This window comes from Capsicum annuum, chromosome 9 (genome assembly GCF_002878395.1).
Source record: "Capsicum annuum cultivar UCD-10X-F1 chromosome 9, UCD10Xv1.1, whole genome shotgun sequence".
NCBI lineage: Eukaryota > Viridiplantae > Streptophyta > Magnoliopsida > Solanales > Solanaceae > Capsicum > Capsicum annuum.
In genome coordinates, this window is record NC_061119.1 from 17,330,302 (window position 1) to 17,474,480 (window position 144,179).

General features: G+C 34.9%; 6 protein-coding genes across 7 annotated transcripts; 4 read left to right on the forward strand and 2 right to left on the reverse strand.

Annotated features, from left to right (window-relative positions):
* Window positions 1–11,095: 11,095 nt before the first annotated feature.
* On the forward strand, window positions 11,096–16,806 carry LOC124887036 (uncharacterized mitochondrial protein AtMg00810-like). The gene is made up of 4 exons (XM_047396201.1): window positions 11,096–11,193; window positions 11,943–11,994; window positions 14,565–14,714; window positions 16,162–16,806. The coding sequence occupies exons 1-4, from the start codon at window positions 11,096–11,098 to the stop codon at window positions 16,804–16,806; spliced, it is 945 nt and encodes a 314-aa protein (XP_047252157.1).
* An 11,295-nt stretch (window positions 16,807–28,101) lies between these two features.
* Window positions 28,102–36,620, reverse strand: LOC107843013 (diaminopimelate epimerase, chloroplastic). Its single transcript, XM_016687135.2, has 9 exons — window positions 36,198–36,620; window positions 34,473–34,640; window positions 33,779–33,849; window positions 32,925–32,982; window positions 32,525–32,704; window positions 31,878–31,962; window positions 28,676–28,735; window positions 28,496–28,569; window positions 28,102–28,356 (listed from the first exon to the last, which is right to left on the reverse strand). Exons 1-9 carry the CDS (start codon window positions 36,477–36,479, stop codon window positions 28,240–28,242), a joined length of 1,095 nt encoding a protein of 364 aa, XP_016542621.1. The 5' UTR covers window positions 36,480–36,620; the 3' UTR covers window positions 28,102–28,239.
* Window positions 36,621–40,534: 3,914 nt separating this feature from the next.
* On the forward strand, window positions 40,535–51,996 carry LOC107843012. 2 transcript variants are annotated; one of them, XR_007044700.1, is made up of 4 exons: window positions 40,535–41,468; window positions 41,545–42,055; window positions 45,163–45,281; window positions 51,636–51,996. XR_007044700.1 is itself a non-coding variant. In XM_016687132.2 (3 exons), exons 1-3 carry the CDS (start codon window positions 41,221–41,223, stop codon window positions 41,901–41,903), a joined length of 501 nt encoding a protein of 166 aa, XP_016542618.1. In that variant the 5' UTR covers window positions 40,535–41,220; the 3' UTR covers window positions 41,904–45,135. The 2 variants fall into 2 exon arrangements, 1 of the variants encoding a protein (XP_016542618.1); XM_016687132.2 differs by lacking the exons at window positions 45,163–45,281; window positions 51,636–51,996 and having other exon boundaries at window positions 41,545–41,671; window positions 41,778–45,135.
* On the forward strand, window positions 45,289–52,551 carry LOC124887296. The gene is made up of 3 exons (XM_047396727.1): window positions 45,289–48,775; window positions 48,849–51,576; window positions 52,028–52,551. The coding sequence occupies exon 1, from the start codon at window positions 46,356–46,358 to the stop codon at window positions 47,328–47,330; it is 975 nt and encodes a 324-aa protein (XP_047252683.1). The 5' UTR covers window positions 45,289–46,355; the 3' UTR covers window positions 47,331–48,775; window positions 48,849–51,576; window positions 52,028–52,551.
* A 941-nt stretch (window positions 52,552–53,492) lies between these two features.
* LOC107842192 (pentatricopeptide repeat-containing protein At5g42450, mitochondrial) lies at window positions 53,493–55,740 on the forward strand. Its single transcript, XM_016685942.2, has one exon. It carries the CDS (start codon window positions 53,961–53,963, stop codon window positions 55,443–55,445), a length of 1,485 nt encoding a protein of 494 aa, XP_016541428.1. The 5' UTR covers window positions 53,493–53,960; the 3' UTR covers window positions 55,446–55,740.
* A 653-nt stretch (window positions 55,741–56,393) lies between these two features.
* Window positions 56,394–59,705, reverse strand: LOC107843011 (60S ribosomal protein L23a). Its single transcript, XM_016687131.2, has 4 exons — window positions 59,571–59,705; window positions 59,426–59,485; window positions 56,841–57,204; window positions 56,394–56,625 (listed from the first exon to the last, which is right to left on the reverse strand). The coding sequence occupies exons 2-4, from the start codon at window positions 59,436–59,438 to the stop codon at window positions 56,541–56,543; spliced, it is 462 nt and encodes a 153-aa protein (XP_016542617.1). The 5' UTR covers window positions 59,439–59,485; window positions 59,571–59,705; the 3' UTR covers window positions 56,394–56,540.
* Window positions 59,706–144,179: the final 84,474 nt, after the last annotated feature.

Below are 144,179 nucleotides of genomic sequence, written 5' to 3' on the forward strand. Positions count from 1 at the left end.
TATAAAGACAAGAAAATGAATTTTGCATTAGAAGAAAATGAGGAAGAGAATTATCTTTTTATGGCTTGCATTGATACATACTCTAAGACAAGTGGTTTATTGTTTGTATATAGTGGTTGTTCAAATCATATGACAGGCGCCAAATTTATGTTCCGGGAGCTTGATCAGAAGCAAAGGAAGAAGGTGCAACTTGGCAATACAAAAGAGATGCAGGTTGAAAAAAAAGTCAAGGTGATTGTTGACACTAGCCACGACTAAGTAAAAGTATTAGATGATGTTTAGTTTACACCTGATCTAGGATACAATTTGTTAAGTGTTGGACAACTAATGATTGATGGATATTCTCTTTGGTTTGATGAAGATGTGTGTGTCATTACAAACAAAAAGTCAGGAAAAAGGGTTTGCATTACCATAACGCCAAATAATATATTTCTGCTAGACGTTTCCAATATACAAAAAATTACTTTCGCTGTAATTGCAAAAGATGACTCGAAGTTATGGCATTTAAGGTATGGTCATCTCAATATAAAGGGCTTGAAATTGCTAGGTGATAAAGGTATGGTTCTTGGACTACCAAAAATTAGTTCTCTTGATTTATGTGACGTGTACATTTATGAAAAACAAATCAGGAAACCTTTTCTCGTTGGAAAAGCATGGAGATCTTCTAATTGTTTAGAATTAATACATGCTGACTTATGTGGTCCTATGCAGACTAAGTCTTTAGGTAGGAGTCGTTACTTTTTGTTGTTTACTGATGATTACAATCGCATGAGTTGGGCGTATTTTTTGGAGAACAAGTCGAAAATATTTAAAAAGTTTTAGAAATTTAAAGCCTTGGTGGAAAACTAAAGTAGTTGCAGTATCAACATACTTTGCTCAAATAAAAGAGAAGAGTTCGTGTCCAATGAATTCAATTCGTTTTATGAAAAAAATAATATCCGTAGGGATTTAACAAAGCCTTATACACCAGAGCAGAATAGGGTCGCACAATGAAAGAATTGGACCATTGTAGAGATGGAAAGAAGCATGTTGCGAGCAAAGGAACTCTCAAATCAGTTCTGGGTAGAAGCTGTGGCGGCATCTGCTTACTTACTGAATCTTTCACCAACAAAAGCTGTTATGAATAAAATCCCTTATGAAACTTGGCATTGCAGGAAACTAAATGTAAGTCATTTATGAATTTTGAGTGTGTTGCTTATGCTTTGGTAAACTCACAAGCTCGTCAAAAGCTTGATGAAAAATCTAAAAAATGCAATTTTGTTGGTTATTGTACTTAATCTAAAGCATGTAGATTGTATAACACTCTTAATGGAAAGATCTCAGTTTGAAGAGATTTAATATTTAATGAAAATTCAAGCTCAGAATGGAGTAAAAAGTTGGTCCGACAAGAGATTCCTATGCCTCTTGGAATCACTGAAGATGAAGGAAAAGAGTCAACCCCTGGAAGTCCACTTTCAGGTTCTTCCATGGAGTGACCGAGTTTATCAATTTCAGCTACTCATGAAGAGTCTTCGGATGAGATAATTCCATTAAGAAGATCAACAAAACCTAAAAAATCAAATCCCAAGTATGCTAATAACCTTTATGTGACTTGTCAATTTACTCTTTTTTTTCAGATCCCTAACTATGAAGAAGCTGAAGAAAAAGAGAAGTGGAGAAAAGTAATGGTGGATAAATAGTCCATACAAAAAATAAAACATGAGAAATGGTAGAGTTACCAAAAGGGGAAAATGCAATTGGTTTGAAGTGGGTGTTTAAGACAAAATTTGCTGCAGATGGAGCCTACAAAAGAACAAAGCTCGTCTTGTGGCAAAAGGCTATGCACACTAGTATGGTGTTGAATTTGAAGAAATATTTTCTCTAATAGCTTTATTTAAGATGATAAGGCTGGTTCTAACAGTGGCTAGACAGTTGCAATGACCAATTTACCAATTTAATGTCAAGTCCAAATTTCTCAATGGAGACTTACAAAAAGAAGTTTACGTAATGCAAACTGAAGGTTTTATAAAGGAAGGCAATGAAACAAAGGTGTTTAAGCTAAAAAAAGGCATTGTATAGCTTGAAGCAAGTCTCTCGAGCATGGTATAGGAAGATAGATGGTTACTTCCAGAAAAATGGGTACTTGAGAAGTGAGAATGAACCCACCTTGTATTTGAAGAAGAAAGGTAATAACAAAAAATGGTTCAAGATTGAGAAAGAACCTGTAATCAATTACACTGAATGATAAACGATGAAACTCGTTACCAGAAACTTCAAACGGAACTCTGAATATGAACTCAGGTTGTCAATCTTTTTCTTCTTCTTTTTTTACTGTTTTTGCTTCCTCTCGCTCTTGATATTCACTCTCTGTTTTCTTGTCTCTGGTTATCTGAGTTTTTTTTCTTCTTCTGATTCTGTGTGATACAGTCTAGAATAATATTGTCTGTAGGAATAGTATCAAATAGATAAAATCTACGTAGTTTGGGGTGGGGAAGTTCCTTAAATAGGGGGATTTAGGGGGAGTAGTTTGGGTAGTTTTAGGATTCAAATTTTGATTTTTTTTAATTACTAGTATTAATTATAATAATAATAATAATATTTAATAAATAAAAATATAAAATATATAGAGTAAATAATAATATAAATAAAATAAAATTAATTAATTAATTTTTTATATTTAAGAAAATATAATAAAAATTTATAAATAGTAAAAATTAATATAATTAAAAGAATAAAAAACTACTAGCCTATTTATTAAAATTAAAATAAAAATATATATTTTTTGAATTTTCGTATTATTTTTTAAAAACATAAAATAAAATAAAAAAATAAAATAAAATAAAATAAATAAAAATAAAATAAAAATAAAAATATATCAAAAATGTAAATTTGTTTATTATTATTTTTTATTTATTTTCAACCAAAACTTATTAAAAATAAAATAAAAGCTAAGATAAATATTGGTCAAAAATAAAAATATTTAATGCCAAAAAATATATTAAACTCGGGGAGGGTCAAAAATCACGTGTCTACATTTTGTCCCTCTTTGTGTGAAACCTCGAAGAGTTTTCATACAAAGAAGTAGACAATGAGATGATTTTTATCCTCCGATTATTCAAAAGATAAAGATAAAATGAAATAAAAGATGTGATTGAGTCCTGGTTTTCGACCGCTTACATATCCTGGGTTATAATAAAATTAGGTCACATGTAGTTCAAAGATAAAATGGTGACAGAACAAATTAGAGGTTGAGTGAAGTTCCATCTAGTTTTCGGTTCACGATTTCTGCTTTTTACATCCACATAAATAATAAAAAATAAAAATGAAGATACAAGTAAAAGATCCTATCTACTCAACTTTTCTGAAATCTTGACTTGATCTTCATGACTTGTACTTGAAAATTCACCCTATTCTTCAGGCGGGCTCCTGATTTGCTACTGATAATGTTCACCCTATTCTTCAGGCGGGCTCCTGACTTCTTTTTTGTTCACTCTGTTCTTTAGACTGGCTCCTGAACTTGCTTTTCGTTTACCCTGTTCTTCAGGCGGGCTCCTGGACTTACTTTTCTTCACCCTGTTCTTCAGGCGGGCTCCTGGAATTACTTTTTCTTCATCCTGTTCTTCAGGCGGGCTCCTGGAATTACTTTTTCTTCATCCTGTTCTTCAGGCGGGCTCCTGGTCTTCCTTTTCCTTCACTTTGTTCTTCAGGAAGGCTCTAGGACTTCATTTTTCTTCACCCTATTCTTCAAGCGGGCTCCTGAACTTTCTTTTTCTTTACCCTGTTCTTTAGGCGGGCTCCTGGACTTACTTTTTCTTCACCCTGTTCTTCAGGCAGGCTCCTGAAATCACATTAAAACTAAAAAGAAATTATCCCAAACAAAGATTATTATAAAGAGATATTCCATTTTCTGGAAAACTAAAACTCCAAACAACAGGAATTAAATTTTTGCCCCAGTTTATTGTCAGAGAACTTTTGTGAAAGTCACATCATAACTACTTGAAAACCCCGTATAAATAAATGCATCTTCTATAGGTTAATTGGAATGATTTGACTAGAAAGTACATTTTCTAGAAGTCAAAGGGAATGACTTGACTAGAAAGTACATTTTCTAAGAATCAAGAGGAATGACTCGACTAGGAAGTACATCTTCTAGGAATCAAGGGGAATGACTCGACCAGGAAGTACATCTTCTACGAATCAAGGGGGATGACTCAACTAGGAAGTACATCTTCTAGGAATCAATGGTATTGACTCGACTAAAAGGTACGTCTTATAGGAATCAAGGGGAATGACTCGACTAAAAGGTACGTTTTATAGGAATCACGGGGAATGACTTGACTAAAAGGTACGTCTTATAGGAATCACGGGGAATGACTCGACTAAAGGGTACGTCTTATAGGAATCATGGGGAATTACTCGACTAAAGGGTACGTCTTATAGGAATCACAGGGAATGACTCGACTAAAAGGTACGTCTTATAGGAATCACGGGGAATGACTCGACTAAAAGGTACGTCTTATAAGAATCAGGGGGAGTGACTCGACTAAAAAAAATATCTTATAGTAATCAAGAGGAATGAATCGACTAAAAGATATGTCTTATAGGAAAGGGAAATAACTCGACTAAAAGGTACGTCTTCTAGGAATCAAGGTTCAATTTAAAAAGTATATCATCTAGCAATTGAAAACTGAAATATCTGGACAAAGAAGTATGTCTTAGAGGGATATAGGATGATGAATTTTACAATAATTTGATTATCAAACCTGTGAAGCAACATTGCTTTCTGCATTTGTGGAAATGAGGCATTGCAGCCCTTGATATTTATGCTCAGAAGTCCTTGATTTGAAGGTAACATATTTCCTGTTTCATTAAAGAACACTTGTGAGTTCAAAAACGTGGTGGCGGGTTTGTGGCTTTAGCTTTCGTGGCAATCACTCTTGCCCTCGTCACATTTAACCTTGCTTCCAATCATTAGCATCTGTCACCGACTTGTTGCATCGTTGATCCAAACTCAGATTATTAGAAGTGACTCTGAAACAAACACAGTATCTCTGTTTTGTCATGTTCCTCAAATAAACCCTTTGAACCTTAGTACTTCCATGAGTTCCCAGACTCGTCTGTTGAAAAAACTTTCTGCATGCCTTATTTCGCTCACAATCATGTCTCTTTCATGTGTTGGCTTTTTGTCTTGCTTTGTGCAATTAAACAAACTGATAGCAATTTTTTAGATCCTTTCTCACTTATTTTGCATGGACTTGACTCAAAGACACGAGAAAAATGACAATAATTTTTTATTTGAATAACCGACTCAAGAAAACAAAATAGAAATACAGAGAAGGAAGAAAGACAATGAATGTCCCTTTCTAAAAATAGGAAAAAGAAAAATTTATCTGAAAGTGATAGTCAACTCTAATGATTATGACATGAATTTTGAATTAAAGAACATGATCTAATCACACCAATCATTATCAACTTTTGTCCACTTATTAAACTTGAAATTGAGCCAATCTTGAACTTGTTCTTTCTGTATTGTAATTCTCTTTCGGCTAGTGACACCTCAATGGGTTTTTCACCCATGAGCCTATCTCATTTTCATTTTTTTCTCAACTCATAGCCAGCTTATGGTGCCCATAGGGGTTCTCACCAATAAGACTCTCTCATTTTATTATTCTCGCAACTTACTGTTGCCTTATGGTGCCCAAGAGGATTTTCACCAATCAGGCTCTCTCATCTATATTCTTTTATATATATATATATATATATATATATAAGAAAAATATTACCCTAAATATGAAATATCATGCACCCGTAACATGTTTAGCCTCGACATTCTCAAAGATTGATCTGAAGGTCTTTCTTTGGTTGAAACTTGGCTTTTAGAAAGGGTTAGAAAGAAAGTGTGGCATGAGGCTCAAAAATTTACATAACATTGGGTGAAGCATACAACTTTTGGAATCGACTCTTTTAAGGAAATGAACTTTTGACCCAGTTTTATTTCATTCTGGGTAATTTGAATTTTCTTTTGATTGGACCGAACCCCGGAGTAGGGCTGGCTACATATCTTGTAATAGCAAGAATCAGGTCAAACGTAGTTCAAGCAACTCATTCTTCTGCTTAATTCTGATTTCTTCTTTTTTTAGTTGTTATTGACTCTTTTTCTCTTTTCTTTATTTTTGCCATATTTTCTTTACTTTTTTTTTGAAACTTTTCTGACTCTAGTCTGTTGCTCGACACTTTTCTTTCAAGCTTTGCTGACTCTATCTTGATTCCAAAAGAGGTATATGAAAGAAAATAACATTAAAGTTCAAAGAGGGTAACAAAGGATGACACAACATTTGGATAGAAGAATGAAATGTCTTTATCATATAAATCCTTAAAAATGCAAGAACATAACATGTAATCTGAGGGTGAAACATGAGATCATCCATAACTTTTCAACATTGAACTTCTCTAAGAACGTGCACACGTGTCACTTCTTTCATGCTTATGAAATATACAAGTCCATTTGTGTTGTACTTTCTCCACACGAATGACTCATGTCTCTTTGGGAGTTAACTCATGGAGACTATATATCCTCTGATTGATCCCATTCAAAATGCTTGAATTAGATCTTCTAATTGATGATCAAGTCATTTTTTATTTGCAAAGTGATTGCCCCAATTTCATTTATATTGGGATTTGACTTATTCTCAAACTGTTTGAAATTTTTGTTTATATCCTCAAATGCTTCCTCTTCATCGTATTCAACCTCTTTATTCATTATTTCATAATTAGATTGGATTTTAAAATCTGATTGATAATTCTTCATGCATGTCATATCATTAAAATAGGCATAGAAAGAACTATATAATAGAAAATAAATAAGTAAATATTAGACACAAAATAAAACAAAGGGAAATTATGTTTCATTAGAAATAAAAATAAAATTTTAACCTAAAATACCAAGGTAAAGATCTGAATTACAACCCTAGAATGATTCAAATTGCAGAAAGATAAACAAACTACTAAGACTCCTCCATAGTAGGGAGATGAGTGACCTCCCAATTTTAAAGCTTGACATTTTAGTCACTGGTTTGCATATCAGCATGACTAGAACTTCCACCACTGTCCAACACATTTCCTTCAACAAATAAGTTTTGGATCTCCATGCTTAACTCATTGCTTCCCACGTATTGTGCATTACTGTATGTTGGTGAAGGATTCTGTGTGATGCTCGTAGTGTCAATGTTTTGCTCTACAATTAATTTTTCTTGAATCATCCTTTCTATTTCTCTTTTCAAAGCACGATAATCCTCAATACTGTGACCCTGAATATCTGAGCTATATACATATCATACATGAGGATCAAAATTTCTTGAATGTGGATCAGGAGTACACTCAAGGAGGGGAGTGATTATGCCCGAATATCTCAATCTCTGGAATAAACCAACATACGACTCCTCAATTGGTGTAAAATTATCCTTTAATTTTCTCCTCTTTGCAAACTCCGGCCTCGATTGAAACTTGGACTTAGAAGTTCCTTAATAAATATGTGGGGGTCAAGGATAATATTGAGGGACCGGTGCATACCATTGTGGATAAGAAAACGGATGAGCATACAACTGTGCATTATTCAAAGAATACGAAGGAAGTGGAATGAAATATCTTGGATTTTACAAAGAGGAACCTTGTTGTAGGTGAGCAGGTGGATTTCATGTGCAAGCTCGGGATTGAGATTGACAGTATTGCTGAGTTGGACCTCTTGAGCTCTGCTTTGCCCCTGGAATGACAATAGGTACGTTTTCCTTCTTCTTTCCTTCAGTCTCTCTCAACTGATAGTAATATCATCCCAGGTATTTTACAGAATACTCGTACCCATTATGTTCATCAAATTTTGATATCTCAACACTTGGAGAAAGGTTAACACATGAAGATATGCCCCGGTCTTTGTATGCAACATCTTCATAATTCGCAATTCCTTGAGAATTTTTCATAGCCTTTTCTGTGCTCTTCATTTTCCTAGCCATATTCTCTTGCTCTTTTGCCATGTCAGACTTTTTAGTAAGAAATTTTGGTGGTCCGACTAACATAGATGTGGGCTCAAGAGTATAATAGTGACCATCAAGAGTGTTGATCATCGACTCACTAGCAGATTAGGAAAGCACAATCGCCAGACGAAAAGCCAACGTGAAAGCCTCAGTAGAGGGTTGAGCAACAGAAACAGAGACTATAGGTGGTGCTATCAATGTGGTAGATTTATACTAAAGATCTAGAAAATGAGTGATGGAAACATTGGGATTCTTTTGGCTTGGAATAGATTCTGAGGCATTTTTTGGCGCATAACCAACAACAGAAAATTGTCCTTGCAATTTTGGTGAAAAACTTAAGGTATTTACAGGGTCAATAGTGAAAAATGGAGGAGGAGGCAACCCACTAGCCCAAGCTCGATACATTTCCAATATTTGTTGCCTCAAACTCACAATCTCTTTCTTTAACCTCTCATTTTCCTGACTCTTTGTCTGATCCATGATTTCACTCTCTATATTCTTCCTGGACATGACTCTTCCCTGAATTTGGTGTAATATGGGGGACCAGCCAAAATACCACAAATCAACCACCTTAAACTAACTGTATGAGAAATAACAAAGGCGTCAGATTGTAATATTTTTTCAAAAACTCTTTTTTTTTATCTTCTTTTTTAAAAGATCGCCAAACCCTATAAGGGCTGCCTATGTATCTCACTAAGATGAGAGTCAGGTATGCGTAATTCTTGAAAATTGGAGATACAAAGAAACATACTTTTTTTATTTGAAATATGAGAAATAATTTTTTATTATTATTGAATTTATTAAATAATATTTTTTATTTTTGAAATTAAAATTATTTTTTTTCTTCATTTTTTTCAGAAGGAAAGACAACCAATTTTTTTAAGATCACAAAATCCATTAAGGACTGCCTACGTATCTCATTAAGATAAGAATCAGGTATGCGTAGTTCATGAAATATATGTCGTACAAAACTAAGCCTCAAGACCCCTAAAGGTTCAGGGCTATTAAGATTTATATATATTTTATTTTGTAAAAACTTAGCCTCATGATATCTAAAGATTCAGGACTATTAAGATATATATAACAATTGGACTTGAGAATTAGAAAAATAATTATGAAAGTAATCATATTTTCAAAATATTCCCCAATAAATCTATGAATAATTTTTCAAAAGATAGGGTCGTATCCTGAGAAGGACTTCCTACGTATCCTACTAAGATGTGAGAATCAGACCCTCGTAGTTCATGAAGACTTTAAAAAACTATGTATATTTTTAAGTTCTTTGAAAAAGTGATTTTGTTAAATTTGAGGACAATATACTTTCTTGCATTTTACCAAGTTATCTAAGAGTCGATCAACAATTAAATGGGCTTTTAAATAAATGTCAAAGAGCACGTAGGATGCATATGTTAATCGTTATAAAGAATGACACTTGTCCTAGACAGACCCGACCCCTGTGCCGAGTCCCGCTAAGTCAAATGCATATGTTGCAAATAAAGCAAAACCTAATAGGGATAACCAGATCCTGAGTTTTCAGTTCTTCTAAGGTTTGCCTAATAGGGATGGGTGGCTAGACTGGCTTACCCGAGCGGACACTCGAGTTATGGAAGGACAACTTGTTCGGTAGCAGTGTTACTCCGCCTTCCTTGTCGATCCGAACTCTGCCTAACATGTGTGACTAATAATTCTTCACCGGGTGCCTTGACACTCCGGCAATCTCAAAAATAAAATAGGATGCATGCGCTGCATTCCTTCTATCCCATTTCAGAGACTCAGATGGGGTGTGCAAGAGAAGACAGTTTATAAATACAAATCAACAATATCAAAGCAGTAAACGAGCGATAAGTAGCACATAAGGCCAATAAATACAATATCAAAAATAATTAAAGCAAGTAAAGTCAATATCAAAAGCTCAAATTCTTATTAGTCCCCAGCAGAGTCGCCAGAGATATCACACTCTTTTTTCGCTCGAAGTGTCTCGAAGTCGAAGGGTTTTCCAATTAAAGTACGGTTTTGAATAGGGATTATTTTAATTACAGAGTCGCCACTTGAAAGAGTTTTGGTGTTCCAAGTCACCTTTTTGAATTCCTAATAAAAAAGAAATGACTCTTTGTTGGTCTGTAAAAATAGAAGATCGGGTAAGGAATTCTGTTGACCGAGGGGAAGGTGTGAGGCACCCCTTGAGTCCCGTGGTTCTAGTACGGTCGCTTTTATTGACTTATCTCGTCTTAAATTATTTTAATAAGTTATGTTAAGACCTAAAATTGCTCATTATTAATTATACCGAATACTTGTCTATTATCTTATATTAAATAAGTCGATGAAAGTTAATTTTTAGAAAAATATTTATCAAAGTACGTTATTGCATCCTTGAATTTTAAAATGTCTCAAAAGATACGTATACCGCATTCTTAATTGAGACGAATATTTTAAAACGCGTCTAAAATTTACCTACACTCTTGATAATAAATATAAGCAAAATTCATTTAACATAATTAATTAAATCTATAAATAATTATTAAATTCTGTTAATAAAATAATAAAATATACAAATCTACTTATATTATGCTAAACTTAATATTATTCCCAAAATTTAATCTTTTTAAATTAAATAAACTCAAATTATATATTATAAGATAAATCATACACGAAAATGTCCGAAATAAATATTAAATTTTATTAGTATCAAGTTTATTCATACTTTATTTTTACTAATTATTAAATAAAAAGAATTTATATCATACTCAAATATGGAGACTTGAAAAATAATAATCATAACAATAATAATAATAATAATAATAATAATAATAAAAAGCAATATAAAATTCCTTTTCCTCTCACATATGTAAAACTCAGTTTTCTAATTTTCTGTTCTTTTTACATCTATCATCTATGACAACAGTAAAGGATGTCGGAGTAATGACAAAAAGGGAGAAGGGAGGGGATTGACGGGTTGTCGGAGAATGGCCTTGTCGGCTAGATCTGGGAGAGAGTAGCGACGACAGTATGGGGAAAGGGGATCGCCAGTAGGCCGTTTTCTGGCGAGATGATGCATTTTGGCCGGTTTTTTGGCGCTTTTGTCGGCAGAAATGGCTGTTGATTCGTCGGTTCCGACGGAGTGGGAAAAGGGAAATTTTCGATGGGGTGGGGCAGCGCCGGTGATGGTGTTTTTCTGGCGATTCGGCCGGTTTTGGGGGGTCCGACGAAATTGAACTCCGATGAAAGGTCACAACATCGGGACAATGACGGTGGTGGCTGGGATATTTTTCATTGACTATCCCGTCGGATTTTCGATGAGAAATCGCCGGAAAGGGCCACTCCGTTCACTCTCTTTCAATTGATCTCTTTCCCTCTTTCTTTTCCCTCTTCACTGATTTTTTCTTTTCTATTTTTTTCTATTTTTCTACTGTGCAGGTGTGTGTAGGTGTTGGTATGCGTAGGTGTTGATGTGTATGTTGTGCGTTTTAATAGTGTGCGTGTTTCAGATTGATTTGTGAAAGATGGGTCCGGGTATGGTGAATAAAAAATAATATATGCGATTGTGTGTGTACGGTGAAAGTATATGTATGAAACTGTTATGTGAGTGTGTGAATATAAAATTTTTTTATGTATAAATTTATTAATATTTGATAACATGATTGTATAATATATTGTAACAACAATCCATATAATTAATCAACTATAGACTGAATAATGTATAGAATCACTTGAATATTTCCTTTCATATTTTTTAAGTAAATCTACAACAAAAAATGGTTTAAGAATGAGAAAGAACCTGTAATCAATTACACTGAAAGATAAACAATGAAATTCATCACCGAAAACTTCAAACGGAACTCTGAACTTGAAGAGATTGTCAATCTTTTTTTTTTCTTTTTTTACTGTTTTTGCTTCCTCTCACTCTTGATATTCACTCTCTTTTTTTCTTGTCTCCAGTTATCTGATATTGTTTTCTTCTGATGATGATGATGATTCTGTGCGACAAAGTGTAGAATAATATTATCTGTAGGAATAGTATGTGATAGATAAAATCTACCTAGTTTGGGGTAGGGAAGTTTCTTAAATAGGGGGATTTGGGGGAGTAGTTTTGGTAGTTTTAGGATTCAAATTTTGATTTGTTTAATTACTATTAATTATAATAATAATAATATTTAATAAATTAAAATATAAAATCTATAAATTAAATAATAATAGTATTAATTAATTAATTTTTTCTATTTAAGAAAATATAATAAAAATTTATAAATAGTCTAAAATTAATATAATTAAAAGAATAATAAATATACTAGCCTATTTATTAAAATATAAAGAAAAAAATATATTTTTTGAATTTTTGTATTATTTTAAAAACATAAAATAAAAATAAAAATAAAAATATATCAAAAATGTAACTTTATTTATTATTATTTTTTTTAATTTTCATCCTAAACTTATTAAAAATAAAATAAAAGTTAAGATAAATACTGGACAAAAATAAAAATATTTAATGCCAAATAATATATTAAACTCGGGGAGGGTCAAAAATCACGTGTCTATAGCTGGAAAAGCTTGTTAGTTGTAAAATAGGTCTATTAAAAATATAGTTAGAAGTTAGCTACACAGAAAAGTCATTTAGTTACTTAGAGTTGTCTAGACTCAGTTAGTTAGTATAAGTACAAGTTGTGTAGTATATATACTAGAAGCACTCTTCACATTGTATAACAAGCTGTAATTTTCATATTAATAAAGCAATCTTCTCCCTCCACTCTACTTTCTTCTTCTTCAATTCACTTTACTGTTTCATTAAATTTATGATTTCAGTAGAAACCTTCAAGGTATCATAGCTTCGACGGAAGACTGAGTAGATCGCAGTATATTTTTATAAGTAATTCTTGGATCACTGAAATCAAACTCTGGGTTTTACAAAGCTTTCGCACAAGAATATTGAATCAAGAAAGATTTTAGAACAATGGGAAACAAAGATGATACTACAATTGATGAGAAAGGTGGGATCAACAGTGATGGCCATACTAATGCTTCGATATTCAATAATGGTAGACATCCTGAAAGTTTACATTCCACACCCTGTATGACCCTAAGCTAAGGTATTGATTACTACCATTCACTATTTTTTAGTCTAGCAGATATCAGTAGAGTAAATTTTATTTCATTTCAACTTCTTGAAACTAAAAACTATGCATTATGGAGTAGATCAATTAGATTAGCATTATTTGGTCATAATAAGACTATCCTGATTGATGGGTCTTGTCGAAAGAAAAATGGCAGTGTAGATTTAAGGGGTCAATGGGAGAGGGTGAGTGCTATAGTTCTCTCTTGACTTATAAATTTCGTGTCTAAAAGTTTGTTAGGAGGTATTGTGATTGCTTCTTGTGCTAAAAATATTTGGAATGATCTTAAAGAAAGATTCGATCGTATAGATGAATCAAGAACTTTCAGTTTACACAGAAATTATAACTCTGCAACAAGGTACTGATTCTGTGTCTGTTTATTACACTAAACTGAAGAACTTGTGGGGTAAGTTTGAGGCTTTAGTTCTTTCCCCTAGGTGTAATTGTGACAAGTCAAAAGTTTTTGTTCATCATTTGAATCGATATAAGCTATATCAATTTCTTATGGGATTGAATGAATCCTATAATCAAGCCAGGAGTCAAATTCTGTTAATGAGCTTTGTACCTGGTGTAAATCAGGCTTATGCTATGGTTGTTAGTGATGAATGTTAAAGATTTGTTGCTTCCAGTAGTACAAGTATGAACATACATTCCTTAAGTTCAAATGCTATTGACTCTATGGTGATGTATACAAGAAATGATGAAGGTCATAGTAGCAACAGTTCATATTCTGGATATAACACTAACAAGTTCAAGAAAGGTTATAGTATTATTTGTGATTTTTGCATGTGTAAAGGACATAATAAGGAGCAGTTATAAGCTACTAGGATATCATATTGATTTCAAGTGAAAAAAGTATAGAACGGTGGAGGCAATGTTGCCTAAAATGTAGTAAGTGATCAATTTTCTGGCCAAAAAGGTTCACACAATATTGCACCTAGTGAATTTAACTATGGTCTGAACACCAATGTAACAATATCACCAAAGGAAAAACAAGTGATTGTCCACCCAGACCCTAATTCAAATGAGATGGATGATTGTGATAGACAAATTCAGGGGTGTACTTTCACCAAAAGTCAGTATGAACTCAAGAAAGTGCAAATATGTCAGTTGATGCAGCTATGGATAATGCAGCAGGTAAAGCTATCTTAGTTCTAAAAATAGTGATGTGTGGATTATAGATACAGGAGCAACAAATCGTGTGGTGTCAAAAATTAGTATGCTTACTAAAGACTCTGTGATGAGATCTCAGGATGTAAAGCTAGTTTACATACCAAATGGTGAAGTGTCTAAGGTCACTCATTTTGGGTCTGCATTTATCTCTCCAAGAAGTGTTATTACAAATGGATTTCATATACCAAAATTCAAGTACAATCTCTTGTCAGTAAGCAAAGTGACTCAAGAGTTAGGATGCTCAGTCACATTTCTTTCCTACTTCTGTGTTTTTCAGAATCTCTACACTAGCAAGCTGAAGGAGATTGATAAGGAGGATGTTAAACTATACTTGCTACTGAATCAGCTCACTCAGTCTCATTTACAACATAATGCATATGGGGTGAAAGATAAGTCTGCTTGTAAGCTTGATATATCAGAAAAGGATGTAGAGTTATGGAAAGGCTAGGTCACATGTCTTCTCATATGTTGAACTAATTGTCTTATGTTAGTAGTGAATCTATTAACAAGTCTTTGGATAAATGTAGTGTATATCCCTATGCAAAGCAAACTAGAGTTGTTTTTCCAGTTAGAATTATTAAGAGTGTTGAGTGTTTCGATCTAATTCATGTTGATATTTAAGGACCATATAAGACTTCTACTTTTGATGGAAATCGATACTTTCTCACGGTGGTTGATGATTTTACTAGAATGACTTGGTTGTTTTTGTTACAGAATAATTCAGATGTGTGTGTTTCTTTGCAATATTTTCTCCAGTTTGTGAACACTCTGTTTGGCAAGACTGTTAAATAGATAAGGTAATATAATGGAGTAGAGTTTGTTAACTTTGTATGTGCAAAATTATTTTAAGAAAAATGAATTAATTGTTCATTAAAGAACATGCCCTTATAGTCCACAACAAAATAGAGTGGTTGAAAGAAAACACAGACATGTGTTAGAAGTCACTAGAGCCTTGAGACTACTGCTAAAAAGACTATAGTAGTTGCTACAAGAAGGTCTACAAGAGAAGTGCATCCACCTATATGGATAAAGGATTTTGTTTCTTTAAATATCAACAAGGATGTACAATATCCTATATCAAACTATATAACTTATGATCACTTGTCCACAATATATTAAGGTTTTATTGTTACAACCTTTAGTCTTACAGAACCTGCCACTTATGTTGAGGCAAGCAAAGACCCAAGGTGGGTAGAGGTAATGTAGGCTGAAGTATAAGCCTTGCAAAGCAATAACACCTGGGAACTGGCTGCACTGCCTAAAGAAAAAAGTGTAATAGGATGCAGATAGATATGTAAAATAAAGTATAAGTCTACTGGTGAAGTTGAGAGGTTTAAGGCAAGGCTATTTGCCAAAAGGATGGGATAGACTACAAAGAAATATTCTCTCCTTTGGTTAAGATGGTTACTGTCAGAACCATTCTTTCATTAACTGTTTCTAGACATTGGCACATCCATCAAATGGATGTGTACAATGCCTTTTTACATGGTGAATTGCAGGATAAAATCTACATGACACTACCTCAATGTTTTACCAGTCATGGGGAGAAGAATGTATGTAGACTGGTAAAATCATTATATGGCCTAAAACAGGCACCAAGACAATGAAATAAGAAATTAACAGAAGCATTACAAAGGCTGGGTTTCAAGCAAAGGCAATATGATTATTCTCTGTTTACAAGAAAAACACCTGAAGAAACTACAATAATCCTGGTGTATATGGATGATATGTTAATAACAGGTAACAGTCTTGAACTTATAGAAGATATAAAAAGGTCTTTACAGCAAACTTTCAAAATGAAAGACCTAGGTGACCTGAAGTACTTTCTTGGAATTGAGTTTGCAAGATAAGATGTTGGAATGGTTATGCATCAGAGAAAGTATGCTCTTGAACTTATCTCTGAGGTAGGATTGTTAGGTGCTAAACCAGTTGAAACTCCCATTGATGTGAATGTCAAACTAACTTCTAAACAGTATGATGATCAAACCAATCAAAACCATGAAGATCAATTGGTAGACCAAGGAGCATATCAGAAATTAGTTGGGAAACTTCTATATCTAAACATGACAAGGTCTAATATTGCATATAGTGTTCAAATTTTGAGTCAGTTTTTGCAGCTACCTAAAAGGTCTCATATGGAAGCTGCACTAAGGATTATCAAATATATTAAAAAATATCTAGGACAAGGTATACTTCTGTCTAGTTGTTCAAAGAATGAGGTAACTGTCTATTGTGATGTTGATTGGGCAGTATGCCCTCTTACAAGAAGATCTATAACTGGATATATAATCAAAATAAGAGATTTTATAGTATCTTGGAAGACTAAGAAGCAAACAACAGTATCAAGAAGCTCAGCTGAAGCTGAGTATAGAAGTCTGGCCTTTACTGTTACTAAATTAGTCTGGTTACTAGGAATGCTAAAAGATCTAGATGCAAAGATAAAGTTACCAGTGAGTGTGTTTAGTGATAGCAAAGCAGTTATTCAACTTGCTGCTAACCCGTCTATCATGAAAGGATAAAATATGTTGAAATAAATTGTCATTTCATCAGGAAAAAGCTTCAACAAAGGTTAATTACTATCAACTATGTTTCTACTCAACATCAACCTGTTGATATCTTGACTAAAGGACTAAGCTGAGTTCAGCATGAATTCTTGATGTCCAAGCTAGGACTTTGAATATATTTTCTCCTCCCAGCTTGAGGGGGAGTGTTGAGATACAATGTGCTAAGTAGAAAGTAAAGCTGGAAGAGCTTGTTAGTTGTAAAACAGTCTCTTAAAAATACAATTAGAAGTTAGTTACACAGAAAAGTCATATAGTTAGTTATAACTGTCTAGACGCGGTTGTTAGTGTAAGTATAAGTTGTGCAGTATATATACAAGAAGCACTCTTCACATTGTATAACAAGCTGTAATTTTCATATCAATGATGCAATCTTCTCCCTCCACTCTGCTCTCTTCTTCTTCAATTCACTTTGTTGTTTCATTGAATTTATGATTTCAGTAGAAATCTTCATGTTAGCATATATATTTGGACATCTTATGTTTTATTATTAGATATACATTATGTTAAAAATAAACTACAGAGACAGTTTTTCTTTTTTCTCTGTAACTTACCTTGTTTCTCTAATTTTTGAGTTTTTCCTCTGTTCTCTGTCCAACAGAATGAATCAATACTTTTTGGGGATCAATTTCTGGCTCAATTTGATTGGTTTTAGTGATTCTAGCGGACATGCTTAGACTAAACTAATCCATAATCACATATTTCTTGTCTACATTATATTGATTTATAATTAATTAATCAGCAATAATCATGTGTTAAACTGGTAACCAACTAAAACAAAAAAGTAATTAAACTGAAAATAAAAGAATCCCTTTCTTTCTTTCTTTCTTTTTCTCTTTCTTTCTGTGTTTAGCTAAATTGTTCCCATGTAACAAAAAAATTATGATGGAACTCTAAATAGCCTTCCATCCTTAATCAGATGTGTGAGTTTAAATCTTAGGGTCGTCTTTGGTAGAGTGTATTTCCCCATAATGAGTTTTTCAAATCGAATTTGAATTAGTTGAATCTCTATTGGATATTAGGTAGAAAACAAAAATAAATTATTTCCCATGCGTAACATGAAGACTTGCAATGTCCTAGTTGGTGGTGTGATACACTTAATATAATTACCTTTAAGAGAAACAAATTATATAAATAATTTTCATTATGTCAGTATATAGAATTTAACTTCCAATAATATAGTAAATTTTCTAATCTTTTTGGGCCTTAAAAGGAGATTTTAGTTCTTTGTCAAAGACAGAAAACATAGTATATGTGGACCATTACATATAGTTGACCTTTCCCTATTCGCAAATAATTAGACTTTGTATGATCAAAGTTCACCTTTTCTCCATAACTTCAATTAAATAGTTTATAATCTTGGTAGACAGAATTATCTGATATATATTATTGGTGGGAGGGACAGATATTTCATAAAATTAATCAAGATGTGTATAAGATTATCAAAAAATATATAGATATAGTACATTCTGTCTCAAATAAAATTTAAATACAACATCATTTAAGTTGAGGGAAATTAATTGCAAGTAACTTTAACTCGCAGGTCTGTACTTAGAAATGGTAGTAATTTACATTTATACATTTTCAAACGAGGAATATACTAAACTTTATGTTATATACTAAGACTGGGAAATGAAATTTGATAACCAAACAGTTGGAAGACATGAATTCTTTTATTAATCGACATGTAGAAATACGATTACAATATGGATCACTAAACTAACTCCATTGATGAACTTGAACCTGAGGAAGAAGAAAGAAAATTGATTTAGGTGAGGGAGAAGAAGAAGATGAAGAAGAGAAAATTAGTTAGAGAGTTGTAATCCAATTTACCAGAATTTGACTAACTACTCCAGCTCTCAGTTCACGATAATTAATAGACTACTAGACTGTTGTTTGTTGTTGGGCCTTTCCGATATTGGGCTTGATTATTGATGAGCATGAGTTCTGGACTACTCCTTGACCGACCCATTCTCTGGATGCTTCTTCTAAAGCTGGGCTTTCCTTTATTCCTTTAACTTTCCTAAATCCACATCTGCAACTCCCTTTCCAAAATGAACATCTCACTTTCCCAATTGAATCATCGTACATTACATTTTAGTAGGGTAAAAAAAAAAGTCAAATAACTTTGTCGAGATTAATAGTTAATCAAAAAAAAAAAATTCAAAAAAGAAGAAAAAGAGCGAAAAACAACAATAAAATACACAGTTTAATTTTACAAGTGGGATCTGAAAAAGATGAGAATTACATAGACATTTCCTCAAGCTTATATATTTCTGATAGACCCTCGGTTCAAACATAAAAATAGCAAGAATGTCCTATTATTTCGATCAGCAAACAGTAAAAAGGATTAGCTGCGTTGTTTTCATTTAATTAGCCAGAACAAGGTTAATTTTGAAAGTTAAGGTAGTTGAAAGAAGTATTGAGAATAATTCACAGTGAAAATACAATCAAACACTAATAAACTAAAAGTAATTGAATATGATTAAATTTCGTGCTTATTTAGTTGATCATCTAATCAAACGTGACAAATATATAAGATTAATGCATCCTTGAATTTTATTTAGGACTAATTTAACTAATAAAAAGAGCAGTATACCTAAGGCTAAATTATATTTAAAATATTCTGCGCTTAAAATTAATTAACAATATCCCCGTGTACCACCTTTTATGTAAATATTATTTTTGATATATCCTTAATTTTAAAAAATATTATATTTTTAAAATAGAATTATAAGAAAATTATAATAAAATAGCAAGATACAAAGTTCAAACTTAGTAACGTGCAAATTATTTTCTACGTCCTATGTGATAATTGGCAAGACGTTGTTTTTCTTTAAGAATTCTTTTCTCGTTTTTAGGTAGAATGCTTTATTAATTTAGATTTCAGTTATTTAAAATTTATCATAAATCCTTGTGATATCAACTTGTCCATGTGTTAGATTTTGAGATACGTTAATGTATGAGTAAATTTAATTTGTGTCAGCTTCTTCTTGGACTCTGGATTCCTTAAAGGAGACACTTGTGTCATGTCCAAAAATGACTTATAGCGAAAATAAATTTAGACAAAAAAGAAAAAGAAAAAAAAAAGATACAATCCGAAATACTTGTTTCTGCGAAATTTTGACAGCATACATATGGTTCTTACTATTTGGCTGGGCAAGAAAGGAAATTTTTCTAAACTTCAAAAGCTAATTTAAAGGTGAGAATTGTCAAGATTATATTAAAAAATAATTTAAACCCCTAATGATGTGGAACTCAACAACAGAACTCTAGGAATGTACAAAATCAAACTATAATTGATAACTCAAATTAAAAAATGTTTCAAATTATTTGTATCAAGTTATCAGATTAATAATTTAGAAGTAATTTAGGATTTTATAAATAACTGATTATCAAAACGAATTGTCTAATTTTTTAAATCAGATAACTTAATATCTGATAACTCGCTTTACTCGCGCCGCCAACCCCCACCCCCACCCCCTTTCCCAACCAATAATACAACTTTCACTCTAAATTCCTTTGCTTCGAAATATTTATCTTCGTCCCTCACTCCAATTACGATCATCATCGCCTACCAATCATATTCTTCATCGGCAGGCATCCGATGAATTCAGGCCATTGGACGAGAAGTTATTGGTGGGGTATAGGTAGGGCTGCTTATCGGTTGGATAATTATGCTTAGCGATTCGACTTATTGTTGGATAATTATGCTTAGCGATTCGACTTATTGGTTATCAATTTTTAAATATTTTAATCCGTTAGCCACCCAATAAGATAACAGTTGGTTCGGTATCAGATTAGTAATTAACGGACGGTTATCGAATGATGTAACGGATAAATTTAAGAGAAAATAAAATATCGAGCGATTATTGGTAGTTCCTCCGTTTCTTCATTGACTAAGTTGTATGTATACTATGATTGATCTATTTATCAATCTTTTAGGCTTCTTGAGTTTTGTTCGTGTAGTTATTTAATAGGTTAAAACATCGAATCAAATAAGAATTTTTTTCTAGACCTAAAATGTATGTAGAAACATTTTTAATTATTGGATTGACAAAAAAAAAATTCAAACTTTAATATTATTTGAATTTTTATGTTTTATATCAAACCTTGTGAAGGACACATTTGGGTTGCTTTATTTTTACGGCGGTCCTTTGTGTTGTCAAGAATAATTTATGTTTTGGTTTAAGAATTTTCAGATTTTCTTCATATTTTAGGGAGTCTGACTGCACTTTATGGTTAAATGTCACAAGAAGTGGCATGTTATTTTTTAGACTAAGAAGTGAACAGAATAATAAATGAAGTTATATGTGGGATTGACAAAAGATACTTATATATGTAGGGGTAAAAATATAATTATAATAATGGATTAACGGTTTACCCGATAAGAAAATTGAGTAATCCGTCTCCACACCAATAAACCATTAATTATAAAAATTTTATCTGTATAGGAGTGTTTGGCCATAAAAAAATTTCACTTTTTTAGAAAAATTATTTTACTTTAGTAAAAATTGTAGTGTTTGGCCATAAAAATTTCAAATACAATTTGAAATTGTATTTGAAAAAGTAAAAACAAGTTAAAGTTATTTTGATTTTTTTCACTTTTTCTTCTCTCACGAAAAGTTAAAAACAACTTTAATTTATACTCATCATCAAACACAACTCCAACTCCAACTTCAATTTCAACTTAAATTTTTTTAATTTTCATGACCAAATACCTAAAACTACTCATATTGGGGGGTGCCAATTTTTATCAAATACATCGACTAATTAATCGATAGCCAACCATTAAGCCAAAGTGAATCAGTTGACATCTTATTAATTCGGTATGCACAGTTTAAAATAGAAATTAATACAACAATAACAACAACAACAACAAACCCAGTGTATTCCCATAAAGTAGGGTCTGAGGAGGGTAAGATGTACGCAGTTCATACCGCTACCTCCGAAGAAGTAAAGAGGTTGTTTCCGATAAACCTCCGGCTCAAGATAAAGAATAGTAAATAAGGGGATGTATGATATAACAGAAAGGGCATGAGAAATAATAAAATATAAATCAGATAAAATACGAAATACGAACGATAAGGTAACACGAAATAAGAAAATAGGAACTAAGAAATTATGAATGGGGCACCCACCCAGAAGTAACAAACACTCACAAACCAAAGATACCTATGTACACGGTCCTAAGATTACTAACCCGACTACACAAGATCCCTCCTGACGGCTTGCTACAACCTACACCCTCGTGCTAGCCTTCTACTCTTATCCGTGACCTCCACACCTTCCTATCTAGGGTCACGTCCTCAGTAAGCTACAGCTGCTCCATGTCATGTCTGATCACCGCTCTCCAGTATTTCTTCGACCAACCTCTACTCCTCCTGAAGCCATCCAATGCTAGTCTCTCACACCTACGAACTGGGGCATCCGCGTCCCTCCTCATCACATGCCCAAACTATCTCAGCCTTCCTTCCCGCATCTCGTCCTCCACCGAAGTCACTCCCATCTTTTTCCTGATATGCTCATTCCTAACCTTATCCCCTCTAGTAAGCCCACACATTCAACGCAACATTCTTATTTTCGCCACCTTCAATTTTCGAATGTGGGAGTGCTTGACTGGCCAACACTCCGCACCATACAACATAATCGGACGGACTGCCACTCTATAATTAAATTGTTTACTACAAAAATCAAATCGATATGATCAAATCGAACCACCTATAAGCAACACAGACTTTACAAATCGACTTGATTATTGTATTTGAACTCAGAACATCGTTTTCAAGTAACAGACATTTTTACAACTTAATTATCATCTTAAAATCTCATTTATATTTTGAAAATGGAAAAGGATAAAAAATACTCCTAAATTATTTGAAATGGATTAAAAATACCCTTCGTTAATTTTTTGGCTCAAAAATACCCCTTCCGCTAACAGACTTCCACCAAGCATGCCACCTGTGCAAAAAAAAAAAAAAAAAAAGCCACTGGATACTCCACATCATCGCCCAAAAGTAAAATGCCCCCTTTAAATCTCTCAGTCCATCAACCTAATTTATAATCCGACCCAACACAATAGAAATAGACCCGTTTCAAGAGGCAAAACTACTAAGACGAATTTATCACCAGCAACCCTCATTTTAGAAAAACTCCAAAAAAAATTGATGCATCTAGGGTTCTTCTTGATAATCTAAGGGATTAGAAGTTGTCACTCTTGAGTTTATTTAGGAAAGCAACTGTTGTGGCTTCAACAATTTGGGTTACGTCTGTTCAGCTTATTCAATTCTAATACTTTCTTATGTCAAAGTTTACTTGTTCATGTTGAAGATTGTCCCTTTTTTTAATATTGAATTATGTTATTTCGTGTAAAACCATTGATTAAATTCAAAAATTATTACTATAGATGGAAAGCTGAAGGCATCATCAATTTAAGATTCTTACATACAGTGGGGGCTTCAAAAGCTTCCCTACAACTTTTATCCGGCGAACTTTCATGTCAAGTCTGACCAAGTTCAATCTTGGCGAAGTCAAACTCTTTACTTTGTTATGATTATGAAGTCAAACTTCATAATCAGTCCTATTTATTGACCTACTTTGTTATAACTGGACGTATATGCAGATAAAAGGTTTAAGAAAGCTGTAAAATTGCTCAAGGTTATATGCTTTTCATGGCTTACATAGTATTTTTACGGAGAAAAATTTTATAATCAGTCCTATTTATTGACCTATTTTATTATGACTGGATGTATATGCAGATAAAAGGTTTAAGAAAGTTGCAAAATTGCTCAAGGCTATATGCTTTTCGTGGCTTACAGTGTTTTTTACGGAAAAAAACTTCATAATCAGTCCCATTTATTGACCTGCAATTGCCAACAACCTAAAGAACCGTATATGCATGGATTTTTTTTCGAGTTTTTATGAAATGAGGGTTGTTGATGATATACCCGTCTTAATAGTTTTGCCTCTTGAATTGAGTCTTTTCCTATTGGATCAGGTCGGGTTATAAATTAGGTTGATGGGCTAAGAAATTTAAATGAGATTTGACACGTTGACGATGATGTGGAGTGTTCAGGTGGCTTTTTTTTACACAGATGACATGTTTGGTAGAAGTTTGTTATAGAGGGGTATTTTATAGCGAAAAAACTAACGAAGAAATATTTTCGAATCAAAAAACTAATGAAGGATATTTTAAATCAATTTCAGATAGTTTAGGAGTATTTTTGATCTTTTTCGTTATGAAAAATATACAAATTCCTAATAAATATTCTTCAACTTGCCCTTAAACAGATTTTAATTTAAAGTCAAAAGACAGAAAACAAGTGATTTAGATCATTCTTAGATAATTGAGCTTTCCACTAAGGTGCAAATCATTGGAGACAATCATTCATGTGGCTACTCTTGACACAAAGTCAGAAACATTTGACTTTAATTTGTTATTCATCAACGGCATGTCTTAGCAATTCAGATATTTAAGGGGTAACATGGGTACATATAGGGGTGGTAAACGGGCGGATTGGATTGGATTGGATTTAGACGGGTTAAATATGGATCGAGCAAAAATAATTTGAATTGCAATCCGTCCATATAAATATGGGTAAATATGAATTTGACCAAATATGAATTGGGTAAAAATGGTTTCAACCCACTTTAACTCCTAAGTCAAAAATTTAAAACTTTTATATCATATCAACTTAACTTTTTTTCCATTTCATTGTTTTAGTTTTTTTATTTTTAGTTTTTTTTTGTCTCTCTTCATGTAGCCTTTAGTTTTCTTTTTCTTTTTCTTTTGTTTTTCACTTTTTTGTCATTTCTTTTTTTCTCTCTCTTCTATCTCTACCATCTACCCTTTGTTTCTCTTTCTTTTTTCTTTTTTCTCCTTTTCCTTTTTTGTCTCCTTTTTTTCTATTTTTTATTCTTTTTGTTTTTACTTCTTTCTCATTTTTTTTCTTTTTTGGTTGTATTTTATGTTTTATATTTTTTTTATTTTTGAAGAACATGGTTAAGTCAAGTATAAATTATGGATGATGACTAAAATATCGTAACCACTCAATATATTTGTTTTCACTATCATCTTTTTTCTTTCTCCTTTTCTCCTTTTTCATTATTTTTTCTTTTTGATTTTTTTTGTATTTTTTTCCTTCAATTCTTTTTTTACGCTTTTTTCTCTCTTCTATCTCTAACTTCTACCTCTCTTTCTACTTTTTTATTTTTTTTTTTCTATTTTTGGTTTCCTTTTTTATTTTTTTATGAGAACGAAAATACCATAAGCGCAGATTGATTTATATTCACCCAACATTTATAATTCGAGGGCTATGTGGATCCTCAGCCATATATATTTTAGTCTCAAGAAAATACAATTAATTCATATACTTTTTTTTATTTTTTCATCCAATGTTCGGTGCCTGCATTGGAGCCCCGACCAATCCGGATCGGGCGTTGCAGGACCCGTTAAGGTGGCAACGCTCCCAACAGAGTTTTCTCCATAACCAGATTCGTACCCTCGACCTCTGGTTAAAGGTGGAGCAGCCCCATCCACTGCACCACAACCCATGTTGATTTTAATTCATATACTTATTTGTATATAAATACAAATGATAAATTGCACATGTTGACAACTAAACTATTCAAATACAAATAATAAATTTATTTGAAATATATAGTATGATACAAATAAATTATATTTCAAATAAATTTAAAGTAAAAAAATATAAAATGCAATGACAAAAAAAATGAGGAAAAGAATATAAAAAAATAAGAAAAATGACAAAAATGACGAACCAAGAATGAAAAAGGGGGAAACGGAAATACAAAAAAACAAAAAATGCAAAGAAATAAAATTGAAAAAGAAAAAAATGATAAAAAAGAAGAAAGAAAAAAAGTGTAAGAAACGAGTAAAAAATAAGTGGAGAAAATGAAAAAGAAAAATAAAGTAAATTAAAGGAAAAAAGAAAGAAAAAATAGTAAATAAAAGGAAAAAATAAAGAAAAAACAAAAAAAAAAAGAAAAAAAAAAGAGAAATAAAAGATAGAAAAAAATAATAATAAAGGAGTGAAACTATGGATTATATTTAATTGATAAGAGATGTTATGAATTTTATAGGCTAAATGGGATAATTAGAAGCTTATATTTATCAACCCATGTAGGTCTCAAGCGAATACGAATGAGAATGAGAAAGGAAAAAGCGAAAAAAAAAAATACAAAGAAAAAAGAAATAAAAATAAAAAATAAAAAAATAGATGAAAAAATGAGAAAGAAAAAAAGAAATTATAAGGAATGAGTAAAAAAATAAAAATAAAAGAAAAAGAAAAAAAGTAAATTAAAGGTAAAAAGAAAGAAAAAAAGAAGAAGAAAAGAAACTGAAAAAGAAAAAAAACTGAAACTTTAAGTATAGGTGGGTGATCTCTGTGTTTAAATAGGTACTCATATTTTACCCATTTTGTTCATATTTTTATGAGTTTTTAAAATGAGTTGAAGTCCATATTTACCCATTTGAAATATGAGTGATCTAATTCACTAAATATGAGTTAAATGGACTTTTTTCACCAATATGGGGTAAAATTGTCATCCCCAGATACATATAATTTCACACCCCACTTATAAAATTATTGTTATATTATTCGAGTTGGCCACCTTCCAAGCATTTGCGCGCATGCACGCACACAAAGTGCAATTAAATTTATCTTTTTTTCAATACATAATTGTTTAAGCAGCTGCAATATGTCTATCATTTCAACTGCATTGAAGTTTATAATTACATTACGTGCCTTAATCATGTAACTGATACTAAGTGGGATTATGATTAAACTACTTGCCCTAATTACAGTATATTTTAATACTATTTCTCCACTCCTAATGCAACTTTTTAAATCTTTTTTCAATTTGCTTTCAAGTAGGTTTCTTTTCTAGTTATCGTATTATTTTGCTTCCAACAACAATAATATACCTTGTGTAATCTTATTAATGGGACTGAGAGAGATAAAATGCACGCAGCCTTATCCATACCTTGTGAAGGTAGAAAACAAGGGATTGCTTCCCTAAGTCCGAAACTACTTTTTCCAGAAGAATATTTGCCTTTGAACTTGATTTAAAACTCAAAATGAAAACCATCCACAACCAAAAATTTTAAAGCTTACCTGGGAAAGTATATGTTAAGGATTAATGGTACTTTTAACAAGCCTCGGGTTAAACAAGTTGCATTTTACTTTTACAACATTTGTACCGGGAAGAACATGTTTAGTGTCTGAAATTTTCATTTACTAGGGTGGACATTGTTTCAATACTTACTAGAAAGCTAAATAAAGATATTCACATAGGTGTATGTATCCATCAACATGTGATCGCTGTGGAACACTGCGAAATTACATAATAAAAAGAGATATTTAATTTCAACTAATTAATTTTAAGCGTTCGCGTTTTACTTGTTGGCGCAAACTAGGTTTGTCAATGGCCTGGGCTTGATCTTATACAGCGTACAGGTAGGGATGGCAATGGGGCGGTGCGGATGCAGGTTTTAAGTTATGCGGTGCGGTGCGGGTTAAAGTAATTTTTTTTAAAATGATGCGGAAAAATTAGTATTGTTCTCGTGAATATACCTAAAATTATGTGTTCTTTACTTAAATTTTATGGTACTTAAAACTACATGCATACCACTACAAATAAATAATTTTATAGAAGCTTTTTTAATATCTCTATTCATTTGAATAAAAATATGACATTTGATCATTATTTGTACACGTTATACTTTTTGACAATTTTTTTAGTGAAAAGTGATATAATAGAAATTAGTTATTATTTTCTAGTTGTAGATTTGAAAATATTATGATTTTCAATGGAGTTACAAATCTTTCAAAAAAAAAGAAAAAAATAAAAATATGGGGGAAGCGGTTATCCGCGGGTATGAATGTGGGGCGAATTTATGTTGGTTTAAATGTTATTCGGTGCGGTGCGGTTTTAAAATTTGCGGATTTAGTAAAAACCCGCACCGCACCATTGTCATCCCTACGTCCAGGTCCTAAAGCTCAACACAACCCATTAATTGTACGAGTGTCCTCCACGAGAAGAACGACCGCTTCTGTTCATTGATGATACTCGTACAACTTCAAGGAGCCAATATGAAACTAATATACTTTCTCCACCTCCTTGAAATGACTAATTGAGAAAAAATAAAAATTCACAGCTTTGAATTATCACAGCAAAAGAATATGGAAAGAAGAAAAGAGTTCAATTTGAGGCGAGAACGAGAGTGATCGGTTTTATCCAAAACCCATTGTTCTGTTTTTCTTTCATTTTCCAACAAAGTTGACAACATTTGGAGCAAATTTATGAATTCTGAAAGTTTCAAATAGCTTACAGAAAGGGTGAAGTACAAATAGAATTACATTTAGGGGCTTAGAGAGGAACTGACCCATAGAAAACTACCTCTGCTGGCCCCGTCATGTATATGTGGTTGTCTTTCTCACTCCACTCAATGTTGAGCGGCCCACCAGGCAAATCAACAGTACAGCTCTGCTTTGGTAACGAGGAAGAGCAACGAACAAAGGAGAAATCAGCAACGCAAATAAATAAATGGGAAACACAGCCACACATACTTGACATGATTTTCGTATTTTCCAGCATTAAAACCCAAAAGTAATCAACTTCTTACCCTTGCAGCACGACCCTCAAGCACTGCTGCAACTACTACGGCACAAGCTCCAGTCCCACAGGCTAGTGTCTCGCCTATACTCATAAGGGATAAATTCATAGTTAGATTTAGCAACTTGATCAATTTAATACATCAAATTGTTTGTAGGGTAAAGATCTCCTTTTTGATCAAAAAACAAACCTGCACCACGTTCCCATACGCGCATTTTAAGGTGTGTTGGGGAGAAGACTTGTACAAATTCTGCAAATCAAACAAATATTTCAATATTTACCAAAAAGTGCAAGAAAGAAGTTCGTCAAATAATAACAAATGAAACAACATGGCCTTAAACACACAGTTGGTAATCCTTATGTATCAAATAGCAGCAGGTACTTGAAACACAGAAATTGAGGCACTCTTAATCGAGCCATACATTTCGAACACAGACGACAAACTTATGGATTGCATCACCCTACACCTATAATGATACTGGTAAGTGTACCTAAAGCCCTTTATTGAACAGTCAAAGAAGTGCTGCGGGTTAATGCATGCCAAATGAGAGCACTCAGACACTTTTCGATAAGAAATGTAACAAAAACCATGAACGGCTTTGTCAAAGTAGAGTACATATAACCAAACTAATTAAATATAAAAACAGAATATCACTTTCATTTGCCAACGGTCAGTCTTCATTTCTTTCCAAAGCCACATGATATAATGTAGACCAGTTCTACTACATTTAGTACATTTCCATATACTGAAATTGCATTTTCGTTTAAAACCCCCCAAAGAAACAAACGATAATGTACACTGGTTATGTACGCAAGTTTCATTGTCATTTTTATTCTCTCAAACTTTTCGTAATTCTTGTTTCCATTTACTTAAAGTTACGTCCCTTTCACCTTCCTTTCCCCTCTTCCTTCTAGCACCATCTCAAATTTTTCATCTTGTTCTAGTAATAAATATTGCATTTACTTGTTACTTCTGTTTTCAACAGCTAAAATATTTTTTAATTAGCTGCAATAAGTTGGAAGTGTACAATTACTGTTTCCTAATCCATAAATCAGTTTATTACCTACAACAAAGTTGCATATACTCTGCAGATACCACCACATGCTATTATAATTATACATTTCTCTATTCTATTTAATGTGAGGTTCCCCTTGTTGCATTTAGAGAGGAGCCTTGATCAACACTGTTTCATCATCCTCTTCTGGATTCACTTCATACCATATACAATGAACCAAAGGTACTGCAATTATGAATTGTGTACATCTTGTTAGACATAACTTAGGCATGACATGGTTTCTGAATGATCCATATTAAACCTTTTGACAGGCAGATATTATTCCTACAGTCGAGCAATTATTGTCAGGGACAGACAGGTATGCTGCAAAACTTAGCTGCTAAGCATATGACTAGTACTTTTCAAGTGTCGTACTTTCTAATGTTGGTCTACGAAGGCTATGGAGGATTAACAGTAAAACAACACTGTACCCTGAGCATATGTCATTCATGACCGAGAGAAATTGCAGTTTGCACTTGTACTGAACTTAAGCTGAAAAAAGAAGGCATCAAAATTCCCTGAAGGAATCCATATTTTTCAATCTGATGGCTTAGGATGCTAAGACATAATAAGGCAGTTGTTAAATTCAACCATAGGTTTTCTAATTTATTTTCTAATCCATTTTTGGTATCATATTTATCTATTACAGCAATCACAGAATAAGTATGATAAAGGGTAATGAGAACATGAGAGGAGTTCCACGAAGCAAAACAAGCAGAGAATTTAGAAAATTAGAAATAAAAGACAATCTAAAGAGAGATTTAGCTAGTATGTTGTGGGTTGGCTTGTTGGTGAAGGTGCAGATTTTCAGTTTGCCAGCGTGTTGGGTAAAGGGTTGTAATCATTGACTTTCACATGTTCATGATTAAATTGTGTCTTCACGGTCGAGGCAAAAAGGGGCAAGTTTCGTCATTGAATGATCTTGTTAATTTCTTGTATTTTCTTTTTGGGGTGTTGATGCGGTGCTTCACTGTATACATGTACAGATGCACATATTTTTTTCTCTAGAGGATAGAGTTAACATAAAACTAATCGAATTGAGATTGACAATCCCAAATTATACTTAATTGAGCAATGTCACCCTAACACATTTCGAATTTAGAAGAGGAATAGACGTGTTCCTTTAATGGATATAGTGTGCAATTTTTTGGATGATGCATGGTGTCAGTGCAGTATTGTCAGTACGAAAAAAGTAGCCTGGTCCTGTATGGAATGAGCAGGAGATGTCTATATTCTTGAAATATAACCTCTTTCAAAACTCATGGTGCTGCAACCATATATATACTCCTCCTTTCACTTTTACTTGTCACTGATTTCCTAATTGGATTTCTATTTTTACTTGTCATTTTTGGCATATCAAGAAAAGACAACTTCTTTTTTCCTATTTTATCCTTGGCATTAATTGTTTTTTCTCCAAATTAATTACAAAATAGCTATGATATTAATTGTTTTTCTTAATAGGTGTGCCAAGTCAAAATGTGTCAAGTAAAATCGAATGGAGGGAGTATTTCTTGAACTTAGACATAATCCAAGTTGCTGTAGCCATTGTTTTCCGTGGCTGCAGCGCCTCCTGAAGGGATTTTCAACCTTCCATTCCCTTTTCAAGGCAAATTCCAAGGGGTAAATAAATAGAAATTTTCAACTTTTTGGAATACGCAGGAGAGACCTATATTCTTGAAATATCACTTCTCAAAACTCATGGCACTGTCCATGGGCCGGATTTCTTGAACCCAGACATAAGCAAGGTGCTACCGCCATGATTTCCCTGGCTGCAGCACCTTCTGAAGGGATTTTTACACTTCCATTTCGTTTCTACACAAATTCCAAGGGTATAAATAGGAAAATTTATCTTTTTGGAAAGAACTTTGGCCTAAGGAGGGAAAAAAGAGAAGTTGGCGTCATGGCATTATCAATTCATCACCCTAAGGAAGTTCTACCTAATAGCAAAGGCAAAAGGAAAAAGAAAAGGAAAGTGCAGAATTCAGTTGAGAATCAGCGTATGACTCTGTTAGTGGCCAAAAACTTGTTCTGGTAGCAAATTTGAACAATGTGATCAATATGTGAACGCAAATTCTGCTTTCTCGGTATTTACATAAAGGAGAGACAATCCCCCTTCCCCCCCAAACCCAACAAAACCCTCACGGCTACTTTTGGGTTAAGGAGATTTTCAAATGAAAATAATGCTAATTCAGCATAGACAAGGGATGAGAAAGAGCCACCAAATATCTTGGTGTGCAGTTGAAAAAACCTTTTGGAAAAAAATATAACAAGGCTAACTTGAAGATCTCCTGCATCATTAAAGATATTAAATTTCTCCAAGCTGAAATTTAAACTGACCTGTGTTAGTGCGAGCAGGAAACATCTCATGATGTTCAAACTTTGGACCAATGTCTGCTAACTTTAGTTCATCTACTTGCAAATCCTGTTGCATAGTAAGCAGAAAATGAAAGCAATCAAAACCCGATAAATGGGAGAGACACAAGCTTTCAGTGAATTTTTGTTCTATTTCTGCACAAACAGAAGCTTACTGTTAAATAGTGAAATAATTAATCAGACAACCACTAAATTGGCACTAGAAACAGAATGACTAGTATTCATAAAGAAAAAAGATGAAATTCAAATCCTATGGTTACCTTACTCCATTTCATCTTAAGAAAATAATAGAATGATAGACTTGAGTTCTTAAATAAACATGAGATATTTAAGAGGCCAGTTTACAGAGAGAATAGCTTGGTACAAAGTTTAGCACCCCCATGTTCAACTTACAGCCAAAATATAAGGTAAAGAGGAGAAAGCATGGACATAAGAATTCTGCGAAATAAGAGAACTCATCCATTATTTTCATAGGCTAGTCTCCTGAACGTTTTAGAGATAACGGAACATTTTACTATTCCTATACAACAACAGCTCAAATCAACTGTAGCACCATCTACCTTTGATTCCACAAAAATGGTAGCAAATAGCGCTAAGCCAAAGAAAAGTACCTGGCTTTGTTCTGTACCAAAAGTGACACAATGAGGATTCCCCATGCTAATGCAGGTTACATTCCATGCTCTTCCATCTACATCTAGTCTTGCTTTAACAACAGATTGATCTCTATTAGGGGGTAGTTTAGTGGGCACATCTGATGCCTTCAGAATGGGCTCACCCATGTCAACCCTAACCTGAAATTAGAAACAAATATTAAGTTTTATAAAAAGACCATGTGATCGCAAATAATCTGAAATCAATCTTCAATGGAAGAATAAAATTGAGTATTGAATGCCTAACAGCACGCAGCTCCTTTAATCAATCGACCTAAGTGCACATCCCGATCTAGTTGGGGCGCCTATATGATCTTATGAGCCCTTGATATAGTTAAATGGCTGAGAAAATGGAATTTACCTTTCCATCTTCTTGGATTTCAGGAACAATAAGTCCAGCCCCTGTATGTACGGTGAAACTACAAGATTAAGAAAAAAAATGCTAGCCAGTCAGTCAGACTAATTAAGGAAATCAAATTCACTAGATGCAATAATACTATTGGTGTATTTAACGAAACAACAGGACTGGTGAGCCACAACAATCATACCGACAGTTATTCAATCAATTCGTCCCATCAACAAGGATCAGATTACGCATACAGAGCAACAAGGGGCAATAAATGCTTCTTATCACTGTTTAATTAATGCAGAGACCTGATGGTCATATTCATATAACTGTTAAAAATTCAGCTGTCCCAAGATGCATTTACATTCTAAAAAGACATATTAAAACATTGAAACATCCAAGCCACTAGAATATATTCAGTTATACAGATATTGAAACATCAACCAAATAGCATCTGATGCGAAGGATCTTTATGTAGAGCTTTTCATGATACCAATTCAAACAATGAGTAGCACAAATATTCCATAAAGAGGGAATCTTAAGCAGAAGAAAAAAGAAAAACAAGCTACCTTGCTTGACGGTCCAGTTCACAACATGAACAGCATGATCAAGTTAAGGGAGCACTATTTACGTTCTATGATGGTTCATGATATTTCCAAATCATAAATTCGTCAAGCAAATTCAGAATGTACCACTCGAAAGCACCAACTAAGTAGGTTTAAAGAAGCTTCAAATTCCTCAAAAGTTCTCAATACTTAGAAACAAGTAAAAGAAAGCAATCAAAAAATAAAGCAGGAAATACCAGGCAGATGTTTGAGGCTCTATAAAGTAGAATACTGTACATAGAGAAACAAATAGATTGTAAACACCTTTTCTTTCCGTGGAAGTTCTCAAGCTCAGCTATAAATTTGGCAAGGCATCGAATTCCATTACCACACATCTGTTTGTAGACAAAGGGAAATATGTGTTAACAATCAGATATTTCAACTTCAAAAGGGACTACGAGATTAAAGGAAGATGAATGAAAGAGGCTGAGTAGATGCAGAGATGGATTTTTTTTTATATAAAAGCAGTGCATACAAGGAGGGACCTACCGGTTTGCTGCAGAGAGGAATTTATACATGTCAGGCTTCCTTTCGTTCTATGCAGAAAAGGGAAAAGAAAAAGATGATAACAAAAAGGAATGACCTAATTGCACGTAAAAGCAAGTTCATACTATGAAAATAAAAACAAAGCATGTTCTGCTTTTATTCCGTGAGGGAAAAGATCATATTTTCCTGCCAACAAAATTTTCCAGTTCTTCTGAATTAATAATTAAGAATTTATTTTTTCCTGCCATCAAACAAGGAAAGCAAGGGCATGACTAAAATAAAATCACAAAAAAGAAAAGAAAGTAAGGAATTAGAAAGATAGAGACCAAATGGAAAGCAAGATACATTTCAACATGTTTTGTCCTTTTCTCATTCATAGATGTGCAAATACAAAGACACAATTTTTAGAGGTAAAATCCTTCCTGAGACAGAAATGCAATCAATTCTAGATTCAAGTAACATGTAATGTTACCTCTGGCTCACTTCCGTCCGAATTGAAGATTCTCATGGTATAATCAGTGCCGTTGACACCCGGCATTGCAAATATTACCCCATCCGCACCAATACCGAAATTTCTATCACACATTTTCACAGCTTGATCAGGAGTGACCTTAGGTTCTGTTGTATCTCTGTTGTCAACCTACTCAAAACAAGCATATAGAGGATATAAGCATCTATCAATGAACCATGGCTCTTTCCGACCCATATTTTTAAGTGTATTTCCCCAAAGGCCAAAATCCCATATATGGACTGTTATTCGTGACTCATGAACATATTACTTTGGTCTTTAGACCTTAAATATTTTGAGCTTAATCGAATAAATAACATACAAAGTTTCAAAATTTTAAACTGTCAACGGTTAATTAAAAACCAACAATATTCCAACAAAAGAGAAACTTTTCAGTCCCAAACCAGCATAGGTTTTGCAAATCGTTGAAAGGGATTAAAAACTATGAGTATCCTCCGCAAGACTGCATTTTTTCCAAGACTAATCTCTAAACAAGCCATCACTAGGGTAAAAATCCATCCTTCTCACATTTTATTGAACAAGAAACAGCATTTTAGCATAATGCAAAGACAGAAAAGAGAATGGCAAGATGGATAAGGTAATTCAAGAAAGAGAGCAAACAAGAAATAAAAAGCTCCAAGCTATATTAAACTAGAATAAGATAATTTCACCATATTCAAACTCAAAAACACGGGGAAGATACTTAAATGCTCAACTTAAAACTTTGAAATAATGCTTTCTGTATCAAACTGATTTTCATCCAGTAGCTAACTTTTCAACTGACTTTAATTATTTTCTTTCACTACTATCATATAGAAGGAAAACTAACATCTTAAACTTTGTACTATGTCAAACACCATCATATAAGATAGAAATGGAGGAGTACCAAAAAATTTCAATACATAAACTGTGAATTTGATCATTAAAGGAACTAGTATTTAAAGGGAAAAACAAAACTAGTAAAACGTGACATAACCAAACTATAGCTTTACATCAGAAAATAGCTATTGACAAGATAATTGGAAACAAATGCAGCAAGTTCCATCTCTTACCTTTGAGTCAATGGTAAAAAACACACCTAAATTATCCTCATTATCGAATTCCATACCTGAATTATCACCAACTATTTATCAAAAACACACCTAAAGTATCCTCATTTATCGAATTTCATACCTAAACTATCACCAACTATTTATTAAAAAACACACCTAAAGTATCCTCATTTATCGAGGTATGATCACCAACTATTTATCAAAAACGCACCTAGAGTATCCTCATTATCGAATTTAATATCTGAACTATCACCAACCATTTATTAAAAACAAACCTAAAGTATCCTCATTTATCGAATTTCATACTTGAACCACCACCAACTATTTATCAAAAACACACCTTAACTATCTGTTGTTCCCTTTGCCTACCTGAAATCTCACCATCATTCGGTTAAGAAAAATAGGCACCAATTGATAGTTGATGTGTATCAAAACACACATCAACTATAAATTAGTTCTCTTTTCCTACCTGAAATATTGAAATTAATTGATATATGAGGTGTGTTCAAATAAATAGCCGGCAATAGTTTAGGTATGAAACTCACAACTTCCAACTTCCTTGTAAATTAGAAAAATCAACATTCGATATTGAGCATTGCATATATATATACAACTAATGTGTGTGTGTTTGTATTACCAATATGAAGTCATTGCCGAGGCCGTGGTACTTAACAAAGTGAACAAAGCCACTTTCCTTACGATCAAGGAAAGAGATACCCTCTGGAGCTTCAGTTTTCATTGAAGAAACCGCAAAAATTCGGAGCTTACTAGGACAGTGTACGGCGGCGGCTCTACCGGCGCCGAATTTGAGATTGTTGGATTGTAAATTGACTGAAGAAGAAGATAAACGAATGGAAGGAAGAGAACGGCGGCGTATTGGAGTTGTGAGAGGCGCTGTAATGACGGCGGCTATCGCCATTGAAGGAGCTGGTCAGTTAGGACGACGGCGGCGGGTATTGAATTGTATCGCTGTTGACAAATTTTATAGTTTGAAAATGTTGGGGAAACTTCAGTAAAAATTTTACATACTGCTCCCTCCGTTCAAAATAATTAATAATACTCTTTTTTAAAATATCTATTTCAATTTAATCTACTTCTTCCGTCCCAAATTATCCGTTTCAAATTTTTTAATTTAATTTCTGATTTTACTTATCTTTTTTCATTAATTAAGACAAAATGAAAAAAATATTCATATTTTATCTTTGCATTAATTATTTTTTCTTTAAATTAAATTATAAACATCATTTAATAGGGATACTATAGTAAACTATTAATTATTTTTCTTAATCAACATATCATCTCAATTTGGAACGAATAATTTAAGATGGAGGAAGTACTATTTATGAAATTAAAATCTTTTTATTACTTTATATTTTTATATTTTTTCAATTAGGATGGATATGGACCAAATTAAAAATTTTAATATCATAATTTTGATATTATGATATTTAATATGATATATCGTATATATTTTAAATTTTTTTAATATTATAATATTTAGTATGATTAAACAAAATATATATATATACTCAAAATTATATTTTTGAAATATTGATGAGGCTAGTTTAATCAAATAAAACTTTAATAAATATTTTTTTAAAGAAAGTTTTAAGTCAACGAAAGACAACTAATTTCAAACGGGCAGATATATTGTATGATTGAGTGTATTAAGATTTAACTAATTGAATGTTCACTTTTATTCCTTTTGTCTGTGCATATGGAAAAATGTACCATAATATTATTAATTGTTCGCTCTTAATTATTCATGTGTTATATTTGTATAGTTTGTATATTTGACGGTAATATAATTTCATGAATAGTCAAATATAATACTATATTTTTGTATGAATCAAAAGTACTGCGTGATATTGATATCTTATATATGAATGGATCAAGAACTTTTGTAGCAACATATTAATAACTATATCTATTACGTACTTGTTCCATTGTATAAGAACATGGGGAACATCAAGAGGTACAATAGTTATAGAAGTATTGAGTTGTTGAGTCATACTATGAAAGTTTAGAAAAGGGTGGTAGAGTTGAGGCTGAGGAGGATCGTAACTATTTTTGAGAATCAGTTCAGTTTCATGTCAAGTCGCTCAACTACTGAGGTCATTCATCTCGTGAGGAGATCAGTACAGTTTAGAGAAAGGAAGGACTTATATATGGTGTTCATTGATTTGGAGAAGGTATATGACAAAGTCTCCGGGGAGATTGTGCGGAGGTGCTTGGAGGTTAGAGGGGTGCCCATGGAGTATAACACGTCGATTTAGGATATGTATGTCAACGCGAAAACTCGTGTGAGGAAGATAGAAAGAGATTCAGAACACTTTTCTGTTTTGACAGAGTTGCATCAGGGATCGACTCTTAGCTCATTTTTATTTGTCTTGGTGATGGATGTTTTGACGCGACATATTCAAAGGGAGGTGTCTTAGTGTATGTTATTTGCTAATAATGTTGTACTGATTGATGAGACATAGGGAGGAGTTAATGATAAGCTGATGGTCTTGAGATAGACCCTTAAGTCTAAAGGATTTAGGTTGAGCAGGACGAAGATGGAGTACTTGAAATGTAAGTATAGTAATTTGTCGCATGAGCCGAAGCAGTAGTGGAATTGGATTCTCAGGTCATTCAGAAAAGGGTGAGTTTTAAGTATCTTGGGTTTATGATTCATGGGAATGGTGAGATTGACGAGGATGTCACGCACCGTATTGGTGCACGATGGTTAAGATGGACGCTCATTTCGGGAGTCTTGTATGATAAGAAGGTGTCTTCTAAGCTTAAAGGTAAGCATGGGCGGATTTTTTGGAACCCAGTAACTTTCGTGTGGATCTTTTATTTATATTGAGAAATATAGTAAATATATGATAATTATTAGTTTGGAACCCACAAATGAAGTGTGTTAATGGCCTAGTGGTACAGAAGGAGCTTGCTAAAACTTTGTAGGCTTCTTTGTTCTGGGAACTAACCCTATAAGCCACTATATTTTGATATTTTATTTTGTCAAAGAAACGAAGGTAAGTTCTACAAAGTGACAGTCCGACCGGCTATGTTGTATGTAGCAAAGTGTTGACCTGTTAAGAATTTTCATTTTCAAAAATTAAAAGGTGGCGGAGATGAGGATGTTTGATGAATGTGTAAATTCTAGATTCGCCTCTGAAGGTAAGTTCTACAAAGTGACAGTCTGACCAATTATGTTGTATGGAGCAAAGTGTTGACCTGTTAAGAATTTCCACATTCAAAAGTTAAAAGGTGGTGGAGATGAGGATGTTTGATGAATGTGTGGACTTGTCAGGAGAAATAAGGTTAGAATGAGGTTATCCGGGAGAAGGTGGGAGTGGCATCGGTGGAGGACAAGATACGGAAAGTGAGGTTCCAATGTTTCGGACATATGTCGAGGAGATGCACGGATGCTCTAATACGGAGGTGTGAAAGGCTGCCTATGGATGATTTTAGGCAGTGTAGAGGTAGGCCGAAGAAATATTGGAGGGAGGTGATTAAACATGATATATATTGAGCACACTATCAGAAATTCGCTATTTTCCGATTGAAAAAAGTAGTCGCAAAATTTTTGACTACTTCAGTCGGAAAACTTACTTTTTTATTTTTATTTTTTACAAAGTATTTTTTCGATACTATTTGTTATTACAACGGTCAGAATATTTGGCGCTAAATTTCGGAAAATATATACTCCGACTGCTGTAGTCGAAAATAAAAATAATTAAATAAATATATTACTAAATATATAATCAAGCCCTTATACGAAAATTAAATAATTAATTAAATAAATATGTATTTTCGACTATTGTAGTCGAAAAAATAAGTAATTAAATAAATATATTACTCCCTCCGTCTCATTTTATGTGTCATTATTTCCTTTTTTGTCTGTCTAAAAAAGAATGTCACCTTTTCTTATTTGGTAACTATTTAAAGATACAATTACACTTTTATCCTTATTGGTCCCACTTATAAGGGGCCACTTAATTAAAAATAATAATAGTACATTGTTTTAATAGAGGACAATTTGATTAAAAACATCAAGTCTTTACTTATTTCTTAAACTCCGTGCACGATCAAATGGTGACACATAAAATGGGACGGAGGGAGTACTAAAATATATAATCAGACACTAATATGGAAATTAAATAATTATTTAAATAAATTATTAAATATATATTTCCGCCCACTGTATTTGGAAATACTAATAACTAAATAAATATATGACTAAATATATAATCATATCCCTAATACGGAAAATTAATAATTAATTAAATATATTATTAATTACATTTTCGACCACTATAGTCGAAAATTATAATAATTAAATAAATATATTATTAAATACATTATAAAAAAGCTGCTCTGTAAATATATTAAATTTATTCGACTATTGTAATTGGAAATATTAAATAATTTAAATATATAATTAAATTATATAAAATGTATAACCGACTGAGGTAGTCGAAAATATTAAATAATTAAATATAATAAAAATATTTACGACTAATATAGTCGAAAACTTTATAAATAATTAATTTAAACTTACAATTTTATCTAACTGACTGATGTAGTCGAAAATAATGAATAATTAAATATATTAATTATTTAACCAACCGATGTAGCTGAAAATATTAAATTTCTACCCAAGTAGGAAAATTAAATTATCAAATAATTTATATAAATATAAGAGTAAATACATAATTACAGATCTTGTCCGAAATTTTTAAAAAGATACCTAAACTTTAACTTCTATCTATTACCCCACAAATTTTCTTTATTTCGTTGCAAATACATCATTTTGACACCCTACGTGTATACACGCGCCACAAACGCGTGAAAAGGCAAAAATTAACTTTTTTGACCAATTAGAAGCTGTCACGTATAAATAATTTAATACATAATTTTTTTTAAAATTAATATCTTTTTATTTTTTAAAATTATTTCATACCCTCCCACCCCACCCCACAATCCCACCCATTCACCATTGTCTTCTTTCCAATGAGTTCTTTTGTAATGTCATCTGAATATGAGTTGTTTTATGATGAATTGACATATTTAGAAATATACCCTGCAGTATTAACTACTCTAAGCCGTCAGGAATTTCTCTTTGCTAGGATATTAGAGCACATAAGAACAAAGTCTTATTTACTGTCCATTTAAAACATCTTACTGGATTATGTGTTTTGTTTTGAGCTGCAATGTTTGGATCATATTCCTTCTTATTTCCTTCTTTTTTCTATGTAGAAAATTCTTGGTAGGTTGTCCTTTTGTGTCACTCTAAATCTGTTTATCAGTTCTTTCGGGACAAACTTATATGTCTTAGATTAATAGTATGTGCAAGTGAACCTGCTGATATCTACAAGCACTTGAGAGTACAACAACAACCACCCCAGTATATTCCCAGAACCTGCAAGTGAACCTGTTGATATCAATTTGGTTGTTCTTTTTTTTTTTTGTTTTTTTTCCTGAGGTGGTTAATAAAGAAAACCAATGGCATCAAAAGGCTATGATACTGGACGGCGTAAGAAAGATAAGAAAGGACCTGATAATCTTCCCGCAGGTCAATATACAACACCACGGTAACAACTCTTCAACCACCTACTACAAATATTCTTCCTCCTCCAAGGACAACTATTTCATTACCAAATGCATTTTTCATGCCCCCACCGCCCCACCAGTTCCAGCCCTCTTCTCCCCATAATAGTCTACATTCTGTACCTTCGACATCATCCACACCTAGCCTTTCTGGATTGAGAATTGGAGGTCCTAGCACATCAGCATCGCCATCTATTGATAGTGCTACATCGTCTAATGCTACAATAGCTGCTTCCCAGATTCTGAAATTTAAAGAGGTAGTAGAATATGACGGCAACGGGAGGCTAATTATCGCCCCTGATGGTAATGGGTAAGTAACCCTTATATTTTTTCATAATTTTTAAAATTTTTGAAAGCTAAGATAATTTAATATAATTTTATTGCAGATTCATTCCCGCATATAGCGCCAGACATATGGTTATAGAAGCAACTAAACCATTTTATACGGAGCCATGGGGTAGTTGGAATGAGATTCAACTCGACATCAGAATTCTTATGTGGAAACAATTTATAGTATAATCAAAATTAAAGAATTTACCATTTCAATATGCTATCAATGATGAATTTACCTTTGTATCCATCAACTCATTTCATGACTTTTTATTAAACTATTTTGTAGACAAAATGTGTATGGAATTCTTGTCATGAAAATGAAATACAATGCATTTTCAAGTTGAAAGCAGCTGTACGGATCAAAGAACACTTGTATGAGGCCAGGAGGAACTTGGAAAACTTGGTTGGTTGAATGCTGATGTGTGAGTCAAGTTCTTGGAAAAATGGGATACTCCTGAATATAGGGCGAAGAGGAAACGGGCAAAGGCAAATAGAGAGTCTCAAACGGGTGGCTCGTTGCACACAAGAGGTTCGATGAGTTTCGCTATCCACCGACGAAGACTGGTAATATTAGCTTAAATTTATGATTTGTTCGATTCAGTTCAATGTTCTAATACATGAACTTCGCTCATATATAACGTCAGAAAATACATGTTTAGACACCGCTAGAAAATGTACTCTAATTGGACAAATCGAATCACTTATGCTCTTTGCCTGAACTAAGTAAAAGATCAGAAAAAAACATATAAAAGAAGCAAAAGCCATTTTAACTCCAGGAAGACTAAATATGAACTCTTGTTGTTCACTGCACTTGTGTTTAATAGCATAGTTGGATGTGGAAAATTTGTTAAAACGTATACTAAGGGCTGTGGGGGAATCTTCCAAGCACCTTCAAGTCAACAGAAAGATTTGAAGTCTTGCACCAATTATTAAGATGTAACTATCAAGCCTTGTGACCGAATTATTCAATTTGTAAGTGGTCATTTCCACGTAAGAATTGGACTGCAAAGAGTTGGTATTGGAAAAGTCTATGCATTATGTATAGATATTTCCAAAGTTTTTTATCCTCTAGTTATGCATATTTTTCTGTTCTTTCTTCGTTTGGTCATTATCATGTATAGTTAAAATCTTATATCTATTATAGCATATTCCAACTATGGTTATATCATATCTAGATGCCTTCTCAGGCATTGGAAATAGAAAAATTTGCTTGCACTTGTTGTTTATGCTACATGCACACTACGTTGGTGCAGATCTAGATATCGGGTCCTCCATGATCCAAGCTTTGAAATCGGGTGTACAGATCTAGATATGGATATGGGTGCGGGAAATCTGCTAATAATAATTCAAATGTCTAAAAGTAGAGTTTAGAAAAATATGCCTAAGACGTTCTTGAAACTGTTAGTTCATCATCTGTAATCTTGAACAGCTTAAGAGTTTTTACGAGTTAATTTCTTAAATGATTACTCATGATAACTAATTTACTTAGCAAACTCACTATTTTTGGTAACAATGGATCATTGAGGTATGAAACTCGCGAAAAGCTAAAGACTACATTAGTTTTGTTGTTGATGAATCCACCTCTATTCTTGACGGAGAATATAGGTAAGGCTTGGGAGGAATTTCCAAAGAGTCTAGTTTCCCTTCTAACATTTCAACAACCTTGCTCATGGATGGTCGATTTGATGGATCAGTCTGTATGCACCATAAACTGGCTATGACCCTCTTTCTTGCACATTCGTTCTCCTCTCCATTCATTATCCCGATGAGTTGAAGATCTTCGTCTAGTTCGATTCGTTGATAGAGCCAGTGTGGAAAGTAGATCTCACTCGTGCGATCAGCTCCAGCGTCAACATTTTTTCTTCCTCCAACCATCTCTAGGACCATCATTCCATAGCTATAGGCGTCAGACTTGTGAGAGACACCTCCCAAGTTTTTGCAAATTATTTCTGGAGCAATATAACCAATAGGGCCTCGTGGACCTAATATTGACACACCTCTCTCCGTTTTCAAACACAGTTTGGCAAGACCAAAATCAGAAATCTTACGACAAAAGTTGTCATCAAGTAGGATATTATGAGGCTTTAACATATGAAGCAAAAGAGTAAAACCAATAGTCCAACAATAAACAAACTAGCACCTGAGGAAACAAAATGAAGTCATGCACTATCTGGGAAATTATCTACAATTCAAATAGTAGATACAAACAAGAGAAGAAATATAAGTCGAAAGAATAAAATAAAGAAATGCCTCAAATTTACGCGCCGAGTATCCACAACTTCTGGACAGAATACATAGTTATTATCAGAATTTTCCCGAGCAGCTGCCTTACGTAGCTTGCCACCAGAAACACCGTTATCATCCTTAGACTTTGAACAGGAGTAGTGCAGTTCTAAATCATGATGCATCTCCTTCGGCTTACATTTTTGTGCTATTTCTTTTGCTTTTAGTAACAGCTGTGATATCCAATTCTCAGAAAATATACATCTCAAATGTAAGGTTCCTTTACCACGGCCTCCCATATCTTTAGATGTAGCTTGTAGCTTTCTTGATTGGGTGTCAAATATTATAGCTTTCTTGATTGGGTGTCTAAGACATTGGAGTTTTCAAGAATCAACCTCATTAGGTGTCAAAGGTTGTAGCTTTCTTGATTGGGTGTCAAAGATTGTTGCTTTCTTGATTGGGTGTTAAAGGTTGTAGCTTTCTTGATTTTAGTGTGTTAAATGTTAATGCAAATGCTAAAATATTGTTGTTGCTTTGTGGAACATCTATGGAGTTCTTTTGGTTTGTAGTAGCTTTGTTTCTTGGTTTTGCTTCCCTTGTTTTTAGTGTTACTGATCCTAATGACTTAGCTGTGATTAATGAGTTTAGAAAAGGGTTGGAAAATCCTGAAATCTTGAAATAGCCTGAAAATGGTGGTGGTGACCCTTGTGGTTTACCAGTTTGGCCACATATTGTGTGTGCTAGTAGTAGAATTCAGCAGATTCAAGCTATGGGGTTGGGTTTAAAAGGCCATTTACCTCAAAACTTGAATAAGTTGTCAAAGTTGACAAATTTGGGTTTGCAAAAGAATCAGTTTAGTGGAAAGTTGCCATCTTTTAGTGGTCTGTCCGAGTTGAAGTTTGCTTACTTGAATTTCATCCAGTTCGATACTATACCATCGGATTTTTTTGGTGGACTTGTGAGTCTACAAGTTTTGGCTTTGGATGAAAATCCTTTAAATGCTACTAGTGGTTGGTTATTGCCAGATAGGCTTCAAGATTCAGCTCAGTTGATAAATTGTAATTTGGTTGGTCCCTTGCCTGAGTTTCTTGGTACTATGTCTTCTTTAGAGGTTTTGTTGTTGTCTACAAATAGACTTTCAGGGCCTATTCCAGGTAGTTTCAACAACGCTGCGCTGAAAATGTTTCAGTGGTTTTATTTTTGAAGAAAGAAGACCTGTGGCTACCAAGAACCAGATTGTCCGAAAGTGTCCCCTTTTTGATGTTCCTGCTGTTAGATTGCTAACTACAGCAACATCTGCAAACGAACACTTCTGAGTTCTCAATTAAGTGAAAAATGTCTATTACTGATAGAATTAAGGAGTCATCTGACAGTTTCAATTCTACTATAATTTGAGAAACTAGTTAGTTCATACTTTTGCATTAATCTCTTTTTCTAAAATTTTGTAGGAATATGAAAATGGTGGAAAAGCGCCCGCTTTTCTTAAGGTCACGAAGAGATGCATAAGAAGAAAATGAAGGACAGTACAAGAGGAGATTGGGTCGAAACGCGTGCTAAGGATACATATGTAAGATAATAACTTTTACATAATATTTACTCACATTCACTTTACACAAAATAATATATCAAGATCAAGTTAGAGAGAGAACGACTCTCTTCTCTCTAAAAATCCCCAAAAATCCCCAAAACTCCCCAATGTCGAAAACGACTGCTTCCCCGTGTAATCCAGACCCACCAGCACCGACACCTCCACCGGATCCACTAGACCCAACCCCAGCCGCCATGGAGGAGGACCCCTGAAAGAAAATGTCCGAAGTAACTGAAGAACATTCTGGTCTCAATCTTGGAAATGTCGAAGCCCCGTTAAACTTCGAAAACTTGGAAACATCGACTGTTGACTATGACGGAGATCCTATTCAACTCACCGATGAAGACAAGCAAAAAAAAGATCTGTTATCTTGAAATGTATTGGAAGGAGGTTGAACACCAGTATCTTCGTTCAAAATTGACGGATCTATGGAAACTCCAAGAGAGTGTTATTTTTATCGATCTTGGTGAGGACTATTACACGGTAAAATTAGCACTTGAAGAAAGCTAGAAAAAAATTCTATTGGAAAGCCCATGGTTAGTGGCAGGCTCATACATCTTTATAAGGGTGTGGGAGTTAAACTTTGTGCCTTGCCAGTCAAAAATTGCTTCTACAGCAATCTGGGTCAGGTTACTGTCCTTACCAACAGAGTTTTATGACAAGAATATACTTGAAAAAATTGGATGTCTGCTGAAAATAGATGCATGTACCTCCTCGTCACTACAGGTCGGTGCGCTCGTATCTGCGTCCAGATCCTAATGGAGAAACCTGTTCGCACGAGTGTTATGATTGGGCATCACGAGCAACCGATCTGCTACGAATGAGAAGGCATTTTGTGCACTAACTGTGGTCGATTGGGCCATACAATTAGAACATGTCAATACATTCAACACGTTGGAGAAGACTACCATCAAAATGCAGGCAAAACAAAGTCCCCTCCTTCCCAGCAGGTAGCAACGGAATGGCGAACCGTATTCTTTGGTAAACAAAGTACTAAAGCATCAAAAAAGGAGAAGACCTCAACATCAGGTATGACACAGCTCGACAAGTCTAATGTCAAGACAAAATCATTCGACTACAAATCAGGTAAGTTTCTTGATAAATCCCATCGAAATTCACATCCTCCGACAGGGGCCAATACGCCTAGTGCTTCGGGCAAGGAGAACAATACCTCAAATTTGGACCACCTTAATTTGGACAGGCCTAATTCGGCATGAAATGGAAAGAGGCCCATCTCTGAACCAGGGCCCAAACTCTCAACAAGGAAAAACTAATTGGGCCCAACAAAAGGGTGCAAAGCCTAAGAGAATGAGTACCCAACCGGGTAAGGCCCAAACTAATTTCTTAAAGGGTCAATCTTCTTCTTATAAAAATAGTAAGTCCAATATGGGCTCCACTAATAAATTTGAAGCCCTTAATCATGTTGACACCTTGACCTCTCAGAGTGATATGATCGTCTCTGGTCAAATCAACCAGGCAAACTGCCTCTTCGTGCAGACTGACGCCTCTGAAAATCCCTCCTGCTCCACTTCTCATCATCACCAACCTATAGCTCTTGAAAAGGAGTATGTGGCCACTAAGACTTTTCATAAATACTCACTTACTTCTTCTCCACCCTCTAAACCTATCTTCTCACAAAATGAACTCCACAGAACCCTCCTAGATCAATCGTTCCTCCATAGCTCTAGTCTCAGCGCTACAACCTTTAGACTATGCACCAACTTCTTGGTTAGAAATGGGTCTACAGAATATGTCGATCACCTTCCAAGGGATAGTAGATGGAAGACAGGTACAAGTGGTACTCCAAAATCCAGAGTATCTGGCACTGTTGGTCATGGAATCCTTGAACAAAAGCTTGGCAAACTATGGCAACAATCTCTGGATGACCACCCTGCTGACAGCTGCCAACCAAAACCCAATGGAGAGCTTATCAACAGAGCCACATTAAACCAAGTCTCACAGACTCTCCCTTTTTTCCCGCCACCAAATCCTCTATTGCTTCTAAATAGACCCCCTTGCTTTCACTAGAGAATTCTCCTCTCAAGTGGAAAGCCCTCAGGAAAAAGTTCCCTCTCCAGAGATATGGGAAAGAGAAAAAACCCTGGAAATGCTAAAAGCAAACAATCGAGAAATGGAAGCTCTTCTAGCAACCATGAAAGTCCCCATAATAGAATCAACCACTCTAGACAAACAGATAGGATTAAGATTCGCAGAATTAGTAAACGAGATATGGATAATCCTGATTCCATGGAACTTAAACAAGTTCACAATGAACATCAAGTTCCCAAGCGTCCTGACAAGGGGGAACTTTCTTATCTCTCTAAACCCTCTGAAGACCATGATCAATATCAATTCACCACAGTCACCCCTGGACCCTCAGGACAAGGGGAAATCAGTGACTGCGAATCACTCTCCACCTCACAACAAATTGATGATGAACCTAATAATATGGAATACTAGAGGCGCAAACAATGTTGAATTCTGGAGCCACTACAATGATATATTATGCCTCCATAAACCTGTCGTGCTAGCTCTTCTTGAAACTAGAATGAGTGATCACCACCAACTAACTCAAGACCTCAGTTATGACTGTCTGATCCAATCTGCTGCTATTAGAATGTCCGGTGGTCAAGTCCTTATGTAGAAAGAGGATATGTTCAATATCACTGACATATCTATCACTCCTCAGAGCATTCATGTTGCTGTCAAGGTAACTTCTCCACCCTCTTCTTGGTTCCTTAGTATTGTGTATGCCAGTCCTCATGTTAATACTAGGAAATCTCTTTGGGATCAACTCTCCTTAATGGTTAACACCATTGCTAGTAATTTTGACACTAGCTGGCTGGTAGGAGGTGACTTTAACGAAATTCTTATAGCTCATGACAAACATAGTGGTAATCTCATAATGCCTAGTAGAGTCAACTTGTTCTGGAATTGTGTCAATCATTGTAAATTAGTTGATTTAGGTTTCAAGGGTAGCAAATACACTTGGACAAATAAAAGATACCGCCATTGAAATAATCTTATTCTTGAAATACTCGACAGATGCCTAGCTAATGTGCAATGGCTTCATCTCTTCCCAGAGTCTTCCGTCACTCATCTCCCTAGAACCTATTCTGACTACTGCCCTATCCTCATCCAGCTGAATAGAGACCTCCCACCGAAGGATAAACCTTTCAGAATGGAACCCATGTGGTCCTCTCACTCAAACTTCCCTGACTTGATAAATCAAGCCTTCCAGAATAGTGAGGATCTTACAAGTTCTACTCACTCATTTCAGTCCATTATTATTCATCCATTCTAAGAAAAAAATCTTTTATCAAGACTAGCTGGGTTACAAAAGATCCCTCACTATCCCATTAGTTTTTTCCTCCATAATCTTGAGGATTCTTTGACTAAACAGTATAAGGAAATCCTCATATTAGAATATGAATTCTGGAAAGTCAAATCTAGGGTTAATTGGCTCATTGAAGGTGATACTAATACTAGATTTATTAGAATATGAATTCTGGAAAGTCAAATCTAGGGTTAATTGGCTCATTGAAGGTGATACTAATACTAGATTTTTCCACAGTTCTACTCTTAACAGGAGAAGGAAGAATAATATCAATGCCCTGAAGGATGACCTGGGTAACTGGCAGTACTCTCAGGGGGATACAGAGGACTCTATCATGTCTTTCTACACATCTCTTTACACAACGGACCATTCCAGCTCTACCAGGAACTATCTCACTAACCCTTCTTCTAGTGGTTCTATCCCTCCAGCTGCTTATGCCTTGTTAGACAATCTTCCTACCATTTCTGAAATAAGGAAATCTGTCTTTATCTTCAAACCAACAAAAACACCTAGACCAGATGGTCTTCATCCACTTTTCTTTCAGAAATTCTGGGACTCTACCCATACTCAGCTTATCTCCTTTTGTAACAAGGTCTTCTCTCTGGGTACAATGGATAAAGAGGTTAACACTACTTATCTTTGTCTTATCCCGAAGTGTCAGAATGTTGTTACTCTTAAGAATTACAGACCTATTGTCCTCTGTAACACTCAATACAAGATCATAACAAAAATCATTGCCAATAAGATCAAGCCTTTCTTGAGTAAAATCATTTCTCCAACTCAAGCAAGTTTCCTGCCTAATCGAAGAGCTTCTGACAATGCTATCATCGTGCAGGAATTTCTGAATCACTTTTCCAAAATGAAGGGAGCAAAAGGAAACATGATTCTCAAAATCGATCTTGAAAAAGCTTTTGATAGGATAGAATCATCTTTCATCAGACAAGCTCTTTTTTTCTTTAAATTCCCCCCCTTCTCTCCAAGCTTATCATGTCTTGTATCTCCTCGTTTCTATCTCTGTCCTTATTAATGGTTCTAAAAACCCCTTCTTTACTCCTTCTAGGGGAATGCGGCAAGGCGATCCCATATCTCTGTACATCTTCATCCTCTGCATGAAACTTCTATCCAGGAGGATTGAATATGAGGTAGATATCCTTAACTGGACCTCTATTTCTATCAGTATATGAGGACCCAAGCTGTCCCATCTCTTCTTTGCTGATGACCTAACTCTTTTTACCAGAGCCAATACTTCCAACTGTCAAACTGTCAAAAGGACCCTTGACATCTTTAGCTTTTTCTCAGGTCAAAAGGTCAATAGGACTAAGTCTAAGATAATCTTCTCCAAAAATTGCTCTAGTGATGTCACTAACAACATTTCCACTCTTTTGGATATTCCTACCTGCAACATCTTTGGGAAATATCTGGGGTTTCCTATTTTCCATAGATCTCTCACTAAAGCGAACTTTCAGTTCATCATAGATTGGATGAAAACAAAGCTCTCAGGTTGGAAAACCAAATTGCTTAACCAGGCTGGCAGAACCACTCTCATCAAAGCTACTCTTAATAGTATTCCTAACCATTCAATCCAATACATTGCAATCCCAGCTGGAGTTTATAAGCACATTGATAAAATCCAACGAAACTTCATTTGGGGCACCTCCGATAGTAAGCAGAAAATGCATATGGTTAACTGGGAAATGGTCACTAGACCGAGGCACCTTGGTGGCCTTGGTATCCAACAAGCTAGTCATAAGAATGCTACTTCCCTAACAGCTTTAGCTTGGAGATACACTTCTAACCCCCAGTCCCTTTGGGCCAGAGTCTTGACAAATAAATTCTCCAGACTTATCAGAACCTCCATAAACCAGTCCCAGGGTGCCTCTAGAACTTGGAGGAATATTATCAGGGGTCTTGATACCTGTTCAAAGGCGTCTGTGTGGATCATCCACAAGGGTGATAGGGTAAAATTTTGGACTGATAGATGGCTACCCAATAGTGAACCCCTTAGCAGTATTATCAGGGACCTATGCCTCATAATATGTTGGACTTGAAAATTTCTGACATATGGAAAAATGGTTCTTGGGATCTTTCCTCTTTACCCTTCCAGCTATCGATGTTTATTACCCATTCCATTCAACACACCTTCTTTCCAGATACCTTGGGCATGAATGATTATCCTATTTGGACTCTCACTGGCAAAGGAATTTTCACCACTAAAAGTGCCTACAAACTCATCACTTCCACAACTCACCCTCCTCTTTGTCATAAGGATTACAATTGGATTTGGTCCTAAACTCAACTCTTAGTCGTATAACTGTGCCTATTGAACCTTATTGTAAGTTCTACACAGACCAGAATGAACACATTCCCTATATCTTCTGGTACCGCTCAAAAGCCATCTCACTCTGGAATGTTTTCTTCCAAAGGATCAACTGTAGTACTCCTTCCATTACTAACCTTAACAGTGATAACTTCATGGAAATTGTTAGGGACTAGGCTGGCAACAACATGGCGGATCAGTACATCAGCCTACAACCTCTAATCATTTTTTGCTTGTGGGAAATCTGGAGGTGCAGAAATGATAACCTGTTTAACAACTTAAATACTTCTCCCTCCTTTAAGAATGCTTATGCTAATACTGTTGAATACTTTTACCTTATTCCTTCACCCTCTTCCCTTTACCAGGAAGCCACTATTCATGTACGTTAGCTTCCCCCTACGAACACCCCTTACAAGCTCAACACTGACGGAGCGTGCCTTGGAAATTCGGGTATAGGAGGTTGTATTAGAAATAGCAATGGTGATTGGATTATTGGCTTCGTTAAGGGCTTTCCCAACGCAACCAACAACCAAATGGAGTTTTTAGCACTTCTTGAAGGTCTCAAATTAGCGGAGAACCAGAATCTCTTCCCTATTGAGATAAACGTGGACTCAACTGAGGTAATTCATATGTTAAAAGATAGAAACATACATTATAATCCTATTCTTGAATCTTACAGGTGCCTGCTGAGAAGGGTGGGGCATCCACCAGTGACCCACGTCTTTAGAGAGCAAAATTATGTTGCAGACTATCTAGTTAAAGAAGGAGCAGCAAAGAAACTTTTTGGCACAACTAAATTTTTGGCAGTTCCTCTGGTGTATGCACAAAAACATGTGTGGGCAGACATTCTAGGAACTGAGTTTACTAGGAAGATCAATCAGTGTACTAATTATCAAAATGTTGATACTCATATTTTTGTACCTGACTAACAAGTCAACAGTTTGTAACAAACCTCTATTTTGGGTTTTCTAATATATCGCCTTGTTACAAAAAAAAAAGACTTTTACTTACATTGTTTTATTATTACCCAACTTTGCTTGTTTACATACTGACAAATAATTTTTCTTTCAGGAAGAATTTCAAAAAAGAATAGAAGATTGGCGTCAAACCCAACCTACTTCAGAGGATGGCCATGGTCCAACCATCACCTGCAGATATGCTAATATGTGGACAGTTGTAGTAGGTGGTCCAAAAAAGGTAGAACCTACGGGACAGGGATTCTCCAATCCTCCAGTAGTCCTCCGTTGTTTCTCAGTTCCTCTTCTACTTTGCAAACTATGGAAGAAATGGAAGCGATGAAAAAATAAATTGTGGAATTGACGCAACAATGTGCAGCTAACGATGCTAATTTGCTAAATTTGAGGAGTTGGTTAAGAAGCACATGCCTCAAGTATTTCATGATGTGGAAGATAGTGAATCTGATGATAATTAGATTGTAGTTTTTGATTGTGACATTTAGATGTTTAATCTATTTGATTTGATGTTTGTTTTGGATGTTTTAAAGTGGTTGTATTTATAAATTTTTGTTGTGTTTGATCCTATTGTGAAAAATACTTTAGTTATGTTGTTTATAATCTGAGAGCAGTGTAAGCTAATGCAAGATTTAATTGTATAATTATTAGGTGAATATTTTTATTAAAATTATTAAATAATTATTTATTAATGTTTCGACTACAGTAGTCGAAAAATTATTATTATTAAATAATGATTTATTAAACTTTCGACTACAGTAGTCGGAATAATTATAATTATTAAATAATTATTTTTTAACTTTCCGACTACAATAATTATTTATTAAATTTTCGACTATCGCAGTCGGACAATATATAATTATTAAATAATTACTTATTAGCTTTTTGACGACAGTATTCGGAATAATTATAATTATTAAATAATTATTTAATAAATTTTTTACTAGAGTAGTCGGAATATTTATAATTTTTAAATAAATATTTATTAAATTTTCGACTATGTTTTCGACTAATGTAGTCGAAAATTTTCGACTACAGCAGTCGAAAATATTTTTTCGACAAGCTATATTCCGACTACCATGGAATAGTCAGAAAATAGTCGGTACAACGTTGTTTTCCAATCATTTTCCGACTACATCAACCGTCAGAAAAATGATGTTTTCTAGTAGTGGCAATTACAACTTACGGAGAACATAACCCTTGATAGAAAGGTGTAGAGGACTCGGGTTAGGGTAGAGAGTTAGTGGGTAGGAGTTCGACCGTGATAGTAGGGATGAGTGTTTGATTTGTATCTGAGTTTGGATTTTCTTGTTCGTTGTGTTTCACTGATGTATATGATTTTATAGTATTACCTTGTGGGTATCTTATTTCCTTTATTATCTAGCAGTGTGTTATAATTTTGTTCTGTACTTTTATATTTTTTTGTTTGTTATACTGTTATCTGTCATGAACCGAGGTTGGTAGTGGTATAGACTGCGTACACTTTATCCTCCCCAAACTCCACTATATGGAAATACAATGAATATATTATGTTAATAATGGTGATGACATTCCAACTATTTTTGTACACCATAATTAATTTTACGAAATCAATAATTATTAGTAAATAATTTTGTCCATAAAAACTAAAACATGCGTAAAGAATCACATAATGTTTGTTGTCTCCACTGCCATACTATACTTGTTGAAAACTTGGCCAATGGTGTGTGCATGTAGATAATAAAATTACAAGCTTAATTAATTTGTTGCTCTAGAAGTTGTCAATTTATTACACTCCTATATCAGCTCAATTCCACTACACTACTTGAAGTAACTAATATTCCGAGACATGGAATAAAAGACCAAAATTTTTAGTTTATGAACAATGAAAGAATCCAATAATTCATTTCAAATAAAATTCATAATGTTAACTCGCTCGTACTTTTCAAAAATACATCCATATTAAATCTATTAAAATAGTGCATTTTTTAGTATCCGACATGCACTGGTCCATATTTTGAAGACTCCGAACAACATAAATTAGCCCATTCACCATGCGTTATATGAATTCATTGTGCTTGTTCCGTTCTACTCGATTATCTTGTAAATGGCTTACCCAAACTGATCCAATTGCCTACCAACTGTTCGATGAATTGCCTCAACGAGATGTAGTATCAGCTACATCTTTAATAAGCCATTTTACTAGATTGAACCAACACAATAAAGCTATCTCTATGTTCTCAAAAATGTTTGCGTTGAATATTAAACCCAATGAGTTTACATTCAGCGTTGTTATGCAGTCATCCGTGTTTCTCGATGATTCAAATTTAGGAAAGCAGTTTCATGGGGTTTCGATAAAACTTGGGCTTAACTCGAATGTTTACGTGGGTAGTTCGCTTTTGAACCTTTACGTGAAGTTAAGTAGCGTTGACGAAGCTCGATTTGTTTTTGAGGATACACATGAACCAAATGCTGTTTCGTACACGAGTTTACTATGTGGGTATCTTAAAGAAGATAGGTTTGATGAAGCGATGGAAGTCTTTCGGGTGATTCCAGAGAGGAATGTTGTTTCTTGGAATGCTATGATTAGTGGTTTTAGCAAGAAAGGACGTAATGAAGAGGCTGTTGATCTTTTTGTTGAGATGTTGAGACGAGGTTGTGTGCCTGATCAATCGACTTTTCCTTCTTTGTTTAGTGCAGCTGCAAATATGGCGGTGTTAGGAAGGGGAAAAAGTTATCATGCTTGTGCTTTGAAGTACTTGGGTGAGGTTGGTGTGTTTGTGGGGAATTCTCTTGTTAGTTTTTACGCGAAATGTGGGAGTTTAGAGGATTGTGTTCGCGTTTTTGTTGGACTTTGTGAAAGAAATGTAGTGAGTTGGAATGCTTTAATATGTGCTCATGCCCAGAATGGGAGCGGGGAAGCCGCGATTGAGTTGTTTCAGAGGATGAAAGAGGTGGGAGTCAAGCCAAATAGTGTCACTCTTCTTGGTTTGTTATTGGCGTGTAGTCATGTTGGTCTTGTTGATGAGGCCTATACGTATTTTGAGCAGGCAAGAACTCAGGATGCTGAGCTGTTGAAATCTGAGCATTATGCATGTATGGTTGATCTGTTATCGCGTTCAGGGAGGTTTCAACAAGCTGAGAAATTTATTCAGGATTTGCCTTTTGATCCTGGTTTAGGATTTTGGAAGGCATTGTTGGGGGGCTGCCAGATTCACTCTAACACGAAGTTAGGGGAGTATGCTGCTGAAAAGGTGTTGGCTTTAGAGCCCGGAGATGTTTCATCGTATGTGATGCTGTCGAATGCACATTCTGCTGCTGGAAGATGGCAGAGTGTGTCCATTGTAAGGAATGAGATGAGGGAAAAGGGATTGAAGACGGTCCCTGGTTGTAGTTGGGTTGAAATCAAATGCAAAATTCATGTATTTGTTACTGGAGACAAGAGACATGCCCACAAGTCTGAGATTTATGAACTTCTTGGCTACTTCCTCGAGCACGCAATGAAGAGTCAAGAAACTGATTTTCTTCGAGAATTTTGATACATAGCTCCACAATTCAATGTCCAGCGACACAACATGGAAGGGAAAACGAAGATGTCATTGCCGCTCACCTTGTAATTTTTTGAAGTACTACAGAATAGATATCAAATATCAATGAATTTTAAAGATGCATTTGAAGGTACCTAGTCAAGTTTCTTGAGATTGTGAGGTATATTGAGAAGTTAAATGGGGAGAAACAGGGAGTATTAATTAAGTCTTTCATTGAATCCATATGGTTGTGAAAAATGTTTACCCCTGTACCCGATGTAAATGGGCAAAAATAATGAAGTTAGAACATATACTTTGGGATCTGAATAAAGGTCAAAAACTCTGCCACAAGGAAATTGAGTGCTGGAGGTTGCTGTACAAAGATATACCAAAACCATTCGCGGTATTGAGGTGAAACAAGAGGATTTAACCTTACATACCTCAATTCTCAACTTACAACTACTACCCACTTGATGAATTCTTTGATGAAGCTTTAATCTATAAAGGCACGGTGCTTAAGTTACGCAGATAATGCTATGGTATGAGGAACTAAAGATATCCAAATTATATTAGGAGAATGCCTTGAACAAGTATTAGCAACCAGCTATAATCACAAAATGTGTAAAGGAATTATAAACAAAACTTCCTCGTTAACTTCAAAGCAGAGTGATCACGTACTAACAAAAACAGTCAGCACTTACCGGATACTGCTGGGCAGATAATATTCTTGTAATACAGAAGCATCTATGCTGGTTGGACAAATGATATGGTTGCTCAAGATCATTAGCGTACTAGTTAATATCTATTTCATGGAAGCATAACTTAAAAACCAAAAGAGGACATTAACTTAAAGAGGCAATGTAAGGCTCACAATCATTCATGATTCTTGACCCCCTTCGACTCAAGGGGCTTAAGATCATAGAAACCCCTTTGAGAGAAATTTAAGAAAAATCGAGGACAAGGTTGAAATTCCCTTATATATGGAGCAAATACGTCTCTGAAATGCAAAATTTAGAATCCAAAACACAAGGCACTTGCATTCAAGTGTTCAAAGAAACAAAAATCAAATATTCTAAATTCTCTTAAAATACTAAACAGGCCATTAATTTAGATGATCCCAATCTTGTTGGCGACATCCAAAGCATCATAGTCAGGAGTCAACCTCACATATGCCTTCTTTGTACCATCAGGCCTGAACAATGAAGACAAAAAGCAGTTTAGCAAGGAATGAACAAGGCAAAATGAAGAACAGCTGATGAAGTTGAAAGAAATATAGTCCTTGAGCAGGTTGACATTCTTTCATCGTTTGACATGATGGTTGGACGCCGACCAATTTTCATATGAACCTTTGAATTTTATCATTTTAGGACTATATTGGTATGAAGAACAGCACAGCAGGAAATATACCTGATCAATGTGTTGATTTTCTTTGTCTGAATGTCGTACATCTTCTTCACAGCATCCTTTATCTTCTTTTTATCAGCTTTGAGGTCCACAATGAAAACAAGAGTGTTGTTGTCTTCAATCTTCTTCATCGCAGACTCGGTGGTGAGAGGATACTTGAGAATGGCATACTGATCAAGCTTGTTCCTTCCAGGTGCACTAACACGAGGATACTTGGGGTTTCTATCCTTCTTCAAAGTTCTAGGACGGTGGAATGTGACTTTTGTCCTTATCTTTTGTGACTTCTTCTTAGAGGTTGATCCTGACTTGACAGCCTTGGCAGCCTTGACGGCTTGAGCCTTAGGGTCAGTTTTTTTGGTTGAATCACCTGCAATCAAAGATTAAAATTCCAGTATTAGGATTTTAGTACAGAGGCAGCAAATAAATTAACATCCACTCTTCAAATCAATCTAAGTAGTACAATTGATTTTTCCTCCTAGCACATTTAGAATTTATACACTTATCTACACACCTCTAAGCCTAGTTCGTCCTAGTCATAAATGAATTACTTCCTGCAGGTTTCAATGTCTTTAGGTAGCAGGATGTTAGAAGATCACCCAAATCAGAATATTGACTCTTATACTAACCCTAATGATTCCATAATTGAGAGTATTAAGCAGGCCAGGTAAAAAATTCAAGCCTAATTAAGATAATCTTTCTCGAAACAAACAAAAAATCTAAATATTGCAAAACTATTTCAAATATACTAGCTTCTCATTTATCAAGCTTCCGGAACCTACCGAGGGCCCACTTACCATACACAAAGTAATTAAGGCAACTACTCTAGTTTCAAGAAATTTCAGAAATGCACCAATTATACACAACCCTATACATCTGTCCAACTCCACTTACAGACTTCTTTTTTTTGCAAGTATTAAAGCTCCAATTGTTACTAAAACAATGGCACATTTATCAAGATCACATAACCTATTTCGACTTGCTATAGACAACAATAATCAATGCAATAATTATATTTTCCTGAAACTTCAGAAATGCACCAAACATACAAGTCCCTGACTACTACCTCTCCCACTCCAATTATCAGTTTTTTTGCAAAAATTGAAGCTGCAGTTTCTACTAAAACAAATGACTCATAACATGACTCATTAATATGTTTTCCAATAATCTCAACAAAATGCAGAAAAACACCACACCACTAGACTATTCACCAAAACAACTCAATGCCATTTTCCACCCAACAACATACCTAGTGAAGTCCCACAAAGTGGGATATGGGGAGCGCAGAATGTAGGCAAACCTTGCCCCAACCTCTAGGAGGTAGAGAGTCTCTTTCAAAAAGACACTCGGCTCAGGGGTTTAACAGCTTCAACTAAGCATTTTCTTATTACAATACTGGAAAGTCCTCACTACACAAAAGCTACTATCACTACCCCCAACAGACAATAAGAACCCAGACTTATTAATGCCTTTGCCATAAATTACAATAAAAATACTGAAATCTTTTTCCAAATGTGTTATCGACACCAATTAAATAGTCCTCCGGTTAACTTTTACTTGTCCAATATACTAAAAGTACATTTTCAGTTTTAGCATATCAAGGAAAAACATAGTAACTTTTTTCATGCTTAGACCTCAACATTAATTATTACTTGTTCCCCAAATTATTTCCCAAGACATATATCTACACTTCAATTAATATGTGTGTACTGTGGTAAAATACTCCTGCTAATCATAGTTTCTTAGAAAGTGTGCAAAGTCCAAATTGGACAAATAAAAATGACCAGAGGGCTACAAAGAGCATATCACAGATTAGAGCTAAGTTCAATAAATACTCATATTTTTTTCACACATAAAGACAACAGCTTTTCACATTTCCAACAACACAACAGGCATATTCTTCACATATTCTAAACTATATCTCAAATGATAGCAAAATTAAGCCACACCAGAAAAAAGAAATCAAACACAAAAAAAAAAGAATTAAGGTTTTAACAGCTTCAAATGTTAAAAATCCTCTGGATATTCATGCCTTTAACACAAGTAACAATAAAACTACTGAAATCTTTTATCAAATGTATTATCAACACCAATTATATATAAGTCCAACAATTATCTAATCCCTCCATCCCATTTTAACCGTCCCAAACTGGGATGGCACAGCTATTAAGAAACCATTGATTGGTAATGTAACTTTACCATTTTGCCCCTCTTAATTGTGTCTTGTTGTTAGTTCATGGATGACTAATAACAAAACACCATTTATATTTTTAATGGTACACTTCTTTGCAACATTTTTCAAAGATGCTAATAAAAAGGAGTAATGAATTACACTAAGGGTATAATGGTAAAAAAAAAATTGTCTGTCGTAAAATGGGACATCAAATTAGGAAATTTGGGACGGATAAAATGGGACGGAGGGAGTATATTATTAGACAACATAAAAACAACAACTTTTCATATTTCCAACGATATAATAAACATAGCTCAGCACATATATTAACCAAATCTCACAAAAAAAGAGCAAAAAATGTCAGCATATTCAACTCATATATTAACCGAATCTCACCAAAAAAGAGCTAAAAATGTACCTTTAGGAGCCATTTGGATAGGTAGAAATTCTGAACCCTACAATAAATTCACCAACTTACCTACAAACAGATGAATCATATAAATATATGCATTATATATAGTAAAAAAAATTTAAGATTTAGGGTTTGATGGAAGTGTATATACCTGAGAGAAGGAAGAAGCTGCTACGGGGATTTAGGGTTTTTGGAGAGTGAAGCAGTATGGATATTTATAGTAGGGCTTAGCTAAGGGTGAATGTTTGAATCTTGAAGCCCAGTTTATTCAGTACATATTGGAGGCCCATAATTAGAGTGGTAGGAGAAGCCAGATAAAAGAAGGGAAAAATAACATAAATATAGAGCTTTAACTTACTATATTTACAAAGATTTTCACCATTACAAAATAATTATAAAATTTAAACTAATTATGTACCTTCATTGGATGTATCGAAAGCTAATTATACATCTTTATTTAGGAAATAATGTATCTTCGTTGGATGTATTATGTATCTCGACAGATCCAAAATAAAAAAAAATGTATCGGGAGCTAATTATGTATCTGTACAAAGGAAAAATAAAAATTCCAATGGCTTTGGCTACTCTAACCTTCCCGACCACGATTTTGTTATTTTTTTTTTATCACTAACTACAAAAGTGTCATCAGAGATGAAATTCCGAATGTCTTTAACGCCGAATAAATAAATGTATCTTGATTTAATGTATTGGGAGCTAATTATGTATCTCGACAGATTCAAAATTGAGATTTTTAGTAATTATGATAAATGTTGAGATTCTGTAATTAAACTCCAAACTATCGGAATTTATGTTACTTAGCCATAAAAGAATACCATTTACAACACATAAAATTGTAAAAAACAGTGTCGATGTGATCAAGAAGTCATGGGCTCAAGATGTGGAAATAACATTTAGTAGAAATGTAAGGTAAGATTGTGTACAATAGATCTTTATGATCTGATCCTTTTTCAAACCTCGCATATAGGGAACTTTAGTGCATCAGACTGCCTTTTAAGTCTTGATAGCTGTTTTTTTTTTTTTTTTTATTCGGGATGTTTTTTTCTCCATTTTTTTCAAATTATGTTTCACTTTTTGTTTTTCGATAGTCAAACAGTTTAGTTTGACCATAAATTTAGGCACGAAATCTTCAAGATTTTAAATTAAAGTTTATATATTTGAAAACTACGCAAAAAGTATTATAAGTCAAATTATTGACAATTCAAAATATTTAAAAGATATATAAAAAAACTACGATCAAAGATAAATTTGTTTGAATCTCGAAATCTGAAAAGTGATACATAAGACGGAGGGAGTAATATTTAGTCATTGTTTAAATATAATTAAACATATATTTTTGAATTACAATTAATATTTAAATAAAAATATCCCTAACATTTTGTGTTGAAATTCAAAACTTTAATTAGTTGAACTCCAACTAACATACTAGAGTCATAAGTAGAGGAAGAGATCGGTGAAATGGAAAGAGAAGCAAAACGAGTTCTCAATCAGGGATTAATAAGCTTTGACTAGGGAGAAGGAGACCTTCTCATACCCACCCTTACAAGAGTCTAACGGAGAAAAGTATATGCCCAATAGGGGAAGACTACAATAAAAGGATGTCGGTATGTTGATGGCTAGCTTGTAGATGTAAATGTTGGACCTTAGTTTGTTGATAGATTTGATTTTGGAGAATAGGTCTGAATTTGAGGTCCGACATAAAAGTCCACTAACCGTGCTGAACTGGTTAGTGATGGAAGCAATTTCCACAAACGGAGAACAAAAGCATGTACTTGACCACTCATCCATCGGTTTTTATGTAAAATCTTTAATTAATACGCTAGGAATATAAGTAGGGCAAAATGGCTCGATGGTGTACTATGTCCGTTTTGTAATGTGCATACTCCTACTTACATGTTTGTCATCTGAACCCTTTAACTCACTAAAACTCAATATTTTAAGCCTTTTGACCGTTGACCGAATCTATGTGGCATTAAAATTTCTGAGTAGGATTTTACTACACGCGTGTATGAGCGAGTGAAAGCAATATATTTATATTAAAATAATATTAAAATTGAAAAAAAATAAAAAAGACCTTTTTTCCCTCCATCATTTTTAATTTAAAAATATTTTTTAAAATTTAAAAATAATAAATTAATTTTTTTTTTAAAAAAAGCCCCCTCTCCCAACCCCCAACCCCCGTCCAACCACCCTTCACCCCACCCCTCAACCTCGTCCAGCACCCCCACCCCACCCCCTCGATCTAGTACCCCCACCCCCATCCAACACCCCCACCCCCAGCACTCCTCCTCGCATACAGCACCTCACCCCACCCCTCACCCTCTCCAGCAACCCTACCCCCAGCCCCGTCCAGCACCCCTATCCCACCCCCAACCCATCCAGCCACCCCCAACCCCCCACCCCTAACGCACTAGCCCTCACCCACCTATATCCTTCCCCAACTCCCTTTCTTCACATCAGCCAACCCCCATCCCCATTTTCAGCACCAGCCCCCCACCCCCAAAAACCAAAAAAACATTCAATTTACTTTTTATTTTGTTTTTTAAATTTTTTCTCTCAATTCAAATTTTTTCATATTTCTTTTGGATTAAAATTTAAATTTGAATTGAAAGTTAGTGATAGTTGATATTGAAAAATTAGTGAATTTCATGAATAAGCTAGAAAAAACTCAAAATTTTTGTGAATTTGTTACAGATATTCAAATTTAAAATAAAAAATTCATTATATATGAATTTATAGTTAAAAATTTAAATTAGTTGGAGAAGAATTTTAATTATTTGGAATGAATTTGATGTTTAATTTGTGAGCAATAATAAAAACATAATTATTTAAATTCTTCTACAATTTATAAAAAAAAAAATATTGAGCTGATGTGGCAGCTGACGTGGAAGCTGACTTGGGCATGAAATTTAAAGTAATACTAAAAATGACGTGGAAGCTGACGTGAGACGATTGTATTACACACACCGTCAGAGGGATTTACAATGATGATTTTTAATGGATTCAAGGGTTCAGATGACAAACATGTAAGTAGGCGTATCCACATTACACAACGGACATAGTACAAGAGTCCATCGAGCCATTTAAGAGGTGTGTGTGAAATGAGGAAAAAAAGGACCATTGAATAAGAAAAAAATTATTCCAAGCGTAATCATGAACTATTTCATTTTATCTTGTTCAATTTAGGTTGTTTATCTGTTTTTTACTGAAATAAATCAATTCAAAAATCATAATTTCAAAATAATTTAATAGACTTATAATGTAATCAAACGAGTACTTAATTAAGACCTAGTTGCCTTAGTTCTCGTTAGTCTTTTTTTTTTCTTTCTGGAATAACTTATTTTATATATAAAATATAAATTCTTTCCATGATGATTTAACCTTTTTTTTATTTGATTTTTTATTCGGTGGTCAGCTCCCATATTGAAGTACGACTATATTTAGATTCGCATCGAAAAGTTTTACATTGGGGATTAAAGTGCTCCCTAACAAAGACAACTTTATACCTAAGGACTCAACTTAGCCCTATTTTTGAAGAGTTGTAACTTTTGCCCACCCATTTTTACCTCTCTTTTTTTTCTCGGCAGATTATTACATAAGGGTAAAACTTGTACGTTCATGAGAAAAAGAATCACATTAAAAATTGAACTCCAGGGAGCATGGTGAAATAAAACAATCATGAAAATCACATTTTTAAGATACAAAGAAAATTGTATAAATAACATAAATCCCAATTCTATTAGACTTATTTATCTTCTCTCCCATTTTCTTAATTACTTTGTTCTCTCTCCCGATTCATATACATTAATTAGCCATTATATACATTCAACGCTATTTATATGAGAATCTGCCAACCTTCTTTAGAAAGGAAAAATAACAGATTTTGCATTCTATTAGCTAAACAATTAATGCTGACATTAATAGTAGATTACTGCATCCCTTAATTTGTGTAACAGTTATAGTAATTCAAAATTTGAAAATAACAATACATCAAAGTAAAATCAACCAAAAAACAAAAACTTCAAACATCCTAATCATTGTTTTTGATCTATTGAAAAAAAATACATTTTTGTTGTATTCAAGAAGATGAATATTGCAATTCTTTTGAGGCACTCTGATCAGTGAAAAACTGAAACGAAATATGTAAAGTACAAAAGTGAAGGGATTATTATCAAGCACAAACTGTTGTGGACGATGCGGATATGCCGGTCACAATAGACGTTCTTGTAACTTTTTTTCGAAGGAGTAATTATTTACTCTACATACAATGATTAATCATTCGTTTATCATTTAGAAATTAATTTGCGTTACTTTTTTTAACTATTTTAGTCGTTCGTCATTTTGAACAGTTGAATATTAATTTTATGCAGTTTACCTTTTCATTGTTTTTTATTTTTTTTAAAGGTGTATATCAATTCTATTCTATTATTGTATTCATTCATTAAAATAAGTTGCAAACCACAGATAAATGTAAATTAGAGTTTTCAGTTTAAAGGTTTCTTGTTTAAGTAGGTATGTATGTGCATATGTTACAATTAGTTATCCATTACTTCAATGTTTATGTTTACATGTATTCTGAATAAATTGGTATGCATGTGCATTTGTTACCCATTAATTAAATTTGTATGTTTTCATATTCTAAGTTTTTCAGTACATATAGATATGTATTGTTAGACACTAGTTCAATGTTTATGTAGTCATATACAAGAAATTTGGAATAGTTATATATAAATTTTAAATGATTATTTAAAATAGTGAAAAATTAGTGTTATGTATATTCCAAACTTATACTATATATTGTGTTATAATTATATGACTACATATACATACAAATTTGTGTTACGTTCATATATGGCTAATGGAAAATGACTATATATACATTGTAACTCTATGTATATGACTGTTATAATTATATAACTACATATACATACAGATTAGGCACAAGTTCAATGTTTATGTACTCATATACGAGGGATTTGAAATAGTTATATATAAATTTCAAACGGCTATCTAAAATAATGAAAAATTAGCATTTTGCATATCCCAAAATTTTACTATGTATTGTGTTATAATTATATGACTAACATATACATATAAATTATATGTTACGTTCACATATGGCTAATGAAAAATGACTGCATATACATTATTAGTCCGTGTATATGACTGATATAATTATATGACTACATATACATACAAATTATGTGTTACATTCACATAAAAATGAAATGAAAAATGACTGCATATATATTATTGGTCTGTGTATATGACTGTTAATGTGTATGTATGTGTCTAACAACTCATATGGCTAATGAAAAATGGCTTAATATATATTGTAAGTCTATGTATATAACGGAACTGATGGGATACTTTTGAGCCTGCGACAATCCCATAGCTGTCTACGGGGACTGTCTGAGAAAGCTTTATCTGTAGGGATTTAAGCTTGATTGTTTCTGTTACCTTGAAAATAAGGCAGCACTAGCATGAATAGAGCAAAAATAAAAATCTTTATAATTTTCTTAGAGGACCTTTCTATTGCATGATCTGAGATAGGAAAGAAGGAAAACTTTTCCTAAAATGTCTTGTAGCTTCTTGTCCATAAGTGTGGCGTATTTCGCACCATGCACTAACCTCTGCTTGACGCGCCTTTCAGATTCCCTAGGACACTGTAAAACCTTAGACCCTGATACCAAGTTTGTCATGACCCAAAAATACTCCCTGGTCGGCACACGGTGCTTACGATCTCGAAAGACCATAAGCTAACCCATGACTGGTACCTGCTGTGAGCACTGAATAAAATCTTAAAGAAAATATATGTGAAATTTAACTGAAATGCCATAAAGTTTTAAAAGCTGTAATCAATACTGAAACATGATATTAACGTCTGAAAATATATTGATAACTGACTAACTGTCTGTACTAGTCTGAAAGCCTCTAACTGAATAACTGAGGAGTTGATGGGACAAGTCCCCAACTAACTCCGAATGTCTTCTAAAAATGAAAAATTGAAATTAACATAACTGGTCCATAAAACACGAGGACTCACCACGACTGCTGCTACTGGTATGCTGGGATATCTAGGTATGCTCGGGAACCTGAGTATTTGAACCTATGATATGAGATATCATAGCGTAAGAAAAGAGTATGCAGTCAGTACTTTGAATGTACTAGTATGTTAAATAGGGTTAGGCTGATATACATGGTCTTATGTACATGAATAATAATTAACTGAATAGCATGAGATAACTGAATAACTAATATAAATAAGTGAATGCTGTAAAATTTGAGAATGCATGATCAAGCATATAACATGATTCTGAAAATAGTCTGTAAGCTGAAATACTAAAATCTGATAGCTAAATAACTGAATAACTGAATAGCTGATAAACTATATGCTATGGTCAAGCAAAATTGAATTGAGTTCTGTACTGAATACTGAAATTGAAATTGAAATTATGGGAGGTATCATCTAACCAATATGCCCCGCTCTGAACTGATTGGGGTTCAACCTATAACCCAAGTTAAAAGGGTGTTAGTACCGTGCCATGGGTACTAATAATGGCTATGTAGATCCACTAAGTTACTTAAAAACTAGAATGCCAAGACTTAAATGACAGGTGACACCTGCTTAGAGTCAAGCCTAATCTGATGGGTGACCCCTGGGAGGTAGTCAAGCTTAAACTAATAGGTGACTCCTCATCCTACGCTAGTTACGTAGTTCTGGAACATAGGGACTGCTACTAACGACTCTGCCTAACTGATGGGCAGGCCGCTATTTCTACATTCTCTTGGTTCTAAATCCTACTCCTAACTGAAAGACACTGAATTCTGAACTGATCTAAGTTTAACTGATTATGATGACTGACGGAACTGATAATGCTCATGGTATATTCTAAAATCATTTTGTGGGTACTGAAAACTAAGTAAAATAGCTAAATTTTGGGTATTCAAACCCCCAGGACTCAATAGCAATAATATCAAGATCATACTAAAACATTGAGGACATGACATATAGTCAATATTCAAAACTCATTATTTGAGGAATTTTATCAAACACTTGCAATGCATGGTTTAAACTAAGCATGGTAATAGTTTTAAAACTTATAGTAACAGTATGATTTCACTTCTAAGATCACCAATTAGGGTTTAAATTTAACAAACAACACCATTAAAACATGTAAGGTTTAATATCATGAACAATTTCATGAAAAAATGATAAAGAATCGAAATTCATAAAAGTTCATGGACATAATTCCTCAAAATATATAAAGATCATGATTCTAAAAATGGATTCTTGGACTCCATGGGTGAAAAGGACCCATGGATGAACATCTAACATACCTTAGATCTTTAATCTTTAAAGAGAATTGACCTTTCTTGAACATTATTGGATTGGGAATTGTAATTTCTTGGTTTTCTTGAAGAAGGTCTTGAATCTTGTTCTTGGGAGATGATCTTGAGAGGAGATCCTAATTTTCTTGTTCTTGAGAGTGGAGAGGATTATAAGTGATGAGAAACTGATATTTTATCACTTAATAGGGTTTTACACATCACTTAAGTCATGGGAAGTGAGGGAAAATACAAAAATACCCCTCCAAATCTGAATGGGAATTGCTGAATTTCATGGGTGACGACTTGGGCTGATAAGTCGTCACTTAGGTGAAGGCCCATCACCCTAGGTCGTCACTTGGGAGTTGGAATTGATGATTTTCTGCCTAAGGCTGATTGCTTTTGCTGATAAGTCGTGACATAGATGACGATCCGTCAGCTCAGGTCGTCACTTTATTGACAGGCTGACATGCTGGAGTAAAATGGACATAACTTCTCACTCCGATATCGAATTAAGGTGAAACCAAATGAGTTGGAAAGAATATTCAAAGATCTTTCATTTGATATAAGTTAGACATGTAAATCCTTATGTAAAAGGTGTAATGGTCAGTTAAATTTGAACCAAGCTTAATCATTCACTAAAACTTAATCAACAGAAGTGTTCTCAACTCGTTTTTGAGTTTGGAGATTTTTATGACCTCGACTGATATAAAAGAAAATTTTCAAACTATAGTATTTATCATCACACATATATATACATAAAATCATTGGGTTTGGGTTTGTATACTTAGGAACAACGGTTTGAATTCTAGCTTGAAAACGTGGGGTGTACACAAATAATCAAGCATTTATACAAATTACACTACCCAAATAGATAAGCAGCTAGCAACATAATCAATGTACCCTTACAATCATAGAAGTCCCACTCACTTAGTAGAATCATGGATGTCAATGCTGGGGCTGTAAGAAGACACTCACTCTCACAAAAGAAGTTCCAACATTGTGCATAGAATACCATAGGCTTGCCCTTTTTTTCTTTACCTCAATTTTCGGACAGTCAGATTAGGATCACTATAGGACTTTACTCGACTTGTAATGTAGGCTTGGGGGCTGGTATGGTACATTTGTTAATTTAGTGACTAAGCCTCCTTGGCACTACAATTACGTCAGGGATCCACTTATCAACCAACTTTTCTTTATTCTGCCCTTATTCCCCCTTTTTTCTTTTATTGCTCATTCTAGTCGGGTGTGGTTTCTTTTATTCTTTCTTTTTTCTTTTTCTTTTTGCATTTTTTGTTTACCACACCCAAACCTACTTTCTTTTTCTTATTTATGCATTTTTCATACCCAATTCTAATTGTGCACCCTGCATTTTTTCATACCCAATTCTAATTGTGCACCCGTATGATATCCACCCTCAACTTAGGCAATTTTCTTGAGTTGAGGTACACAATGTACAAGAAGGACCAATGCCCAAATAGGTTCATTGCAACTAAACTGGGAAGATAAAAGGTGAAAGCAGGAAAAATAGTTTACATAGGCTTAAAGTAGGGATCAATGGATACTTATCTCATTTAGAAGGTTGTTTAGGCTAAAAGTGGATTGATTCAAGAATGACCTATGATTCTTTCCTAACCAACTATCCTATAACCTAGGCAAGACTAACTGGGAAAGTTCTGGATTTAATATATAAAGGAAACTAAGTAAACATCTCACACACATATGGCATAGTTCCATCACAAACTACTACCTATACGATTCATGCAAATGCTAACTATGTTTATTACGTCCCTAATCCTAATGCCATAATGATATTCCCAGTGGTCACACCTATACGCACATCACATAGTTCAAAACAAATTTTGTGAAAGGGTATCATTTTTGTAACACATTTAAGCACAGTCAAAACAAAATACATCGACTGCCTTTAGGTACTTATTTTTTCCTAATTAGACATAACCAATATAAAACCTCACAAAACAAAACAAAATATGTCCTAAACATGTCGGTTCTTCTTTGATAGCACAGTCGATGAAAAAAGAAGCACGACAAGAAAATCCTCGATTGTAGTACACCCCCACCCCCAACTAAAAGACTATGCACTGTCCTTACATAAATATAATATAAAGAAAGAGAATGAGGACATAACTGGGATGCTCTAGGCCTTCGTCTCATACTCACCCTAGCTGAGGCATCTGGTAACTCAACTGGCAGAGGTGGTGGTAGTGGTGGACCATGACTAGAAGATGCATCCGCTACTATCTCATGGAGTCTTACCTCATCAACTACTGCAGACTCCCTAGACTCATTGACTACACTTTTTAGGGCCTGATCATAGGAATAGTGGGGTTGTACAACTCTGTATCTCTACTTCTCTTGGTCCCAACCACCGAGATCATCTTTTTCTCAGTAAATATGTCAAACTACCAATGATGGTGTAAAAGCATTGATTATTTGAATAAGGGAATAATTAAAGAGATGACCAGAACTTGGATCTCAACAAGAGAGCGTACCTCTATCCGTAGAGTGGCCTCCTCTTCTTGAATCCTAACTAGATCAGGAGCTTATGTATCTCCAAACCGTGTAACCACTCTGCCCTTATGAACATAAAATCAGGCGAGCAACTCACTCATAAACTTCAAAATCTCAGCCCAAATTGCAGCCCATATTCTAGTCTCAGCATTCTCTAAAGTCGTTCGAACCTAAGGCTGAATTTGTCCATACAATAAAGCAAACTTAGAATCTACACCAGTAAGGCAGATGGTAGTTTCATCTTGCTTCTCTATTAGGCGCCGTAAGAACTTGTGCAATACCCCAATAAAACCTATAGCTATAGCAGTAGTAGTAGGGTGAGGGGGCACAGTAGATGCCTCAACCGACTCAGAAGTGGAGGCAGGGGCTGAAGTAAAAGTAACTGGGGCCCCCTCCTTGTCAGTAGCAACCTTGGGTGTATCTCTCTGCTCTCTTATATCAATATCAACTTCAATATTTAACTTATCAACATGCTCTTACAGATCTGATGGTCCCTCAAAATGGACCAAAATTACTGTTGAAGGTGCCTAAGCTCTTTATGCAAGTACCTAGTTTGCTGGATCCTTTGATCAAGCTAATATATGCCATGATTATCACCTCAAGCCTCTTATAAACATTAGAAACCTCTAGCACACCTATCTCATCACATAGTTGTTGGATGAGGAAAAAAAAGAAAAGAGCCCGAATGCACGCTCATGCATCTCAAATTGGATCAGTTTCGCAAAGTCAATCTCACACCGCGCAAGCAAACTAACAACCAGTGCGACCCTATCCCATTTTAAAATATAGTCTGACACAGTCGAATATAATTTAAAGCATACCACCATCCACCATAACTTGGTTGTAAAATGTAGTGCCCCTTCTTAATATCCCCTTTACCCTTGATCCAGAGGGCATTATCTCTTAAATCTAAAATTTGATGGGTGATCTACCTCACAAAATCCAACATCAATCATCTATACTTAATATTCTTTATGCCGTGTGTGTCCTGTACAAATCACATCTTAAAGACATACTCTGCAGTAGATGTTGGGGATAAATTCAGGCCTAAATAGAACTCGACAGATGGCCACCACAAAAATATCAACACGAATTCCTCTCACAAAAGTGTGCTCCAACTGAAACTTTTCTATGCCCCCATGACCCTAGGTGTAACCAAGTAGATCGAAGAGGTATAGAACTTTCTGATTTAGGCTTGGTTGTAAAAATCTAGGATCTATCCATCCATCCCAACTGGTATTGATCAAATAAGGCCTGTAGGTCTAGTACTCCTGCTAGCGTAGATAAGTTAATTCTCCTCTTGGCATAATACTCCTCTTAGGCCAACCCATCTCTGTAATGAAGCTATCCTACTAAAAATATAATCCATTCTCTCTATACACTATCTCGAGTTTATCTCAGCTATAGGCATAATTTAGATGTGTATAGATCCGGATGTAGGGTTAGTCGGTGGTGAAATAAAAAGCTGAGCATCCTATACGGCTGGCTATGTGTTAGGTGATAAGGATGATGGAATCTTCGATGGAACCTGAGCCATACTGTAATAACCTGAACTTTCTTTAAGTAAAATCTAGTCTCCAAAAGATTTAGTGGTGACTTTCTAAATTATTAATGTTTAAATCAGATAGAATTTCTCCAATTTCAATTTTATACCATGTGGGAAATTTAATTAGCTTTCCAACGATACCAATTTTATCCAAATGCGGTATCAAAGTAAAGAGTTATGGACGTTTTATAGAAGACTGTTGGAACTGCTCAGAAGCGACGGTCAGGCCGACGGACCATCGAGCTAGCGATGGACTGTCGCCTAAACCATCATAGGTGAGGCAGTAATTCAATCTTCTGGCTAAGGTGCGACGTACTGGTTGACGGACCATCGAGCTTGCGATAGACCATTTCCCAAGCCGTCGATACTAAGACAGCATGTCCCTATTCTGGTCCAAGTGCGATGGTCAAGCCGACGGACTGTTGAGCTAGATGAACCATCACACGAGCCATCGCATATCCCGTTCAGTGATTTTTAAGCCATTTTTAAAAGGGTATTTGGCTCTTTTTCCACTCGTTTTAACCCCTAATTATACCAGACCATAGCTCATAACTTCATTATTTATTCTCAACACCAAATTAGGGTTTCTCTAAACGATTAATACCCAAGAACAAGAAACCCTAGGTGTTTAATTCCAAGTCAAGATCTCAAGCTTTTCTCCACCAATATTCAAGAAATCATCCACCCAGGTATGTTAAGTGTTGATTCATGGGTCCCTTTCATCCATGAAGCTCAAGAATCTCTTTTTAAAATCCAAGATTTGTGTATTTATGAATGTACTTGATTTAGTTGAATTGAAATTCATGTCCATGTTGTTGTGGGGTTTTGATTCATGTTTTAAATTTCATGTTCCAATGATTGATCCTAGTATGTGATGATTTGCATAATATTAATGATAAACCCTTCAAATTGCAAATTTATTTATGCAACCATGATAATTAGATGCATTGATGATGGTCTTACCAAAGTATGCTCCCCATATGTTTGATTAAATGCCTATGTGAAGGAAAAAATGCCATTATAGTATGATACTTTGAAATCCCCATTCATGTACAAGTTAATGCATGTCAAATATTTGATGAAATGTCTTAGTCAATGAATTATAGATATATGTATAGCCATTATTGTGCTTTTGAACTTGTGCCATAAATTACTTTTATGCTATCGAGTCCTGGGGGTATTTATACTCAATAATTTAGCTGTGTGCCTAGAGCCAGTGTCAGTTTCATGATAATCTCAGTCACACCATAATCAGTAGAATTTAGTTAGTTACATGACTCAGGAGTACTCAGTAATCTCATAAACTTAGTCAGTTAACCGAATTCAGTAACATTCCGCCAGTCCACGAAACTCAGTGAACTCAGTCCAGTTCATCTCAATATAATTAGTTCTGTGTCTATTTAGTTGGGAGTATAATTCATCACTGAGCGAACCTAAGGATGAGGTCATACACACTGACCGTTGAGGGTGTGACCCTTAAAAGTAATCCTTGCATTCCAGAACTATGTAGCCAGCATAGGTTGAGACATCAACACTATCAGTTGAGGGTTGATGAGGTGGATCAACACTTCCAGATGAGGGTCCCATCATTCTTCTTTGGGGACACTGCCAGATGAGGGTCACTCACAACTTGTCCTTGCCAGTGGCACGGTATTGACACCCTTCCAATTAGGGTTACAGATTAGACCTCAACTCTTTACAGAAAAAGGGCATATAAATTAGATGATTACTTTCCATAGTTATAGTCTCAGTCTCAGTGATAGAACTCAGATAGTTCTACAAAATTTAGGACTATCAGATACAGTCATCCAGTTCAGTACGAAACTCTATTAGCTCTATCAGAAACAGGACTGTCAGACACAGTCATCAGATAATAGTATATCAGATATACGAAACTTATGTTATCAGTATTCAGATTTAGTGATGTCATGATCTCAGTCATAGTTCACGTATTTATGGATGTATTCTCACGTTCATGTTATTTAATTAGTTAGTATTGTTCATACATATAAACCCCTTACATTCAGCCTACCTCACTTGCATACCAGTACATTTAATCGTACTGATATATTTACTCTATGGAGTTTAATACCATAGGTTCAAAAGTGCGAGTTCCAGAGTATTCTTAGTAGATCAGCCGTTCAGCAGATAGACTAGCAGTGAGTCCTTATCATTCGAGGATGTTATTATCTAACTATTTTATTCTTTTAATACTTAGTTTATTTCAGAAGTTGGAGTTAGTTGGGGACATGTCCCATCAACTCGTTATTCAGACAGTTTAGAGTCTTTCAGAAAAGCATGTTCATATAGTTATTTTAGTTGTTTTGGTATTGATATACCATATCTCTAGATGTTATGTTTTATCATATTTTTGAACCTTATGGCCTTTCAACCTTTTATTTTGCATTTATATAGTATGTTATGCAGTGCTTAATTATGGATATCAGTCATGGGTTAGCTTGTGGTCCTTTGGGGTCATGAGCATCGTGTGGTATTCTGGGTACCAGATTTAGGGCGTTACACATACCTTCCTCAGACTAGGGTACTATCGATGATGACTTACTCATTGAACTAAATGCATCCTCTGACCCCTCCTTAGATTGGGGCCCTCTGTGTTCCCCTTCTTAATAGAACTAGAAACAGATTCAAACTTAACCTCTTCACCAGACCCTTTCTTCTCCCCCTTTTATATGTCATCTTCTGAACTATATTCTTTCTTATTAGACTGGTGAGTGTGAGGTAGTGAAGTTTGACCATATTTATCCTTGTCCTAAGAACTAGTTTAGATGTGGCTGTTCGATCCCCTGCCTGTGCAGGTGCGGGCTGAGTGCCTGGCTGTGTCTGTACGGGGGAAGGTTAGGTGCCCCTATTGCCCAGTGTGGCTGCAACGACTACTCCATCGATAAATTATCTATGACCCTAGTTTATGGGGACTCTAGTCTGTATGGGGTAACTGGGTACTCCTCCACTTATCCACCATGCTCAGGGGACTCATCCCAAAGCCTCAATTGCACTCCCTTCTTCTGGGTTACCTTATGTGCCATGGTACCTGAAAAAGTAGTTGTTAGTGCTTGAAACAAAAGATAGGAACAGAAAAGTTTTAAAAAATTCAAAACTTTCAGTGTAGGGCACTTACAACCCCATTTACAGGTCATAAGTGACACTTATGGGGTCGTAAGTACCCTCATAAGTGTTACACAAAGCCCTAAACCTTTAGGGCTTTAGGTATGACACCTATAAAGGCACTTATGACCTGTAAGTGCTACTTACGTGGCATTGTAAGTTCCATCATAGGTACCCTTCTATGGGTACTTCAATTTTTCTGAAATTTTTCACCTCCACACAGTGTATTTTACATTTTTAAGTCTAATTTTGGACACAACAACATTTATCAAGTTTAAAATCACAGGTATTGCAAACAAAATTTTGGATTTACATCAACCTCTTCAAATTCTACTTCCATTTAGGGTAATGATTACATATTTCCCCTTTAAGAACTATATACAATTTCATTTTTGGTTTATTCTATGCCCTACTAAAAAGATTTTTTAGATTTACCAGTAGGAAGTATCATATATTATACTACTAGGAGCCAAGAAATTTATCTTAATTTCAGTTATAGAAGTAGAAGATTGAAGAAGTCTGATGAAACCCTAGCTTGAGTGCTTTGTGCGTGCAAATTGACTTTTGGGTACTGAGAATTGGAAAGATTCTTGCCTTTTATGGAGTCTATGGGAAGTTAGAGAGTATGAATTTAAGAAGGAGTTATGAAATTCTGAGAATATGAGGCATATGAATTGGGTTTGAGGGTTTTAATAAGGCTGGTAGGGTTGGATTGGGTCGGGTCACTTGGGCCCGACCCAATTTAAAAATTCAAATATTGGCCACTTACGGCCCGTAAGTAGCAAAATTCCCCCCCTCTCTGAACTTTGATTCCAATTTGAACAACACACTATTTACGAGGTCGTAAGTGCCTCATAAGTAGGTTCGTAAGTTAAAGTTTAGAGAAGTCCTTCATGAGCCTCCTATTAAAGCTAGCATAACCCAAGAAACTTTAGATACCCTTTATTGAGACTGGTGGAAACAACTTTTCAATCACCTGTATCTTCGCTCTATCTACCTCAATACTCTGTTTTGATATTTTGTGACCGAGAACAATACCTTTCTTTACCAAAAGTTGACACTTTACCCAATTCAACACCAAATTACAATTCTCACATCTCTTATGTGCATTGGCTAAATAGGCCAAACAATCACCAAAATAATCCCTAACAACCAATGAGTAATCTATGAATACCTCTATAGTGTCCTCCACCATATCAGAAAATATCGACATCATATATTGCTGAAAAGTGGCGGGAGCATTGCATAGTCCGAACAACATCCCCTTGAATGCAAAAGTACCATATGGGCAAGTAAATAGTCTTTTCCTAGTTTTCAGGAGCAATATAAACCTAATTATATCACGAGTACCCATCATGAAAATAGTGCCAACCACTGCTTGCAAGTCTGTCAAGCATCTGATCCATAAACAACATAGGAAAATGGTCCTTTTGAGTCCAATTTTTTTAACTTTTTGTAGTCCATGCATACTTTCTATCCAGTAATCAGTCTTATGGGCACTAATTTATTCTTTTTATTTGGGACCATAGTGATCCTAACTTTTTTAGGTATGCATTGAATTAGGCTAACCCACTTGCTATCCGCAATGGGATAAACGACTCTTGTATCTAACCACTTGATGATCTCTTTCTTCATAACCTGCTACATCAAAGGATTCAACCAATGCTGGTGCTCAATGTTGGGTATATAATCTGGCTCAACCTATATTTTGTAGGTATAAATACTGGGTAAAATCCCCATAATATCCATAATGGTCCACCCAATGACCCTCTTAAATCTATGCAATACTGAGATCCATGACTCAACCAGTGCCTCCAATAAGTCACCAACAATAATAACCAACAAGGTATTGTTGGCCACTAAAAATGCATACCACAAGTAAGATAGGAGGACCTTTAATGTTGTAAGATCCCGTAAGATCCTAGCTCAATTCAGTTCACTAGTGCATGTCAAAGTGGTCTAAGACTTAGAAAATTTCACTAAGTAGTAAGACTTAAGTCATTTCCAAAGCCCCTTAAACTTTGATGATTTTATTTTTGACCTTTTCAATATCGAATCATTGATTTTAAAGATGATTCATGATCAGGGTAGTCAGTAGTACGTCTCGGGTGAGTTTCAGAATTTTTGGACCAGCATAAGGGCATGTTTGGACTTCCAAAATAGTAGCTGCATCAGGATAAGCCCGCATCGCCCGTTGTAGTGCACCGCAGTAGAGCCCACAACGCCCGATCTAATGCACTATAGTGGAGCCCGCAATGCCTGCTCCAAGCATTGCACCGGACCCACAACACCCACACTATCACACCCTTTTTTTTATACCTTTAATTCCCATTTTTCTTAAGGTCAATTGGGTCTTTTGCTACTCAAATTCATCCATGACACAAAATTAAAGCTTCTAAGGAGCATTATTTGCCCCATAACTCATAGTTTCTCTCTAAGAAAGTAATTCTGTCTCAAGAGAAAACCCTAGCCTCCTCAATAATCAAGCTCAAATGTCAAGAAAACAACCAAGAACTTTCGTTAATTCATCAACTAAGGTATGTGGGGTTATGAACCGGGGCTTTCTTTCACTCTTGTGCCCAAGTTGCATGATTTTAATATTTAATTCACGTGTTTTGAATTAGGGTTCATACCCAAGTATGTATGTTCTTAAAGTAGGTGATTTTCATGAGATTTAAAGCTTAAATATATCAAGAAGTGCTTATGATTATTTTTTTAATTATATGATTTATGTTATAAATGAGATTGCACTATCTTGACTTATTATTGTTGAAGTAGTTCAAGATTATTGTTGAGCATGAGGTATTATTTTGAATTAACATGAACTTAAACATGAATTTTAAGCCTTAAGTTTAAGTATTGAGATTTCAAGAAGATCATGCTCTTAAGCTTTATTTGATAAGTTTATACCAAGAATGAGTTTGAGATTTCAAGAAGATTATATTCTTAAGTTTATTTTGATGAGTTATATCAAGATTTTAATCAAGAATTGATCTTTTGATCCTATGCTAAGATAAGGAATCCACACTATTTATATAGTCTGTGATTTAAAGCAAAGAGGAGCATAACTGGTTTTCATTATAAACCCGTATGCTAATTTAAGGTAGATTTCCTAAAGAGAGAGCATATAAGTAATATGGGAGTAGTATTTAGCATTGATTTGGGTATAAGAATAAGGGCATATGCCCTAGAACTACGTTCCACTGTAGGATTAAGTCCAGTATGAGTTCAACATAGTGATCACTTTAGCTTAGGTTCTATTTCGATGACAAGGGTAAGACAACCCTACCAACGTGGGTATGAGATGTTGGACTCCATGATAGCTCACATGTTTTATGTCGGTTAGAAGAACCTCCCAATAGAAAGAGTAAAAGTATAACTTTTAGAACTAAGTGTTATGGCTTATAAGATTTATATAGTATACTTTATTATTCATGATTTATGATTTCCAGTTTTCAATTATTTAAGCTTAATGTGAGTCATTTACACTTGGAATGTATCATTAGAAGTTTATATGACTATTGAGTTACTGTTTTACTTATGCATTCACCCCCACATACGCAGTACATTCCAGAAGTATTGATCCACATATATGTCTATGTGCTACATTGTCTTATAATATAGGTTTTGGTGCTCAGTTTTAGCAGTGTGATTGACTTCGAGCATCTCCACCTATATCCCGACTTTGGTGAGTCCTCATACTTTGAGGACCCATTCTTATTAGACTTTGATATTGATACATTGTTTTAGTCATTTGGTTTCAGTTTAGTTCAAGTTAGCTGGGGCTTGTCCTAGTGGCTTTCTAGTTAAAAGTAGAGGCTTGTCTGACTGTTTTCTATTTTGGATTCATCGTGTTGGGTTTTAAGAATTTGGGTTTAAGGCTTTCATTTATTACATTAATTCAGTATTTTAAGATTCTATATGACAACTTATCTTTATTTTCGGTTCCAAAGTTGTTAGAAGGCTAAAAGGGTTAGCTTGGGACTACTTGTAGTCTTGAGCATCGTGTGACGTATAGGGTGTATTTTCGGGGTGTTACAAACTTGGTATCAGAGCCTAAGGTTTAAAGAGTCCTAAGGATTCAGATAGCCGCATTACGTAGTGTCTTGATCATGGGTGTGAAGTGGACCACATTTATGAGCTTGAGGCTACAAAACAATTTTGGAAATCATCCGCTTTCTTTCATGATCTACTGTGCTTACAATTGTTTCTATCTGTTTGAACTCATGCTTTTACATGATAAAATATGCCTTCTTCCCAAGCCAATGTATGCCGGGATAGTAACCAACCACCAATGCAAGCCAAACTTCTGAATGAGACTGTCTCATGCTGAATTTTGGGCTGCCTTTCAGGCATTGGCCCAAGCTGTGACTGCCAATGTTCAGGGAAACTATCAGGCTGCAGTCTCACTTTAGCATAATGGTAATTTAGATATATACAAAATTTGTGACTTCATGAGAATGAATCCAGCTGAGTTTTTTGGGTCCAAAGTTGGTGAGGACCTACAGGTCTACATTGATAAAGTGGGAAAGATCACTCAAGTTATGTATATTACTGAGGAGAAGAGTGTAGAATCGGCATCTTATAGGTTGAAGGATATTTCTTATGATTGGGTTGTTATGTGGAAGGATGTTTGGGTGAGAATGCAGCTCCTATGAGTTGGCAGGTGATTCAGGATGGATTTCTAGATAGGTTCTTTCCATGTGAGATAAGAGAAGCTAAGATTAAGGAATTCATGAACCTGAGGCAGGGCTCAATGACAGTGAAGGAGTACTATCTTAAGTTTACCTAGTTGTCTAAGTATGCTCCTGAGTTGATAGATGACCTTAGATCTAGTATGCGTAAGTTTATTACTGGCGTGTCTGGTTTAGTAGTCAAAGAGTGTAGGACTTCCATGCTTATTGGGGATATGGATCTTGCTAGGTTAATGACTCATGCTCAATAGATTGAGACAAAGAAGTTGAAGGAGAGAGAGAGGGAAAATAAGAAGGCTAGAATCAGACAGTTTGAGTATGGCCAACCAAGGTCTGGAGAAGGAAATCGTTCGCAGTTTTAGGGTCACTCATCTATGCCAGCGCTATCTTCAACCAGTGCCCCTGCACTACAAACCCAGTAGGAGCAGTAGGGAAAGACTTCTATTGCTAGGTCTCAGATTAATGTGGGTGGAAGGCTTCCCAATTACCCGCCTTGTATAAAGTATGACAGAAACCACCCTGGTGAGTGTTTGGTACGAAGAAGGGGTTTTTATGGATATGGAAAGTTGGGTCAAGGAATTAAAGAGTGTCTGTATGATAAGTAAGAAAGTAGGGATGTTCTTCTCCAGACTCAGGATACTAGCACACCGACTCTTCTAGGTCGCCCTGTCCCTCCTCAGGGTGCATCATCCAGTACCGGTGACGGTCAATGCCAGAATCAATTCTATGCATTACCATCTAGACAGAAGCAAGAGAGTTCACCATATGTTGTTACTGGTATGCTTAGTGTCTTCTATTTTGATGTTTATGTGTTGTTAGACCCTGGATCACATCTCTCTTATATGACTCCTTTGATTATGGAAAATTTTGGGATAGATCCTAAAAAGCTCTCCAAGCCCTTCCTAGTTTCCACCCTAGTAGGTGAGTCAGTGCTAAACGAGTTTATAATAAGTCTCCTATCACTTTCCTGCATAAGATCATACTAGAAGACAGAATAGATATAGAAATAGTGATGTTATTCTAGGCATGGATTGGCTCTATTCATGTTATGCATCAATAAATTGTCGCACCCATGTCGTGAAGTTTTGAGTTTCCTGATGAGGCAGTTTTTTAGTAGAAAGGTAGTTTCAAATCTCCCAAGAGTCATTTCATATCTTATATTAAGGCCAAAAAGTTGATATCCAAAGGGTGAATTTATCATTTAATTCGATTCAAAGACACTAAGTCTAAAGCTTCAACAATTCAGTCAGTCCGTGTAGTCAATGAGTTTACTGAGGTTTTTCCTGAAAATTAGCCAGGGGTACCTCCCAATAAGGAAATAGAATTCGACATTGACTTTCTTCCTGATACTCAGCCCATCTATATCCCTCTATATCATATGGATCCGACCAAGCTTAAAGAGTTAAAAAACAACTTAAAGACCTCTTAGATAAAGGTTTCATAAGGCCCAATGTTTCTCCATGGGGCCCTCAAATCCTATTCATGCGTAAGAAAGATGGCACTTTCCAAATGTGCATTGAACAAAGTAATAATAAAGAACAAATATCCTCTTCCTAGGATTGATGACGTATTCGACTAATGCCTCGAGAGTACACCCTGGGAATCACATGGTGCTTACAGTCCCGAGGGACCACAAGCTAACCCATGACTGATATCTGCTATGAGCACTGAATAATAATACTAAAATAAATCCAAAATTAAGCTAAATTTTCATAAGGTTCAAAATCTAAACACTGATAAATAATAACATCTGGTAGAAACATCTGAAAACTAAATACTGTCTGAACTGGTCTAGTCTGAAAGCCTCTAACTAAACTGTCTAAATATAAAGTTGATGGGACAAGCACCCAACTAAATCCAACTACTGAACTACTGATAAACTGAAATACTAAAATAAAAGCACATCCTTGATAGATGAGGACTCACTACTAAATTTGTGACTGTTGACTGGATTTGCTTAAGTACGGTCAGGAATCTGAGTATCCGAACCTATGATTTGAGACATCATAGCACAGAGAATGAGTATGCATCAGTACATGGAATATACTGGTATGTTAGATGAGGTAAGGATGAATGTAAGGGTTTATATATATGAACAGTAACTTCCTGTATGATATAGAGTAACTAATATGAGAGTACATGGATAACTGAAACTACTTTAAATACTTAGTATGTAATACTGTGTATACATGTATACTGTAACTGAGCTTTTATGAAGCTAAGTACTGAGTTGTGATTACTGAGTAACTAATATCTAAAGTTACTGATAACTGAATTACTGATACTGAGTGACTATGTCTGATATTCCTAATTCTGTAGAACTGAATTCTAAACTGAGACTGAAACTGAGATTATGGGAGGTAATCATCTAACAGACATGCCCCACATCTAAGCAGATAGGGGTCCAACCTGTGACCCCATGTATTGCCCCAAGACTGTACCCCGAATGCTACACGGTGCTCATAATCCCAAAGGACCACAAGCTAACCTATGACTGGTACATACAACAATAACTTTGTAATAAATATTGTAATGATTATGGAAATAGGTAGAAACATATGCCATAAATACTGGTTGAACTGTGGAGTTGATGGGACAAGTCCCCAACTAACTCCGACTACTGAAAATAATACTGAAATACTAAAAATAACAAGCATGTCCTTGAACTATGAGGACTCACCACTACTCTAAAAGCTGAAGATCTGAACTGCTAAGGGTACTCAGGAGCTCGTACGTCTGAACCTATAATATAATATATCATAGCATAAAAAGCAAGCGTCAGTACTTTGAATGTACTGGTATGCTTAGTGAGATAGGCTTAAATGCATGGGTTCATATGTATGAACAATACTAACTGAATAACATGAGTAAGACTGAATAAAAGTACATACATGAATACATAAATTGTAACTAAGATCGTGATAATACTGAGTACTGAGTATGAGTACTTATAACTGATATCTAAGTTTACAGATACTGTATTACTGATTACCTAAATGACTGTATCTGACAGTCCTAAATTTTGTGGAATTATACTAAGTTTTGTACTGAGCTGAGTGACTATATCTGATAGTCCTGAATCTGTAGAACTGAACTGATTTCTATTCCGAGACTAAGATTGAAGTTGAGACTGTGGGAGGTAATCATCTAACCAACATGCCCCTCTCTAATCAGATTAGAGTCCAACCTGTAACCCCAGTTAGAAGGGTGTCAAAACCATACCATGGGTAAGGACAAACTGTGAGTTAAGCCTCTCTGACAGGAAGCTCTTCCATCAACCCCCGCTGGTGAGAAACTCAAATAAGATGTATCAACCCTTATAGTATCTGGCAGGAAGATATCTCAACCTACGCTAGCTACGTAGTTCTGTAATGCAGGGATAGCTACTAAGGGTCAAATCCTCTGGTGATAGGAATGCCCCCATCCCTGGGTTAGCTCGGTGCTGAACCTACTCCCAACCAAACGGACACGGAACTGATATTTAATCTGTACTTGACTGGACTGAATTGTTACTGATATTACTGTTTGACTGAACTGAACTAAGTTTACTGAGTTCTGTGGACTGACTGAATACTACTGAATTCTGTTAACTAACTGAGCACAGAGTGCTACTGAGGTCTACATTAAGTCTTGTGACTGAATTACAAACACTACTAAGATTTCCTGGGTTTCTATAACTGGCTGAGTTCTACTGATCGAGTCACTGCTGAGATTACTTCATAACTGACACTGGCTCTAAGTAAACAACTAAATTATCAGGTATTAAATACCCCTAGGACTCGATAGCATGAAAATAAAGCATCACACGATCTTGCTTAGGATAAGCATGCACATTGAATTCATAATGCATCTATAAAGATATGTTATCAAACTCTTGCATGGTATTACTTGCAAATAAGGTAGCATGACATGATTTCTTTCCCTTATTAGTTCACATGAATAATTCATCAATCACTTGGTGAGCATACATATGCACATTACACTAAACAACAAGTAGACATCATAGTTCAAATCCTCATTGACAATTTCAAGGGTTTTACATGGATCCTCATGATATTACATACATATTAGTTAACCTCACATGAAACGTATCATAAAACACAGATTAGAATCTTAATTAATCATTTTAAATATGAACATAATCAAACCCAACATGGAGTTCATGAAATTCATAAACTTGAAGTTTAAAAATAGTTTTTTGGACTCCAAGGGTGGAAGGGACCTTTGGATAAACACTTCACATACCTTAGTTGATGAATTTTGAGAGATTGATGGTGAGTTATTGAGTTCTTGATTTGAAATTTGAACACCTAGGGATTTGTTCTTGAGAAATTTTGAGGATGAATGAATATAATTACTCTCCAAAGGGTCTAATTTCGTGTTTGAGGGCTAAAGGGAATGGGAAAAAGACCTAATTAACCCTGAGGATGCAGCCTTTTAATACCTATAAATTGTGTTACCGATGCACCATGTCGTTGGCATCGATGCGATAGCCAATGCGCCGTATTGAGTTCACATCAGTTCATTGGAATTTGCACTGAAGATGGGGAAAAACTATCTTATTGATGCGATGCGATGCGTCGTATCGACCCACTGTTTTGGGCACTCAAACATGGTCTAAATGAGATTTGAAAATTTTAAAACTTGTCCGGGAATATCTATTGACCTTCCTGATCATGAATTAACTCTAATATCAATATTTAAGGGATATAAAGGTCTTGAAATAAGATTGCCATCTTTCGAAGGCTAAAATGGCACTAAGTCTGAATACTTAGCTAATATATTCTAAGTCTGGGACCCCTTAACAAGCTTAAAGGACTGAACTAAGCTAGAAATTTTGCGGGGTCCTACAATATCTCCCCTTTGGGAACATTCATCCTCGAATGAGACTGACTAAGCTAGGAATACTGGTAGACTGAATTTAGATACTAGAAATGCATAACTAAAATATAATTTCATAACGGAGATTAATGACATACTGGATTTCATACTGAACATGCATATATGATACATGAGTACATAGCTGAACATGATTCAGGAATGCATAAAGGGGAATACTGATAAGCTGATTTTTTCATATATATCTATATATACTGAACATGTATATCTGATGTATAGGTACATGACTGGACTGACTCATGGGCGTATGACTGAATATGCAGTGGTAACTGATACCAAGCTTGTAAAGGTAATCTGAACATGGAACTGAGTAAGTTCAAGGAAAAACTATTACTTAAACTGAAATATACTAATAAACCCAAGATCATTTTTTTTGGAGTACGCATGAACGGGAACATGAGAACAGGATTGAGACTAGAACATGATGCATGGACTGTATATCATAAACTGAACCGAGCCTTTTGAATACATGGCTTAAAGCTAAGATTGGAACTTGAGGTTCAACTTATGAGTACCCACTACTCCAAACTGGATTCATTATGTAAAGAGAACAGGGAGTTTTAGGTCATGAAAGCTCGGGTTTATAGTGCATCTCCCCCTTAGGACATTATGTCCCCAAAAGAATACTGACTTAGCTGTGATACTGAGGAAAACTAGGGTGATGCACAAGGAACCTACAAACTGAATCATGACTGAATATCTGGGGCCTGAAATTGGGGCATGATACATGAACTGAGCTGAACACGCAACTGCTTGGTTGGTCCATCTTAGAATAGTTACATTCATGAGACTTCAGATAGTGTGACTAGATGAAAAAATAGAAAACCACACCACACTAATTTGTTCATCTAACTGCTAAACTGAATTATTGGCCTTACAGACTAACTCATATAGAAAACTTATTCTCAAATAGAACTTTAGCGAGCAAGGAGAGCTTGGCATTGTCTGAATAAGACATCACAATGTGGCTAGAATTCTATAATATGAGGTGAGGCCTATGAATCATCATCCAAGATAGAGTGACTAAAACTTATGCACTGCAACTACAAATTTTCAATCTTAGACATATCCCTTGAATACTCTCTCAACTATACTCTCCACCTTAGTATGACACTTCACTTGGGACTACTGAAAGATATTTACATGGGTACTGTGCACGAATACCTAAGCATATTAACTTATCTAATTAACTGAATAACTGATAGCTGAATAGTGGGTCTGCAAGGCTGAACTGTACTTAGTCTAAATAATTGGTCTAAAACTGTAGAGTATTATGCATATGAGAAAGGGACTGATTGAGTAACATGAGATAACTAAGCATGAATTCATGAAAACTATATTATGTAAAAATGAAATACCAAGCATATAACATGGTTTTAAAATAGTCTGTAAACTAAGGTACTGAAATACTAATAACTGAATAACTATTAACTGTATGCTATGGTCGAGCAAACCTAAAATAGAACTGAGTTTTTGATTTGATTACTAGATGAAGACTGACACTATAACTAAGATTGTAACTGAGACTACAATTTAGCTGGTAACTGGGACTGAACACATAATAAGGCATGAGTGTAGAAGTCATGAGTTGCATGACCTGAGTTTGGAACTCCCGTGTTCACAAAACATGATTCGTACTACTGAGTGAACTGGAACTCCTCAGACTAAGAACTGGAAACGCATATGATTCTATGGAAAGTGCATGAATATAAGCTGTGTTCATGAAGCTGAGACATAAAACATGCGTAGGTAGCATGATGACTGAAGTACAAACTTTGAATTGAGGTAAAGAAGGATTGGGCATCATTCCCACCCATTATTTTTCTACACATACTAATATTACTACAAAAATCTGGAAACCATACTTACTGAGATATCATAAGCAGACAGTTCCTGTGTACCCATCAGACTATAATAGACTGACCCATTGGGGTGGAGGCTGAGAAAGGCTCTACTAGAATTTTAGGACTGACTCCAAAATTAACTACTATATATGGAATAACAAAGGACAAAGAAGCTCCTGGATCTAGCAAAGTATAAACATGCAAATGGAAAACTTGTAACATACCAGTGACCACATCAGGAGAACTTTCCTGATCCTATCGGGACAGAAGAGCATAGAGTGTATTTGGGCGTTGCCCACTGGTGGCACTGGAAGAGGTACCTTGCTGATTTAGGCGACCAGACTGAGCTGAAGGACTACTATACTAAATTTGTAGACCAGCCTTAAGATAGTCTCGGACTCTATGACCTGACTTACCACATCCAAAGCACACATCACTACCGACTCTATACATACCCTTATGATTTTTGCCTCATTCTTTGCAAAGCAGATTAGTACGAGCACTGCTTGCACTACTCTGGGTTTTGGAGTATGGAGCCCCTTTATGACTACCATTCTTGAACCTTGGTACTGGTGTACTAGCTGAAGATATAACTGGGATTGAAAACTTCTGACTAAACCAAGAAAGGTTACCACCCTCTGACCTTGGCTAGGTAAAACTAAAGCTACCTATTCTGGCTCTCTTATTTTCAATCTCCTTCTTCTTAAGTTTCTGTTCCTCAATCTTTTTAGCATGGACCATAAGCCTAGACATTTCCATCTCTCTAATCAACATCACAGTCCTACACTTCTTTATTACTCTACCCGATACTCCAAACATAAATTTGCTCATTCTGGATCTATTGTCTGCTACTACATGGGGAGCATATATGGCTAACTGAGTAAACTTGAGGAAATACTCTTTCACACTTAGACTGCCTTGCTTGAGATTGATGAACTCTAACACCTTGGCTTATTTTAACTTTAAGAGAAATAATCTATCTAAGAAGGCTGTAGAAAACTCTTCTCATTCTATGGGCTCTGAATTTGCACCCTTGTTTACCTTCCACTGCTTAAACAATATATGGGCTATATTTTGTAGCTGATAGGTGGCTAAGTCAACACTCTCACCATAAGTCATTCCCATGATATCTGTGACTTTCTGAACCTGATCGAGGAACTCCTGTGGATCCTCTTCGGACTTAGAACCTGAGAATAAGGGAGGATTCATTTGGGTAAAGTTCCGAATCCTGGTTGCAGTAGTATTGGCCACTGGGTTAGCCAGAATAGTAGCTGTCCGTTCATTTTGAGTTGTGACTAAATTATCTAGAGTAGTGAATGCAGCCCTGAATTCTGCATGAGAGACATGCTCATCCAGGGGATCTGCTTGAACGGGATAAGGTGCTGATTGATTTCCAATTCTTCTTTCGTTAGTCCTTTTAGAAGGCATGTTCTGTAAGCTAAAGGAAGAAGTGAATTAGACTAAGAGTTTTACTGGAGCTCATGCTCACTCTCCCGATATGAATATTGAAAGAAAGGAAACTTTTCCTAAAACATCTCATAGCCTCTTGTCCATAAGTGTGATGCACAATACACCAATGCACAAGACTCTACTAGATATAGATTTCTGACTTCCTAGTACACTGTTGAACCTTAGGCTCTGATACTAAGTTTATAACGCCCCGAGTCTATACCCCAGATGCTACACGGTGCTAATAATCCCAAAGGACCACAAGCTAACCCATGATTGGTACCTCCTGCAATAACTTTGTAATAAATACTATAATGATTACGGAAATAGGTGGAAATATATGCCATAAGGTTCAAATCTGTAAATAAATCTGAATGCGGTTTCAAAATATTAAAACTGAATATAAATACTGTAAAACTGAACAACTGTCTAAAAATACTCTAGTCTGGAAAACCTCTAAACTATTTGAATTATGGAGTTGATGGGACAAGTCCCCAACTAACTCTGACTACTAAAAATAATACTAAAATACTAAAAATAACAAGCATATCCTCGAACTATGATGACTCACCACTACTCTAAAAGCTAAAGATTTAAACTGCTAAGGGTGCTTAGGAGCCCGTGCGTCTGAACCTATGATATAAGACATCATAGCACAAAAAGCATATGTTAGTACTTTGAATGTACTGGTATGCTTAGTAAGGTAGGCTGAAATGCATGGGTTCATATGCATGAACAATAATAACTGAATAACATGAGTATGACTAAATAAGAGTACATGCATGAATACATAAACTGTAACTAAGATCGTGATAATACTGAGTACTGAGTCTGAATACTAATAACTGATATTTGAGTTTACTGATACTATATTATTGATTAATCTGAATAACTATATCTGATAGTTTTGAATTCTGTGGAACTATACTGAGTTTCGTACTGAGTTTAGTGACTATATACCCCAGGACTCGATATCATAAAAATAAAGCATCACATGATCTTGCTTAGTATAAGTATGCACATTGAATTCATAATGCATCTATAGAGACATCTTATCAAACACTTTCATGGTATTACTTGCAAATAAGCTAGCATGACATGATTTTGTTCCCTTATTAGTTCTCATGAACAATTTATCAAGCACTTGGTATGCATACATATGCATATAACACTAAATAAGTAGACATCATAGTTCAAATCCCTATTTACAATTTCAAGAATTTTACATGGATCCTCATGATACTACATACATATCTGTTAACCTCACATGACATATATCATAAAACATGGATTAGAATCCTAATTAATCATTAAAAACATGAACACAATCAAACCCAACATGGAATTCATGAAATCCATAAACTTAAAGTTTAAAAATAGTTTCTTGGACTCCAAGGGTGGAAGGGACCCTTGGATGAACACTTTACATGCCTTAGTTGATGAATTCTGAGAGATTGATGGTGAGTTTCTTGAGTTCTTGATTTGAAATTTGAACACCTAGAGTTTTGTTCTTGAGAAATTTTGAGAATGAATAAGAATAATTGCTCTCCAAAGGGTTTAATTTTATGTTTTGGGGGCTGAAGGGCATGGGAAAAAAACCTAATTAACCCTGAGGATGCAACATTTTAATGCCTATAAACTGTGTTACCAACGTGCCACATCGTTGGCATCAACGTAATAGCCAACGCACCGTGTTGAGTGTGTGTTGGTTCACTAGAATTTACACTGAAACTAGGGTAAGAATATTTTATCAAAGCGGTGGTCGATGCGACGCATCGAGATCGCATTGACCCATTGTTTTGGGAACTCAAACATGTCTAAACGAGATCCAAAACTTCTGAAACTTGTCCGGGATCATCTATTGACCTTCATGATTATGAATTAACTCTAATATCAATATTTAAGAGACTTAAAGGTCCCAAAATAGGATTGCCATCTTTTGAAGGCTAAAATGGAACTAAGTCGGAATACTTAGCTAATATATTCTAAGTCTGAGACCCCTTAACAAGCTTAAATGACTGAATTAAGCTAGAAATTTTATGGGGTCTTACACCCCAGTTTGAAGGGTGCTAATACCATACCATGGGTACTAACATTGGAAAATGAAAATGCCAAGCCTAATTAACGGGTGACACCTTGGCGGAGCCAAACCTAATCTAAAGGGTGACCCTTGGGAGGTAGTCAAGCCTAGTCTAACGAGTGACTCCCCATCTTGTGCGAACTATTTAGTTTTGGAGTACAAAAATTGATACTAATGACTCTACCTCTATGATGGGGAAGCCGTCATCCTTGTACTCGCTCGGTGATAAATCCTATTACCAACAAAAAGACACTGAACTGAGTATACGGAACTAGACTGGACTGATGCTGAGTTTTCTGAGTTTTGTAACTGACTGAGTTCTACTGAGTTCTGTAGCTGACTGAATTCTACTGATCATGACATGACTTATACTATTCTATAAATTACACTAGCTCTAGGTAAACAACTAGATTGATGGGTATTAAATACCCCCAGGACTCGATAGCATAAAAAGAAAGACATAACATGATCATAAAGGCATAACAATACTTGCTTGCTAACAATGCACTCATTTAGACATTTTGTCAAACACTTGATATATAGGAACTTGTTCATGAATGAGATCACATAATAACATGTCATGCTTTCACTAGTCAATTCACATTAGTATTTCATTAAACACTTGTAGGGAATAAGTTTGTACATGTTGGGACCACATAATAACATGTCACGATTCCACTATTTACTTCACATAGATAATTTAGCAAACACTCAAGGAGCATGAATTATTTACACGATAATGGCAAACACATGAAATTAATCATTTTGTAAATTCATGGGTTTATCAAGATAATCACATATTCATCACATATGCTATTCAATTTTTATGAAATTTGTAATTAAATCATGGATTGAAACCCAACTAATATCATAAACATGAATTCAATCTAATGCAAACATTAAAATCATGAATCTGAGATCTTGTATGTTTGAAAAGGGTTCTTGGACTTCATGGGTGAAAAGACCCATGAATGAACACCTAACATACTTGAGAAGAAGAGTTCTTGAAGGTTCTTGGAGGATTTCTTGAGGATTGACTTTGATTCTTAAAGCTAGGGTTTTTTTTACCTCTTGAGACAGAATATTTTAAATCTTGAGAAAAGTGAGTGAATAATGAGATATTAGGTTATTTAGGGTATAAACCCCGTATTTAGGCTGATTAAGGGCTTTGAGAATTGGCCAAACAGCCCCTGAAATTAAATAACAAAAGCTAGAAATCTCGATTTTTCACCCCGACATGATGCGGTACAGTCACGCTGGCTCACTAAAAAGTGGACAATTGGGAACTGGGCTGGTAGCGCGACGCAGCGCCATCAGGGTGCCTTACTGGATGGAAAACTGGGCTTTGGCGCGATGTGCCATTATCGTAGAGCAACAATGGAAAAGTGATAATTCAAAAATTGACTGGTGGCACAATGCGATGGTATTCGCGTTGGCTCACTGGAAAATGACAATTGCCATTTGGACTGTCTCCGCGATGCGCTGAAGTATCGGGTGGTATACTATTCACAAAAATGGCTCTAGCTCTTCGCCCGGGTATTGGATTTGGGCGAATTTAATATCGTTAGAGAGCTGACTGAGTTTCCTACACATTGGTGAGCTCTAAACTGAAAAATACTGAGTATTTTAGAAACTTTACATTGGATAACTCATGGACTGAGAGTTAATTTTATCTAGAAAAATATGGGGTATTATAATATCTCCCTCTTAGGAATATTCATCCTCGAATAAGACTGATTAAGCTGAGGAACACTGATAGACTGAGTTTACACATTGAACAAGCAAGACTGAAGCATGAAACCCTGACTAAAACTACTGATACACTGAGTTTACATACTGACCATGCATATTTGATGCATGAAATACATGACTGAACTGATTCATGAATGCATGATTGAACATGTTGTAACGCCCCACATTTTTGAGCTAGAAATTAAATCATCGCCCCTACATGTGTAAGCTCTAATTCTATAGTTTATATTTAGATTCATGTGTCATGATCTTTTACCTAGTAAATGAAGTGATCAATAGGTGAAAAATGTTCATAGAAATGGTCTAGAGCAAAGTTAAGCTAAGAACCTCTCATTCATCCAAAATTAGATATTTGATTCTTTAAGGGTCTACTTTAAACATGTATAACTTTTGATATATATAGAATTTTTTAGCTCAAGACCCACCAAATTGTAGATAATTGAATTATCTTTCCAACGGTACCAATTTCGGCTAAATTCGATAACCGATCAAAAAGTTATGACATTTTTCGTGTGAGGCAGTAAGCCAAAGCGATCTTGACGCATCGCGTCAACTGCTCCCCAACACAAAATCTGACGTGAATTTAAAGCCTTTTTATGCATTATTTCAGTTTCTAATGGGTCTAGGGGCATTTTGGTCACTTTTACTCCCCCAAAATCCATCCATAACATATAATTTCAGCCCCAAGAAGCATCAATGGTCCCTTTATTCAATTTTCTCTTAAAAATCAAAACACTAACTCCTCACCCAAAGATCAAGAAGTCATCCTTAGTATCAAGAATTCCAAGAAAAGGATTAAGATCCGGGTTCCATCTTTCAAATTTTATAATCTAAGGTATGTGAGACTAGTCTAAAAAACTTGGGCATAAGTTTAAATGTTTTATCAAGATGAAAGATCCCCAATTATGATTTATAATGAAGTATTTGATATTATTTTCAAAAGTTATGCATCATGGGACTGTTTTGATGAAAATATATGTTGTCTTGAATCACTTTTCATAGAAATTGAATTATGACTATATACATATATAGTTTAGTGTATTTTGTAAGATTGATTGAGAGCATGAGTATGAATTTCCTCTCTTGTTGTGAACTAAAGTTTATATTTCCATTGTGAATGATTTGAAATGCATGCCTTAAGATTTGAAAGTGATTTTCTCAATATCATGGTGTTTGAGATAGTTTATATATGATGAGAGGGAGTTTCTTGTTATAACTACATGCTTGCTTTAAAGGGAAAGAATTGCATATGATTGAATAAATTGACATGATCACTATATGTTTTGAATTTTGCAAAGAAAGGATAAATACTTAAGTGTCTTGAGATTTCAAAGTGATGACTCTATTGTGATGTTATAAATCTTGGGTGGTCATGTGCAGGTTTTGAATATGATGGGCTGTGAATTTGATATGATATTGACTTGCAAGTCAGGGTATGACGATATTCAATGATTATATGCCCTTAATGGAAAGAATTTTTAATGTTTTAAAAATATGAACATGTATACTTTAAAAAACTAAAAGTTGGGCTTAAGAGAGTTAGTAGGTTACCCAAAGAAAGTACGAGTTAAAAGACTCCAAGATGGAAATTGTGATTTGCTAACACGGGGTTTTGGTACCATGCTTTATGATTTTGTGTAACTTGAATTATGTCATCCCAATTTAGGACTATTGTTAGGAGCCCTGCTTTGTGATCTTGTTCCCAACCACGACATGTAGACTTAATTTGGGGATTTTGGCACCTTGCTTCGTGATCTTGTGTGTCCCCATTATGGATACTCCAATCCTTGCGGCAAACTTGGATTGGGGGCTTGGCCACCGAGTCAAAGGTAGATTCTATATAGCCCGTGGAATTACAGATTATAGGGTGTACTATCTAGCTCAAAAGAATAATAAAGAGTGGGTCATTATGTCAAGAATCATTTGAAGTTTTTAAAGGTATGCCCATGTATATTTACTTATATGATTATTATTGACATTGTGAAAGGCTCTCATCTATTTTGTATAAAGATATGTTATTTTGAGTTGTTTCACATACCAGTACTTTTGTATTGACCCCCTATATTTTAGGATCTGAGGCATAGTTCCGGGGTTCCGCTAAGCAGTAGAGTCATTTGATTAGATGATTAGAGTTGGTGAGCCTCCCTTATTCTGGAAGGCCTATTGTATAAGTTATTTTTATTTCATGTTGATTCATGGTCCGATAGGGGGCCTTGTCCGAGTCTTCAGACAGAGGTTGCTTTCAGTTAGTAGAGATTTTGCAGACTAGTGTCAGGTATTTTGAATGTTTCATGAAATCATTATTTTTTGTATTGTTCAATTAAAGAAAAATATAGTGACCATGTTTCTGTCTTGAATTATATTTTTGCATCTTTTCTTTATTATATGAATGTTCTGCATGATTACCAGATATAGAAGGGCACCCGAGCATCCATGATTTGGGATGCTCGTTATGGCTAGGTCCCCAACTCGAGTCATGAAAAACTTGGTACAGAGCACGGTTCATGGTCCCAGGGTACTTGCAAAATCGTGTCTAGTAGAGTTTTGCTTATGGGTGTGTTGTGTACTACACTTATAATCAGGATCCTATCTAGAATTAAGGAGTTGTTTCTTATTCTTTCATACTCTAGTTCATGCTATAGCATCATCCATAATAAAGTTATCCAAATTCCTTCCTTACTCTAATTTCATGGTTCATGCCTTATTGTCGAGGTGATACAAGTCCAAGTGCCTAGCTCCCTCAGCGATGTGGTTCTCTTTGATTGAGTTATCCATAAAGTTATGATAATATGTCACCGATTCATCCTCTGTCGGGTTTAGCCAAGTGATAAAGTTTATCCAAACTCATGGAAAATCTCAGTTCCTTAAATGAGGAGCAATCACTTCAAGTGAAAATCTTTGTCTTAGTTGTAATGTAACACCTCGTAGCATTCTGGACTCAATACCACTCTTGGTTGCATATACGGAGAGCTGACAACCTAAAAATTTTTCTAATTGTTAAAAGATTTAGTTATATTTTTGAGCTATTAACTTCCATGAATTTCAAATTGGTCTTCCTGACCCCAAAATGTAGAGTTTGTGAGTTGATTCATGATTAGGGATGTAAAGGGGGTGTCTCAGGAAAGTTTTGAATTTTTCGGACAATGTTAGAGATGTATTTGGATGTTGAAAATAGTGTCTTAATGCAAAGTCGATGCGCTACATCGATGATCGTGTCGATGAAGCAATGGCCCAACGCGATATCGACGCATCGCATTGGTTGGCGTGTCGGGTGCCCAGTTAATCTTACTGACTTTAGGGTCCAGGAGGGTAATTCAGTTTTTTTCCCTTATTTTCTCTTGATATGTGCACCAATGTTTTCTCACTGTGCTCTATCCTAAGAATTCATGCTATATTGCATTTCTTTCGAACGACTCTTTACTTATATCCATACACTTGATATATGGAGCACTTCGTGTCTATTTTATTATATCTTTATTTTATGTCCCTCCTTGAGTTGTGCAATGAGTATAAGTTATGTTCTAATAGCGTTACGTCCATTCATGACGTTTATGCTCGGGTCCCTTAATGACCATTCATATGATAGTATGATGGTGACTGGGGAAGAGTGCTGATGTATTAGGTAGAGGAGTAGATGTTCTTGAAGGTGAAAAATTTGATGTGAATTCTCAAGCTAAGGTTATAGGTGAAAGGGAGAAGAAGGATATGAACTTTTGTTGTGTGAAATAGCTAAGAAGGAGGGATGTGGCAAAAATAATTATGAGAGTGATTGAAATTGTTGGTGTTAGTTGGGAGATCCATGTTGTGGGTGTAGTAATGATTAGGCTTAAATGTTGTGGTTGCTAAAAAACACAAACCTGTGTGCTATGTAGTTAGTACTCTCTAAATTAAATCTTGAGTGAGTTTGACGGTAGTGATAAGGTGAAGAAATATTCTTAAAGGGATGTAAAGTACAGGGTCCCTCAACTAACGTTAGCACCTTTTAACTCTGAGTTAGGCTTCAACATAAAATCACCTTGAAGTAGGACTCAAACTCTTGTGGTTAGATGTGTGATGGCAGAATTATAAGATGGAAAGAATGAAGTATGTTATTTAATGTTGGGGCATAGCTGAGTAGTGTCTTTTAGGTCTATTCGTTGTATCATGAAAGGTGGAGAATGCATCTATCCCTATCTTCCGCTAAATCTTATTTCATGATTAGTACCAATATAAATCAGGTCTATGATCATGAAATAAACCCCTGCCTTGTGTTGTGATGATAATGATTCATAAAACTCGTGCAAGATCATCCCTATGTAAAGTCTCATTATCCCATGTTTTGTGCTTACATATTTCACTCGGGGTTATCATGAGACTCATTTGATACCTTTGCATATTTTGTTAGGTAAAAATGTTCAATGTGAGGTTTTGTTCTTTATTATACACTTTTAGATCCTCAAAAGTCCCTACCTATTATTCGGGGACGAATGATCCCAAGGGGGAGATAATGTAATGCCCCATATTTTTGAGCTAAAAATTAAATCGTTGTCCCTACGTGTGTAAGCTCTAATTCCATGGTTTATATTTAGATTCATGTGTCATGATATTTTGCCTAGTATATGAAGTGACCATGAGGTGAAAAATGTTCATAGAAATAGCCTAGAGCAAAGTTAAGCTAAGAACCTCTCATTCAGCCAAAATTGGATATTAGATTGTACAAGGGTCTACTTTAAATGTGTATAATTTTTGATAAACATAGAATTTGTCAGCTCAAGACCCACCAAATTGTAGATAATTGAATTAAGTTTCCAACGATACCAATTTCGACTAAATCCAATAACCGAGCAAAAAGTGATGGCATTTTTTGTGTGAGGCAATATGACGTGTCGCATCGACTGCACCCCGACACGAAACCTGACGCAAATTTAAAGCTGTTTTACACATTATTTCAGTTCCAAATGAGTCTAGGGGCATTTTGGTCACTTCTCCTCACCCAAAATCTATCCATGACATATAATTTCAGCCCTAAGAAGCATCATGGCCCTTTATTCAATTTTCTCTCAAAAATCAAAACCCTAACTTCTCCCCCAAAGATCAAGAACTCATCCCTAAGATCAAGAATTCCAAGAAACGGATCAAGATCCGGATTCCATCTTTCAAATTTTATAATCTAAGGTATGTGGAGCTACTCTAAAAACCTTGGGCATAAGTTTAAATGTTTTATCAAGATTAAAGATCCCCAATTATGATTTATAATGAGGTATTCGATATTATTTTCGAAAGTTTTGTATCATTGGACCGTTTTGATGAAAATATATATTGTCTTGATCACTTTTCATGGAAATTGAATTATAACTATATACATATATGATTTAGTGTATTTTGTAAGATTGATTGAGAGCATAAGTATGAATTCCCTCTCTTGTTGCAAACAAAAGTTTATATTTCCATTGTGAATGATTTTAAATGCATGCCTTAAGATTTGAAAGTGATTTTCTCAATATCACGGTGTTTGAGATGGTTTATATATGATGAGAGGGAGTTTCTTGCTATAACTACATTCTTGCTTTAAAGGGAAAGAATTGCATATGATTGAATAAATTGACCTGACAACCACATGTTTTGAATCTTGCAAAGAGAGGATAAATGCTTAAGTGTCTTGAGATTTCAAAGTGATGACTCTATTGTGATGTGATGAATCTTGGGCGGTCATGTGCATGTTTTAAATATGGCGGGCTGTGAATTTGATATGATATTGACTTGCAAGTCAGGGTATGATGATACCCGGTGATTACATGCCCTTAATGGAAAGAGTTTTTAATATTTTAAAAATATGAACATGTCTACTTTAAAGAACTAAAGTTGGGAATAAGAGAGTTAGATTGTTACCCGAAGAAAGTACGAGTGCTGGAAATCGTGATTTGCCAACAAGGTGTTATGGTACCATGCTTTCTGATCTTGTGTACCTTGAATTATGTCATCCTGATTCAGGACTATGGTTAGGAGCCCTGCTTTGTGATCTTGTTCCCAACCACGATATGTAGACTTAATTTGGGGATTTTTGTACCCTGCTTCGAGATCTTGTGTGTTTGCATTATGGATTCTCAATCCTTGTGGCAGACTTGGATTGGGAACTTGGCCGCTGAGTCATGGGCAGTTTCCATATCGCTCGTGGAATTACATATTGTAGGGTGTACCATCTAGCTTAAAAAAATAATAAAGAGTGGCTCATTATGTCAAGAATCATTTTAAGTTTTTAAAGGTACGCCCATGTATTTTTACTTATATGATTATTATTGAAATTGTAAGGCATGAGTAGATATCCTAATAGCTGAAGTGCAAAACTTTGCACTGAGGTAAGGATGAGTTAGGCATTAACCTCTCCCACTGCTTCTCTACACATGCTGACCTTACTACTAAAATCTGAAAGTCTGACTTGGTTACTTGTTCTACCATCTCCCCCTTAGCTTAAAGCCGTTATTCTAAGTTTGTGAACCCCTTAATAAACTCTAAATCGAGCAGAGACCACTTTACTCTAGAGTCTGAGATATGACAATGCTCATAAACACTAAACTCATTCTAAAGTACTATTCCTGATAATGCATGGTCCATTATAAGTACTTCCTTATGATACTTGATTCTTAGCTTTCTATTGCCCTAACAATCATCATATAGCAACCTCAACACTGACTAACTTAGAATTCTCAACTTCTCTTTCTACTATTTTAATCTTGAGATTCAAACTTAAATCAACTGAAACTGAGGTACTGCCCTTTCATTCAAGGATCGGTTCATCAAGAAACTGAAATGGAACGACTCTTATCACTGAAATCAATTGAATGGATTTATTGAAATATTGTAACCAAGCAATTTCTAAATACTCGTTTGGATGGAATAGATTTACCTATTGAGGTAAGCACTAAGAAAGGTTCTGTTAAGATTTCTAGTCTAACTTAAAGTTTACTGCTATGCAAGGAATTACAAAATATAGAGAAGCTCTTGGATCTAATAAGGCATAAATATGTAAATGGAGGATCTGTAACATACCAGTAATTACATTAGGAGAAATTTCCTAATCTTGTCTGGACTGAAGTGCATAAAACCTGTTTGGGCGTTGCCCACTGGTGGCATTGGAAGTGGCACCCTGTTGGTGCGGGCAACCAGACTGAGATAAAGGATGGTTGGACTGACCCTGTTAGTTCAAATCCCTTCCTCTCCGATCCATTATACTCCCGCATCTTATGTCCTGGCTTACCACATCCAAAATATACATCACTGCCATCTCTACATGCACCTAGGTGATTTCTACCATATTCTTTGCAAAACGGATGGGTACGACCACTGCTTACACTACCCTAGATCTTGGAGCCTGATTCCCCATCTCGACTGTCATTCTTGAACTTTGGTATTGGCGCACTAGCTGAGGACAGAGCTGTAACTGAAGACTTAGGGAGAAACTGGGAACGGTTACTGCCCTTTGACTTAGGCTGATTGAAATTAAAACTACCTATTCTAGCTCTCTTGTTCTCTTTTTTCTTTTTCTTAAGCTTCTGCTCCTCAATTTTTTGAGCATGGACCATAAATCTAGATATATCCATCTCTTTAATCAACATCATAGTTCTGCACTCCTTAACCTCACTATCTGACACCCCAAACTTGAACTTACTCATTTCGAACCTACTGTCTGCAACTACATGGGGAGCATACATGGCTAAATGGATAAACTTAAGGGAATACTCTTTCACACTCATACTGCCTTACCTGAGATTAATGAAATCTAACACTTTGGCTTCTCTCAGCTCTAAGGGAAAGAATCCATATAGAAAAGCAGTAGCAAACTCTTCACACTTTACTGGCTTTGTATTTGTGCCCCTGTCTACCTTTTACTTCTTAAACCATGTATGAGCTACATCTTTTAGATGATAGGCAGCTAACTCAGAACTCTCGCTGGAAGTCACTCCCATGATATTTGTGACTTTTTGAACCTGATCGAGGAACTCCTGTGGATTCTCTTCTAACTTAGATTCTGAGATTAGGGAGATTCATTCGAGTGAAGTCCTGAATCCTAGCCACAGCAGTGTTGGACACTGGGTTGGCTAGAACATCAGTTAGTCATTTATATTAAACTGCTATAGAATTAGCTAGAGTAGTGAATGCAGCTCTGAATTCTGCATGGGAGACATGCTCATCTAGGGGATCTGTCTGAACGAGCTGTGTGCTGACTAATTTCCAGTTCTCCTTCTGTTAGTTTTTTTGGGAGGCATGTTCTGTAATCGGAAGGAAGAAAAGGATTAGATTGAGAATTTAACTTGAGCTTATGCTTACTCGCACGACATAAATACTAAAAGAAGGGAAACTTTTCCTAAAACATCTCTTAGCCTCCTGTCCATAAGTGTGGTGCGCTACACACCCATATATAAGACTCTACTTGATGTGGCTTTTAGACTCCCTAGGACTCTATTGAACCTTAGGCTTTGATACCAAGTTTGTAACGCCCCGAGAGTACACCCTGGGCGTCATACGGTGCTTACAATCCCGAGGGGCCACAAGCTAACCCATGACTGATATCTGCTGTGAGCACTGAATAATAATACTGAAATAAATATAGAATTAAGATAAATTGCCATAAGGTTCAAAATCTAAATACTGATAAATAATAACATCTGGTAGAAATATTTGAAAACTAAACACTATCTGAACTGGTCTAGTCTGGTCTAGTCTGAAAGCCTCTAACTGAACTGTCTAAATATAGAGTTGATGGGACAAGCCCCTAACTAACTCCAACTACTGAACTATTGATAAATTGAAATACTGAAATAAAAGCACATCCTCGATATATGAGGACTCACTACTAAATCTGCGACTGCTGACTATATCTGCTTAAGTGCGGTCAGGAACCTGAGCATTTGAACCTATGATATAATACATTATAGCTCAAACAAAGAGTATGCGTCAGTACGTGGAATGTACTGGTATGCTAGATAAGGTAAGTCTGAATACAAGGGTTCATATGCATGAATAGTAACTAACTGAATGATATAGAGTAACTAAATGTGAGAGTACATGGATAACTGAAACTACTGTAAATACTGAGTATGTAATAATGTGCATACATGTATACTATAACTAAGCTTTTATGAAGCTAAGTACTAAGTTCTGATAACTGAGTAACTGATATCTGAAGTTACTAATAACTGAATTACTGATATTGAGTGATTGTGTCTTATAGTCCTGATTCTGTAGAACTGAACTGATTTCTAAATTAAGACTAAAACTGAGAGTGGAGGTAATCATCTAACCGACATACCCCAAATCTAAGCTGATATGGGTCTAACCTGTGACCCCAGTTGGAAGGTGCTAATACCATGCCAAGAGTACTAACACTGAAAAACTAGAATGCCAAGCCTAACTGACGGGTTATGCCTGGGTAAAGCCAATCCTAATCTAACAAGTCACCCGTGGGAGGTAGTCAAGCCTAGTCTGATGGGTGACTCCTCATCCTGCGCTGGCTATTTAGTTCTGGAGTACAAAGACTACTACTAACGACTCTACCTTTTTGATGGGGAAGCCATCATCCCTGCACTCGCTCAGTGCTAAATCCTACTTCCAACTGAAAGACACTGAACTGAGTATATAGAACTGGACTGGACTAATACTGAGTTTTCCTGAGTTTTGTAACTGACTGAGTTCTATAGCTGACTGAATTCTACTGATCGTGACATGACTGATACTATTCTGTAACTGACACTGGCTCTAGGTAAATAGCTAAATTGTTGGGTATTTAATACCCCCAGGACTCGATAGCATAAAAATAAAGACATAACATGATCATAAAGACATAACAATACTTGCTTACTAACAATGCACTCATTTAGACATTTTGTCGAACACTTGGTATACATGAACTTGTACATAAATGGGATCACATAATAACATGTCATGCTTTCAATAGTCAATTCACATAACCATTTCATCAAACACTTGTAGGGCATAAGTTTGTACATGATTGGGACCACATAATAACATGTCATGATTCCAATAGTTACTTCACATAGGCAATTTAGGAAACACTTAGGGAGTATGGATTATTTACATGATAATGGCCAACAAATGAACATCATGATACATTAATCAATTTATAAATTCAAGGATTTATCAAGATACTCACATATTAATCATACATGCTATTAAATTTTCATGAAATTTGCAATTAAATCATGGATTGAAACCCAACTAATATCATGAACATGAATTCAATCTAATTTAAACATAGAAATCATGAATCTAAGATCTTGTATTTATAAAAAGGGTTCTTGTACTTCATGGGTGAAAGGAACCCATGAATAAACACTTCACATACCTGAGAAAAAGAGTTCTTGAAGGTGCTTGGAGGATTTCTTGAGGATTGACCTTGATTCTTGAATCTAGGGTTTTTTTGCCTCTTAAGAGAGAATGATTTAAATCATGAGAAAAGTGAGTGAATAATGAGATATTAGGTTATTTAGGGTATAAATCCCGTGTTTAGGCTGATTAGGGGTTTTGAGAATTGACCAAACAACCCCTGAAGTTAAATAACGAAGGCTGGAAATCCTCAGTGTGGTGTAGTACAATCACACCGGCTCACTAAAAAGTGGACAACTGTGAACTGGCCTGAAGGCGCGACATGACCCTATCGCAGTGCCTCACTAGATGGGAAACTGGGCCTTGGAGCGATGTGCCATTATCGTAGAGCAATATTGGAAAAGTGAATTAGGAAATTGACTGGTAGTGCAACGCGGTGGTATCGTGTTGGCTCACTGAAAAATGATAATTTCTATTTGGACTGCCTCCGCGACACACTGAAGTACTAGGTGGTACACTGTTTTACAAAAATGGTTCTAACTCTTTTCCCCGATATCGAATTTGGGCAAATTTTATATCATTGGAAAGCTGACTCAATTTCTTACGCACTGACAAGCTCTAAACTGAAAAATATAGAGTATTTAAAAATTTTTACATTGGATAACTCATGGACTGAGAGTTAATTTTAGCTTGAGAAATACGGGGTATTACATCGACCAACTTTAGGGTACAAGTTATTTCTCTAAGATAGACCCCAGATCCGGCTATCATCAGCTTAAAGTAAGGAAGTGTGATACTCTAAAATCAGCCTTCAGAACCTGTTATGATACTTTGAATTTCTAGTCATGTCCTTTGGGTGAATGAAGGGTGTGTTGAAGGGTTTTTTTCCCATGTATTGGTTGGCTCAAAAGAAAGTTAAGTTTCAGTGGTCGGTTTCCAATTAGAAGAGTTTATAGGTGTTGAAGACTCGACTCACTTCATCCCCAATTTTGGCACCACCTCATAGTAAAGATAGATTTATTATTTACTATGATGCTTCTCGAGTTGGTCTGGGTTGTGTTCTGATGCAGAGAGGTAAGGTCATAGCCTATGCCTTTAGACAGCTTAAACCTCATGAGAAGAACTATCCTACCCATGATCTTAAATTAACAGTTTTTGTATTTGCCTTGAAAATTTGGAGGCATTATCTTTATGGGGTGTACGTTGATGTGTTCAAGGACCACAAAAGTTTGCAGTATGTGTTTTCACAAAGAGAGTTAAATCTTTGTCAGAGAAGATGGTTAGAATTGTTGAAGGACTATGATATGAGTGTTTTATATCACTTGGGCAAGGCCAATATAGTGGAAGATGCCCTTAGTAGACTGTCTATGGGTAGTGTTGCTGATGTTGAGAATGATAAGAAAAAATAGTTCAAGAGCTTCATTAGTTGGATAGATTTGGTGTTCATTTGGTTAATTCATCTGAAAGTAGTGTATGGGTTTAGAATAGTTCAAAATCTTCTTTGGTTGCCGAAGTGAAGGAGAAACAAGATTGAGACTCTAGTTTGGTTAAGTTGAAGGATTCATTTAGAGGTCAGAAAGTAGAAGTTTTCTCCCAAGGAGGAGATGACGTGTTACGCTACTAGGGTAGATTGTGTGTACTATATATTGATGGTTTAAGACAGTGGATTTTGGCAAAAATGCATGGTGTGCATTACTCTATTCACCTAGGAACCACCAACATGTACCGTGATTTATGGGAAATCTATTGGTGGAGTGGCATGAAGAGTGATATTGTTGAGTTTGTAGCCAAGTGTGCTAATTATCAACTGGTTAAGGTTGAGCACCAAAAGTTTGGTGGCACCTTGCAGGAGTTTAGTATTCCCACTTAGAAGTGGGAAGAGGTAAACATGGACTTTGTGATAGGGTTACTCCATTTGCGTCGTCAACATAATTTAATTTGGTTTATTGTAGATAGAATGACCAATTCAACCCATTTCCTTCTAGTCCATACTTTCTTTTCAACTAAAGATTATGCTAAGCTTTATATTAGAGAGTTGGTCAGATTGCATGGAGTTTCTTTGTCCATCATTTTAGATAGGGGTACTCAGTTTATCTCTTAATTTCGGAAAGCCTTTCAGAAGGGTCTTGGTACCCAAGTTCATCTTAGTACTACTTTTCATCCTCAGACAGATGGTCAGGAAGAGCGGACCATTTAGACCCTAGAGAATATATTGAGAGCATGTGTTATTGATTTCAAGGGTAGTTGGGATGATCACTTGCCATTGATTGAGTTTGCCTACAATAACAGTTATCATTCCAGTATCCAGATGGATCTATTTGAGGCTCTCTATGGGAGAAGGTGTAGATCACCTATTGGTTGGTTTGAGGTAGGTGAGGCTGCATTGATACGGCCAGATGTGGTTTGAAGCTATGGAAAAAGTTCAATTGATTTGAGAGAGGCTTAAGACATCTCAGAGTCGTCAGAAATCTTATGCAGATGTGAGAAGAAGGGATCTTGAGTTTAAAGTTGGTAACTTAGTTTATTTGAAGATTTCACCCATGAAGGGGGTGAAGAGATTTGGAAAAAAGGGGAAACTTAGTCCCCGATATGTTGGCCCTTACAGAATATTAAGTTGTGTTGGAAAGGTAGCATATGAGCTTAAGCTTCCTGTAGATTTGACATTCGTTCACCCAGTGCTTTATGTCTCCTTATTGAAGAATTGTATTGGTGATCCAGATGTTGTAATTCTTTTTGAAAGCACTAAAATTCTGGATAGCCTTTCTTATGAAGAAATCCAGTTGAGATTCTGGATCACTAGATTCGTAGGTTAAGGAACAAAGAAGTTTCCTTGGTCAAAGTTCTTTGGCAGAATTAGTACGTTGAGGGTACCACTTGGGAGGTAAAAACATATATGCAAACAAAGTACCCTCATCTCTTCTCTACAAGTTCAAACTCAGCTTAAGGTAACAAGTTTTCCTTAGATTATCTCTTATCCATTCTCAGTTTCAGCCATATAATCAATTTTATGTCATTGCATGCATTCACTAACTAGTTCAGTCATGTAATCATGCTTCTGGTTATGCATATTTAGTATGAAGTCATAGTCCCTCAGTATTCTCAGTTTAGTCAGTCTCATTCGAGGGCTATTGTAAGACCCCATAAAATCGTAGCTCAATTCAGCTACTAGTGCATGTCAAAGGGGTCCAAGACTTAGAAAATTTCACTAAGTGTTAAGACTTAGTCATTTTCAAAGCCCCTTAAACTTTGATGATTTTATTTTCAAACTTCCCGAGATTGGATCATTGATTTTAAATATAATTCATGATCAGGGTAGTCAGTAGTACATCTCGGGTGAGTTTCAGAATTTTTGGACCAATGCAAGGGCATGTTTGGTTTTCCAAAACATAGCTGCACTGGGATAAGCCTGTGGCACCCGATGTAGTGCACCACAGTTGAGCCCGCGCCGCCCGCTCCAGTGTACCACAGTGGAGACCGCAGGGCCTACTCTAGTGCACCGCACCAGAGCCGGTGGCAGTCGCTCTATCGCGCCCCTTGTTTTTCCAGATTTTGATCCCATTTTTCTTAAGGGCAATTAGGTCTTTTGCCACCCAAATTTGTCCATAACATAAAATTAAAGCCTCTAAGGAGCATTATTTTCCCCATAACTCATAATTTTTCTCCAAGAAAGTAATCTTCTCTCAAAAGCAAATCCTAGCGTCCTCAAGATTCAAGCTTAAATTTCAAGAAAACAACTAAGAACTTCCGCTAATTCATCAACTAAGGTATGTGGGGTTATGAACAAGGGCTTTCTTTCACCCTTGTGCCTAAATTGCATGATTTTAAGATTTAATTCACTTGTTTTGAATTAAGGTTCATTCCCAAGTATATATTTTCTTGAAGCAGGTGGTTTTCATGAGATTTAAAACTTAAATATATCAAGAATTGCTTATATTTATGTTTTTAATAACATGATTTATGTTATGAATGAGATTGCACAATATTGACTTATTATTGTTGAAGTATTTGAAGATTGTTGTTGAGCATGAGGTATTATTTTGAATTGACATGAACTTAAACATGAATTTTAAGTCCTATGTTTAAGTATTGAGATTTCAAGAAGATCATGCTCTTAATCTTTATTTGATAAGTGTATACCAAGAATGAGTTTGAGATTTCAAGAAGATTATATTATTAAGTTTCTTTTGGTGATTTATATCAAGATTTTAATCAAGAATCAATCTTTTAATTCCAAGATAAGATAAGGAATCCACACTATTTATACAGTCTATGATTTAAAGAAAAGAGGAGCATAACTGATTTTCATTATAATCCTTATGCTATTTTAAGGTGGATTTCCTAAAGAGAGAGCATATAAGTAATATGTGAGTAGTATTTAGCACTGAGTTGGGTATGAGACCAAGGTCATATGCCCCAAAACTACGTGCTACCATAGAATTAAGTCTCAATATGGGTTCAGCATAGTGATCACTTTAGCTTAGGTTCTATTCTGATGGCAAGGGTAGGACAACCCTACCAACGTGGGTGCGAGACGTTGGACTCCATGATATATCTTATGTCGGTTGGAAGAACCTCCTAATAGAAAGAGTAAAAGTACCACTTTTAGAACTAAGTGTTATGGTTCACAAGATTTATACAGTATATTTTATTATTCATGATTTATGATTTTTAGTTTTCATTTATTCAAGCTCAAGGTGAGTCATTTACACTTGTCATGCATCATTTTAAAGTTTATATGACTATTGAGTTATTATTTTACTTATGCATTCACCCCCACATACTCAGTACATTCCAGAAGTACTGATCCACATATATGTCTGTGTGCTACATTGTCTTATAATGTAGGTTCTGGTGCTCAGTTCCAGCAGCATGATTGACTTCGAGCATCTCCACCTATATCCCGACTTTCGTGAGTCCTCATAGTTTAAGGACCCATTCTTATTAGAATCTTATATTGATACATTGTTTTAGTCGTTTGGTTTCAGTTTAGTTCGAGTCAGCTGGGGCTTGTCCCAGTGGCTCTCTAGTTAAAAGTAGAGGCTTGTTCGATTGCTTTCTATTTTGGATTCATAGTGTTGGGTTTTAAGATTTCAAGTTTAAGGATTTCAGTTATTACATTAATTCAGTATTTCAAGATTTTATATGACAACTTATCTTTATTTTGGGTTCCAAAGTTGTCTTGTAGTCTTGAGCACCGTATGACATCTAGGGTGTATTTTTGGGGCGTTACAAATTTCAAGACTGGTGGATCCTCAATAGATGGTCGATCTTGGGGAGTGGTTCTGTTCTTTAAGTCAAGATCTAGGTTTTTTGGAGCATAAGTATACGTACCTCTACCATACAATGTGCTTACCATCTCTTCATACTCATGACTACCATCACTGTCAAAGTTTATGATAACTGTTGCCAGTGCCTTAACCCCAAGTCTCTCTTCAATGGGCACCGTCACTTCATCATCATCTAAAGTATCAATCACGAACACCACTCTTATATCCTTTGTCTTCCACATAGACCGATACACATTAAAAATCACTTATTTGAAGGATCACAAGATAATAGGGACTTTTGAAGTCTACCTCACAGTCCAAGATCACAAAATCAACTAGAAATATAAAGGACGCTACCTTCACCAACACATCACATAAAATACCAATTGACTTTTTCCTACTACGATCAGCCATCAATAACCTCATAGATGATGATTTGGATGCCCCCAGCCTCAGCTGCTTTTATACTACCAACGATCTTAGATTTATGCTAGCTCTCAAGTCGCATAAAGCTCGAGCAAAGTTGAAGCACCCAATAGTACATGGAACAGTGAATGCTCCAGGGTCTTCTTTATTCTCTGCTCCATTGCTTCCAAGAGAGGAATATTAACAGATAGTTCCTTTTGCATAGACATGACCTTCTGATACTTCTCTTCCTCTTGCTTTTTCTTTAACCTATAAGGAAGAGGTGGGGGAAACCATGCAATAGTCTTTAATATCGGCTCATCTACCTTCCCCTTACCTTTATCCTTTGAAACTCCTTGGTTCACACCTGTCAATTTTTATGATGACTTAGCACTAGTCACCAAATTTTTTCATTTTGCTTCAGGCGCTACCTCAACATCATTATTCCTTACTTTATCAACCACAGACATAGGAGGATCAATAGTGGTCTTACTATTGCAAGCGGTGATGGCCAAACAGTTATTGCCATTCTTCATATTCTATACAGTATTACTCAGAAGGGTTCTTGACTAATGCTGATTCAAGGTCGCTGACATCTGACCAAATTGCTGCTCAAGTTGCTTGATCCTATTAGCATGCAATTCCACTTTCTGGGTTAAACCTAAAATATCTGCCTTAATCTCCTTAAGGCAACTCTCCTAATTCTTTAGATCCTTAACCAGTTTAGTAAGCAACGCCTCCATCCTTGAATAGATATCTCGGTTCCCCAGTGGAACATATGCACCACCCTTTTTCTTATAATCATCCTTATGCCTTCAGTCACCATCTCTTTCTCTGCTCTGATCCCTTATCTATCCTATAGTAGTTCGACCTTAATTCCTTTGCCCTAAGTTCCAAGTGTCATGAGAAGACCCTTGGCCCATGGCTTAGAAATAGCCAACTCTCTATCAGATACTTTGCCTCTTCATTCATATTAGAATCATACAACCTTGGAGATTTACTTTGTGCGCCTACAACATTCACCTTCTCAAAATTCATAGTTGAAAACTACTTTGTTATTAACAAATCTCCGTCCTTAGCTGCGCAACCTTTTGATCCACTGTATCTTCTACAATTCTTTTCTTGTTGGAAACCCTAATAACATAAGTACTAGTGCCTTATTCTGCCTCCTATATATGCCACCCTAGGTTGGTAAAAAAGACCCGATCTAAGATTTACGATGCTACCTCCCATTGCAAGCTCATGAAGGCTCTACCAGTAATAGTATCTTTAATAGCTTTGGCACTGGTATTTAGGGCTTGATAGAATATATCAAACAAAATTCTCCATGAAATTCTATGATTGGATACCATCATCTACTTGTTCTTAAACCTAAACCATGCCTCATATAGTGGCTCACAATGTAATTGACTAAAATTATAAATCTCTTCCATCAACTGCAACATTCTAAAAGGAGGGAAAAATCTATTTAAGAACTATTTTCACAACTTGTTCCAAGAAGTAATAGACCCACGAGGTAATTCCCTTAGACATAATATTGCTTTCGCCTATTAGAGTGAATGGGAATGACTTGAGTCTTAATGCTTCCTAATCTACCTGCGTATATTATATGAAGAGCAAATTCTAATAAAATTGATGATGTTCATTTTTGCATCATCATTCATCGAACCCGCAAACAGGCCTTTTAAGATTAATAACTGAATCATAACACTTGTGATATAAAACTTTACCCCCAGAGGCAATTGAGGAGGAGTTATAGCTCTTGTCTCGATAGGCTCAACATACCCTAAGTCCTCATCCGAATCATTAAATGCTATAAGTACTAGTAAATTGGGTGTACCATAGCTCTTTCCCTTTTACCTCTCTCTTTGTTTCTATCAAGTTCTTCTTGACGCTCTACTTTCTATCTCTGTCTTGCTCTTTAGGACTCCTAAGCTGTATGACGAGCATCCATATCCCTTATCGCATTTGCTTTCATTAATAACCGTGCAGTGGTTTGCACAACAGTCTCTTGAACACTATATGGAGGTAGGAGAGGCAAGTCAAGTGGATCATCCTAAGGCAGCTCTTGATGAGCTTCATGATTGTGGTCTGTCATCCTACGATTTTGTTGTAGTATTCTTTCTAGCTATGGATCAAGTGGTATTAAGGCATTGCCTTGACTCCGAGTGCTAGGCATACACCAGAGTACGCCCCATGAAAAATAAAAAAGTAAAACCCAACAACCTCAAAAATTTCAATCAATAAATCCACAATCATATTCCCCAACAATGATGCCAAATTTAATATCACCCAAACCATACCCTACAAGAAGATATAATACGGTTGTTGTCAAATTATAGTAACCTAATAAAAGTTAGGATTGAACCTTCAGGGAATAGGTCGGAAATCTCTCTTGAACTTATTGAAATAGTAGGAAATACAATAAATTAAATGGGGGAAATTTGTAGTAAACAGTAAATAGTAACAAGTATTGGTTGCTTTCGGTTGTAATTAATTTGAGATGAATACTAGGACTGTGTTCCCAAGGCTTAGTAACTCTGTAGGTTTATCATAGGTTTATTGTTCTTAATTTGACTATCTCATTGCCACACATATAGAACCTGACAAGATAGGTATCACAACCATCTTGTGAACACCTTGGTAAATTTCACTCTTCACCTTGTGAGTCTCAGAGTGTCGCTTTTCAAGATCCCAGTTTAACTATGACCTTGTGAGTGTCAATTTAATTAGACTAGGGTAGATAGCCTTGAATCACTATTGTAATCTTGTTTTCCTAATCTCAATCTCTGTTGTGGAGATGATCTCGAATACAGACAAGTCCTTAACTTCTGCAGTCATTAAGAAAGCAAACAATCTGAAGAAGATCATGATATATGCATAAACAATGATCTAGAAGAACCTCACACTTTCCCTACTTCATTTTCTGCCAGGGTTCCCACAATCCTAGCTAAGAAGTTTAGCCACTCATAGTTGCAAGAGACTCCATAGATTTCATAAAAGAAAGCATAGAAAAAATCTCACAACAATTCAAGAAGAAAACCCAAAGTCTCAATTAATAATCAACCAAATAGTCAGAAATAAGAGGATTCCAAGATCAAAAGTCAATCTTAGAATCAAAAATATGTTTATGCGAATATAATGAGTGCGTAAAATCACTAATATCAAAAGAGTATTTATAGATTACATAAAAACTCTAAAAATTCAAACCAAATCAAACATGGAAAACTAAGTTGGTGGCCATTTATGGGCCGTAAGTGGCACCTACGCCATATATATGGGTATCACAAGTGACAGTTTTCTTCAGAGCTTTAGCATGCTTTAGTACTTGTACTCACGATGGCACATATGGGGCGTAAGTAGGACATACGACCCGTAAGTAGCCTCCTCGTCACTGTTAGAAAAATCTTTAAAACATCAAACCTCTAATCTTCAACCTATGCTACTTGTGATGATACTTATGGCGCCGTAAGTAGTACTTATGGGCCATAGTAACCCTTCATCATTGTCAGCTCAAAAATCAACTTTCAGGTTCTTGGACTTGGCATCTCTGAAATATTTGAAGCCACTTATGATGTCGTAAGTAGTACTTACGCCACATAAGTAGGCTCATAAGTGGAGACTTTTCAGCAACTTCAACTTTTATTCTCCTTTCAAGTTCCAAACCCTATCTTCCTGCAAGATGCAAAAAACACATCATATCTACCAAAATAAACCTAAGTGTTTGCATGTTTTCTGGTTTTAAGCATTTAATGTGTCATGAAAACATGGCACATCAAAAAGCTCAACTTAGAATGTTTGCATATCCCCAACCAACAAAAACACATCAAAACACAATATGATGCTTAACCAAGAGAAACTTAACGACAGTCAATCTCAATTTCAGCTCAAAAGCATCACCCTCTCCTACTTTTAACTTTTCAAGACTGATTATATGGATCTATGTGGCCCAACAATGTGACACAAGGAAATCAAGCTATGTCATTATATTAGCACCAAACAATCAAGCATTTGTACAAATTACATTACCCAAATAGACAAGCGACTAGAAACACATGTACCCACCAAATCAAAGAAGTCCCACTTACTCAGTAGAATTATACATGTCAATGCTGCAACTATAACAAGACGTTAGAATCATACATGTCAATGCTGGGACTGTAACAAGACATTCACACTCATAAAATAAGTTCCAACAATGTGCATAGAATACCATAGGCTTGCCCTTATTTTCTCTACCTCATTTTTTTAGACAGTTGGACTAGGATCACTATAGGACTTTACTTCGTCTATAACGTAGGCTTGGGGGCTGGTATGGTATGTTTAGGAATTTAGTGGCTAAGCCTTATTGGCACTACAATTATGTTAGGGATCCACTTATCAACCAACTTTTTTATTTTATTCCGCCCTTATTCTCTCATTTTTCTTTTATTGCTCATTCAGGTTGAGTGCGACTACTTTTATTCTTTTTATTTTTTTCTTTTCATTTTGCATTTTTTTTCTTATCACACCCAACCCTACTTTCCTTCTTGTTTTTTATGCCCTCCTTTATACCCAATTCTAGTTACACATCTTTATGATATCCACCTCAACTTAGGCGATTTACTAGAGTTGAGGTGCACAATGTCCAAGGAGGACCAAGGAAAAAATAGATTCATTGCTACTAAACCGGAAAGGTGAAAGTTGAAAAGAAGAAAAATAGTCTATATAAGCTCAAAGAACGGATCAATGGCTACTTATTCTTATTTGGAAGGTCATTTAGGATAAAAGTGGACTAATTCAAAAATGACCTATGATCCTTTCCTAACTGACTATCTTACAACCTAGGCAAGATTAACCGGACAAGTTCTGAATTCAATACATAAGGGTAACTAATTAAGAATCTCACACACACATGACACAGAGTTTCATCACAAACTACTACCTATCCGGTTAATATAAATTCTAACTATGATTATTATGTCCCTAATCCTAATGCCAGAATGAGATTTACTATGGTCACACCCATACGCACATCACACAGTTCAAAATTTTTTTTTGGAGGGGTATTATTTTTCTAACACATTTCAACACATTCAAAATAAAAATACATCAAGTGTCTTTAGGTACTTATTTTTATCCTAGTTAAACATAAACAACACAAAACCTCACAAAACAAAACACAATACATCTTAAAAATACTAGTTCTACTATGATAGCACATCAGAAGGCAAAATAAGTATGAAAAGAAAAACCCTTGGCTGTGGTACACCCTCTGATACAAGTCAACTGGGCATCAACGCATTTGATCACACAACTCGAGGCCAACATAAGGAGGTCTAAGTATTAATCTCTCTAAGGATCCAAAAATGTTCTTGGAGGCCCTTCTTCAAGTTCCTAATAAAGTAATGTTGTGTTTGGAAGATATCTTGGAGTTGAGAAAAGCCATGACGCAAGGAATTAAGAGAGCCCTTGTCGGTTATTTCTAAAATATCCACTTTTGGGCTATTTTTGTAGTAGGATAGTTGTGCAAAGACAACTACTATTATAGGTGCCTTATACATTTTATTGGTTATTTTTTGCTTAATGATGATGATGAATTCATGAAAACTCCATTGGGAGTGTTGAGTGCTTTGAAAAGCCAATGTGGAACCTTCTTTAGAAACAGTGGTTGCATGGGAGATTTGATCTCCCTTTCGGTCAATGTAAGATCTAGTTGCTTGGAGGTAATCAATAAGGGAGGTTTTTGGGTTTGATACACCCTTTGGTTGCCCTTTTGTTATCTTCTTGTGTCTACCTTTCTATCATCTATCCTTTTTATTATTCTACTTTCCGTTTGTTAATTTTGTTGTTTATTTAGTGTTTTTGTTTGTTATCATCATCATAGATTACTCTCGTACCATTTGATATCATATTCGAGCTTGATTTCATTCCTACAAAGTCAATCTTTGATTTGTTATCTTGAAAATCAACAAAAAAAGTGATGTCAAAAATAAAAAATCTCAAAAAAGTCGCTATTCACGTTTTTTTTCATAGGTCAAATTTGAGTTTTTTATTTTGTAGTTTTATTGTGTGTCTCATGTTATATTTGTGTTCTCTAATACTATATGAGTCTATAAATAAAATTTGAGCTAAATCAGAGCTTATTTGAGTGTTCTATCCTTGTTGAAAGCTGGGATTGAAGATTTTGAAGTTGATCACAACATTTGAAGTGTTGACTGGATAATTTGGGCAAAATTAAGTTGGGTATTAGTTTATATCATTAAAAAGTACTTACATTCAAAATTTCAACTTATTCAGAGCCCCGGAGAAGAAGTTAGTGTTCTTGGTGTTCATGAAGACATTCAAATCTTCAAGTTGAATATTCATCAATAGTTACTGTTTGATCCAAAAGGAAGAAAGAAAATTGGTGAAAATGTGTTTGTCCTAAAGCATCCAAGAAGATTCCAAGTATATCCTGAGGAAGAGTATAAAGGGGGGACCATTTAGAGGGCAAAAGGGCTATTTCAAGAGAGAGGGGCGGGTACCTGCCTTGTACTTTCATCCAAGGTGCGCTTGGTCTACTCAAGCAGGTAGTAAGCACCCAAAAATAGTGAGAAAAGGAAGACGCTGCATCCAAGCTATGACCCACATGCTGTAACAGCTCCCCCAACGCAGAACACCTCAATTTAAATACAAACCTGCCCCAACACACCCCAAACGCATACCAACACTTCTCCAACATCAATTAAAGTCTAAAGCATATATCAACACTTTATAAACTCCATTGATCAAGGTTTGATTCTTTAGTTTCATTCTTTTATTCCTAACTCTTCTTTTGATTCTTAAACCAATCATCAACTAGTAATTCATTTACTAAGTTGATCGATTAGTTTTTGAGTTTGAATTTTTTCATCATCCTATTTATTTTAAGATTTTATAGTTTTTATTTAATTGTAGCTTTTTGATTTAAGTCCATAAATAGTTTTATTTCTTTGAGTCATTCAAACAAGAATACACTCCAGCCGTAAGTAGAGATTAACACCTTATTGTCCATAGAGTATAAGCAACTTTTAATATTCACCGCTCCAATTGTGAGGATCACAAAGGTGAGTTCATATGAGTGTTGGTGAGGTGCTTTACTACTAATCTTGTTTGTTTATTTTGTAGGTAAAAAGGGGACTTAAGGGGAATATGTCTTCGATAGCCACGGATAATTATGACTACGACATAAGAGACTATGATTGTGGTGAAAAATATTATGGCAACGAATATGATAGAGAATATGGAGGCTATGAATATAGCCATGATAAAGAGATGGATGAGAATGAGGTCCACTATTCTAAAGGAAAATATTAGATAAATGATGACCCTAATTATTATAGTGAATATGGAGATGATGAAGAGCCTTATGGTGGATCTTATGAAGAAGATGAACCAAGTAAGGAGTCTTATACTTCCTACTCTAAATATCAAGGCAATGTAAATTATAACCTTATCTCTTATGCACCTTCTAAAAGTTATGGTGAGAGTGCACATGTGGAGCTTGAATATTCATATTCCTCACCTTGTAGTATTTTTTGTCAAATTTGAAGTGGTGTGAATGTTTATACTAACTAGTAACTATAGTAGAGGTTACTCCATGGGACCAAAGGAATGTGCATCTCCAAAGCATAGGGTTACCACATCTGGTTCTTCTTACTCTAGTGCCCAAACATATGGAAACGCAAACCAAGGTATAAATAAAGGGTATGGTAGGAGTCATTGTTTTCCTACTCTATCCATCTTTAAAGGATAATGAGATCCCAAAATCTACCTTGATTGGAATGTCAATGCGAAAGGACCTTCGAGGATTATGTTATGATCGAAGCTGAACAAGCTACATATGCCCTTAAGTACATTCAAGGTCCGATCTTAGGATGGTGTACACTTGCAAAGAGTCCCACTCAAACTTGGGGTTCCTTGAAAGAATTCTTGAGGTCAATCTATGTACCGAGGGGTTACACAAAGATTTATAATAGTGATCCAAGAAGACTAATTTGTTCAATATGGGTAGAGATTTATGGAGTTTCGAGATGTGTTCTTATCCTTGACGATTGGTGTCATGAAAATTACATCACCCTTCTTTGGTTGACTATCTAGGGATACCTCAAAAATCCTTATCCTTCCCATATTACTTAAATAACAATAGACTTTCTAATAGAGTGAAGGTTTTCTTTACCTGAGATGGATACAATGAAGAGGTTTGGTGTGACATCTTCTCATTAGAATGCAGACAATTATCCTTAGGTACCAATTGGTTTGAAAGGAATAGAGTTCCAAATGTGCAAAATTAGCCTAAGATTATATTGGACTAATGGGGAAACCATATATTTCCACCCACCCTTCCCAAATCTCAAGGAAATATACCCACTAACTCCAAGCCTTATGAAAATGAGAGACAAAAGATTAAAATGAGTAAGGGAGTGCAAGGTGAAAACCTAAAAAAGGAAAAAGGAGAGGTAGTAAGGAGTGAAGTAATGAGGTTTCCACCAACCAGAGCAAACATTGTTTGTTATTCTTTTAATGAGGACATTTGTATAGGTACCAACATAGAAAACGGAGAAGAACAAGAAGAACAAGTGTCAAAAGAATATATTCCCTTTGAAGATTTGACGAAGGTAATCTTAGATGCTTCAAAAGCTTATGGAGGACCTTCACAACAAGGTGAAAAAGAATATGCTAAAAAATTTCAAGGTAAAATAGTTAACTCTTACACTTTTGTGCATGAGAATGATGATGGTGTGGCTAGTAGCCCATTGAGTGTGAGTAGAAGCTTACCAACATATGAGTCTAATAATTCTTTACCTTTGGATAATTATGTACATGTTGTGAGTATGGATACACTAGTTGATCCTATTAATGACCTGTATGAGAATGATGATGGTGTGGCTAGTAGCCCATTGAGTGTGAGTATTATCTTACCTACACGTGAGTTTAATAATTCTTTGACTCTTGATAATTATGTACATGTTGTGATTGTGGATACACTAGTTGATGCTATTATGACCGAATTGACTCTTCTTCTAAGATCAATTTGAGCCCATATAGTGTTGAATGATAATACATCATCTTGTAAAAATAATATTGATCAACTTATGTGTGAAACTTGAACACTACTTAAGGATATGTGTGATGTGATTAATGAACCTCAAGTGAGTGATGATGTTGAAAATATTGATCAAGTGAATAGGAGTGACCCTTTGAACATGTCCTCTAGTGAATATCTTAATGTTAGTTTGTCTCATAGGGATAATTATGTGTTTGAAACATCTTTGATGCTTGATAATTGTCTTTTAGAGAGTGAACTTTCATGTTTGACATCCTCTTCATGGATAAACCCTTCTCTTTTTAAGAACAATATCTTGTTTAAAGATGACAAAATCACTCCTAATGAATTACCTAGTGGTGTGGATAATATTGATAATAAACCCTTCTTTCTTTAAGAACAATATCTTGTTTGAAGATGATAAAATCCCTCCTAATGAATTACCTAGTGGTGTGGATTGAATTAATAGTATAGCTCATCTTGAGGACTATATCTTACATGACAACCCACTATGGTGTGACAACATTCCTCCTAATGATGGAAATCTCTTCTTGGAAGATGAGAGTAATCTTAAGGGAAAGAAATGTGAAGTCTTGGAAAGGAATAATTAATTGGGAGATGATAATTTTGATTTGCTTAAATATTTGAGAAACCCAATTAATGATTGTTCCTTTGAAAATGCTCATAGTTGTGATCGTTTGTACAACACCCCGCCTTTGTTCAATAATTATGAGGATGAATTGCTTGCTTCTTGTAAAGACTTAAGCAATAATTCCTTTGAATTTAGTGGTGGTATATGTCTACTTGAGGATTTTTCCATTGAAGGAGATAGTATCAATTGTTTAGAAATCACCTTTCTTCTACTTTGATTGATCCTATTGTTGAGAATACTCATAGCGATGATCTTGAATCTAATAGTGAGTACATACATGAGGACACCTTAGTTGAAATTGACTTGAGTGATCCTTTCTCTTTTTTCCTATTATTTTTAATGATTCTTATGCTAATGTGGAGAGTATATCTTTTAGTTTTGGTGAATACTATAGGGAAAAAGAGTGCTTTCTAGACTCGTGTCTATGGCCACTCAACTCGTTTGACCCCGGTGCCAAATTTGGATATGGCGATTTTGGCATACATAACTTGTTGCTTGGTCTCTATGACAAACAAAATTTGAGTGAGGATGTTTGTATCCTTCCCTCTGATGGAAAGTCTTTCTTGGGAATTTATGATCCACTTGATGGAACAACATTATGTAAGAGAAAGATCTCCAACAAAGATGACAGATTTTTAAAGAAGGGGAGTAGTGAAAAACTTCAAGAGAGTTCACCATTGTGTGTTTACACTCTAGAACAAGGTTCCACTACTTGTAGGTCAAGAAGAGAGTCTTCTCTTGAAATTACTTTGGATGAATTCCATTCATGTGATACCCTTCTTTAAACTTGCGTAGAATTGATGACCTCCTTCTCAAATGTGGTATCATTCTTGAGAACCCGAGGGAAAATGTGTCATTGTCTCCTTTAGGTATTTATTGTGAACTTGCATCTTTGCTTGATACACTTGTGCATAAATTTGTGTAGTTCCCAACTTGTGAATGACAAGTTGATTATTTGGTTGAAAGGAAGAAGTCATATGGGCTTAAGTGTCTTGACTCCATCCTTGTGCGCATCATGTGCTAAGTATTTTGAGCTAAATGGAATTCTCATAGATAATATCACCTTGGATGATGTTTTTACACTTGATTCCTTCCATATCCATGCTAGTCTTGGATGTGTTTTATGTAGAGTTAGGCAAATTATTGCTTTATCCACTTATTTGAGTGATAATTCTATACGGATCTTGTGGACCTTAGAACTAATTGAGGCACCACCCGTGGTGTGGTCTCTTGAAGAGATAATGAAGCAATTGTGTCTTATGTCTCATAAGGTGAAGGTAGTTCTACCTTTTAGATTATTTGATGCCATTAGGACCTTTACAGTTTCCTCATCTGTTGATAATTTACCTCACCAAATCCTTTATGCATTGTTCAATAAGTTTCTAATGTTTAACATGAAGGATCTTTGGTTATATTATAAGTGTGTGAAACCTTGGCAAGATGCTATGATTGATTGTGCTAACTCTAACCCTCATGCCATGAGGATATCATGTTTTTTTGTTCTTTCTTTGGTTTTGCAAGGTTTGTATTGAAGGTTGAATCCTTTTCAATAAGGTGAGGATGATACAAGTCAAATGGGAATCAACGCTTTTGATCACACAACTCGAGGCCAATATAAGAAGGTCTAAGACTTGATTGCCCTAAGGATCCAAGAATGTTCTTGGAGGCCCTTCTTTGAGCTCCTAATCAAGAAATGTCATGTTTGAAAGATATATTGGAGTCGAGGAAAGCCATGACATAAGGAATAAAGGGAGCCCTTATGCGTTATTTTTGAAATAGCCACTTTTGGGCTATTTTTATAATAGGCTAGTTGTGCAAAGACAACTACTATAAATAGGTGCTTTAGACATTTCATTAGTTAGTTTTTGTTTAATGATGATGATGAATTCATGAAAAATCCATTGGGAGTGTTGAGTGCTTTGAAAAGCCAATATCGAACCTTGTTTAGAAACGGTGGTTGTAAGGGAGATCCGATCCCCTTTTTTGTCAATGTAAGAGTTAGGTGCTCGTAGGTAATAAATAAGGGAGGTATTTGGATTTGATACACCCTTTGGTTGCCCTTTTGTTATCTTCTTATATCTACCTTTCTATCATCTATCCTTTTTATGGTTTCACATACCTAGGACGCTCTAGGAGTCCATCTATTGTCACCCCTGTTAGGGCATCTGGTAACTCAATTGGCAGAGGTGGTGGTGGTGAGGGGGCATGACAAGAAGTCACACCTGCTGCTATCTCATCACATCTCACCTCATCAGCCGCTGCGGACTCCCTAGACTCATAGGCATCCCTTTTCAGTGCCTGATCCATTCTGAGTTCATCTTTCTTACATAATGATTTTGGTCAAACTTGTAATTTTTCAATCTTCAATATTGAAAATTTCTTTTAAAACTCACCCAATTACTTTGAAAATTAAGAAAATCATCTCCCAAAATTTTAAATATCATGCTAAAACTTTGAGAAAGGATAAACCGTGAAAAATATACAGAAAATCATAAAACAACTATGAGGATTGTTCTATCTCGGATGTTTGTCCTCAATAGATATATGTTGATTTAATAATAGCTTATTGAGTTTCAAGTATACAAATTTGTAATAGAGCAAGATTATTTTAAATGTTCAAAAATTTGCTAATAGTACTATGTACTTGTAACTGAGAGGTAACAAAGTTATTAATTACAAATTCAAATACTGAGGTATCATATTTCTTATTTTTAAAGGTATAGATTAGATTATATGTTGTGTCTGACATAAAAAAATATAAAAATATTTATCTTGAAAAAAAGGAATTATTTTATAGCAATTTCTAAGTTTAATCATCATAAAATGCAAAGGAAGAAATAATAATTTTATGATGCTTTTGAATTCTAGTGGATAGTAACAATTAATATTGGTCAGAACAATTGAGATAAAGTGAAAATGCAATTACTATACCTTTTAAATGAAACTGAGAACTTACTTAGATTCGATAAATGATAGAAATCATTTTTCTTTGTTATTAGAAATAGTTTATTAAATGAAAAATGATTGCAATTCCCTCTGTACTAAATCGTAAAAGGAAAAGAAAAAAAAAGGGACAAAAGTATACCTTTATCTTGAAGAAAAAAATTAAACAATTCAAATAAAAATAATTTCTTATGGTCAATACTAGACATACCCTAGCTGACAGAGGTACTATATAAGCACCTATCAATAGGGGTAAGTATCTCTCTATAAATTTCGCCATTTATATGACAATTTTTTTTCTTGTATCTCCTTGCTATATTCGTAGCAAAAAATTCTCAATCTAAGAAATATATAATTCAATGGCAGATCTTTATTATGGTATGATAAAAAAAATCATGTGCTGATAGTTGTTGATAATAACAAAGAGTTCACTGATGAGATGGTTGATCTACTAAAATTACATATACAACTTATTCGTTTTGATTCTTTTATAATTAAATTCTGCATGATTTTCATTTTGTAAGAGATTAATAAATATAATGTTTTTCATTTCATTTATGAATTTATCATCGATCTCTTTTTAGATTCATTTATATATCTTGTAAATCTTAAATTTCTCTTTTTCTTGTAATCATGAGACTATTTCTATGTTTGCATTTATCGCTTTTCAAGTTTATTCTGATAATCAGGTTAGTACTACTATCTAATTTGATATTATATATGATTCATGTTTTATTATTGGTATTAGCTAAAATTAGTATAAATTTTAAGTTATTATTTTTATTATATATTCTTGTTAGAAACAAAATAAATCTCATTTTTTCTGTATTTGATTGGAGTTATAATCTCTAATATCTTTATTTTGAATCAAACAAGTCCGTAGCAAATTGGATAGCATTTTAATACTTGTATTATTGTTATTAATATATGTAGGTGACAGGGATACAAACGTTCATGAAGGCTTTTTGCAGTGACAATCATTTTCTAAACTGAAGGTTGCATCTCAATTTCATATTTTTGAAGACTATTTAGTTCGGGATTATTTGGATTGCTAGCTTTTTTTTTTTTTTGTTTGAAACTAATTATGATCAGTATTTAATTACATTCTTTTGTTAATTTCTTGACTTTGGATTACTATTTTGTTTAGCATCAAACCCATTTATTTTATCATTCATAATATTTTGATTGATTATGAAAGTTAAGAGGAGCCTGGAGTGGGTGATGAGGGTGAATTGACCTCTTTTCATTTATAAGCAAGTTGACTATGTGAAAGACTTAGTCAACTATTTGCAGAAAACTTAGTGAAACAAATAGAACATAAATGAGCAATAAATTTAGCAGACTAAAGTAAAAATGATACATGATTTTTATATTGGTTTACAACAAAGGTGTGATGCCTACTTTTAGTTTTTTGGATTACCGGAGTTTTTCTAGAGCTTCAATGCTAACTTGAATATATATCTTATTTTATTTTTTTTATAATTTACCCCGAAATATACTTAGTTGGCCTTTTATTATTCTCTCCTTTTCTTTTGTTTTCACAAGTAATAAAACTAATATAGTGAAGTCGCAAGAGTAAAGATTTCAATAAAAGAGCACGTGCAAAATTAATTCCTTAGCATAAGTTTTCTTTTATAGGCAGCATCAAAGTTAATCGTTGGAGAATTATCAACGTAGGGTGCACCATTGAAGAGTCTTTGATGTTTCCTTGATTTTCAAAATTGCAATTTTCTTTCTACTCTGCTTAAGCTTTTGAGGTTAACCCAAAGGATACAGTAAATTTTGAGAATTACCTATATAATAAAAAGTGACTATATATATATATATATATATATATATATATGTATGTATCAGATACGTCCATATAATCTTCTTTCTTTTTGAGCCTTGATCTTCTTTCGCTGAGTTTGGATTTGAGATTTTTTTTCCTTTTGATGTTGCGTTTGATTTTTGTCGGGAATCTCATATGATGATTGTGGTTTCTTAATTTCTTTTCTTTCGTGATTTTATCTATCCTTGATTCCATCAGTCTTGGTTTACTTCCTTCCTTGATTCCATCAATCTTCCTTTATTCGATCTATTGGTTTGTCTTTCAGGTTGACTTTTTTTGATTTATCTAAGGATTGTCATTGTTAAAACATATTAGTTCTATCAATATTTCCCTTTATGGTAATTGATTTAGTGTATTCAAAAATTAAAATTCGATAAATCAAATTGATAATACATAAATCAAATCAAACTGATCGATACACACCCCTAATCAGTTGGTTCGTCTTTTAGGTGTGGCTTCTTTTTGATGTATCTAATGGTTGTCATCATTAAAAGATATTTGTGTTATCAGGTTAATGATATATATTACACGGGATCAATTATTTATGGACTAAATACGTTGGATATAAATTTAGCATAATATTTAGTGTAAACATTTATGAATTATGCTTTTTATTATTGCACTTGTATTGATTCTTAGGTAAGCTATTTGTGGATTTTCTTTATATTTCTATTGTTTATTTATTCCTCATAATAACTACAATGTGTTTGGTGAAGTTTATTGGGACAAAACATAAAACCCCCCATAAACTTGTCGCCATAACTTACTTTAGCACTTTAACCTTATGAACAATTATTTAACCTTCTAAACAACTAGTAAATGAATTTTTTGTTGGGTTCAATTAGATTTGTGCATGGAAAATGGATGAAATTCTTGGAGGAAAAGTGGGCTCACACTTAAAAGGAAAGTGTACTCACTAAAGGAAAGTCTACATTGTGGAGAAAACAACTTTATTGTGTTTTTATTAAGAAACACTCCTTCAAGTGGATAGTGAGCCAAGAACCAAGAGGCGCCTCACACCATCGATGTCGTTTCTCGGCTTCAGATTCAGATTTTGATTTGAATTTGGATTTGGATTTTTCAAATGATCGATGAGATTAATTTTTCAGACAAAGTAATACACCTTTCCATGAACCATTATTTCCTTTTCGAAGGGGCACTTGATGGCTATAAATACCTGAACTTTTTTCTCATGTATGTGCAAAATTTTGAATATATAAAAAATACTCTTCTACTTTCAAAAATCTCTTTGTGGTCATCAGTTGTTGAGTGTGTTTAAAGAATCTGAAAGTTTGAGGTACCACTACATTCAGATTGTGAGCCATTTATCCTAGAAGGAAAAATTCCACAACCTCAGGTACCTAAGGGGAATTAATTCCTTAAGAACACTTCGTGAAATTGGAAGAATTGGTTCTGTTTCTATTTGTAACACCCCGTACGATCATAAGCTCGGTTCAGTTGTAGTTGCATGCTTAAGGGATCCAAGGTTTGAAATTTTCACTAAGTGTTAAGGACTTAGTCATTTTCAAGAACCCTAAACTTCACAGATTTTTATTTTGGCCTTCCTGACCCTGATACGTTGGTTTTTGAGTTGAATTATATTTAGGGAGGTCAATATTATGTCTCGGTGGAGTTTTGGGATCGTCAGATGAGGTTTGGGATGTGTTTGGATGACTGAAATAGTGAGCCAACGCGATAAGCCCGCAACGTGGTGGTCTTTCCCATGGTGTTAAGGTCTACAATGCATTGTTTTCTTCCCTGGAGTAAGTGATGCAACAATTGGTTATCCCCGCACAACTTCTTGATCGAAATGCCCAAGGGGCATTTGAGTTATTTTCCTCAACCCAATTCGTCCTTAACACGATTTGGAACTTCCATAGAGGCATTGTTTTCCCTTTTCACTCAACATTACTCTTAAGAAACCCTCCTCTTTTACCAAGAACAAAACCCAAACTCTTTCTCAAGAACTCAAGTGTTCAAGCTTCCAAGTTCAAGAAACCCTAAAGAAATATTCAAGAAACTATTTGCTAAAGTATGTGGGTATTCATCAATGAGTCTCTTTCACCCATTGAGCCCAAAAACCCTATTTTAAGTTACAAGTATAAATCTTATCCTACTTTATGAAATTAATCCATGAATTTCAATCTAAATTGATTAAAAGTCATTTCTACAAGTGTTTCCAAGTGAATCACGCTATTTCATATTTTGAATTGCAAGTTTCCATGTCACAGTCCATTGATTTTATGTTAAATCCCCAAATTACGAATTTAGCCATGTAATCATGTTGTTTTCTCATGTTTAAGACATTCCCATGTTCAAGTTCATGCTTCTCACTTGTTTTGGTGAAATGTTTATGCTTTGGGTCTTTAAATCTCTACTTTCATATTACAGTTTTAAGTGTTAATTTCATATTTTTATGATCAGTTAGTGCTGACGGGTTATGAACACCCGATACCTATATGTTTTACATGATTTCAGATTTTTAAGTATTGATTCAGTTAAGCTATGAAACTTGTCATTATACTCAGATAAATATGATTATGATAAGCACTATAAAAAATATGCAGTTAAATTTAAGTAAGTCAAGTACCAGAGTCAGTTAAGTTGGGAGTAGGATTTAGCACTGACTGAATGCAGGGATGGAGGCTCCCCCGTAGTTTAGGCAGAGTCATTAGTAGCATTCCCTAAATTCCAGAACTACATAGCTAGCATAGGATATGAGGGGCCACCCGTCAGTTTAGGCTTGACTTCCTCTCAGAGGTCACCCGTCAGTTTAGGGTTGATAGCCTTGTCCTTCGAGACAACAGATTATTGGATCCATACAACCAGTGTTAGTACCCGTGGTATGGTACTGACACCCTTCTATCTGCGGTAATAGGTTGGACACCAATTAGCTCAGATTAGGGCATGTTAGTTATATGAGTATGTATCTCACATCGAATTCAGGCCTTCTTTCACTACCCTAGACCATTCTGTAGCTACTCAGAATAACCAACAAGCTGTTGCCCCAACCAATTCAGTGGCAAATACAACTGCAGTTAGGATTTGGGATTTTACTCGGATGAATCCCCATCTATTTTCTGGATCTAAGTCCGAGGAGGATTTGCAGGAGTTTCTGGATATGGTACAGAAAGTGACAGATATCATGGGTGTCACTTCGAGTGAGAGTGCAAAGTTGGTTGCATATCAGTTGCAGGATGTATCTCACACCTGGTTTAATAAGTGGAAGGAGGAATGAGGTATTGATGTAGGGCCGGTAGAGTGGGAGAAGTTTGACACAACTTTATTAGATAGGTTCTTCCCTTTAGAGTTTAGGGAAGCTAAGGTTCAGGAGTTTATCAACTTGAAGTAGGGTAGTTTGAGTGTGAAAGAGTACTCGCCCAAGTTTACTTAGTTGGTGAGGTATGTTCTGACTATAGTGGCTGACTCTAGGTCTAGATGAGTAAGATTGTGTCTGGTGTATCTGATAGTGTGGTAAAAAAGTATAGGACCACCATGTTAATTAAGAAGATGGACCTATCTAAACTTATGGTTCATGCTCAGCAGATTGAGGAAGAGAAGCTTAAGGATAGGGCTGGGCATATTTTGGTCTAAACTGAAAAACCAAACTGAAATTTAATTTTGATTTTGATTTTTCAGTTTTTCAAATTAGTTTCGTTTTGTAATTTTTAAAATTTGGTTTTTCGGTTTGGTTTTTGTTTTTTCAAAAAAAAATAAAATTTTTGGTTAAACCGAAAAACTAAAATTTTATACATAAATAAATAATATATATATTTTAATATTTTATATATATATATATATATATATATATATACGTGCTTTGCACGTGTGTCACGTTAATTAATACTAATAAAGCTATGAGAATAAGCACATGTGTCACATTAATTAATACTAATAAAGCTATGACAAGCTATTAAAATAGTACAAAATTATACTGTATAAACCTAACATTAAATTACTTCCGTATAAATCAATACCATAGTCTTTGACTATATGAGCATTTTCATATAGTGTATATAAATGAGCACTTTTTTTATCGATTAACTCAAAAATCTAACAGTTAAAAACCCACATTGATAAGAAATATCTTATTGATTTGGTTATCGATCTAATACAACAACATACCAGTATATTTTCACCAATGGTGGTTATCGATTTAATATGTTTAGAAATTAAAAACTAATAAAACGAATCGATAATGCATAATACCGAACTATAAATCAACTGATGATGGAATACCTTAGAAAGGAGTAAAACTTGTGGCAACCTAAAAGAGAATCATCATTCTCGTGATATAAATTTAAATTTTTAGGTAAGATAAACATTTGATTTTTACTGCTACTTCACTAGGTGGCAACAAGTTTGTCTTATCCAATTAACACAAGAAATTATTAAAAGAGAATAAACCATTGTCAATTGTTGTTTACGTATAATTCATATACAATCTTTAAACTTATCACTGATGACAATGAATGAAAAAATACAACTTCAATTATAATCAAAATAAGAAAAAAAGTCTAGTAGAAGAAGTGGCGGTTTTTCTTTATTAAAATTTGATCAAAGCATTATTTGAATAAAATTGTAGATTTTTTTTATATATAAAATAAAATTCTAATTGATTTAGAAGTCCAAAACATTTTATTTACAAAAATTTATCTAAATATAATAATTTTTTATTTTTATTTCATAAATTATCTATCAATACTAAAATAATATGGATTCCAATATAAACTCACAATTTTTTTTTATCTTTTTGTTTACTTTTCTTTTTCAAGACTTGTTGCTTTTTTGTTTCAACTTTGTATATTATCTTTTATTTAAATAAAATGGCCCAAGAAAAAAATAAATAAAACTAACTATATTTAAAAGGGATAATTATGATTAGCCATGTTTACATATATTTACTTTTTATATTAAAAAGGTACTACTTATCAAAAATATATATTTACTTCCCGTAAACAATGAATATAGAAAATTCAGTATATATAAGCTCTAAATATTAGTGTCATAATAAAATATTTATTTTTAAATGCTTGAAATGTGTTCTATACGTATATCTCGAGTCAATCAATAAAAGAATGTACACAAAATAAAATTATTAAAAAATATTAATTAACTTTAAAATAAATAAATCCATGAAAAGACTCTAACTTTGACTTATATACAAAGAAAAACGAAAAAAAAAGATAGTAAAAAAGAGGTATATCTCGATTTTGAATAAAAAAACATGCTTGTAAGATGCAAAGCATCATTTATTAGAGAAAGTTATTTAATTAACAATAGAAACTAAAATTACCTCTGGAAAGAGTGTTTGATCATATTTTGAATGTATGATAAGAATTGGAGCCTGTATCCAAAAAAAGACTAAAAAAATTATTAAAGTATATGAATAAACATAATGATGATATGCTAAATCTCATGATTTATTTACAATTAAAATAATTTTATATAAGCAAAAATTTAAAAGAAACTTCATATAACGAAGAAGGCTAGAAAAACTTAAAGAATCAAAGAAGAAAATAATAATTAATCATCAATCAAAATCAAAACAAAACTAAGAATAAGAAGAAAATATAGTAGTAGAAGATATTTTTCTAGTAAAATTTGATCAAATAACTACTTAAATAGAATTGTAGACATTCTTTTTTTATATAAGGTAAAATTCTATTTGATTCAGAAGTGTTAAATATTATGAATTCTTATAGGAATAAAATATATTTTTTTTCTTTCTATACATATGTTTTTAAAAAAAATATATTTTGGTTCCTAAAATTTTTCCATTATTAAATTAAATTTTCTCATCAATAAATTGATACCTTTTCTTTTATGTCTTTTTCTTAACTATAATGTTTGGTTATTCTTACCAAAAAAAAAATGTTTGGTTCTTAATTTTCTTTTTTTCCTTTTCAAGGATAATTTTTTTCCTAAAAATTTGTGTAGGATTCCTAATTAAAATAAAAAATTGACATATTACATTTAATTCCTTTTAGTTATGTGATTCTTTCTTATTTTTCTTTTTGTATCCTAAATATTTAAATAATAATTTAATAATAATTATTTAAAAAAAAATAAAAAGATGATTTTGTCTATTGTGGGATGTTTTAATCAAGGGCAAAAAATTCAAATCACTTTTCTAAAGGTCTTCACACTTTTAATATATTATAGATATATATATAAAATATAATACTCCCTCCGTTTCAAAAAGAATGACCTACTTTTCTTTTTAGTCCATTTAAAAAGGAATGACCCCTTTTATTTTTTTGGCAATACTTGAATTTCAACTTTACACATGGCATGTTTAGGACCACAAGATTGACACAACTTTAATTGAAGGTCACAAGATTCAAAAGTCTTCTTTATTTTCTTAAACTTTGTAGAAATCGAATCGAACCAAATTTATTTTAGTTTGGTTAAGGTTGTCATTTTTGTCAATTCAAAAATCAAAAAACCAAATCGATATTAAACTATTAGACCGAACAAACCGAATGCCCACCCCTACTTAAGGAGAAAGAAATAGAATAAGAGGGCTAAAACATGTAGCTTTAACTTTTCTCAGGCAAGGTCATAAGCCAGTAACTGTTCTCAATTTTGTCAGAAATTTTCAGTCCCATCTCTATCTCCAGCTAGTGCACTAGTGCCCAAGTTTAGTAAAGATAGTCAGGACAAAGCGCCAGGCTCTAAGTCCCACGGTAGTATGAACGGTTGTCATACAAATTCGATCCATAAGAAATATGGTAGGAACCACTACAGTGAGGGTAGAGCGGGGTGATGTGTATTTTGGATGTGGCAAGCCAAGCCACAGGATCCGAGAGTGTTTGGTGGTTGCTCAGAGAGGCAGAAGTGATTGCCAATAGGGCCAGACTAATTCCGCAAGGGGCCATGTCCAGTGCCACCAGTAGGCAGCAATGCTAGGACAGGTTGTATGCTTTCTTGACTCGGCATGATCAGAAAGTTTTCCATATATGGTTACGGGTACGTTACAGGTTCTCCATCTTTATGTTTATATTTTATTAGACCCCGGAGCTTCACTCTCTTTTGTGACCCCTTATATAGTCATCAATTTTAGTATCAGTCCCAAAATATTAGCAGAGCCTTTCTTAGTGTCTACTCTAGTGGGTAAACCTATTATTGCCAGACGGGTATACAAAAATTACCCGGTCACAGTATCTCATAAAATCACCTCAGTTGATTTTGTTGAGTTAGAGATGACTGATTTTGATTTCATTCTCAGTATGGATTGGCTCCACTCATTCTATGCCTTAGTTGATTGTAAAAATAGAATTGTCCAATTTTAGTTTCCTAATAAACCAATCATTGAATGGGGAGTTAGTACTTCAGTGCTTATGGGTTGGATTATTTCATATCTTATGTCCACTTCCAGTGCCACCAGTGGTCAGCTACAGAACAGATTGTATGTACTTCAGTCCTGACAGAATTAGAAAAGTCTCCTGATATGGTTATGGGTACGTTACAGGTCTTTCATTTACATGTTTATGCTTTGTTAGATCCCGAAACTTATCTTTTTTTTGTAACCCTCTATATAGCTGTCAACTTCAGAGTCAGTCCTAAAACTTTAGCAGAACCTTTCTCAGTGTCCATTCTATTAGGTGTCTCTATTGTAGCTAGACAGGTATACAAGAACTGTCCGGTCATAATATCCCAGAAAGTCACTTTAGTTAATCTTGTGGAGTTAAAGATGATAGATTTTGATGTCATTCTCAACATGGATTGGCTCCACTCATGATATGCTTCAGTTAACTATAGAAATAGAGTCATTCAGTTTCAGTTTCCAGATGAACCAGTTATTGAATGGAAGGGTAGAACTTCAGTGCTTAGGTGTTAAATTGTTTCATACCTTAAGGCAAGAAAAATAATTTCTAAGGGTTGTGTTTACCATCTTGTTTGAGTCAAAGACTCTAATTCTGAGGCCCCAAGTCTCGAGTCAGTTTCATTAGTAAGGGAATTTCCAGATGTGTTCCCTGAATATCTTCCCAAAATTCCTTCCAAAAGGAAAAGTGACTTCAAAATAGATCTGCTTCTAGCTACCCAACCTATCTCTATTCCACCTTACAGAATGTCTCCAGCTGAGCTTAGAAAATTGATGAAACAGTTAAAAGATCTCTTAGATAAGGGTTTTATCAGGCCTATTATTTCTCCATGGGGTTCTCCAGTTCTATTCGTGCATAACAAATATGGTTCTCTCAGAATATGCATCGATTACCATCAGTTGAATAAGGTCACAATCAAGAATAAGTATCCACTCCCCAGAACTAATGACTTGTTCGACCAACTCAGGGTGCCAGTTATTTCTCTAAGATAGACCTCAGATCCGGCTATCATCAACTTAGAGTCAGAGAATATGACATTCCAAAGACAATTTTCAGAACTCGGTATAGTCACTTTGAATTCCTAGTTATTTCCTTCAGACTAAAAAATGCCCCTGCACCATTCATGGACTTGATGAACAGGGTGTTTAAGCAGTACTTGGACATATTTCTCGTAGTCTTCATTGATGATATCCTTGTCTATTCTCGTAATGAGAATGATCATGTAAATTATCTGAGGGTCGGGTTGCAGACCCTTTGCGATTATTAGTTATTTGATCGATAGCTTTCCTTGTCCTTATAGTTTCTGGTGATGGCATCCTGAGTTGACCCTTAAAAGAATGAAGTAGTGAGAAACTGGCCTAGATCCACCTCTTCATCAGTTATCAGGAGTTTCTTGGGTTTGGCTGGCTATTATAGATGGTTTGTTGAAAGGTTTTATTCTATTGCTTCCTCATGTCTCGATTGACTCAGAAGAAGGTCAAGTTTCAGCTGTCAGATTCATGTGAGAAGATTTTTCATGTAATACCCCGTATTTCCCTAGATCAATTTAACTCTCAGTACATGAGTATTCCTGTATAAAATTTTTAAAATACTTGGAATTATTTAGTATAAGATCTTCTATTACGTAGGAAATTCAGTCAACTTTCCAACGATATAAAATTTGCCTAAATCCGATACTCGGCTGAGGAGTTATAGTAGTTTTGGTAAACCAATGTGCTAAAGTGGGCATCACCACGTCGCAGAGCCAATCCAATTTCTAATTGTCAATTTTCAGTGTGTCATCTTGATGAGCCTGCATTGAGCGAAAGTTCCATGTTCCACTTGTCAATTTCCACTGAGGCAACGCAATTCCATCTCGTCGTGCTAATGCCCAGTTTCCCAGTTGTCACTTTCTAGTTTGACTCTACGATACCACCACGTCATGCCACAAGTCCATTTTGCAATTGTCCCTTTTTAAATAGTTTCCAGTCGATTTCTAGTGGCTCACCGTGATGCCACTACATCGTGGTGTACGCCAAATTCGGGCACCCAGTGACAAAAATATTAAATCTTTCCAGGGATAGTTTGGTATTTTTCCACACCCCTAATCAGTCTAAACACGTGATTAATGCCCTACATAACCTATTATGTCATTATTTACTCAAGTTCTCTCAATATTAAATCACTCTCTCAAAAGGGGCAAAACCCTAGTTTTCAAGAATCAAGAACAAAGCTCGAGAAATCCTCCAATAACCTTTAAGAATTAATCTTCTCAGGTATATTAGGTGTTCATTCATGGGTTCCTTTCACCCAGGAAGTCCAAGAACCCTTTTTAAACATACAAGATCTCAGATTTATGATTTCCATGCTTGAAATAGATTGAATTCGTGTTCATGATATTATTGGGGATTTAATTCCATGATTAATTACAAGTCTCATGAAAAATAGATGGTTTGTGGGTTGAATTATGTGATCTTCATTTTGAACTCTTGAATTACAAGTTGAATGTAGTAGCCATGATATTATTATATGTTTATTTCTATATGAAATAATCATCCTCCCCAAGTGTTTGATAAAATGCTCAATTGCATTGGATAGTGAATTTTATGACATGTTATTATGTGGTCCAATTCATTTACAAGTTCATGCCATACAAGTGTTTGACAAAATGTCTAAATGAGTGCATTGTTAGCAAGCAAGTATTATTATGTTTTTTATGATCATGCTATGCTTTATTTTCAATGCTATCGAGTCCTGGGGGTATTCATGTAACAACCCATATTCAAGTACGTGTATTGGTGTATTCAAGTACATGTATTGGTGTATTCAAGTACGTGTATTGGTCTTATTTATATGGAATTAATTTTTTTATTTTATTTATACCGGAATTTGCCCCTCGATGGTCCATGCGAAGGTTATTGAATAAGCTTTCCAACGATATAAAGATTTCCAAAAATGGATAGGTTTCGGATATAATCAAGAATGTTCGAAACTATAAAACGGTGGCCGGGATATTTGGGAATAGTAAATGTGCAGGAAAATTTCCTGCACACAAACTACTGAGGCCAGCTGAATTTTTGGGTCAACTTCGAACGATCATAACTCCCTTAATATAATGAACTGGGAGAGATGCGACCTATGAAAATAAATATCTTTGAGTCTTATTTACAATGCAATTGGTTTCATCCAAATTCAACGTCTGAGTAAGGAGTTATACTCGTTTTACTTTAGCCTATCAAAATAGATTTTTAGGGTCAATTTCAAATGACCATAACTCCTTGAACAGGATGAACTGGGTGGCCTACTTTGTATGAAATGAAAGCCCTTTGAATTATCCTTCCAACGATACCAATTTCACCCAAATCCGATATCGGAGCAAAGAGTTATGGTCGATCTACTTTAGCTTACCAAAACAGTCCACCAAAGGACAGATTTGACATTATTTAAATTTTAAAGGCATTTTAGTCATTTCCTATTATATTATGGACGGGAATATGTGTATATATACATGTATATGAGTTCAAAAACTCATTTTCATCATCAATCATTGAGAAAGAACAAACCCTAGCCAAATTTGACCTTTAAATTACTTTTGATTCAATCGTAGAAATTCCAAAGTAATCCGATAACTGCGTTTGTCATCTCGAGAGCTTCGAACGACACCTATTATTTGTGCAAACAGGATTCCATAATCAAGAGGTGAATTCTAAGGTATGAATATTGTTTGACTTTGTTCTTTTCCATATGTATATGTGTGATAGAGGATTATATGTATTGGTTGTTATTGAAAGGTGATGAAAATAGGGTTATGGACTATTTTGCATAGTTTGGTTGTATTGAATTGTGGAAGGTGGATATGGTAATTGAGTTATGGAAGGTGGATATGGTGATATACTATTGAATTGATGATTATTTATGTCTATGGCTCAATTTGGTTTAATGGATTGATTGGAAGGATAAATGAATCCAAACTTGATATTGGAGAATGTTGTATGAATATGCATGGCATGTGAATGTAATTGGAGTATAAGAGGGTTAAAATGACATCCTTTATCGTATAATTAAAGCTTACTACTTAACCACTAGTTTGGTGAATTCAAATAATTGAATTGTGACGTTTGGTCGCTAATACTAGATTGTTATATATGTTCATTGTAGATAAGTAATTTGAAAAGACGGGAAGTCCATTTGGGACTAGTATTGAAGGTTGACAGTCAGGTATGTAAAGCATACTCTATACCATATCTTTGGCATGAAAGTGAACAATTTTTCTATTAAGAAAGTTTCCAAAGTTATTCAATAACATATGATCTATAATGGTTTTGTATGATGTCCTACGTAACCAATGAACTTGTTTCCACCCTACAAAATGTCAAGACATTCCAATACTTACTTGTCTTCTAAATCTTACATGTTTATTGCACTAATAAATGTCAGAAGGTATCCGGTTACTCAAACAAGATCCATGTGTTATTAATGACTCCAAAACATTTCATTGATATACCAATAAGTTCCTACTTCATTGTTATGGCATTGATGACTCCAAAACACTTCATTAATGTGCCAATGAGTTCTTACTTCATTGTTATTGCATTAATGGTCTATTTATATGTCTCTTATTAATGTATAATTGTTTCAAAGTATCAAAAATACGGTGGCGACCGAAATAACAATCTCAAAGATTAATTGAACTAAGTGATGGAAGTTCTCTCTTATCGGGTGGTATCCCAGGGGCATAAGCCTATCATGTGTCGATCTATATTTATGTATTTATGGGTGGTATCCCAAGGGCATAAGCCTATCATGGGTCGATCCCAGTTGATATGTACTGGAGGCAGCCTAATGGTCACGGTACAGTACAGTAATGATTACAAAGATGATAAGAATGAAGGTAAAGTGATTGAATAAATACAATGTATAGGTTGTCACAAGTTCTAGTAAGTGTGGTCCACTCCTATTATGATTTATTCATTTGTTTCTGATTTTTATTGAGCTCCTAAATCATATGTGATTATCTACAGCTTTACATAGTCAGTACATATTTCGTACTGACGTCCCCCACGGGGGACCTGCATTTCATGCTGCAGGCACAGGTACCTCAGCTCATACACCGCACAAGTAGGAGCCAGGATATCCAGCTGCTTTTGGTGAGCTCCAGTTTTCTATGGGGCTTTTCGTGTCATATCTAGTCACTTTTGGTATTGTATAGAAATTAGTTATATGGCGAGGTATGTCTCGGCCTTAGTTAAACTCTATGTATTGTCTAGAGGCTTTGTAGACCTAATGTACAGTCAAGGTGGTGTTTTGTTAATAGACATGATAGCTTAAAAGGCCAAGTATTGTATATACATATATATGTATGCTCGAGCTTATATAGGTGATTATTTTCTTTTATATGCGACATGATGCTGTCCGAATTTTGGGTTGTCATAGAGGTATGCATGGGAAGTATAAGGTTATGAGATAGTTCTCCTGGGCCTCCTCGGTTATGGGTGCCAGTCCGCCCCAATAGGATTTGAGGCTTGACAATTCAATACCTTAAAATCTAGCTATTTACCTAGAGCCATAGTCAGTTACAGAGTAGTCTCAGTAATGTCACGATCAGTGAACTCAGTCAGTTTTAGAACTTAGAAAACTCAGTCAGTTACAGAACTCAGTGAACTCAGTCAGTTATAGAACTCAGTGAACTCAGTCAGTTAAAGAACTCAGTGAAGCTCAGTATCAATCCAGTTCAACTCAGTATAGTAATCAGTGTCTTCAGTTGGGAGTAGAATTTAGCACCGAGTGAACCCAAGGATGGGGCTCACCTGCCAGTAGAGGGTGTGACCTTTAGTAGCAATCCTTGCATTCCAAAACTATGTAGCCAACATAGGTTGAGACATCAACCTTCCAATTGAGGGTTGATGAGGTATTTGACCTACCAGTTGAGGGTACCACCATTCTCGTTCAGGGCATCTGCCAAATGAGGGTGATTATTTAGCTTGTCTTTACCCGTGGCATGGTACTGACACCCTTCCAACTGGGGTTATAGGTTGGACCCTAGTTATATTATTAGGGGGAATGTTGGTTAGATGATTACCTTCTACAGTTTCAGTTTCAATCTTAGTGTAAAACTCAGTTCAGTTCTATAGAATTGGAACTGTCAAACATAGTCACTTAGTATCGGTAATTCAGTTATCAATGATCATAGATATTAGTTACTCAGTATCAGAAATCAGTACTCAACTTCAGTAAAAGCTCAGATATAGTATATATGTATATGCATAGTATTGTATACTCAGTATTTTACAATAGTTTTAGTTATCCATGTATTCATATTCAGTTACTCTATATCATTTAGTCAGTTACTGTTCATGCATATGAACCCTTGCATTCAGACTTACCTCATCTAGCATACCATTACGTTCCACGTACTGATGCATACTCTTTCTTTGCGCTATAAGTCTCATATCATAGGTTTGGACGCTTAGTTTCCTGACCGCGCTTAGATAGATTCAATCAGCTATCGCAGATTCAGCAGTGAGTCCTCATCAATCGAGGATATACTTTTATTTTAGTATTTCAGTTTATCAGTATTTCAGTAGTTGGAGTTAGTTGGGGGCTTGTCCCTTCAAATCCACATTCAGGCAGTTCAGTTAGAGGCTTTTCAGACTAGACCAGTTCAGTCAGTATTCAGATTTCACATATTTTATCAGTTGTTATTTCAGTACTATATTTATCAATGTTCAGATTATGAACCTTATGGCAATTCAACCTATTTTCTTATTATTTTAGTATTTATTATTCAGTGCTCAAAGTAGGTACCAGTTATGGGTTAGCTTGTGGTCCTTTGGGGTCGTAAGCACCGTGTGGTGTCTGGGGTATAGACCCAGGGCATTACATTTCAAGAGTTGAAGACTCAACTCACTTCTGCCCCAGTATTGACTTTGAGAGATAGTTTAGATGGATTTGTAGTTTACTGTGATGCTTCTAGAGTTGCTCTTGGCTGTGTTTTGACGTAGAGAGTCAAGGTCATATCCTACGCCTCCAGACAGCTTAAACCTCATGAAAAGAATTATCCTACCCATGATCTTGAGTTGGAAGCTGTTATTTTTGCCTTAAAGATCTGGAGGCACTATCTTTATGGGATTCATGTTGATGTATTCACAGATCATAAAAGTTTACAATATGTATTCATGAAGAAAGATCCAAATCTTCACCAAAGAAGGTGGCTTGAGTTGTTAAAAGATTATGATATGAGTGTGTTGTATCATTCGAACAAGGACAATATAGTGGCGGATGCCTTTAGTAGACAGTCCATGGGTAGTGTTGCTCATGTTGAGGGAGATAAGAAGAAGTTAGTCCATAAGGTTATCAACTTGCTAGATTAGGTGTTCGGTTGGTTGATTCAGATGAAGGTAGTATATGGGTTCATAATGGTTTGGCATCTTCATTGGTTGCCGAAGTAAAAGAAAAACAAGATAGGGCTCCCAGTTTGGTTAAGTTGAAGAAGGCGGATAGAGATTAGAAAGTGGAGGTTTTCTTCCAAGGGTGAGATGGTGTGCTTCATTGTGAGGGCAGGTTATGTGTTCCATATATTGATGGTTTTAGAAAGAGAATACTTGCAGAAGTACATGGTGCATAATACTCTATCCACCTAGGAGCCTCTAAGATGTACCGCGATTTGCAGAAAATCTATTGGTAGAGTCATATGAAGAAGGACATCGCAGAGTTTATGGCTAAGTGTGCAAACTATCAGCAGGTTAAGGTTGAGCACCAAAGGCCTATTAGTACACATAAGGATTTTAACATCCCTACTTAGAAATGAGAGGTAGTGAATATGGACTATGAGATAGGATTGCCTCGTATGCGTCGTCAATATTATTCGATTTGGTTCGTTGTAGATATAATGACCAAGTCAGCCCATTTCTTGCCAGTTCATACTTCGTTCTCAGCTGAGGATTATCCTAGGTTTTATATTAGGGAGTTGGTGAAATTGCATGGCGTTTTATTGTCCATTATTTTAGATAGAGGTACTCAGTTTACCTCTCACTTTTGGAAGACTTTTCAGAAGGGTCTTGGTACCTAAGTTCATCTCAGTACAACTTTTCATCCTCAGACAGATGGTCAGGCAGAGATGACCATTCAGACCTTAGTGGACATGTTGAGGGCATGTGTTATTGACTTTAAAGGTAGTTGGGATGACCACTTACCTTTTATTAAGTTTGTCTACAATAGTTATGTAACACCTCACATTATCGGGCTAGACTTTGAAGGATCTCTCCTACATGTGTAAGCTATAATCCCATGATTTTATTTGAATTCATGTTTCATGATCAGTATAATAGTGAGTGAAGTGCTTTCGAGGTGAAAAATGTTCATAGGAATCACTTAAAACAAAGTTGGCTAAGAGCCTTTGATTCGTCCAAAGTCTGGTATTCAATTCTACAAGTTTCTACTTTGAATGTGTATAACTTTTGATGTACATAGATTTTTTTAGCTCAAGACCCACCAAATTCTAGATAATTGAGTCAGATTTCCAACGATACTAATTTTGCCTTAATTCGATACCTGAGCAAAAAGTTATAGCCATTTTTGTAATAGGCAGTGAGGGCATACGATAAGCTCACACCGCCCAGGTTATTGCACCAGGATAGAAGGGGCATCGCGGGATCTACTACCATGGACTAAAGGGGGTGCTGTCTGGTCCATTCCCACGTTGTTTTCAACTTTCTAAGGGTCAAGGGGAACTTTGGTCCTTTCCCCTCAACCCCAAATGTCCAAGGGACGACTTATAGCATCCAAAAGGGCATTATTTGCCTATCTTCCTCAGAAATTCCTCACATAAAACCCCTCCCCTTTCCCCCATGAACAAAGCTCAAGTTTCTCCTCTCAAGAACACAAAGAATTCAAGATTTCAAGTTGAAGAAACCCTTAAGAAATCATTTATTAAGGTATGTGGGAGTTCATCCATGGGTCCTCTTTCACCCATGGATCCTAAGAATCCTTTTTGAATTTAAATTTATGAGTTTTACATGTTTCAAGTTGAAGTATCTCCATGAATATCTTGTTTATTTTAATTACGATTTATGGTTTCATGTGTTTTCAAGTAGAATGAGCCATATAATATTTGAGTATTGAAATTTTCATATCATGTTCAGTTAATTTCAAGATGAATCCCCAAGTTATGAATTTTGCCATGAAACTCTATTGTTCCCTCATATTTAAGACATTGTTATGATTTAAGCTATGATTTTTACATATTTTAATGAAACTCCCATGTCTTATTTTAAGCGAATTATATGTAAATCCCCCAATTCATGATTTTAGTCATGTAATCATGCTATGCTCCCATGTTTAAGATATTCCCATGTTCATTTTCATGATTCCCAAGTGCTTTCATTGCAATTCATCCTTGACACATTTGGATGATGATTATTTGCATGTTAACTCCTTAATCTATGATTTTAATATTGCAACTATGTTAGAATCATATGTTTTAACTATTCTCATGCTTAAGCCTATGAATTTCAAGTGTTTGATGAAAGGCTTAAATGATTGAGTTTTGAACAATGACTACTCATTATGTTTTCTAAGTTTCAGTATATTGCTATTGTTATTGCTATTGAGTCCTGGGGGTTATGAATACCCAAAATTTAGCTATTTACCTAGTTTTCAGTATCTATAAAATGATTTCAGTCATACTATAAGCAATATTACTCAGTCAGTTAATACAACCATTTATGGGTTCAATTAAGTTTAATTTAGTCTAGTGATCAGTGTCAGTTCAGTTGAGAGTAGGATTCAGCATCAAGAAAACCCAGGGATGTGGGCATTCCTGCCAGGTTAGGGTGTAACCCTTAGTAGCAATCCCTGAGTTACAAAACTACGTAGCCAGCGCAGGTTGAGATGTCTTCCTACCAATTTAGGATTGACACGAATCTTATGACTACTTCTGCCAGATTAGGGTGATTCTTTAGTCCTTCAAGACACCAATTTAGTGGATCCACACAACCATTACCATTACCCGTGGCACGGTACTGACACCCTTCCAACTGGGGTTATAGGTTGGACCATGATTAACTCAGATTGGGGAATGTCAGTTAGATGATACCTCCCATGGTCTCAGTTCAGTATTCAGTTCAGTGTTTATTTTCTTATTTTCTTGACCATAGCATACAATTATTAGTTATTTACTTATCAATATTTCAGTATCTCAGTTTACAGACTATACAGAATTATGTTTTATGCTTGTCTTGCATTTTCAAATTTTACAGTTTTCATGCATTTGTGCTCAACTATCTTGTGTTCTTCAGTAGTCCATATTCATATATGAATTACTCAGTATGTATATGCTAGTTACCCTTTTTTTATTAAATTTCACTCATTCCGTCACCCAGCATTAGTTATTCAAGTAATCAGATCAGCTCAGTACATGTATGTTTGGTTTGATTTTGTATGTTCATGTATTCATATTTTACCATATCCCAACTTCAGTTCTACTTATCCTATAAAATAATGTTTTAAGAAACTAAGTGTAGTGACTCACCAACTTATCAGACTATGTTTGTTACTCATGTTTTAAGCTACTTCAGATTTCAGTTTACTTCAGTCACTTGGTGAGTCTATTTACCTTTAGCATGCATGTTTTAAGATTATGTACGAAATCAGTTTTACTTATTACATTCACCCTCGCTCACCCAGTACATTCCAGAAGTACTGATCCACATATACGTATGTGTGGCTACATTATTTCATAGTGTAGGTATAAGTTGTAGTCCACACATCATGATCAAACGGTTGCAGTTCCATCCATCAAGTGATGAGTTCTCCTATTTTAGGGACTTCAGTCAGATGTTGTTTATTTACTTTACTTTATTGCACATATGCATTGATTAGTAGTAGCTGGGGTCTGTCCTAGCTATCTATAGTCAGTATAGTAGAGGCTTCATAGATGTTAGTTGTAATATCCCGTACATTTCATAATCCAGGTCATCTCCTAGTGCTTGCATAAGAGGCTAAAAGCCTAGCAATTTAGCTAAGTATTGGGGACTTAGCTTAGGTTTAGGCCTCTTAACTTTGACGATTTTTAAAGTGACCTTCCCAACTCCGAGATGTAAGTTTTTGAGTTGATTCATGTTCAGGGGTGTAAGTAGCATGTCTCGGGTAAGTTTTGGATTTTTCATACGAGGTTTCGACCACGTTTTGATTTCCAAATCAGCAAGTCACCGCGATTGTGGCACGTCGCGGTGGCAGCCGTGGCGCATCACGGTGAAGGTGTATTTGTTATGTTCTTGATAAATAATTCAAATAAATGTATCATGATCTTTACCTTAGTATGTGAAGTTCTTATTAGGTGATGAATATTCATAGAAATCACTTAGAGCCAAGTTGAGCTAAGATCTTTTGATTCGTCCAAAGTTTGGTATTCAATTCTACAAGGGTCAACTTTGAAAGTTTATAACTTTTTATGTATGTAGAATTTTTTATATCAAGACCCTCCAAATTATAGATAATATAGTTAGCTTTCCAACGATACCAATTTCGTCTTAATCTAATATCCGAGTGAAAAGTTATGGCATTTTTCGTGTGAGGCAGTAAGCCACCCCAATTACACCGCGTCACAGTGAGCCTTCAAATCGCAATCCGGTCACGAATTTAAATGTCTAAGGGGAATTTAAGTGTTTTCCCCTCAGGACTAGTCATATATGCACGAGTTAAAATGTCATTTAGGGCATTATTTGCCCATTCTCCTTCACCTTTCTCTCCAAGAAACCCTAATCTAATCTCCAAAACATCAAATTCAATTCTTCTCTTCAAGAACAATCAAGAATCAAGTTTCCCAATTCAAGAAAACTTTCAATATTTTATTTCTTCTTCAAGATTTAAAGTTTTAAGGTATATGGGAGTTGATCCATGGGTCTCCTTTCACCCATGGAGCCCAAAACCATTTTCTTTCAATTAGAGAATGAATCATGTTTTTTCGTATGTTCAAGGAAAGATCGAATTTCATGTTTTCATGGTGTTTTTATTTCAATTCAGCCCATTTTTGATTACATGTAAGATTTTGAATTCCTCATGCCATGAGTTTGAGTTTTCCATGGTTTATTCAAGTGAATTCCATGATAGATCCTAAATTCATGAAGTTTAGCAATATTCCCATATTTTAAAATCATGCTTTCCACATGTTTTATGAAATTCCCATATCATGTTCAATTAATTTCAAGATGAATCCCCAAGTTATGAATTTTTCCATGTAACTCCATCGTTCCCTCATGTTTAAGACATTTTTATGTTCAAGCTATGATATTTACATATTTTGAAGAAAGGCCCATGTCCCATTTCACGCGAATTTCATGTAAATCCCCAATTTATGATTTTAGTCATGTAATCATGCTATGCTCCTATGGTTAACACATTCCCATGTTCAGGTTCATGATTCCCATGTGTTTGATGAATTTTTCCATGTTAAAGTCTTAATCTCCATGTGTTTGATGAAATGCCCAAGTGATGAGTTTCTTTGAAATGCTTTCTTATTATGGTTTTGAAACTTTGGTATGCTTTTACTCTTGATGTTATCGAGTCCTGGGGGTTATGAATACCCAAAATTTAGCTGGTTACCTAGTTTCAGTATCAATAGAATGATTTCACTTATACCATGAGCAATGTCATTTATTCAGTAATATGGTTAGTTGTGAGTCCAATTAAGCTTAACCCAGTCTAGTTTCAATTGCAATATCAATTTATACATTAATACCTCAGGATCTGTATGCACTATTATTTTCAGAATACCATGACCTGAGTGTTGTGTCTCTACACACACACAAGTGTACGCGATCGTATAAGTAGTATCAAGATTTAGACAGTTAGATATTGTTCCCACGAGGACTAATAAACTAGAAATTTAATCAATCTTTAGTTTAAGACAATTAGGTATTAAGTGCTTGAGAGTATCAAGATTATGTTGTATTTATGAATAAAAATGTAAATTATTAAACCGTGAATAATTAATGGTGACTAGAGTAAAATAAGGAATTTTAGTAATCAATAATGATGAGGATTCCAGGGTCGAGGCATTTCGGACAATCATACAATTCTCTATTCTTATCACAGTCTAATTGGTTATCGGGTTGTTGATTCGTAAGGGTTATGCCAAAATCTGGGTCTCCCGACCTGAAATCTTCTACCTATTGAACATTGTAGCTAAACTCCCACAGAGATACAATAATTCTTCTAGATTCATAAAGTTATCTTCTTGCAATTGAACCAAGCAAGGCTTCTAGGTATATCCCTATCCTAGATGCTAATTCAAAGCCCTTATTTTATAAAAGGATAATAATCTTGCTCCTTAATTTCTTCGTTCTATCCTACGATTCTCCTCTCGGATGCATATAAAAATATAGATTTATTCTAATGGTATCCACTCATCAAAATAGTAAGCTCAAGAAATTAAGAACAACCCAGATTATAATCCAAAAAGAAACTATGAATAAGAACATAAAAGAGTAATCATGTTCTTGGCCTCAACCCTAAAATAAGGGTGTTTAGCCACTCATGTTTGAATTCAACATCCAAAATAAGTAATTAACCATACCCAAAATAATTCTTAAAGTAAAGAAGTTCAAAATAAATATTTAGAATCCTAAAAGAAAGAATTTGGTGTTTTTTTGCAGCTACTATGCTTACCCCAAAAGTTCCTGAAATTATGCTCACGTGTTCCTTTTATACTTAGGAAAATTTCACCAGATTTGTAGTCATGACGTGACGTGTTGCTAATCGCGTTGTACCAACCAACGCATCGCATCAACATTACGTTGTCACACTGGAATTCATCTTTAAAATCAAGCTAAGTCAATATCTTCACCACACGACGTGATGCATTGACATCACGTCGTGTCACTGTAACTTTCTCCTTAGAATCTGGCTAAGTGTCAAAACTTTAGGCGATGCACTGGAAGTTGATCTTGAAATTTCTTCTAAGGCACAAAATTACACATCGATGCGACGCTTTGACATCGCGTCGATGCACTGGAAATAGTTCTTCAATTTTTGGCAAAGGCATAATATATTACCAGTTGACGTGACGCGTTAAGATCACGTTGTGTCACTGGTATTTTTCTTCAGTTTCTTTCTTTCCTCTCGTCAATCCTCCATACATTTTAGCCTTCAATCCACATGGTCTTTCGTATTTTCATGATATGTATCCCATTTTCTTCTAAATCCATGAAAAATTAACCTTATATCTCTAATCACATCGATTACCCACGAAACACAATTTAACTCACAGTTCAATATATTTAGCATACTTTTTATTCTCAAAACAAGTCCAAATATGGGTTAATAAAGGTGTTTGGACATATAAATACGCCCAAGATCACCACCCCACACTTAAAACCTTATTTGTCCTCGAACAACTTCAAGCAACACAAACATCAATATTTTTAATCGCAACCTAAGAATCATGCTTGTCTTGGGCAAATGAACCTTTATTTCACACTTCATTGTCCCGATAGTGTCATTCAATTTGTTGGCAAACCTAATATAAGCACGAAATCAGGAATTCCATAAGTAATCCAGACTTTCATCTGTATGCGCCCTCACAACAAGAAATTTTTCCCCATATCACTCATAATTTAACAAACTTAATCAGGAGGGGAATATTAAAATTCAATCACTCGCTATCAACAAAGAATTCATACATAATCGGAGATGAACCATAGGCTTGCCCTTAGTATATTACTCCACTAATAGTCGGATGTTGAAATGTAGGATCAAATAGGTCTTTTTATGGTTGTAATGCAGGCTAAGGGATGGGTAGAAACTATTTTAAAAATAATGAATAATCTCCCTAAGCACTTTAATACATAACCACCTTTAATTAAAAACACATTTCGTCAACCACACTTTCTACCTCATTATCTTTACACATCCATTATTTCACCTAGATCTTTCTAAGCACATTAACATCACTTTGGAAGGAGTTTTTTCTTTTACATTTTAGCTTTTCTTCACATCCTAATTCTCGTTACGCACCCTTATAATAGCCACCCTCCACCTAAGAAAATTTCCTTAATTGAGGTACACATTGTCTTTAATAGACCAGGGCCAAAACAGGTTCATTGTAACACAATAACCGGGTAACAATAACTCAAATCTTCATCACAAATTATTTTATAACTCCTAAAATATGATTTAAGTGCGCAAATAACTTCTTTTAGAGCTTCTCTTTCACCCTTTTCTATTCTTTGTACTTCAAATTCCCCCTTATTTCATTATTAAAGTGCTTAGAAAATATGGATCAAATTAAAGTCTTATCAAAGAAGAGGATTCGGCTACATATGAGGCTACCAAAGAAATCAGGCTATAGGCTCAATGGGGCTGACTATGAATATGCATAAGGGTATGCAAATATAGTCCTTAAAATTCGGTTAATAAAGAATTGCCTAAATCATTTCCTACTCCTAACACCCTTTATTTCGCTTTGTAAACACACTAGGAAAGTTCTAGCCATCCCCATACATGCAGAATATAAACAATTTCTCACACACTCGGTGCATGATAAGAATCAAGTCAGATCCTTAAGGTCTCCGACTTTTGCAATTTATCAAATTCAATAATTAAGCCAATCAAATCAACTACACCTATTGAGATTTCATACTTAAATTTTTTTCTCCCAACACTAACATTTCTCAAAGGTTGCACTCGGGATCTTACTACTTTCTCAGAGTCTAATGACGCATTCTC

Coding starts and splice junctions, on each gene's coding strand:
- LOC124887036 (XM_047396201.1), top strand. CDS start 11,096: ATGGCTGTTGATTCGTCGGTTCCGACGGAGTGGGAAAAGGGAAATTTT. Junction 11,995..14,564: donor ATGATTCTGTGCGACAAAGT/GTAGAATAATAT, acceptor TGTGTTTTTCAG/AATCTCTACACTAGCAAGCT. Junction 14,715..16,161: donor TTGATATATCAGAAAAGGAT/GTAGAGTTATGG, acceptor GTTATGCATCAG/AGAAAGTATGCTCTTGAACT.
- LOC107843011 (XM_016687131.2), bottom strand. Junction 56,626..56,840: donor AAAATCAACACATTGATCAG/GTATATTTCCTG, acceptor TTCATTGTTCAG/GCCTGATGGTACAAAGAAGG.
- LOC107842192 (XM_016685942.2), top strand. CDS start 53,961: ATGCGTTATATGAATTCATTGTGCTTGTTCCGTTCTACTCGATTATCT.
- LOC124887296 (XM_047396727.1), top strand. CDS start 46,356: ATGTCAAGACAAAATCATTCGACTACAAATCAGGTAAGTTTCTTGATA.
- LOC107843012 (XM_016687132.2), top strand. CDS start 41,221: ATGCCCCCACCGCCCCACCAGTTCCAGCCCTCTTCTCCCCATAATAGT. Junction 41,469..41,544: donor ATCGCCCCTGATGGTAATGG/GTAAGTAACCCT, acceptor ATTTTATTGCAG/ATTCATTCCCGCATATAGCG. Junction 41,672..41,777: donor TTATGTGGAAACAATTTATA/GTATAATCAAAA, acceptor ACTATTTTGTAG/ACAAAATGTGTATGGAATTC.
- LOC107843013 (XM_016687135.2), bottom strand. CDS start 36,479: ATGGCGATAGCCGCCGTCATTACAGCGCCTCTCACAACTCCAATACGC. Junction 34,641..36,197: donor TCGGCAATGACTTCATATTG/GTAATACAAACA, acceptor TGTTTTGAGTAG/GTTGACAACAGAGATACAAC. Junction 28,570..28,675: donor CGTATGGGAACGTGGTGCAG/GTTTGTTTTTTG, acceptor TTATGAGTATAG/GCGAGACACTAGCCTGTGGG.